This window comes from Heliconius melpomene, chromosome 15, assembly GCF_056956725.1.
Source record: "Heliconius melpomene rosina isolate 202511_hmr_F chromosome 15, ASM5695672v1, whole genome shotgun sequence".
In the NCBI taxonomy this organism is placed as follows: domain Eukaryota; kingdom Metazoa; phylum Arthropoda; class Insecta; order Lepidoptera; family Nymphalidae; genus Heliconius; species Heliconius melpomene.
This window is the reverse complement of record NC_140403.1, coordinates 6,855,933-7,000,111: the sequence shown is the minus strand read 5'-3', so window position 1 is coordinate 7,000,111 and position 144,179 is coordinate 6,855,933. Positions and strand designations below refer to the sequence as shown.

Here is a 144,179-nt window from a genome sequence, read left to right as displayed (position 1 = left end):
GAGGCCAGTCGTGGCTCAACAAGCACAAGTGCGACTGGTTGTAGGTTCGATTCTCATCGATCGATTTATTTTATCACCGATATTGGGCGCGGCGTTGAGTTGAGTACGGAAAGTGAAGAGCAGAGTGTCTTAATAATAGATTCCCTCTGTCTACCCTGCGGGATAACGTGAAAATACCATTTAAATAAATGATGCAAATATTTAACCTACAATTATAATTGAATTGTGAAGATCAAATGTCAAATATACGTTAAGCCTCCAGCATCCACGCTGATATACTCTCCAAAGCGGAAATTGTGAGTCAACCGAAACGTTCCAGATATCGTTAAAATACCTATTACCAAGAAAATTCGAAACATAAACAAGTAATGAAGGCCAGTGTGCAATTAAGGCCAGTCGTGGTTTATTTCTTCGCTCTCGTGGCGTGGCAAAGCACATGCCTCCAGAATTTGGCGGAAAATGGGGAACGGAGTATTTTAACACTAAGCCCGTACTGCCTACCCTGCTGTGTGCGGGATACAGCGTGAAATTAAAAAAAAAAGTAATGAAAATATTTTAAATTATTAATTGAAATGTATTATTTCAAATTGTAATTGACGTGATTGCTGCGAGCTGCTGCAATAAATATTTTTTATTTTTATATATACTAGACAGTTAAAATTTAAATAAACAAAGAAAACAAAACAAATAAACTTAAATAAATAATTTGGAACAAAAAATACTTACACAACAATATAAATACAATTTTTCACGTTTTTTAAGTTAGTTTATATATAGCACTAACTGCTGTTAAATTTGTTGTCAGCCTCGAGAGACAGAGCTCAGATCTGAGATCCCATTAAGGAATCCAATTTTCTATTCGTTAAGTACTGAGAATTGAGATGAGTCTTTCTTAATTAATTATTAAGTTAAGAACTAACTGTGTATTATTTCTTTCTACGATTTAGCGCAATTATTTTATGTAATTAAAGTAAAACATAAATAGATGATTAAATGAGATTTATATATATATATTTTTCTCAGATAATAGTATACTAATTTATTATTTATTAAATAGATATCGTAGCACAGGGGCACAAAGTGTGACTGTAAGCCGATTGGGTGTGGGTTCGATCCCCACTCGAAGAAATGAAATATTTATTTAAAACTTATATTTCCATTTCTTCGCTCTGGTGTCGAGGCCAAGGGTGGCGTTAAGTTCCGCCACTCAACAAGCAATGCTTCCAGAATTCGGCAGATGGCGGGGATTCAAATAATTTTTAAAGATCATCAAAAAATAAGAACAATTATTTAAAAAATCATCATATCGTATATGTAGGTACAATATACACTGGTTAAAAAATTTTAAGTGAAATTAGGAACTCAACACAGCACTTCTATTGACCCCACTACGCTGCAAGGATCACCAAATCTACATTTATTGTATAATCTATTGATCTTTTGTATAATTCTTCAACTCTATAAAGTATTGTACATAGAATATTAATGTTAGCTAATAAATATTTTCCACAAAAAAGAAAAAACAAAAAAAGAAAAACAATATTACCATTGTATAAGGGTTTTGTTAATAAATTATTTTAAACGACCGCTCTCAGAGATTCGCGCTACGACTGCGAAGCAATGAAAGTTGAGAAAACTGAATCATTTTGTTTCGCCCGCAACACCTCCACGTCTGTAGATCATTAATTATAGCTGTTGTTAAACAAAATTTAAGATTTAGTTAATTTATAAATTTAAAAAAATCAGCTTCACGCTAATTTCCGCACACAGCAGGGTAGGCAGAGGGAACCTAGTGTTAAAACACTCCGTTCCCCACTTTCCGCCGAATTTTTAATGGTTACGTGTTAAATCATTTAAAAAATCATCAAATAACGTTTATTCGGAACGTGTGAAATTCGTAACTCAACACAGCACTTCTATTGACACCACTACGCTGCAAGGGTAACCAAATCTATATTTATTGTATCATCTATTAATCTTTTGAATAATTCTTCAACTCTATAAAGTATTGTACATAGAATATTAATGTTAGCTAATAAATAATTTCCACAAAAAGAAAAAACAAAAAAAGAAAAACAATATTACCATTGTATAAGGGTTTTGTTAATAAATTATTTTAAACGACCGCTCTCAGAGATTCGCGCTACGACTGCGACGCAATGAAAGTTGAGAAAACTGAATCATTTTGTTTCGCCCGCAACACCTCCACGGCGGTAGATCATTAATTATAGCTGTTGTTAAACAAACTTTTAGATTTAGTTAATTTATAAATTTAAAAAAATCAGCTTCACGCTATTTTCCACACACAGCAGCGTAGGCAGAGGGAACCTAGTGTTAAAACACTCCGTTTCCCACTTTCCGCCGAATTTTTAATGGTTACGTGTTAAATGGTGAAACTAAACGCCGGACTTTTGCCTTGGTGCCACGAACAATCGAAGATATGAAAATATTGATAAATAATAATGCACTCTGCGCCACGACGCGACGGCCTGAACTATAAATTATAAATTCATTTTTGTTTAAACAAAATTTATTCTCTTTCACCTTCAGGTTCAGAATAATGAAAAGGATAGAAAACCTTTACCTTAAGTAACGTTACATTAGAATGGATCATCTGTCACAATAAGCCACGGCAACTAATTGTCTTTTTTATTACATTCGAACTACGACAAAGAGGGAAAAAAGGAGACAAATCCTAAACAGAAAACCGATAATCTACCATTGATATCAATAATAAAAAGCATCTTTCTCATCATATTTATCTATTTCTATGCCGTACAGAAGGCCTCATCTGATTTCGATAGGTTGTGAGTTCGATTCCCACTCGAGGAAGTTAAATATTTATTTTAATATTTTCATTTCTTCTAGGCACTCAACAAGCAATGGCTCCAGAAGTCGGCGGACAGTGAAATGTGGAATATCTTAAGGTACTCCCTCTGCCTACCCTGCTGGAGAAAAAGTAAGATAAAAACAAAAGGAGAAATGGCCTCTTACTAGAGACCTCTTTTTATACAAGTGGCCGCAAGCGTTACAATAAACCCTGTTCGTTAACTCAGATGTAAAATTTCATTACGCCCAAATAAAAGTAAAGAAAGTAATTATACCTGGATTTTTTTATTTTATCCAAAGGAAATGAAAATTAAAAGGGTGATTTATTAAAATAACTTAATAAGTTATTAAAAAAAGATTAACCTATTTGTATAATTATAAAATAAAGAAAAACATTTTTAAAATTCAATTCTTTGTTTTACAATTCTTAAAAGAAACCAGGAAAAGAATGATTAAAAAAAAAACATTTTTAGAGCCTATAAATAACAAGCATTAAAACAGCTTGGGTCTTTTATCCACGCAGTAATAAATATCGAATTCCTGATAACCAATTTAGCTAAAACATTTTAGATCGTTTTACAAGTTAAAATATTTCAAATAATAATGCTGTCACTGAATCGATTGAAACAGGAATGCGGTTTTAAACCACGTTTCTGGACAGCTCTATTTAGAACGACGGATTTTGATATTCTGTCCAAAGTTTATAGCAATACTAATTATATTTAGTAATTTAGACGAACTAGGTAATTAATTGAATTCTGTGCACAGAAGATTTTTTTTTAATTTCACGATGTATCCCCCACTTGGTAGGGTAGGCTAAGGGAACCTGGGAACCTAGGATTAAGTTCCATTACCCACTTTCTGCCTAATTTCTAATGCATTGCATATTTGGTGGCTCAATTTAACGCCTCGCTACGCCTGGTTACCATGGCGAAGAAATGAAAATATTAAATATTTCATTTCGTCGAGTGGGAACCAAACCGACAACCGCAGCGCTAACATAGCTTTAGGATATATATATATGTTTGTGGTTGACTTTTGTATAAACTGTGTTAACTGTGAGTAGACTTTATTCATCTCCATAAACACTACATCCAAAAATAGTAAAACCAATAAATAATGATAAATAAATAATATAAAGTAAACATAAATATATTTATTATATATAATATTTCAAAAAATAATTAATTGGATCTGTGCTGAAAGAAAAAGATTCGACTAATTACAGTATTTGTTAAGCTTCTTCTGATAAGTCTGAAATATGAGCCTCGAGTAGTATATTCGGACATTATATATATTAGTTAGTAAATGAATCGTGAAAAGAATTATTATTTTTATGATTATCTGTCTGTCTGTCATAAGTCTTTATGTCTGGAACTCTTCCCCTGTCCCTTCCTTTCCTGAAATGTATTTCTACATTTACTCAGAAAAAAGGTATGGACGCTTATATCACAAAAAAATAGTATTTCGACACTATAAACGGAATCAAAATTAATAGAGTACTTCCGGTTAACCTAGAATTATGAAATTTGGCAGCTAGAATCTACAGATAGTACTAGTTTATGAAATAATCTGAAAACTATACATTTATGGTTAAATACTAAAAAATAATAGCCTTAAAAGGGGGATAAAAATTGGTATTAAAGCCGCTAGTTCCAGTGAGGTATCAGATGAAAGGACTCTGGCTAAGCTAAACTCGAGACCTCCAATTTTTGTACGGAACTCTCGGTGTAAATAAATAATTCATTAACCACAATTAAAACAACATATTTAATCATTATAATTTTTAGGTAGTGAAAACTCTCTTCCACGATGACTTCTCTAATATAATGTTTCTGAGGAACAACGATATCATATTCTAGACATGTGTGAATCCTATATAATATACTATGTAACAGTAATTAGTGAAGTCGACTGCTTCAACTAGATTAGCTGTCGAGACGCCAGCGAACGAGACGACGTGATCAGAACTTCCTAGTCTCGTATCACCCTTGTAATAAAACGTTGATTTTGTGGCTTAGATCTATACTAATATAATAAAGCGGAAGAGTTTGTTTGTTTGTTTGTTTGTTTGTTTGTTTGTTTGTTTGTTTGTTTGTTTGTTTGTTTGAACGCTAAGATCTCTGGATCTACTGGATCGATTTACTTTATTTTTGTTTTGTATGAAAGCTGCATTCTTCAGAAGTGCTATAGGCTATATAACATTACATTATACATATATACTAATAAATTAAAATACTTTCTAATTTGACATGCAATTTATTCTGCCATGTTAATAACAACCGTCGTCGCTACGCGACCGCGTTCGTTACCGCGTCATTTTGATACTCATCCTTATGAAAATAAATATAATAGTCACTTTTAGCATTTCATCTAGATTGAAATTATATTTCTATAGAAATTATATTCTTATATTTCAAGCAGGCGTAGCCGCGTCCGGGTCCGCTAGTTACAAATATATCGATAAGACATATTTGATTTATAAGTACTGTTACCAAAGCTTAGTTAGATTAACGGATTTACTGCATAGATGTTTTTTTTTGTTTCACACAGTATCCCTCTTTTAGCAAGATAGATTACGGAATATCTATCTGTACACTAGTATAATAGTTATTCTAGTGTACAGATATTCCGTAATCTAATCATATAGATATTCCGTTCCCGTCCCCCATTCCCGTCGTATAGATATTTCGTTACCCAACACTGCCCAATTTTCGAGACCAAAGCCAAGTATTTTTATCGAAGCGAATAAATTAAAATATTTAATTCCCCTGAATGTGAGTCGAACCCCCAACTACTTACTGCGTTTGCAGTGAGACGATGTGCGACTGCACCACTATTTCTAAAGTTAAATTTTAAAAGAAGTCTGTTATTAAAACCGGAAGATTCAAATTCAAATTCAAAATATTCTTTATTCAAATAAACTATAAAAGCACTTTTGAATCGTCGAATGTACATGTCAACAAAAAGCTACCACCGGTTCGGAAGGCAGTTCTGCTGAGAAGAGCCGGCAAGAAACTCAACAGTTGCTCTTTTCACATATATATAAGATACATATATATACAAGAAAGTAAAAAATGTAAATATTTTTCAAAGCTTGAACCTATAACCATTCAGTCAGTCAAAAGTCAGTCAAACATAACTCAATAATGTTAATACATTATTTATTTTATACCCTCTTTTACATGTGGGATTTTTCCTAAACCAATTTTAAACACCAAATATATTTTCAAATAACAATTAATCTTCTGTGAATCGAATTCAATTACTTATTTTAGCTAGCTTGTCTAAATAACTAAATATAATTAACATTGCCAATTTCACATAGAAATTACTATGAGCAATACAGCGTGGTCGGCAATAAACGTACTACATAAATCACGCTTAATACATTACGTACGATCAACGGAAACATTCACCTTCTATACGATTTTATTAAATAACTAGCGACCCCATCGCGGCTTCGCCCGCTTGAACTTCTGAACTATTAATTTACTAATCTGCGTTACTTTTGTATTTTAATAATAATAATATTTTTAAAACAACCTATATTGAAAAGGGAAGTTTCAGCCAATTCAATAAATCGGTTATTTATGGTAATTTTGTCGAACAATATTCTTTAAAATAGTATAAATATCTTTATTATTTATAAGCTATTTAAAAAAAAACACTAAATATTAAGAGAAACATGCCGAAATACAAAAAAAAAAAACTATGCGAATAAATCGATCAAGCGGTTTCTGAGATCAGCGTGAATAAACGCACAAACAAACAAAAAAAAATAAAAATCATTGTTTTTGTTCTATTACATTATTAATATATGCCACCAATAAGATTTTTTCTTACATACCCATAATATTATGATTTTATTAGACGTATAGACAGATAAATGTAATAACATACGTATAGATAGATAGATAGATATAGATAGATAAATGTTATTTTAATTAAAATGTACATAGTTCAATAAAACTCAAAAGGCTTGCTTTCTTTCTTCAAAAGCTAAGAGATATTAAATTCTTACTTCAAATGTCCTCAATGTTTAATCTTTTATTATGGTAGCTGTAGTAAAAAATGTTGAAAACAGGGTGTTTTCTAAGAACTGCCATAACATTGTAATGGCTCTAAGTATCTACTTAGGGTTGCCATAGCAAATAATTTTAGATCTTTATATATATGTAAAGTTAAATAAAATTATTATCTAACAATGATTTCTAAGGAACATATAAATGTTCATCTAGCTCCTATTTAAAACTGAAAATATTCGGCGCTTGTTACAGTAATTTTTGATTGTTTATTTTTAGGGTTCCGTATCTTTTAGGGGGAAAAAGGAACCCTTACAAGACCAGTAAATTGTCCGTCCGTCGGTGGTTCTTAGCTTTTTGTTTTATGTAAATTGGATTAGTAGTTCAAGAGCTACAAGAACGTTATCAAAATGAGGTAGTGCGATTTTTGGGGGGTTTTTTTATGTTAAATTTTGCTAATTCCCTTTGAAAAGTGTATTTAATTACACTTAATTTTTAAAATTTAATATTTTATAAGTAGCATTGTAATTGAAAAAGGTTTCATAACTTTACACATTTTACTACAATATTTCTTTGTTCTCTAAAAATAATGCCGTAGTTTTAATTTTCAAAAATCTTATTCAGAATTTGTCAAAGTACAAATAGAACAACTTGCACTTTATACTGTTAATTATTAGCATTTTCATTATTTTCTCTATTCCTTCATGATTGTTTTAAAGACTTTTATAACATTTTAAATTAACAATTAACATTTTATATAAAAAAAAATGTAGAAATTTTATGGAAATGAAATGACCGACGACGAAAAAGTTAAAAAATAATATTCTGAATGTTTCTAAATAAGCTTATTTAACAAGATCATTCAAAATTAGGAACCATACAAGAAGAAAGAGACGCGACGGCGGTGGACTCCTAACCAACTTTTGTAAGAAGGAGAGATTATCAATTCGACCGTATTTTTCTTATATGTTTGTTACTTTAGAACTTTTGACTGGGTGGACTGATTTTGATCATTCTTTGTCTATTTGAAAGCTGGTGCAACCCATGTGGTCCCATTTAAATTTGGTCCATTTTTATCCGTGAAAAAATTACATACGTCTTAAATTCGATTGCAGTCAGTATGTGCGTGACAATCGATTTCAATAATCATTTGTTTATTTGAAAGGATACACTTCTAAGGTTGTTTGCTGTTAGTTTGGTTAAGTTTTGATTATGGGATCCAGTTCAAAAGTTGTTTTATTTTTTGTTAAAAATTAAAATTATTATTACTTCCTCCTTTTAGTCATAAGACAAAGTGCGGCGTTGATCTACGCTACTCAACACGTGTATTGTAAATTGAATAGAAGCGGGGAGCGGAGTGTCTTAACTCTAAGTTCTCTCTGCCCAGAAATATGTCTTAAAGTCTAATTTCATATGACTTATAATATTCAGAATATACACAGTATTCATTAATTAAGGACCTCGTAGAGATCTTGTAGCGAGACTGAAACGTCTCGGAAAGTTGGTAATCTGGTAGAGGACTTGAGTAATTACTGTCGAGGGAAATGTATTCATCACATTTGTACGACATTCCTTTAAAAATGGCACTTCGCGAAGAAACCTTTATGACTAACCATAGAAGAAGTTCTATGGTTAAAGAGACAAACAAGTTGTAAATTTAAAGTTTTAATAGTATAGCTATTTAAAAAAATTTTAAAGCTCTATTTGAACTTAATATCTATTGCAGGTTGTCGTCGTTGGGTGTAAGTTGTAAGCAGAAATTTGAAGTTAGTAGTAGGTTCGATTTCCACTCGAGAAAATGTTTATATTTAAATTATTTTATTTTTGTCTCTCTGACAATTAAGACAAAGTTTCCTATTAGTTAGGGAGGCGAAGCAGCAAACTGTGGAGTCACTCGAGCGTCATGGAGACCTATTGGGTTGCGAAGCTTAGATGATAACAAGAAAAAAATGTCATATAAAAAATTTCGTTTGACCGGTGGGTTGAGGGGTTATAGATTTTCAAAAATGTAAAAAAAAACTGTTCCATGGACATACTCGAGCGCGTCAGATATTGATATCATCAATTGCCTACGTCTTCTTAAGCATGAAAATATGTTAATCTGACAGTTTCCATGGTGGAGGTGGTCGTACGTAAGAGTTAAAAATGGCAAAAAAAAAAATATTATCGAGCGCGTCAGATTTTCTAAGGGGGTGTTAAGTGAACCTAAAAAAAAGCTCTTATGTAATAATCTGACGATTTGGATGTGACGCAAGCTCGTAATCGTTGTTTGAAAATGCAAAAAAAAATCGTCATCTTGAAATACTCGAGCGCGTCAGATTAAGATATATATGGTTCATCTTCATGCCCTAGACGTGATATCTCAAAATCAGACGATTATCTGAAGGGACTTGCTTAATCTGACAATTATTAATATTTTTTTAAACCAATACAAGAACCAAGTCAGCTTTACGTTGTATCCCGCACACAGCAGGGTAGGCAGAGGGAACCTAAGGTTAAGACACTCTGTTCCCCACTTTCTGCCAAATTTTGAAGGCATTGAGTGTTGAGTAGCAGCACTTAACGTCACTGTTTTGCCTCGACACCAGAGCGAAGAAATGGAAATATAAATTTCAATAAATATTTCATCTCCTGGAATGGAGATTGAACCCACAACCAGTCTGTTTTACAGTCACACTTTGTGCCACTGCGCCACGACTGGCCTCAATTTTTTTATTCATTGAACGCAATCAATAGAAAAGCTCAAGAAATAGAATGTAACTAAAAGAATGTATGTTTGAAATAGAATACTTGTATTTATAAAAAAAAAGTACAAAAAAAATTTTTTTTTTCAAGTATTTTTTTTAATTTATCATCTTCATTGATGAGTTAGGGACCAATAAATAAAAAAAGAGTGCGATAGGAATAGAAATACGGTGAGAGGAATATATGCAATTCTTAGGTATATTAAACTTTATCAATCAATTTCTATTACTTCGGTTTGTGGAATTTGTCAGATTATATGTTTTTCGTAATCCTTGAATGATTCCCTTCAAAATAAAAAAAAAAATTAGCCGCGCTCGAGAATGTCCAGATAACGTTTTTTTTTTACAACTTTGGAGCCCTCTCCCTCCTTTGCGTCACTCTCAAATTATCAGATTAGTGGAATGTACACGATTTAGCATGTGACTAACTTACCCTATCTTAATCTGACGCGCTCGAGAATGTCCGATGATCAATTTTTTTTTACTAATCTGATCCTTTATCCTAGACGCGCGGCCATACATAGGAAGCTCATATTTGGTGGAAGTACGTAACCGAGTACAAGGAATCCCCAGTATCTTAATCTGATGCGCTCGAATGACTCCACAAAGTCCCCTCTTCGCCGCCCCTACTATATAGTTAGCTTGTAACAACAATGCCAAGAATGGGTGGAAAGTGGGGAAAGGAGTGTCGTAACATTAAATTCCTCTGCCTACTTTAATGCAAAGCTAAACTTTAAAACTAAAATTTCAACCAATTAAATAAAACAATTATTTTGTAGCAATTTAATCGAACAAAATATTTTATTTTGATATTTATGAACTAATAAAAACAGAAAAAAAATATTTATTGTTGTGCCCACATCCCTATTAATAAATTCTCTTATATATCTTTCATGTTACACACAGAATTCAACTACAATTTTATTATATGTATAGATATAAATATAATGACATTAATATAAATATTAGTCTCAAAGTCAATTCATAGCAGCTCATTTAGTTTGTAAGCGTGTGTGTGACTTCGAGTTAAACGTAACTAGATTTAAGTCGAATTAGCAAGACGACGTAGTACCTCACTTAATGTTAGTTAACTCTATCCTTCTATCATAAGCCTTATCTTAGATTTACTTTAAAATAACACAAGTATGTTATAGAAATATAAAAGTAAATAAGAAAATCAGTTTCTCGTCGTATCTTATGTATTATTTGTATAGTAGGGCAGACAGAGGGAATATAGTGTTAAAACACTCTATTCCTCACTTACGTTAGTACCAGAGCGAAGAAATGAAAATATTAATAAATAATAATCCTCAAATGTTATAGTAATAATTAGCTAATTTTCCAATAGAATATGAAAATGGCTTAATTCTTTTTCTTTGTTATTTGAAATAAAATAAAGAAAAGATAACAAAGTCTAACAGAAACAAAAGATAACAAAAGCTGTCAATCGTTCAGTTGAGAAATTGATATGTTCGTACATACATTTGAAAGCGGTCGGTAGAGCGTGCGCCAGTACCGCGCAGTACAATCGATTCAGCAACAAGTCTGTCAAAGCCTTAACAGAATTTCAGGTATACATTATTTATTACCCACCAGTAGAGTATATGGTTTCCAGTTTCCAGAACCTCAAAAAGGCATAACGGAATCTTTTGTTGTCCGTCTGTTATTCTATTAAGACCATCGATCTTGAGATCACGTGGAAGTTTTAAGCTATAATTAATTTTAAATAATGAACTATGGTCTTTTGAAGCACAGAAAAAATTTAGCTTCAAGAAAGAAAGATAAAGAAAGATTTACGAGCATTTATACATCATTTTTCCTGCATTTTGTATGAAATTAGCCGCGATATTAAAACCTATGGAAAAAAATGGAAATAAATCTTCAGCCTGTTCTTCTTCGTTTTTCAGGTTCACGCTGTATCCCTGATAGGAATAGGGTAGGCACAGGAAACCTAGTGTTAAGACACTCCGTGCCCCACTTTCCGCCAAATTTTTCGAGGCATTGCTTATTGACTGTGTTATCATAACGAAGAACTGCTAACATGAATAAATAATAATTAATTTCCCCTCATGGGAATCGAAGCCGCTACCATCGAGCTTACACGCTGGCAGCACTGCGCTACGCGCCTCAAACTTCATAATTATTCTATAATATTTGGTACTTAAGAACTTCTATTAAGACGACAGCCTAGTGATTACCTATTCTAGAATACACATTATGTTTATTACTATTCATAGGTTACATCAGGGGACTTACATTAGGGCCGAGCTATTACCAAAATGAGGTTGGTATTACTATATAGGTTTAGATATAGGACGAACGACCTGAACGACTAAATTCTAAAGAATATAAATTGGAGTAATTCTAACAGTAATTTGCAATCTAATTTTTCTATAGAAACTTTAAGTTTATTTATATGTAATACAAAAATTAGTATATGTTTGTATGTCCGTTCATTTGAACTGATTTTGAAAAATTGTCTTGAAATTTAAATATATAAAAATATTTTTTTAAGAGTTTGTTATTTTGTCCATAATTCACTTGCTTTTTGCACTTTGTTTGCAAAAATAGTATGCTATTATATTATACAGAAAAAATACAACTAAAGAATTACAGAAAATTGGATCAAAACAAAACAGTATAACATTACTGGTTTCATTGCAAAGTTTCCTTTTACAAACCGTTTGATATCCAACAAATAGTAAAGTTCAAATACAAAGACTTGAAAGCTGCACGCTTTGAGACGACAGAGGTTTTTGTTACCTACTCTACTAACACTACGTGCCTGTTGAATACAGCTACTCAACGTGTGTCATAAAATGGAGAAGTTTTGAAAACATACATATACAATGGAGAAGTTTTAGCGTCACACAGTATCCCACAAACCTAGTGTCAAAATACTCCGTTCCCCATTTTCCACTGAACTTTATAACTAACTAGCGGCCCGCTCGCGGTTGCACCCGCGTGAACTATGTTATTATTAATTGCTGTGTCCATAACTACGTCATAGTGACGTCTATGCAAAATTTGAGACTCCTAGCATTTGTAGAAACGAAGTTTCATACAAACTTTCGACTCCAAAAACAACCCCTTAGAAGTCGAATATTGCAAATTCCCGTCTTAGCGAGCGCCTACGTCCTATAAGTAACTCCTATGCAAAATTTGGGATTCCTAGCACTTGTAGTTTCTGAGATTTCGTGATGAGTGAGTGACCTTTCGATTTTATATATATAGATTTATACCAAAAAATTATATCAGAGCGAAGTAATAAAAATATTAAAAAGCAATAATTTAATTCTTCGAGTAGGAATCGAACCCACAACCGTTGAGGTCACAGCCTTGTGCTTCTAGGCCACTACAGCCTCGTTATATAAAGGAACATAGGCCTATATATGACGTTAGTAATTGATAAACCGCCCCAAGAGCTAAACTGTCGACACAAGTATACTCTACGTACTATGCCTAAATCGACTTAAGCCAGTCCATTACACTTCTATAACCTGAAACTTGTTGCCCAGGGACGGACAGAGGCTGTAGGAACACCTGACTTCATTTTCAATTTACTTTCAACAGGTCGTTTTTTAATACATTACCTACAAACTTGAATTAGTTTACGATTTTTTTATATTTACCAGTAAATAACGTTAATTATATAACTAAAAATGAGGGTATCGTGGCGCAGCCGGACATTCAAATTCACAATAGATAACCCAGAACGGAGTGTCTTATCACTTAGGTTCTTTCTGTTCTCTTTATTCTGCTTATATTGGATACTATTAGGAACATTTTTTTTTTACTTTCACGCTCCAGGGTAGGCAGAAGGAACCTGAGAACCAGTCTTAAAACACTTCAATTCTTCACTTTCGGCGGAATTCTAGAACAATTCCATGTTGACTGGCGGAACTAAACGCAGCAACAATTTAATCCAGTACAACGCTTGCCTCTTAAATATCCTGATTTGGTTTGTGTTAAGCAGTCCATAGACTCACTTAGGTGCAAGAGTCTTTAGTACAACAAACATTTCATTTCACGTGCCATACCTGTTGAATAGGAATTAACGTGAAAAGCATGTTTTGTACGCGGAAAAGCTTTACAAATGTTAAGCGAAATTAGTGAATAGAGTAAGCGGAATTGTACTTTTGTTTTTTTTTTCCTTTTTTTTTCAGCTTCACGCTATAACGGGTAGGTGAAGGGATCGGTTCAGTTCGGTTCGGTTCTTTATTTATGGCGCTTCGAGCGTGCCAGTTGAGCACTATTCACTTCGCCAATGTCACGTTGTATGGAGAACACACAAAGGAGATTGTACGGTAAAAAAGAGATTATATTACACAATAGGAGAACGCATGTCAAAAAGAATCCAGTTAAAGTGTTGCCTTCACCTATAAAATAAAAAATCATAAAATAAATATATTTAGAACATGGGTTAGTAGTAAATAGTATTTTACAAATATGTTAATTTATAGTTTAATATTATTATATCTAATATATTTACATAAAAATTTACATAGAGGACTAAACACAAACATTAACAAACATTGAACACTAAGAGGACGGGGAACTTTATAAGGAAGAACATATAAGGGATGAATTAATTTAGGACAGGAAAAAAGGATGTGGGAAGGGGAAAGGTGAAGGGAACTTAGTGTTAAGACAGGTCACTCCGCTCCCCACTTCCAAACGAATTCTGGAGGGATTGAATAGTAATTCAGGAAAAAAATCTGAAACTATAAATTTTTTATTTTTTATCTTTAAAAATATAGATAGTTAAAAAAAACTAGACTTAAGCATTAAAATCAAATACCTCTTTACATACGTCTGTGGCAGTAACGTCCTGACCGTCGCGCAAATTGCCTTTCTCATTAATCACAAACGACGCTTTATAAACACGGTGGATGCCATTAGTAATAATGAATGTATTAATACTATTTACATTAGAAATGTTAATTTAAATTATTTTTTAAGAAAAAAAGGAACCTTTATAAGGTCACTTTGTTGTCCGTCCGTCTGTCTATCTGTCTGTCAAGAGCTGCTATCCCAGGAACGCTTGGCTACGGCTCCATGATTTCCTAAAAAAAAACGTATTTCCACATTTATTTAAAAAAAGATATGGCCGTTTATCTCGCAGTAAACGCGTATTTCGACTATAAAAGGAATCAAAATTAATAGGGTTGACCTAGAATTATATAATTTGGCAGCTAGCATCTACAGATAGTACTAATTTAGGAAAAAAATCTGGCAACTATACAATTGTGGTTATAAAAAATAAAAAGTGACCAAACACTTTCACACTTGCATTTTTTACTTGGTGATTTCAAAGCGGGAGAATTAAAATAGTTAAATTCCTCGAGAAGGAATCAAATTATGAATATAAATTTTATACATTTAGATATTTTACTTCTTTAATTGAAAATTCATTCACAATTTATTTTATATCGCTATTATTGAATACAACTATAATAAAACTGCCGTTTCGCAGCAGTTCCGTAAGTAACCGTATAACATTATAAGTAGATTTAAACGATCGACTTTCGGTATAGGAATTCCTGAAAGTCGATGCAGCATGCTCTTAGAATTTTAAAATAGACGAATATATATAGAGAAATGCGCGAGTCGAATCCATGTGGACTGTTTCGTTATATATAAGTAAGTGTTACTACTATATTATAAGTTCTTTTTTGATGTGTGGGCAATGGTCAAACCTAACAATGAACTGGTCAAATCTATTAACTATCTATTAACAAAATAAATAACGATTTTTTTAAAATAATTTTACATCTTTAAAAATCTTATTTGGTCCCGTTTCGAAAAGAAACCTTGAAAGGTTCGGGTACACAATGTACCTACCTGTACTTCAGGCATCGTTGCCGGTCATCGGGCAAACTCAATAGTCCCGCAGATTTTGTATTCATATCGATCATATATTATGGAAAAGAAGGTTGCTGTGTGGGGGAAAATTTATAAGACCCGTGCTTTAATTTTAAATGCTATTAAGAATCCATAGAGAACCTAGTGTTAAGACACTACGTTTTCCATTTTCCACCGAATTCTGAAGGCATTGCATATTGAAAGAAAGAAATACAATATTTATTATTATTGATTAATAATCTTATTTCCGGGGATAGAAATCGAACCTACAACCTACCGCATTTACAGTTAGCTTGTGCCCCTGTGCCACAACTCGCCTCTTCAAAATAATATAAGATTACAATAATATAAATTAAATAAATATTCAAAATTTACTTACAACAAACAAATATCATTTTATAGGGTTAGTATCAGACGCAAACCGATCGCTGTCTTGGTTCACGCTCTCATATTAAAATCTCAATATAAAGTTGGAGATATTAGAAATCTCCTCTCCCCACAGGTGGCGAGGTCGTTCCTCCACACCTGACAATGTTGCACGAGTGCTCTCTAGTGGAAAGATAAACTTACAACAAATAGCTTCGTTTTAAGAAAATATAAAACTACTATTTAAGTTTATTATCACGGTGTTACATTCGATTTTATGTATTCAGCATTTATTTCTACGAGCAAAAACATTTTAAATCTATAGTAAATATTATTAAAAGTTGTAATTAAATGAGTAATTCCACTACATCATCATCATGAGACACTTCGTCCTCCACCTTGATGGTAATGATTGGTGGAACTCCACGCCGAGTTATGTCTTGTTGCCAGGAAAGGAATAAAAATAATTCATTCCCCCAAATGAAGATCGAACTCACAACCTTCGCGCTTACAATCACTCAACGCACTACGAGGGCTTTAGTTTTAATAAATAGTTAACTACAACTGCAACTAAAAATAATGTATAAGTAAGTTCTTCAACTTTCACGTTTATTTCACATTTTAAATGAAAATATTTTAACCGGATTAATCTCCGTGGTAGTCCGTGGTCACGGATAGACTAGTCTATTCTTCCAGAATTCGACGAACTTTGGGGAACGGCGTTTCTTAATACTAGGTTCCCGTTTCCAAAAATATATGGAAAAATTGACAATAAATCTATGACAATTTATTTTACACGTATAGGTATATATAAAACAACAAGTTAAAGGTATTTCACAATGAGAATACCTGAAAATATTTTCATTAAATTTTCTTATGGACAAAGTAAAACAACTTTTCCACTCGTTCTAAGCGAATAAGAATTTGAAAAGCTGCATTTCCTGTGCAGTCTGCATTTAGACTTCGTTAGCGGCGTTGGTTGGTAACTTCAAAATTTTCATTAGTATGAAACTTTTGGACTCTTTTATATCTTTTTTTTAAGTTAATCTTATCTATTATATTTTTTATTTCATAAATGTAATATAAAATAATATAATTAAATTAAATCTGCTACACGCTGTATCCCGTACAAATTAGGGTAAGACGGAACCTAATGTTAAAACACTCTGTTCTCTATACTAGAGCGTAAAAAATGAAAATATGAAACAAGTTCATTCCCTCAATTGGGAATCGAACCCACAACATATCACGTTGACAGTCTACTATTTAACTAGATATTTTAAAAGTATTGTTTCAAAGATGGTCTGTAATATATCCAAAGTACTAAGATTTATCATAAAGTTATTTCAACAAACGTCAAATTTAATAGTGTAGTCGGATGCAATAGCTGTATCTGAGAGGGCTCGTTAAGGCTGCAATATGATTTATGACCTCAGAGCAAAGTTCTGGTGACTGAACTGAAATTAATAGAGACTAGGCACTATTATTGTCCCTTATGTGATAATAAAAGGAATACAAATATAAATAATATATTAGTTATTTCATAACTTCATTATATTTATTTTAATGTTTCATAAAAGATAATTTTCAAAAGGTAAAATCGCTGCGTTAAACGCCACACAATACAATGCCTCGAAAATCCGGCAGAACGTGGCAAACGGAATGTCTTAACACTCTCCCTGATAGCAGAATCCCTCTGCCAACCCTGCTATATATGGGATTAAGCGTAAAGCTGAAATATATATATATAAAGATAAGAATAGAATGATTTTCGTTACTTGCAAAAAATTTTTCTAACAAATGGTATATTGAAATAATTTTATAAGTGAATTACTTGAAGGCGTAGAAAGAATCTTCGTTGCTAACTCATATTTCGCTCACAGCTTTTAGGTACCATACGCAAGACATGCCGTCGAACTTTATTAATATTACACCAATATAGGGTTAAGGCAAGGAGACGCTTCTCTGAAATCGAATTTTCCCTTCATTTTCTGAAAATCATGTAACGTAATATTGAATCATTTAATTTCATATTATTAAAATCACCAATGAACAAAAAATATATTGAAACTTTTATAATTGCTGTTAAAGTTGGAATTATTAACATCATTATTAATTATTTTAAAAAAAAAGCAGAGCAAAAAGCACGCAGAATCTATTCCTATACACATAAAAAAAAAAGTTAAATTATTTCAAATGACATTATAACTGTCACAACAAAACATTTTTGTTATCACCGTATTTAATTTTTTTTTACAATAAAATTATTCTCAGTTGAAAATATACCGCAGGAGGAAGAATTGCCAATTAATTAATGATTAATTCATTTAATATTTATTGGTGACTATGGAAATTACTCGATCAGCAACACACACGAAGACCATTATCAATCAGTTGTACTACAATTTAATTTTCATTTTGTAATGAACGACAACAAAATTTTTGTGCTGCTACCGATCCTACGAAAGTTCTATCAATATGTATAATATTTCATATAAATTGTAATAAATTATTGTTTACCAATATATCATTATTTCACAAATTTCTTATTATTTCAAATTAAATAGCTCTTATTATTATTCGGCGGAAAGTGGAGAACGGAGTGTTAACACTATGTTCCATCTGCCTACTCTGCTGTGTGCGGGATACAGAGTGAAGCTGAAAAAAAAATAGCTCTTATAAATGAACTCTCTGGTATACCGTAAGTAGCTCAAAAATATATTAAAAAAAAGTCTCATGAAAAATAATTTTAGGAGTTCAATTAAACAGGTAAAAGTTAAAACAACAAAAGACGATTATTTTTGAAAATATATACAATTAAAGACTAGAAATATTAGTAAATATTATCACTAAGTTCAATGCACAAACAAAATATTTTTTTGTCGTATTACTAAATAAAATCAGCTATATTTTTGTTAAAAAAAATGCTTTAGCTGTCTATTTATCGAGGATAATGGTCTATTGGATCGCAATCTGGCAACCGTCCGCCCTTTGAAAGAGATATCTCAATAAAAGGCCAACACTTAATTGTAAATAATGATCGAAAAAGGAATATATTTATTACTACCAAATCTGTATTCCAGAATAAATAATTTGTTTACACAAAGCAATGAGAAAAAAGTGTCGTATTTTCTAAGCCTCTGATGTCTCGGAAATTCGGAGGAAAGTAGGGAAGAGAGTGCCTTAGAACTAGGTCCATTTCCTATGTAAAATTGTTACTAAAATATATTAAATAATACATTAAAATATATTTTTTACATTTATTACTTTTTAAATACCTGAAAAGATCTGTACTCATACAAATTTTACTCATAGAGAGGGGTTTGCGGTCCTTATAGAGTAAGCCGCCTAACATTCGGACAAAGTACGGATTATATTTAAAACCTTACGTACATATAAATTCCATCAATCCTTCATGAATTTTCGGGTGAGTTTTAATCCAGGACTTCACTAAGTAGACTTACTTATATTATAAGGATATAACGGAAATGAAATTTGGTTTTATATTAATAAATCTCTAGTCTGTCCATCTCGCTGTCCATTCATGCAATGTCTCTAACCAGATCGAGCATAAACGTACAATTTACTACAAGAAATTCGAACTTGTCAAGAAACTGACCAGGAATAGGTTTAGAGTTATTTTGTGTGCAGTAGGAGTAGGAGTCGTTCGGGGTAAGTGGGCGCACTTATAGTTGAACCCTCATTGTGAAATTTAATATTGAAATAAGATAAGTATTTAGTACAAAAGAAATTGAAACTTTTAAGCAGTTTTAATAAATTTAAAATTTGTTGTTATAAAATTTGAAAACTTTAATCACCCCAAGTATCTACTAAACATAATCACAAATGAAGCTGTTATCCATAGGAATAAATAAATAATAAATAAATAAAATTTTATTGGAAATTAATAGAGATATATATAGTTAAAGTTCGATAATGCCTACTTTAGTTAAAAAATATATATATATTATTCATATTTATCGGTTTACCAGCCGGTTGATTTTGCAAGTAGCATAACATGTAGTTTTCTAAAACTCCAAAGAGTTTAGATTAATCAACAAAAATAATTTTAAGTATATTATTAAAAAACGAAGCATAGCACTGACATAACGCGTTTGTTTTGTCACATTGATACTTTCAATTGAAAGGAACACCAAACGAACACCCTACCCCCGCGACGGAAGTTTGAGGAACAGACAGTGCACTTACCTACTGCGCTTACTTACCTTGAATCACCATACCTGCATTCGCGAGAGGTTTTGCTATAAGTTCACGACCTGTCTCGGTCTATCATAATTTACTCCGTAAATACTTCCACACAGAAGTTCGCACTAATAGATAGATTTATTTCGAATTTGGTTCGGTATCGCGAATAGCTTTGGCAGTGGAGAACTAATGTTAATGCGTAGTTCAAGTTCTACTCACCTGATCCTCCTCCTCAGCACGATGGGTCCGCCTCCTGCACGGTGAGTACATGCTTGGTGTTGCTTCTCATTATTATAAAACTATTAGTAGGTATTTCTAACCTAAAAATAGTATTGTTAAAATGTCAGGAGGTAAGTATTATTGTTCTTCTTTCACATATACACACTTCAACACTTTAGACAGCACTCTTAACACTGTTTCTATATAACACTTTACACTTTTTCCAACAATGACACTGATTTTAAATACTTGAACACCGTCACAATTTTACACCTCACGAGAGGCAGAATAACGACGTACTGACTCGATCCATCAAAAACATCACTTTTTTTAGCCGTTCCCTTCCTCTTTATAAATAATTATGTGGGTATTTTTATTTTATTTTCTGTAAAGTACCCTCACACTGACAATTGTCTTACAGTATATATATATATATTTATACTTCTTTACTTCAATAATATAACAATAAAATATTTTCACATTTAAAAACAGGCAAAAAATATTTTGAAATAAAAACACGATAAAATTAAAGGACGTTTAAAATTGTAAATCAATGTATTATTCGTGTATAACTTTTATGTTTTCTAGTATAAAAACATAAAAGTTCAGGACCATTTCACGTCGAGTCTGTGGATTAAACGGGGCTTAACGTTTAAGAAGCTTACGCGTACCGCAGCCGTAGCTAAACGCCAATCTCGGCCTTTGTTTAAACCACAAGTGACTCGAAAAAGAATCTTGACTTCAGTAAGCTTTCCAGTTTCATCGATAAACCTACTTTTCAATTGTAAGGATTTTTAAATTGTGTCCTTTTTTACTTTTATTGGTTATATGGGCTGTTTAGAAATTTTGTTTTGTTAAGAAATGATTCGTAGCAAAATGCAAATGAGAAACGGAAGAAAAAGCGGTATATGATATTAAAAATTAAATTATGTAAATAGGTTATATTGCTTTTTTTTATCTTCAATCTCGCACATAGGAAGGTAGACATAGGGAACCTGGGAACCTAGTGTCGAAACATTCCATTCGATTTATTTTCTTTATCATGAATATTTTTAAATAAAAAAAAATATATATTTTTAATTTTTTTTGCAGCTTCACGCTGTATCCTGTATGTAGTAGGGTAGACAGAGGCAGCGTAGTGTTAAGACACTCCATTTCAAAAAAAAAGCGGTATAAGACATTAAAAAATAAATTATATAAATAGGTTGTTATATTGCTTATTTTTTTTAGCTTCGATCTCGCACATAGGACGGTAGACATAGGGAACCTGGGAACCTAGTGTCGAAACACTCCATTCGATTTATTTTCTTTATCATGATATCGAAAAAAAAATCTTTTTTATTTTTATTTCAGCTTCACGCTGTATCCCGCATGTAGTAGGGTAGACAGAGGCAGCGTAGTGTTAAGACACTCCATTCCATAATTATTTATTTAATTATAATTAATTTGAAAAATCTCGTTCTTTCAGTATAGATACATACTATGGAACAGCAGAAACGTTTTCTTTTAACCATGAAAAGAACAGTTTTAAGCAAGAATCCTGCTTTTTCTAAGCCACATTCAGGCAGACCATTGAAAAGATTTTAAAGCACTAAGTGCAAGAACAGCTTTGTTCAAAATGCAAGGTATTTCAAACAAAATATTAATTCTACTGTTGAACTATTAAAAGATTTTAATCTTAGCTCTCGCAACAAGTACCTAACTGTAAATATGTCATTTCCGGAAAACACCCGCTAAAAATTCTCGAGAAAGGAAATTTCTTGCTCGGTTTAGAGGAATATAAGAGTGAAGTTTTAATTCCTCACGGACGTTACATTTTATATATATATCGTTTTTGGAGAACCATATTAATATTAATTTATGCTGTAAAAAAATTAAACATGTCTCGTATACTTATGGATATTGTGAATATTAAGAAGAACATAGCAGTTAATCTTTATAAATCAAATGATAATTATTTCATATTAAATCTGTAATGATTAATTTAATAATAAACATTATCCATACCTATATTATAAATTCGAAAGTAACTCTGTCTGTCTGTCTGTCTGTCTGTCTGTCTTTTACGCAATCAGGGCCAAATCGCTAATTTAATTGTGATAAAATACTCATATAGAGATCCTTGAGGGTCTCGGGATGAACATAGGATACTTTTTTTTTCTCATATTTGTAATTTTTTCGATATATACCAATATATTAAAATAATTAATTTGACATGCAGTTTATTCCGCCATGTTAATAACAACCGCCGTTGCTAAGCAACGATTTGCAAAGTTTGTTGTTTTAAGAAAACGTCACCCAAAGTGAGTTTGCTTAATGCATACATGGATATACATTTGTATACATTAACAAAAATTAGATGATTTCTATAATTTAATATTCATCCTTATGAAAATAAATATAAGAGTCACTTTTAGCATTTCATCTTGATGGAAATTATAGTTTACTGTATAATGTTCTAATAAATAATTAAGATGTCACTGATTCCAAATGACCTAGCCTACGAGTGGTATAGTATGAGTATGACCGACGCGAACGGGCAGATGACTTTGATGATTTTGTAAATTTTTATATATTTTCGAATTACTATTATTTTTTATGCAATTATTTGCTGCTTATAATTAATTTATCTCAGTTCGGTTATCTATACCGATGTTATACACTTAAAATATCGTAATTTTAATCATTTGGGATTTTATTTAATATTGTTCGCAAAAATTAATAATTATTTAATATAGAAAAAAGTTTAGTACGCGGGCACGGCAAAGTTTAGGTACTTTTTCTAATATTAAGAATTTCCTTTAGTTACTTTTACTTCTTTTGTTTGTTCATTTCGGTTACTCAGATATTTTTTCTAATAATAAATCTCCACTTATTATTATCTTTTAACTTATTTTAATTATTTAGGTTTATATTTTCGCGGGCGTAGCCGCGTCCGGGCCCACTAGTATAATAATAAAGATAATTGGGCAGTTATATAAAAATGGGAAACATAAGTGTCTTAAAGGGAACGGAGTGTATCAACACTGGGTTCCCAGGTTCCCTATGCCCTTCTATAAACTAAAACTAAATATATAATAAAGTACTAGTACATAGAGTTGAAACAAAGACCATTGTTTTAACTCAGTAAATCTCTCGTAATTCCTAGACTTGCCTCAGCTGTATGAAGTGACATTTCTCATGTTAGCATGTACGAGTATGTATGTAGTCCTTACAGTTAACAATAGTCCAGTAGTAGTTCTAAAGATATAGTTCGTTTGTGCTGAACTAGAAATAATGTTGCTGAAACCAAAGTCAACTTGAAGTGACCGTGGAGTTCTTCAGGTTCTTACAGGACTCTTACAGTTTCTTACAGGTTCTTCTCTCTATGAAGTGGGTACAGGTCGTCGACGCTATGGTACGAGGGTGTGACTTTAATGCTACGATGGTGGGTTCGGTACCCACTCGAAGGAATGTATTATTATTTATTAATAGTTTAATTTCTTCTCTCTTCTTAACATGTCTCATCTAAACACTAGGTTTTCTCTGCCTAACCTGCTGGTGTTGTGTGAAGCTGATTAAAGAATTAATAACGTTGGATTAACTTAAAAATGTGTAAAAACAACATATTATTAAGATTTTCATGCAATACCAGAATGTTACAAATATTCTCTAGTCAAATAGTGTAGTGAGAAACAGTGGTTGAATCTGAAATGTTCGCTCGTTAGCGCTCTGGTATGATTTATGGCCTTTGTGCAGATGCAAACAAGTAGTTTTATTAAGAAAAATACAAAAAAGCGGCCGTAGTGGCGAGTGCTTACGGTGTAATCATGGTTTTGCCTTTGAAGACGTGTGTGACGACAAGTTTTAAATTATTTAAAAATAGTAATAATTATTTAATAAGTGAGACCAGTCGTCGTTAATGCAACAGGTTGTAGGTAGGTTCGATTCACACGTGATGAAAATATTTAATATTTTTGTTTTTTCTCGCTCTCCAGTAACGAGGTATAGCGGGTTCGAGTTCCACCACTCATTACGCAATGCCTCTATAATTCGGCGGATAATAGTGAACAGAGTGTCTTAACACTAGGCTTCCTTTGTCTACCCTGCAATCTACGGGATACAGCGTGAAGCAGAAAAAAGACTTTTTAAAACGTGATTCAAATTATTATTTATGTTTATATTCCATGCAATATTTATACATAATATGAAACTTACAGATTTTTATTAAATATATTAATAAAATTAACTAAATTAAAATTTACTATGCGACAAATGCCAATATCTATATAATTAAACAGAAGTTTTCTACTATCACAGTAAAATTATTATAATTTAATTTTGAAAAAAATATGAGAATAGAAAAGATTTCTAATTGAATATCTAAAGTAAAATATCATCGTAATAATATATCAGTAGAGTGCTATTTTTGTTTTCTTTATCGACCCTGTTCGTTTTTCCTATAAAAGGCCTTGACTGTCAATTTAGCGAGAATAATGGCTTTTCAGATCACAAGCTTGCTGTCTCATGAAAGATATATCATAATAACAGATTCTCAAATAATAATTTGCTCTAAAAATATACAGAAGTTAAAATGGAATCACTTTTTTACTTATTTTTACACGTTTATCTTCACGCAATCTCTCTCTCTCTCTCTGTGTATCTAACAAATGGCAGAGAATACGGAGAAAGTCTTCCAAAATTATTATATAATCATAGTTTTGTTGTGATAGTTTTCACCCACAAACTAATCTCTTTGTATACGGATCTGACCCTTAGCGTTGTTTGCAAAGTTCCCAAAAGTTGAACACCAATATTTACTTCCCCCTAGGCCCCTTTTCATCTTTTTAATCTAACCGTACAAAGCATTTGTCCATATTAAATATAATTTATGCAAAATTCGGGTATTTTAATCTTTTGCCTTTATGTCCAATCATATTTAAAATTGGGTGGATGACAAAAATTATCATTAGTTCTAAAACCAATTTTAATATCATCTGTACTATACTTTTTTACCTCCACATAACCCTGTTAAGGCAGAGGGCTGTTATGTAGGCAGAGGCAACCTAAAAAGCTAGTGTTAAAACTCTTCGTTACCATGAAGACACTTCCGTGCCCAATTATCCACCGAATTCTACAGCATTTGCTTGTTAAATGGCGAAACTAAGAGCAGGGTAAAAGCCAAAAGCCTTATTGCCAAAGTAAGAAATGAATATTTTAGCAAATAATAATTCATTCTGTCGAGCGGGAATCGAATCCACAAACGTCATATTATGTATGCTATATAAAAATAACATTTCTTCTCCATTTCAGTATACTAAAAAAAGTATCACACTATCTAAAACTTTAATGCGTTCATCTCCAGAAGTTGTAGTGGCTTTTAAGAACACCTTCCGCCCATACCTGTTGAACGAGTACTTACGAAGCGGAGCCAGAGTTGGGGGAACCTTTACGAGCGTAGTGGAAAACTTTTACGGGTGAAAATTTTGAAAAAGTAAAATTTGAAAAGACTATATATTTTTGTGAGGAATATGTCTGTATTATGTTATATGTTTTTTTTACAATACGTGAAATAAATATTAATGTGATATTATTTGGTAATGATATCTCAGTAAATATCTCTAGATATATCTTTATGGTAATCCGTTGAAGAAATATACAAAATTAAAATTAGTAATATAAAATACCTGTTTTGTGGACATTTGTACGTATATATATTTTTTTGATTTAACAACGAGTAATATAAAAATAACGTTTTGTCCTTCTTTAGAGTAATTGTTATAATACAGTTATTATTTTAATGGTAGGCTTTGTAACAGCGGCGCGAGTAATATATAAAGTAAGCCTCGTTTTTATGAAAATAATTAAATTCCAAAGAAATTTTAATCCAATTAAATCGGTTTTTAGTCGGCAAAGTGTTATATCTTAGTAAAATCATTTTAATATCGAATGTTAATTGATGTGTTATTTCTTTTAGCTGCACGTTGTATCCCGCACATAGCTGAATAGGCAAAGGGAACCTGATGTTCCCCATTTTTCGGAATTTTTGAGGCATTGCGTGTTGAGTAGCGGAACTCAACGCCGCGCTTTGTCTCCTTACCAAAGCCAATCACTCCAAAAAAACAAAATATAAATAAACTTTAACATAGTAAAAATAATACTGTAAAATTGTATTATAGGAAAAAATATTTAGTTCTATATTTAGCTTGAAAATTCAAATGGTGCTTTAAATTTAACCTAGTTTTACATATTTAAGCTCACCTCTTGTGGCTAAACACTGATCCTGGCCTTTATTTAAGGCAACAACAAGTAACTCTTCAAAGGACTTTAAGAAATATACAAAGGAAATGATGTAGTAAGAATGTAAGAAATATTCTTTTATTTATATTTACATTAAATATGTTATGGTGCATTTGGATTATTTTTTTATGTTCGGGCTGTATACCGCACACAGCTGGGTAGGCAGAGTGAATCTAGAGTTAAAACACTCCGTTCCCCATTTTCTTGAGGCATTGCATGTTAAGTGGCGGAACACAACACCGCACTGTGCCTCGACGCCAAAACGAAGATATAAAAATGCTAAATATTTAATTTTCTCGAGTGGGAATCGAACCCACAAACAGTCACAGGCATGCGTGCGCTACGATTAGCCTCGTATTTTTAATAAACTAGTGTCAAGACAATTTGCTTTCCACTTTACGCTACAATGTAAGTTACAACATGTTACGAGGAGAAATTCAACGGAAATAATTCAGTCCCCCAAGTGGGAACCAAACCCAGAACCAATACATTCTTAAGGCCCCATTTTTCTTATATTAAAACAAATAAATTAATTTAAACACTGTGAAAAGTATCCGAGGCAGTGTGATACGTGTTTCTCTTTCTAGAACGATTTTCCGTGACTTGGAGAGCTCAGTAATGGATTGCCGAGGGTTCAGCATTCGGCTTGATGAAGAGTGCTCGGGCAAAGTAATCGTTTGTTTGGATTGAAACCTCTATACTATAACAGGATTGCAGATTTGATTCTAGAAACGTTCAAGCGATAGATACTATACCCTAGGCAGAGTGTTAGCACAATTCGTTCCTATTAAGACACTTCCGTTTCCAAATTGTGTGTGTGTGATTTGTGCTATATATAAATAAATAGGTTAAATAAAGTTTGTTGCTTCTTTAAAAATATTTTTTATCAAGCGCATCGAAGTTTAAAGTACTTAGTTAACATTTTGTTTTATAGAAATATATTTATCCACAATATTTATTTTTGAAGCTTTTTTAAATTAACTTCCGTTATAAATATTAACTTGTAATTTTATATGAATATTTAAAAAATAATGGAAATCCTTTCTTAGGGCCCTATACAAAAAACAACAAAGAATTTCAGTAAACTATTTTAGTTTCTCCTTTAAGTACCCAATCCCAACACAAAGAAAATTGCGCTTCTAGAGTATTGGAAGTAAATATTTTCTAAACAAGGTGTTCAGACCCTAGTACCTGGTTCCAGATAGAAAATTGGTTTCCTAACTAACTTACGTTCTGATCTACAGAGAAATCCCTCAAGTCATTTATCTGCCATTGCGTAAATCTCCATAGGCCTATCGCTGATAAATAATGACTCGGATAAAAATACTAGCGAAACTCGCGGCTTTATCCGCTTTATATGTGGAAAAAATATATATATTTTACCTTTTTTTTAAGGTATTTTGCTTCTTTCTTTTCTTCGCTTTAGTATAGAGGGAAAGCGCGGTTGAGTTCCGCAACTCAACACACAACGTCTCCAAAATTCGTCACGAATTGGGAAACGGAGTGTCTTACCACTAGGTTCCTACGATAAAAGAAATGCATAAGTGATAGAAGGTTGTTACTGTCAACGTTACGGTTACGGGTTCGATTCCCGCTCGGGGGAATGAAATATACTATAATAATACATCTTTGCTCTTACTGGTTTTAGTAGGTACTTTCATATAATGACAAAAATACAAACGATCCAATTTCCTAATCTAGATAGGAAGTATAAGTATAATAGATACTTAAGATAACGAATTAACTTACAATGGATTCAATCAAGCATTTGATAGGTGCTCCTCTTAATCGAGTTGGCTATTTTGCAGAACTTTACCTTTTTAGAACTCGTTTCTTCCCTCAATATAATTTACAGATAGCTCCCCAATGGCAAGCTTATTAGAAAACTTTAGTCCAATTTTATTAGGTACCTTTCATCAGCCCTGATTTTGGAGCTTTCCATTCATAACGACGATTTTATTGATTTAGAACTTCTTTTTTTGTTTCATGTTGTATCCCGCACTTGACCGAGGGAACCTGGAAACCTAGTATTAAAACATGTCCGTTCTCCACTTTCTTCGCCAATTTCTAGAGGCCTTGAGTGAAGAAAACTATTAAATATTTCATTCACCCGAGCGGGAATTAACCTGCAAACTGTGGCGTTGACAGTCGCAGGTTTGTGCCGCTAAGGCACGATCAGCCTGGATTTATCGCTTCTTCCATATTGTAACTAATTAAGTGTCTAAAATATCTTTTAGAATTTAGAATGTTCTGACAACTCTATATAATCCTGTACAAACTTCATAATTAACTCATGTGAATATATATAATGTTTCAGATGTTTCAACATGCACTAGCTGTATACACATATTGTTAACTAAGCGTAGATTCATATAATGAGCTCGCCAGCATCTAGGCTAAGCCGGCCTCATACCCATAATGCAACGAAAAGCGTTCACAGCTTCACGCTGTATCCCGCACACAGCAGGGTAGGCAGAGGGAACCTGATGAAAAGACTTTCCGTTCCCCCATTTTCCTCCGAATTTACGAGGCATTTCGTGTTGAGTGGCGCAGCTAAACGCCACTGCCTCAACACCAGAGCGAAGAAAAAATCAGCAAACAAGTCCGAAAAAATAAATCAGCTACACGCTGTACCCCGCACACAGCAGGGAAGACAGCCGCCTTAGCTTTCAGCCGGGTTCTGGAAGCATTGTGTGTTGAGTGACGGAGCACAACACCTTTGCGCGACGCGAGAAGCAAGAAATGAAAATATAAATTTTAATAAATATTTCATTTTCTCGAGTGGGGATCGAACCTACAACCAGTCGCTCTTACAGTTCCTCTGAGCCATGACTGGCCTCGTCGTGGATATATAGGGGAGTCGAGAGGCAGTCGAGACAATATCCGGATTGTGGAGCGACCCTGTAATGGATTCACGGTATCAGTTACCTACGTGCCCTCGACTTAACTCGTTTAATAAAGTTCAGCTTTTAGGGCACGTATAATTTTATAATATAATTTGGGGGTGGGTAAGCGAGCGAAGATAAATCTATTAGAAAACTTTACCTCGTCAATGATGCTCTTTCTTATTTATTTTTTTGTTTAGCTTCACGCAGTATCCCTCACATAGCAGGCTGAAGGAACTTAGTGTTAAGAAACTCTGATCTCCATTTTCCGCCGAATTTCGGAGGCATTGCGTGTGGATTGGCGGAACACAACGCCGCGTTTCCTCGACACCAGAGTTAAGAAAAAAAATTAATCTTTCATTTCTTCGTAACAATTACTCTTTCTTAATATGTTATGAATTTTCGGAAAACCTAAAAGTAAATTTGTTTTCTTTACCTAATATAGAAAGATATATAAACGTCTTTAAGCTGTCTAAAATTATAACAATTGAAAATATAAATACAGTTAAGTACAAATAAGTATAATTAATTCATATTTTCCATCTGGCCGTTGGAAATTCATTATAAATCACTAAAAAAACCTTTCGACATTTAATACAGCCGTTGCGTTCGTTAACGACACGCGGCGGGAACATTAACAAAAATCCCTTTAATTAATTCTGTTCAAGAGCCCGTTGAAGCCTATTGAATGCGATTTCAATAGGTACCTTTTTTATCTACTTAATATTTTCGTAATTATTTTTTTTTGGATCCATCGACAAGGAATTTTCAATCACAATGAAAGTAATTCAAATATTATTTTAAAAAGTGGTGTTTAATTTGAAGGTGTCGTGGTTTAAGGGTATTTAGATGCGACTGTAACGCGACGGTTGTGGATTCGATCCCCATTTGAGGAAGTGAAATATTTTTATTATTTATTTACGTTTATATTTCTGCCATTCAACACGCAATGCCTCGAAATATTCGGCGGAAAGTGGGGAACGGCGTGTCTTAACACTACGTTCAATCTGTGCGGGATACAGCGTGAAGTTAATTGATATTTACATTTCATTTAAACTAAAATTAAAAATAATTAAAAGCGAAATGACGTATCATTAATTTCTCTGTCACAGACGAAATAGAAACAAAAATTACAGAAAATGAAACTGTTGCTTGTTAATTGTTAATTTGGCGAAAAATGGGGAACGGAGCGCTTTAACACTACATTCACACACCCTGCTGGGTACGGAATACAGCGTAAAGCTAAGAGGTAAGAAATATATAATAATGAAACTTATACCTAACATGTATAATGACATTTAAGATATTAAATTGAGATTTCCAAACAGGATGAGCATAGGTTAAATTTATTTGGAAAAGCTGAAAATTAATTAAACCCGTACCTACACAGTTGTCATTTAAAGTTTCCGGGTCACCGGCATCCGTACATTGTATAAATAAATCAACCGCAACGGATTCGTTACTCCGAGTTTTCACTTTATTCGGCGCTGTTCTCTAGGTCATGTCGGAGTTAGTTAGTGGACCTGGTTTAGAAACTCTTACAATGTATTAAATGTAGTCTGCTTGTAGGTTATACAAATTGTATTTATTTAATACTTTATTTTACCATAAATGACTTAAAAAAAACAAACATAAGTTTAACTTAAACATAAAACAGATTAACAGTTTAACTTAAACATAAAACAGATACAACAAAAAACAAATGAAAAGTGTATAGGCGGTCTTATCACCACAGGATCTCTTCTAGGCAACCCTTATTTTAAAAAAGATTAATAAAAACATATGTATATTGTATGTTGTACAAAATGTTATGTTCATTTATTATTTATTTATTTATTAAATATTTATTATAATAAACGAACATATAGATCTACATATAATTTTACTAGGTAGGTTTTCTAAATTTAAAGCGTAATAAAATAATAGTCGAGGCCACTCATGGCTCAGAGGCACTTGTATGTGACTAAATAGTTATGGATTCGGATCCCCACTCGAGGAAATGTAATATTTATTGAAATTTATATTTACATTTGTTCGATTTTGTATCGAGGCATACGGCGGAAAATGGCTAACGAATTATATTGTTCGCAGGATTGCACTTGCCGCGAGTTCTTACAATGTTCTTTAACTTATGTATGAGTCATTGTTATTTACCAGATAAGTTAATGTACACTCTTGTTGTACCTGTTGTAAAGAATAGAACGGGGGATGCCTCCGACTTGTCCAATTATAGACCTATATCCTTGGCTACGATTATAGCTAAGGTGCTGGACGGTTTGCTTGACAGAAGATTGGCCGACAGTATCAAACTCCATGACTTACAGTTTGGTTTTAAGCCTGGTCTGTCTACAGAGAGTGCCATTTTCTGTCTCAAGCAGACTGTGCAGTACTACACAGCTCGAAAAACTCCGGTGTATGCTTGCTTTTTGGACTTGTCGAAGGCATTCGATTTAGTTTCTTACAATTTATTGTGGAATAAGCTACAGTGTGAAACCGGTCTGCCTCTCGATGTTATATCAATATTTAAATATTGGTATGACAACCAGAGGAATTGTGTCAAATGGGCTGGAAAGCAGTCGAATGATTACAGTTTGGAATGTGGAGTGAGGCAGGGGGGATTATCCTCACCCATGCTTTTTAACTTTTATGTTAACAAGCTGATCGAGGGGCTCAGCAGCACCTACATAGGATGTCATGTAGGAGGGACGTGCATCAACAACATCAGCTATGCAGACGATATGGTGCTGCTGAGCCCGTCGATCGGTGCTTTGAATAAGTTACTTCACATGTGTGAAGAGTACGCGGTGGCCCATGGGCTTAGATATAATGCATCTAAAAGTGAGTTCATGGTTTTTCAGGCGAAGGACCTGAGGAGTCAACGGACAGTAACTAGTGTTGATCTAGGGGGCACTCAGTTAAAAAGAGTTGACCGATTTAAATATCTAGGTCACTGGGTCACTGAGACTTTGTCAGACACGGTGGATATAGAAAGAGAGCGTAGGGCGCTGTCTGTCCGTTGTAGCCAACAGGTCAAACTGACGCTATTCAAAGCCTACTGTCAAACGTTCTACACGTGCAGTCTGTGCGGACATACGGCGCACTGCGCGTTCAATATAATAATGCTTTCAGGATGTTGTTCGATCTGCCGCGCTTTTGTAGCGCGTCGTTGATGTTTGCCGAGTCGCGTACCGATTGTTTCCCCGCGATTATTAGAAAGCGGTGCGCTTCGCTGTGGGCGCGAGTGCGCGGAGCATCGAACACCATCCTGAGCACGTTGGCTGACCGATGGGACTCCCCATTGCTTAGTCGCTGGGCTAATCTTCATGCTCCTGCTACCAGCTACAGTCAATAGTGTAGGAGTCTCAACGGAAGCCAGTTTTTGTTTGTACATGTGTGTGTTTGTGTTTGTATTAACATAGGGTAAGTTTTAATTGTTACTAACAAGTGGACTAATGTCTTAAATAAATAAATTTATTTATTATTTATTTATTAACACTAGGTTCCCTATGCCTACCCTGCTGTGTGCGGGATACAGGGATAACCTGATTACCTACTATGAAATAATATAAATAATATATAGTTCTTTGACATGAATGGCCTCTAAAGCAGTTTTAAGTACCTACAATGTTTGACTTCATTAGATTTTTCTAGAACATAATACGAACGGAAATAATATAAGGACTTATTTTCCATCGAAAAAAAATTTACAAATGAATTTAAAAAATATAGGATACAGAATGTGAATAGATGTATACTTAGCGAGGAATAGAAAACCGCAAGCTTTTACTCCTTTGAATTTCTTCTGGGACACATCGAGGTAAGGGCTCCATTAGCCGTCCTAAGTTCAATCACAAGAATAAAAATTTATTTGCCTACTCTTTAATATTTAATCTTATTCATTTCCTTATGAAATGCTGAATTCTAAGCTTTATTCTAATGTTGAGCATGAGACAACGCGGCGTTGAGTTTTGCCAGTCAAAACGCAAAGCCTCTAGAATTCAATGGAAAGTGGAGAACGGAAGTGTATTGATGGGAACGGAGTGTCTTATCACTAAGATCCCAGGCTCCCTCTGCCTACTGTACCCTGTTATATGCGGATTATAACGTGAAGATTAAAAAATACATGAAAATCATACTAACGTCATAATATAAACGACACCAATAAGATTAACTGTAAAAGTACATGCAATGTATTTTGTTTTGTTTCACGCTGTACTCGCACATAGCAGGGTAGGCAGGGGGAACCTGGGAACCTAGTTTTAAGACACTTCGTTCCCTTAATGTGTAATTTGTATAAGAGTAAAAATTGGCCTATATGACTGCTAGAAGTTACAACGTTCATGTCGTATTGATCTGATCAAAAGAGGTCGACCCAGCGAGATTAAAAATCTGGAGCTTTTATTTAATTTAGTTTTTGAACCAGAATTCTATTTATTATTTTTACTTCATTTTTATTTCACGACTTAGACTAGAAAAAGAAAATTAAGCCTCCAAAACTCAACAAATAAATTGACTGAATTTAAATTTAAAAATAAAAAGCTTTACGCTGCAAGCACACCGTTATTTGTAATAGTTCTCCAAATTTAAAGCTACTATAATACCTAAAACAAAAGCTATCACTCAATTCCATTGATGACCGACTTGAAAATAAAGCGGTCGACAGCCCGTAGGCCGTAGAGCGTGCGCCAGCCCGACCCGCACAGTGAAATCGATTCAGCAACAGGTTAGTTGGAGCTCTCGCCGTGACACACCATTTCGTATTTTAGATAGGCCTAAAACATGATAGGGAATGGCTAAAATATATCTAGTAAAGTATGTAGGTAATATTGATTTGTTTTAGATTTTAGTAGATTCTATAATTTAATTGAATGAAGTTATCCGACAGAGAACCAATGCTATCGACATAGCCCAAAGGATTAGCAGGCTGAAGTGGCAATGGGCTGGTCACATTTGCCGCAGAACCGATGACCGTTGGGGTAAGCGCGTTCTACAGTGGAGACCACGCCTCGGCAAGCGTAATGTAGGACGTCCTCCAGCTAGATGGGGTGACGATATTCGCAAAGTAGCGGGCAGCGGCTGGATGCGAAGAGCTGAAGATCGAGCTCAGTGGCGTGCCATTGGAGAGGCCTATGTCCAGCAGTGGACGAGGACAGGCTGATGATGATGATGATGATGATGATGATAATTTAATTTATAGTTTGATAAATAAAACAACATATTCACACTGTACCCTGTGGTGCTGTGCGCACACAGCAGGGTAGGTAGAGGGAACCTAGTGTTAAGGCACTCCATTCTCCATTTTCTGCCGAATTCTGGAGTCATTGCGTGTTGAGTGGCAGAACACAACGCCGCGCTTTGCCTCGACACCAGAACGAAGAAGATATGGAAATATTAATTTAAATATTTCATCTTCTCCAGTGGGGTTGAACCCACAACCAGTCGGTTTTACAGTCAGACTTTGTGCCCCTGCGCCACAGCTGGCCTCGATAATAATATTATAATTATACAGTCCACTCTTTTATTACACTTAAGATAGGCAGTATTCCTTCCCAAGTAGGCACAGGGTCCTTCCCCCTACAACAAGATTGTAAATAATATCCTTAATTTCATTTCTCTACATCAATTCACTTCTTTGTCTGTATACCTTACCAGGTACCTTCTAGTCAAATTATATCCTAAGACAAGATTCACTTTTATGCTGTATCCAGCATGTGTTGTGGAAACATGGCATGTTGAATAGTGGAACACAACACTGCATTTTTGTCCCATTACAAGAGTGAATTAATTAAAATATCAAATATATCAGACCACAACTATTACAATTACTGTCATGTTTTTGTGTTCCTGTGCAACAATGGCCTCATGACCTGTTATGTGCGGAATACAATGTAAAAAAAATAAAAAGCAAAATTAAAAACATTGTTTTTTATGAAATATAATTTTATTCCATATATAAATTTGTTGAATTTTTTTTACTTGCTTATACTTGCTTACTTTAAGAACATTTTAATAAAACAATGAAATTTTCAATTTATATTCAAATTTCGTAATATTTTATGCATATTTTAATATCATGATAACTCTAGTTGCTTATTAAAATGAATTGCAAGGACATCAGGGGTTCGCAGCAATGCAGACGGGATAACAATATTAGCTGGAGTTTTCAGATTACTAACTAGAATCTCTGAACCATTTGGCTTCCAGCCTGAAAAATTTGCTTCAAGTGTTGACTGTTCATATGTAACTATATTACATGACTCTCCTGAAATATTTATAATAAATTAGACTATAATACTAATATGATTTTCATAAAAAATATATTAACTGCAGTTTTTTTTTAATTAAAGTTTATTAAGACATACTTTACAAATTTTCGTTGTAGAAACAACAGTTTTTTCTAAAATGTTATATTATAAAAACTATCAAAAGGAAAACGTTTATCTTTTTTACCTTTTAGTTCATTGAGAGCCTTAAGAAACGATTCCCGTAATTTTGCTCTTGCTTCTTCTGGTGATATTTCTTCTTGTTCAGAAAGCATATTTGAATAAATATAATAATTTAATACACCTTAAATCAAAAGTCGATTAAATCGTTGTTGTTATTTATATTAATCATAACCTCAAAAACATGACAATTGACAACTGACAACATTGAATGCTGCCAATATTAAAAATAAATTAAAATATTGTTTGAAACTACACAGTATATTGTGGCTACTACATGGTTTGTCATCATTGATATTTCGGTACCGATAAAAATGGCGCAAATTAACATCACAGTATCAATAAATAAAAACAAGTCTGAGTCTATATTGAAATGTAATATATAAAATACCTAATTTTCCGTTACTAAATTTACAACTTTATTGCTTTTTTTAAACAAAATTATTGCATAGTGAAAGACCATGAATTTATGCGAAATTAAAAAAAGGTAAAAAATATGTGAGCTGCTTAAATTGTTAATCGAAAAGGTTTAGGAAAACTGTCAATAGCGTTGACGCAAGCCGAAGTTCCATTTGTACTTTTAACAAATATTTCGTGATGATATTCTTAACTTGTTTTTTTTTACTTTTAAAGATACAATTTCCAAAATATTTATATTTACATTATTTATTTCTCCTAAAATCATAATGATTGTGATTTAAATAGTTATAAATGAAATTTATAATAAAATAGATATTACAAGATATTTAGTTTTATTTTACAAATCATGTTTACAGAACACCAAATTTATTTAACCATTTTCCTATTCAGCTCCATATAACGCAACTCTAAACAGACATGACTTATATAATTGCATTTTGCGATATTTGTAAAAAATACTTTTAACTGTGTAGAAAATGTAAAATCAATATTAATACGTCAATATAATTTGTTGCTTTGTTTAACGCCGAAGACATTATAAAAATGAAAAATATAAAAATGTTTCTAATAACCCCATTTTATAGTAGTGGGTTTTATTAATTTATTATTCTCATGTGTATAAGTTATGGATACTTTAGGCATCTACTGAATAAATCTTGCCCAAGCGATGACAGCTGTAATACTTGCTGTTCAGAATTACCCAAATGCACCACGCTTATATTATCTACGTCTTCATTTATAACGGAATCAATTGGGTTCTAACATTAAAAGCAAAATTAATGGCCTTAACGATAAGTATATAGATAATAAAACAACGACATTTATGTTGTATTATTTTATTATATCAATTAATATGGACAATCCCTATTGGTTCACATTTTAAATTTCATACATAATAAAATTAATGACAAAGTTATAGGGAAATAAAATGTTATATAAATACCTGAAGTCACTCCTCAGTGGGATCTGGTTTATACAAATAACCAGCCTAGGGATAAAACATTTGGCGAGGTAGCTACATTTTACACTTCTTACAATCTACATAGAAATTATAACAAGTTTAATTATAATTAGACATCGACATACGCTAGCAAAGTAAAGATCTTTATATATTGAATATAAATATTTATTTCTGATCTCTATTTATTGAATTTCTTATCAAAAATATAATATTGTACAAGGTTTACAGTTTTTAATTCAAATATATGTTGCCATACTAAAAAACACACATTGAAGTATTTCTAATTGGTATTCTTTACATTTTACGTATAATTGAAAATTTGCATATAATCAGATGTCTATTTATATAGAAAAAGTACATGCATAAATCATGGTAAATTGTTATATTACACGAAACTATTCTATGTCACCTCGATATTGACGGCCAAAGTGACTAAAATGGCGCCTTCGTCTCTTCGTATGGCCCGTTGGTTAATTTCATAAGTACCTCATTTGTCTATGGTAGAGTCGATGGCGTCGATCTTCGTCTATGGTATGCCAACTGAAAAGTCCATCGATATTGCTAGTAAAGAGAATATGGAAATATATTAATGGAAACAACTGTCAGTGATTGAGTATAAGATAAAAAAATATATATAAGAATATTAATTTTGAAATCGATTTCAATCATTGTCAGTTTATTCCATGTAGGGTCAAAGGGTATTAGATAGCTTATAATATGGCATCAAGTAGCACAAATTAAATAAAAGACAAAATATATATATATAAATAAATTATAAGAAATAACAAAAAAAAACTAAATTTATTAATAAATAATCTGGTCTCAAAACTTGTTGCCATATGAGGGTACCTGGAAACGCACAGAAGATGAAGTAAAAACAGCATCCATTTTGTGAAACAAGAAGCATATGGAACACGCTCCCTTCACTTGTCCATTTTTGTTTTAATGTGACGGAATTGCCTAAAAACGACGGCGCGACTTTTATTTTAAGACGACTTTGATTATTTTAAGCGACTTTATACAACGCCCTAAGGTTCCATCTAGATCCTAATTCGCAAAACCTAACAAATGCATCAACCAGCATTTGAGATTCAATCCGGCTACCTGTAGGACTCGAAAACCACGATACGAAATAACATTAAAAGTACCTCAACCGAAACGAAGTATATGCGGATGGTCATCTAGGACCGCTGCTCAATCAGCATTGGGGTTCTTTATCGTGATCACATTATTTTAGTGAAATCGACGAAAGCCTTTCTTGCTCCAGCTATTCATAATACGTATCAAATACCTGCCAAGTCCGTCGGTGTGACGACAACTACCGAATTGAGCGCAAAGGCATAACTCCCTGTACGTTTGCCGTAAACTGAAGTTTTATTTTGGTATGTTACTAAAGCTGTAAAATAACAGTGTTTTATTTATTTATTACTTATTAAATGATTATTTTGGTGATGTGTGATTGGGATGCCATACATTCTGTCAATGATGTTGGGTGTGTTTTTGTGTAAATGTGGTTTAAAGTGATGATATTTGTATATATGCTTACCGGCTCGAGGCGCTTTTGTGATACCTCAGTCTTAGCTAGTGGCGTTCGCGTGAACGCCGACGGGACCGCTCGTGCGATGATCCTAGAAACATTTATTAGTTCGTCAATAAAATTTAGAGGCCGTCGTAGCACGTCTGCACTACCTACAACTTGTAATTGGTGTCTTAAAAAATATTCAGATCAAAAGGCAAATTAAAACATTAATACATTTCAATTCAGTCAAAAGGGCGCAGTGCGCAGCGCAGAATCGCTTCGATTCCCACTTGTGAATGAATTATTTTTATTTCTTTAATAATACAGAGAGCTAGGGAACTAGACTTGAATTCCGCTTCTCAACACGCAGTACCTAGAATTCGGGCAAAAAGAATGGACAATCGTAGCTTTTTATTCATGCCACGATTCTTAAAGCACTTGCAAAAGTATTTGTTTTATTTTTTGTTTTTTAATTTAAATTTGAACTAGAACCATAACTCAAGTATAATTCGAAAAAAAAAACAATAAACTCACGTCTTTCCCTCCGATGTTTCCTGTCACGCTCGCGCTCCTTGTCGCGGTCGCGCTCGCGGTGGTTGTCACGCTCGCCCCGGTCTCGCTCGCCCCGGTCCCGCTCCCGCTCCTTGTCCCGCTCGCGCTCCCTGTCACGCTCGCGGTCGCGCTCCTCGTGGCGGCCGCCGCGCTCCTCACGGCTCGATCTAATTAATACATGTAATGAATACATATAGCTGCACCCTATATACCTAGCGGGATACTCAGAAGGAACACAGCGAAAAAACGCTACGGTCTATGCATACCTCTCGCCTTGTCCACTGTCATTAACCTGAGATGTAATGAATAGATTATGGTAGCTAAACATACTTGTAAATATATATATACTATGTAACCTCATTTTGTATCTATTTAATGTATGAATTATTGGAAATATAATTAGTATCTATCCCGCAGTCTCGGCTTTCACTCCTATCTCTGGAAACGACATTACAAACAATCACAACATCAACCGAGGTCTCCTCCTCACCTCTCTTACCGCTCACTTTTCCTTCATAAATCTTTTATGCCATTCTTTCATTACTCATTTGTTTGACGGGCCCAAAGCAGCGGAACATGTTCTTTATTCTCACTGTAACATCCTCGCTAGTACCTGCCATTCTGTGTATCTCTTCATTGTGGATTCTTAAGTCGTAGGTATAGGCGGCAAAGTTCAAAGTTGATTAACATTTAGTAGTATTTTTGTAGTATTGGTGTCTTTTCGTAACTTCGTCATACATAATACAATAAGTATAAACATCATGAAATAAAAAAAAACCTACATCTAAACTTGACGTATCTTAATTATTTTTTTTAGGTATGAATTTGAAATATTTGTCCCTATATGCTGCTCCCTTAAAGGGAGCGCAGACGCTTCCATCCTGTATATTAAGAAAAATGTAATTACCTATGACGATCCTTGTCTTTGTCTTTCTCCTTATCCTTGTTCTCCCTGTCTCTCTCCTTATCCCTCTCCATCCTCTCTCTATCACGTCTATCCGAGCCTAGCCCGCCGCCGCGCACGCTGCGTTCCCTCTCGCGCTCCTCCCGACGTTTACGTTCCTTCTCTTGTTGCTCTTTCTCTCGTGCCTCGTTCATTTCTTCGTAGGCTTGTCGCAATTTGAAGTATCTAATAATTAATTGTTTAGTCTGTTAGTTTACTTGAAATGTAAATATAAATATATATATAGTATGTATGTAGAAGCCATCTGTACGTGACGGTTGTCGGTTCTGTTCCCACTCTGCAAATTGTATCATTTTCACTTCTTTACTCTGGTAAGAAGTTAAAACATGGTTTTATATCTATAAATTCTGCCACTCAACACATAATGTATCGAAACATGGACAGAAGTTCGAGAATAGTCTCTTAACACTGAGTTGCTATTTCCAGGATACATTGAAGTTACACAAAAATGTACATGCTATTTCCAGGGGATAGCAAAAGGAGGGATGATGAGGTGGATGATCTTCATTTTCAATTATTTCTACACCACAAAATATTACATAATAAAAATATTACATAACAACAAACATACCCAACATGCTGTTTTCCAGAGAGATGGTCATCGATTCTCTGTTGGGCATCACCAACAATAAGAAACGCTCCGCACACAGGGCAAACCTCCATTTGCTTTTCTTGTGCGGCTGCCAACTCCGCTGTCATTGACCAGTGGCTATAAGAAAATTTAAAAATTTCAAATAAATGCATTCATAACACAATAGTCATAATTCTTAACACTGATTCCCCATATACGATTAAAAACTAAAATTGATTCAACTTTGTTATTTGTGATTTAACAGTATGGTTGACAAACTGTGGCCTAGGCATTTTGAAACTTTACATACATGCATAACCAACTCTACAAAGGTAGCCTTTCATATAATCAATGTAAAAATTCTAACCTATTCTCTTGCTGCTTCAATAGCTGCTCTTTTTCTTCTTTCAATCTATCACATAACTTCATAAGTCCTTGAGCTTGTTCTACATTGCCACAAGAACCAGCTTCTTCAGCTTCCCGTAGTAATGCTGTTATCTTTTCAGATAACAATTTTACCTGATTTTTGAAAACAAAAAATATTGTTATAATTTGCCTATATACATAATATTAAATTTTTATGTAGGTATATAGGCAAACAAGACAATAAAAAGGCAAAATAAGTACAGAAAATTTAAAAAAATATATATATTTTTGCTTGTGTTTCTCTTGCAAACAAAATACAAAATAAGAAAAACCTGTTCTTGATTTTTTTCAGTCTGAGCTTGAGTCATTGGTGGACCTTCTGGTTTTGAATTCATCAATTCCAACCTCTGTTTACCTTTTTGAATTTTTCCTGAAAATATTTAATTTTATAAGTAGAATAAGTGATTAAATTTATTTTATTCAGTAATATATATATAGAGACCAGTTTTGCTTACTTTCAACATCGCTAATCATGTGACGACAAAATCGCAAAAACTCTTCAATATATTGAGCTTTTTTATATGAAGAGTCAGCTTTTTCAAACAGTTCTTTGACTTCATCGTCATGTACTTTGGGGCATGCCCCAAGATCAGCTCTTGTGTTCACAAACAAATCATGAGGACAAAATTTTACCATATAATATTTACAATACTGAAAGAAAAACAAAATAATGTCAAAATATATTACTGCAAGAACAGCACATAAGGGTGACGTAAGTTCCTATAAGAAATTCCACAAAACATGATATACTAAAGCACAAGACGTAGAAAGCCGATTTAAAATAGAGGTTAGATAATTTTAAAGGTAAAATTATAAAGTATAAAGATTTAACTTACTTCTGGGTCTTCCCAATTTGGTTTTTTTATTTTTTCATTTGGATTTGTATTTCGATGCCTTCCCATCAACTCATCTAAAAGCTGTGCTGCCGCTAGCACTGCCATTGTTTCTTTTTACAAATATTTTATAATGAAAAAACTATTAAATGATACTTAAATTTAGATATTAACATAAAATATAAAATATACTATACAGAAAAAGTTATTTGTATTGCTCACAAATACCGTTGTAACTACAAGTTTTATCTTAACAAACAATTTACGGAACTATTTGTACAGAACATCCATCCACCGCCATATTTCCGACATAGATAATTCAAATTTTAGAGTTTTGTGCATGAAGATAAATAACAAAATATGGTATGGATATGGAGTTACAGATGAAAATAAATTATTATCCCCACAATTTGAATACACGCTATAATTACGATAATAATATCGTATTATACAATATCGCTAATAAAAATAAAGAAGATATTTTATATTTCATTATTTTTTTACTAATATTTTTGTTTATTTCGATTGGTCGTCATAATTATCATATTTTATCGTCATTGTTTATATTGTAAGAAAAGTATATTGATTAAGTATATATTGGAAGCTAAATAACATAAGATGCAAAGATAGCTTCGTTTTCTTTCTTACTAATTGTAATGTGGAGGAGTCTGATACCGTAACATAAAAATAATATAAAAAGTCTTTTTTTACATTATGATCGAGTAATAATCTTAATATCAGGTGATGGAAAATTTAGAAAGTAAAATCATAATAAAATAAAAAAAATAGTTTCTAAATATTTTAAGACAACATATATAATGTACTCAATTAACTAAAAATGGCTTCTAAATAAAAATCTTTAAAACAAAATCTACTTAAGTAATAAATCAATCTATACAAATTTGATTCTAACACGTCACGTAAAATGAATCATACTGTTTTGTAATTGGTTCTCATTTTCTCAAACACTATATGTCAAACTTGTCAAAGCAATAATGACAAAAGTCAAGACAAGGAATCTATTTACCTACTTAGATTTTTTACTGATAACAGTGTTCTTTTAATTAATGTAATGTCTTTTTCTATCCAAAAGTAAATTTAAATATTTATACTTTCTAAACTTACAGCTTTAAAATATTTAAATAAAAATGGGAGGCTTATTTAGCAAAACAAAAAAACCTGTGAGTCGAGTTACTGAACAAGATAAAGCAATTTTGCAATTGAAACAACAAAGAGATAAATTAAAACAGTATCAAAAGAAAATTGAACTAAATTTAGAAAAGGACCGACAGTTAGCTAAAAAACTTCTGGCTGAAGACAAACGAGACAGAGCAAAATTACTTTTAAAGAAAAAAAAATACCAAGAAAACCTTCTTCAAAATGCTGACATGCAGTTGGAAAAATTAGAACAGCTTACACATGATTTAGAATTTGCCCAGATTGAAGTACAGGTAATCTTTCGATATTTTCACTATTCCTTTAGGTAATAAATTGTTAATATCTTAATAATCTTATATTTATGAATCTTATTTTGTAGGTTCTTGATGGCTTGAAAACTGGTAATACTGCCTTAAAAAATATACATGATATTTTAAATATTGATGAGATTGAGAAGATATTGGATGAAACTAAGGAAGGTATTGAAAAACAGAAAGAGATAGATGAATTAATTTCTGGCCAACTGACTGATGAAGATGATGAAGAAATTGAAGCCGAGCTTGAGGCTATATTAGATGTAAAGGATCAGTTACCTGATGTGCCTACAGACAAATTACCTGATTTAATTGAGGAAAAAGAACCAGAGAGGCCTCCAAGGACTAAAGCTAGTTCAAAGATAGCAGTTGAAGCTTAATTGTATATATAAATTGTATTTGAACTTCAATAATAATTTATTTTGTATTATTCTATATTATTTTCATAAATAAAGTAATTAAAACACATTCTATTGTATATTGTAAGATGTAATAAAGGATCAGATGTGCATTTGTTAATTATTTTATCTAAATTCTTTAGTTCAGTTAAGTTTTTCTAACTTTAAATTTTCAATTTGCAAATATACAAAAGCTTATCTGTAGATTTTTATTAAGTCATATAAAGAAATAAAGTAGTTAGTAGTACAACAACGAAACAAATGAAGAAACAATTTAGTATTATGACTATTCTGTACTTAAGGCTGTATTTATCTGTAAATATAAAAATTATGCACTGCACATGTGTGGTACATAGCTTTTTTAAGATTGACACTCCACTCTCCACTTTCCGCCAATTTCTGTAAGCATTGCGAGTAGAGTGGCAGAACTCAACGACGCACTTTGTCTCTACTCTGCAAATTGAATGCAGTTACAGTCTACAACTACAGCCTGCCACGTTTACAGTCAAACACTTATGCCTGTGGCTACAACTAGTCTCAAGTAATATGATACAAAAAAATTAAATAGTATTTTCGCTTTCTTTAAATTTTATTTTGTTAGTCATAATTTGGTCTTTTTACATTTTGAAAATATTTTTAAGGACCTACTATATTTTTTTTATAGGCTTCCCATATAATTATATTGCACCATTCGTTACACGTTCACACATTAGGATAAATCAATAAAATACAATTAATTCTTTCACATTTTAATGTCATCCATATGAAATTACTGAACATAAATTAAGATTTCAGTACATACTATTGTGACTATATAATTAAGTTCTATAAATAAAAGTGGCACCATTAAAGATTAAAAAAAAGACTACTTTAGAGATGTGAAATCGACGATTTGTAGAAAAGAAAACAGTAAACAAGACGATTCTGAATCGTTGAATTCCCAATATCATATACCTATACATTCACAATGCTGCAAATTATAGAGGTGGGCGATTATTAATGAAAACTATCATCAAAGAGAACTGGAACTAGATTCACACTAAAGTCCCGATCATAATTCATTCTTGGTCCGATCTTTTCCTATTAAAATACTCTTATGTGAGAAAGAATTAGAGCATTCATCCTAACATTCTTGTCCAATTGCTTATATAAGAATATTTTTACTGAGATCAGACTGAGAACAAGCCATGATTGGCATTACAATGTGGATCCACCCTTCTTATTTAATGGATACATCACGGTACTGCATTACAGAGAGAGGAGATCTAAGTGCTTGATTTTGAAATTTGCATTGACACTCACCTCAACTGTCCCAATTTCCCTCTCAAATAAACCTAGTTTATAACTACTCAATTTAGCGTCAGTCTAACAACTGCTTAAAAAGTATAATTAAGTTAAAAAAGCTATCCATTTTGTCTGTATACAATTTAGATGAGCTTCACTCATAGCCGCTCACCTTTATCATCTTGAATATTGTTAGCCTTACAGAATAATAGAATATAATTACGACATAAACATTAACTATTTACATATAAGAACTAATTTGTTTTACAAGCTGTTGCAGTAATCAGGGAAGTGATTACAACACCACTCCTCATACTGGTGGGTCGACTAAGCTAAGCATACTGCCACCAGTTACTATACATCATACTTAACATTATATTGATTTATCACACTTGTACTGTACATAAATGGCAAAGAATTATAAATTAGAAAATAGGGTATTAAAATTGCAAATCAATTAAATTATGATTAAATAATTTTATGTAGGGATCTGCAACAATTGGTTGTCTCTTGCGCTCTGGTCCCCAGTATTGTTTTCAAATTAAAAATTAAAATTATTTTCAAATTAGAAACGAAATAAGATTATTACATTGTTTAAAAATAACAATTTTAATTTTTGATTTTGAGGAATGTTCGACTTTTGAATATTAGTAAGTAATGTGCCACAAATATATCAAAAATGTAACAGAATTAAAGAACCAAAGAGAAAGGTATGAAAACATTTTGTTAATAAGTAAAATACTATAGTTTTTAATAAAGTAAAAAAAAAGAAACTATATTTAATGTAAATATATAAATTTAACTATAAAAATAAGTTTTAAAAAAATATATATAATATAGGAGCTAAAATGAATATCACTATATTAAAATCACATAATAGCTGTTTATATTAGACTATTATCAGACTATTCACATAAATTATTTTAGTATTAACAATTAGAACATATTATTTTACACTATAAAACACATCAGCTGTTTGTCATACAAATTCCACCATAGTGACCGCTATCTCTGCACACTATATTACATAATATAATACATTTTTATAATAATATACTGTACCTTCTTTTAGGTACATTTTATTATATTTTTATTCTCATATTCTCATTCACTCATTTGTTGTCAATAATATTGACCACAAATATGTATGTCTTTGTGTCCGTATTTTATATATTCCCCATACCATTATGCCATTTGTTGCATTGAAAAAAAAAAAATGTTTGTACAAGGAATATTTACTATCGAAAAATCGATTCTGATATAAAAAAAATCTCATTTGAAAAAGAAAAAAATAAGCAAAGTACACCAATTACCATTTAAATAACATACAATAAATGAACACTTTTCAAATGAGATTCTAATCGTTACATAAGTAGTGGAATATATGTAATAAACACACATATTTAGCCACTGGGCTGTGGTCAGTTTGACCACAATCATTTTGTCATTAGTTTAAACTATATTAACAAAATGCACCTGTAAGTATCAGTTTTAACCCGAGCAGATATATCACTCGTCATCGTAATGAAACTCCACGTTAGGAACCACCTATAAATTACGTCAACGATTAGAGGATCCATGATCCTAGATTTCCTGACATCACGTTTCACAATTTAATATCTAAGTACAAAAAAAGCGAAATTTGCATAAGCAAAAAAAAATTTTTTAACAGTAAATCTATTGTAGCCATGACGAAAACAGTGGTGGAATAAAAAAAAACATAAAACTTGTGTGACGTAATTTATAAATAGACCCTACATTGTTTATCCAGAGTTTCTAATTTTAATAGAATATATAATATTCCTAAGTCGATGCTAGTAATTGACGGTAACAGGGTGGTGGGCTATACTGCTAGAGGCGTGGTGTTGGGTGGTGGCGGTGTGGGTGAAAGTGCCTGTTGCCACGCTGGCGGTTGTTGTCGGGCCCGTTCGCACTTGCTATAATAGAGAGATTTCCTTTAGTCATGGTTAACTCCTTTTTCAATATTAAGTAATCAATTTTGTAGCTGTTTTTTAGCTTCACACTGAAAACCTAGTATTAAGATATTCTACCCAAATTCAAGATATGTATTTAAGTTAACACACTTTTGTTTCACCAAATCATGGAACGGAAAACTCATTTAACTATTACAAAATAATTAATTAAAAAAAATATATTAGTTATGTTCTCACCTGGCTATTAATTTGCATGACAGTTGGGTTTGAATTTGGCGATGGATTTTGTGCAGCACTTGCTTCAGTAGTAGCTCTGTTTTCTGATGACGCTCTACAAAAACAATATAACATAAAAAATAAATTAAATATTAATTTGTTTTTGAGAAAAAAGTCTAATGGTACGAATAAACTAAGACAGAAATATAAACATTAGACATTATTGTATGTATTGTTTAGACTTGTATGGATTTTTTCAGTTTTAGTCAGTTGTGTCTATTTGTAAATGTACGGAAATTGTGCCAGAGCTAAGCTGTTCATATGCAAACTGTACATGGTGCGGTTGAAGTATCAAAACCGTTAAAATATTTTTCAACTACACTAGGCACTAAGACACAACATACTCGCCCAGCGTCCGATGCGCCAATAATTATCGTGTCACAAAATAAAATCTAAATTAATTAATTAGTGTCATAATTTTTTTTTTGAAATGATAGATACTTGTGTTCATACAGAGACTCGTATACATACACTGAGTGTACTGTGTATGGTATCATAATGTATTCATACACATTACCTTAGAAATTTATTTGAAATACTTTTTAAGCCAAGGCATTTTATAATTATAGAGGTTTAAGAAATAAAAATAAATATAAATGTTGTATGCTGACCTAGTATCATGTTTCCTCTCAGGTCTTTCTGGTGAGTCTTTGTCGCACTTGTTGCAATCTCCACAATCTTCATTTTCAGGTGTGGGCTCTGTGGTTGTGGTGCCCTCGCCCGTTTCTGTGTGGGTTCTTCGATGGGATACTAAATTACCTGATGTAAAAACATATGTATTTGTAAAATAATTAAATTATCCTTACAAAGTCATACATTATTTAAAAATTTGTTAATTACGATAATGCAGTGGTACAATGTCCGACTGAAAAAGGTCCTTCCTCAGGATAATGATTATACTTTATTTGCATTTTACCGCTCTTTTAGACAACCATGATTCAAAACTGTAAATCTCAAAAAAAAAAAACTTTTACAGTAATTATTTAGAAAAAAGTAATTATTTGTCACTATAGTAAATGCCACCAAATTTTATCACTGCATTAATTTAGGCTGTGTGTAGATTAACAAGACAATTTATTTCATACATTGAAAATAAAAAAAAGTAAAATAGATAAAAATCTCACTTTTGCACATAAACTCCTTGGAGCACACGTCACAACGGAACGTTTTGTTTGACGCATTGGCGCCTTTATTGTGTGACCTCTCGTGGAACAGCAGATTACCCTTCAAGGGGAAGGATTTTCCACATTCACCGCAAATGTGTGGTCTCTCCCCACAACTGTGGGATCTGCAGACAAAAAATTTTTTTATTAGTCAATGATATAGTACTATCGAGGAGTCGTGGCCGCCTTGAAGTTATGCTTTCTGAACTTTTGTATATTGTTTACTTGAGAAAAAAAAGTCCTAAAACATTGTAAATTTGCTATTGCCTATATTAGAATTTATTACTTTTTATATGTAAGCCATTAAAGTTATATTGTAGTTCAGTTCAGTTTTTTATATTCATCTATCATTTTTTTTTAGATTACCTTACCTCATATGTGTTACTAAATGTTCTTTCCTGGTGAACGGCTTGGAGCATATTTTACAAGCATGCGGCGTGTCTCCCGTGTGCTGCTTCAAATGATTGGTTAAATGTTCTTTTCTTGTGAATGTTTTGTTACAGAACTCGCATCTGTGTGGAGATTCACCTGTATGTATTCTGTAAGGAGATAATAATTGATAATATATATTTTTTAAATCCCAACTAAATTAGTAGATTCAATATGATTTGTGTAGTTCAAAGTAGTAGAAAATATACAATGTATAATCTTTCATAAAAATTTGTTTTTATTTATTTGGAAGAATTCAAAGAAGATAAAATAAAGTTTCGAGGTTTCCATTTGCCTACAGATATAGCGTGAAATTAATAGAAAATTTATAAATAATATACATAATTATGCAATCTATATTATATTTAATTAAACTTTTATTACTTTTTTATTACTTTCATACTACTACAAACGATTAGTTATAATATTTAATTTACCTGACATGGTTAGTTAAGTGTTCCTTCCTAGAGAATGTCTTAGTACAGAACGGACACTTATGCGGTGTTTCACCAGTGTGAAGATGTACATGGTTCGTGAGATGCTCCTTACGCGAGAACGATTTTGAGCAGTATGTGCATTTGAATGGCGTTTCACCCGTATGTTGTCTGTAATAAATAAATATATTTTTAAAATAAAACTTTAATTTCTACATTATATGGAGGTATGTAGAATAAAAAGTGTGTCTAGATATTTCATAAAATTCAAATATCTCAAATCAATAGTTGCATAATATCTGACTATTTATAAGACATCCAGAAATATACTTTCACATACACAAGACGATTTAAATAAACAAACGATATACATACAAAACTACCCTTCCATTCACAAATAAATCCAACCAAATGAACCCAACCATTAAAACACCTCTATTAAAAAAATACATTAAAATCTTTCAATTTGTAAAAAACCTAAAACAAACCTGGCATGAGTAACAAGGTGCTCTTTCCTAGTAAAACTTTTATTGCAGTAGCTGCATGTATGCGGCGCGTCTCCAGTGTGCTGCCGCACGTGCTGCTGCAGGTGGTCCTTGCGCGAGAACTCGCGCGGGCAATACGTGCACTTGTGGGGAGTCTCGCCCGTATGCTGTCTGCGCAACATATACATACATTCCGATTTATTTATTTATTTTATTATTGGGTATATCGTCAGCTTGTCTCTCGTATAGTGTCAAAACACTCTGTTTTCTACTTTTCAGCTAGTTCAGAACTTAATTTAAAAGAATTTTTGTTTGTTAAAACTGACGATATAACTACAATTGATAGGGTTAGGTTAGCTCGTTAGAGCGTATCAGCACGTATCGGAATGCACAATGCTGTGCTACATTGACGGGGGACTTCCCACAAATGCCGTTTGGAGCTCAATAATTTGTTGAAATTTAAAAATGTTTGTAGGCTTACCTCCGTTTTTAAAACATGCTCGTTTTCGTGCAAGTTTTGTCTGTGATACTAAACAAAATAATTAATCTTTGAATGCTTGTAGCACAGCATTGCTATTTCTAACTGGTTCTAGATTTCTTAAAGGATCCATGCAACGTTTAGGAGTTAAAAATAAAACATACAATTATGTTATACCAATAACTAAAATATATTAGTAATTAGTAACACACATACATTTTTGTATTAACACAAAAACCCTATTGGAGACGTATAATTAAAAATATTTATAATATATTACCTTATATGATTTGTAAGATGCTCCTTCCTAGTGAAAGACTTGGCGCAGTATGTACATCGATGTGGGGATTCCCCAGTGTGTTGCCGCACATGATTTGTTAAATGCTCTTTACGTGTAAAAGATTTCGTACAGAATGTACATTTATGTGGGGACTCTCCAGTGTGTTGACGAACATGATTTACTGCAATAAAACCATAAAATTATAAAATAATAAAAGTTTTACACAGACTTGGCCTTCAGTCTGTGCAAAACTTGGCCTTGGAGTTGACATTGTATTTACGTAATATAAAATAATACATTTATTTATCAACATAATACAATACAACATACCTAAATGATCTTTCCTTGTAAACGCTTTAGGGCAGTATCCGCACTGGAAAGGCGTTTCACCAGTGTGTTGTCGCACATGATTGACTAAGTGTTCTCGTCTTGTGAAGGACTTTGCACAGAAATTGCATCGATGCGGTGATTCCCCAGTATGTTGACGCACGTGGTTCAGCAGGTGCTCTTTACGAGTGAAAGTTTTAGAGCAGAAGTCACATCGATGTGGAGTTTCACCTGTAGATTAAGAGATTAAATTAAAGATTTATTTAAGAAAAAAAAATATAATCAAAAGTTATAACAAAAAAAAACGAGAATTGAACTCGAATCGAAAATATTATTATTACAAAATAAGAAAACCGAACACCAAGCCTGTTACCAGTAAATTGCAGTACATATACCTATAATTATACATGTTTTATATAAACACAGGCGGTCAATAGATATCAGCGTTGCCAGATGTCCCGATTTTTAGCCTAAAAATTAAAATGTCCCGAAAGGGACAGACATGGACCCCCTTTCCGCGGATTATTCCACGTACTTTTCGAGATTTTTTTTTACTTTTAATATTTAAATTAGTTAGATACTAATAATATATATAGAAATAAAAATAATTATATTCGTATAAGTATAATTACTCTGAAAACTTAAATGATAAACCAAAACAATATAGCTTAAGTAAGTAGTTTTTCCAATAAAACCATTTACATTGATTAAATCCTCAGTATTAATTTTTCGTACCCCGCTTTTAGGGAAAACAGTTCCACTTTTTTCCCTAAAAAAATTTAAAAACGTCGCATTTCACCGTCACCAGCAACGCTGATAAATAAACACAAATAAATACTAACCGGTGTGCCACAATATGTGATTGGTGAAGTGTTCCTTCCTGGTGAAGGACTTGCCGCACAAATCGCACCTGAACGGCGTGTCATTCGTATGAGACCTCATATGATTCACTAAATGCTCCTTCCTAGTGTACTTCTTGCCGCATATTTGACAATGGTGCGGCGTTTCACCTATTTTTGTGGGGCAGAAAATAATATGTTTACAATCAATGATGCAACTGTTCTATATTATTATATTAATCCTCGATATCGTGATGTTGTTAGTGGTAAAGATGAGCATTGTAGGGACCGGTCCGCAATATAAAGTTGAATCATTAAATTGTTTCTTACTTTCTGCACCACTGGTACCAACCTTTTACTTGGTGCAGGCTTGGTTATTCCGAACAACTTATATATAGACGAGACGAGAATTAAAGGAAATTTGAAATAAATATTATAACCAGTCATTACTATGGAAGGACACGTTTTAGGACTAACAACATGAAGAAGAAAGTAGAAAAAGTAAACTACAATTAACATGCAATCTAACAGCATTCTGAAAGAATACACAAATATATCATAAATTCTTTTTGGATACATTCGTCTAATATTTATGAATAAAAGATGAAAATATAATACCTCTGTATCTTGTATATTAATGTAAAAAAATAATACTTAAATTTCAATCAACATCATATACCTTCGATAGCTCAGTTGGTAGAGCGGTGGACTGTAGTTGGTTAAAAACAATGGGAATCCATAGGTCGCTGGTTCAAATCCGGCTCGAAGGATTTTTTTTTAATGTTATTTAATTTTATTTTAGGCATTAACATTTATATCTTCAAATATTTTATTTTCAACTAATATTTTTTTCTATTTAAACGAAAAGGTATTTCATAATGTCAATAAGTGTACCATATAACATTCATAGTATGATTATGTATAAATACATAAATTACAATAATTTTACTTTTCATTATTTGTATATTATGGTTTTTGGTTGGCTTGGTTCATTGTCTTTCATTGACAATAAGCTATGATTTTATGAAATTGAGTGAAGTCTATATTTAGTCTCGTTTTATTTAATTAATATATTTAAAAAAAATTAAACTAAGAAGTTTATTTTTTTTAAATGATTAAATGACAACAATGCCATAAGATAGTGACTTTATATAGAGTTAAATTTTCATATTGTTTATATTACAATATAAACATAATAAAACATACCAGTGTGCCACATGACGTGGTTCATGAAGTGCTCCTTGCGCGTGAAGCTCTTCTTGCATATCTCGCAGCGGTGCGGCGTCTCGCCGGTGTGCTTGCGCACGTGGTTCACCATGTGCTCTTTGCGAGTGAATGTTTTTGCGCAAAATTGACATCTATTACGAATAAAAAGATGTCTGTTAATATATTAGTGGAGGGCCCGTTGACGCGTTGTCATAGCAACGTGTATGTCACTTTTATATATATATGATCAAATGGCCAGGCCAGTCGTGACGCATAGCATAATTGTGACTGTAAAACCGACTGGTTGTGGGTGGTGGACTGAAAAAGTAGTAGTCTCATTTTACACAATTTTCCTAAAAATGAGTAAAAGATTTACTACTCATTTACTAACCCAATATGTTATGTACATATATGTATTGTAAATATTGTCTGTTTTTTTCTATTTTTATTATCAGGTGCTAACACTTAGCTTTAGAACAGAAAGTTTTATTTAGTAAATTCACAAAAATATACAAATTTCATTTATGCAGTAAAACAGACTTATTTATCAATTTAGTGATTTATTCACCCAAAAAACACAAGCAATCCTAACAAACAATATAAATAAAAAAAAATGGACACAAGTTATGTTTAGCACAAATTTAACGACCTACCTGTACGGAGTTTCCCCAGTATGACTCCGGACATGGTTGTCGAGATGCTCCTTACGCGAGAAGGTCTTGTGGCAAGTGGAACACGCGTAGGGCTTGTCCTGCGCCAGTCTCTTTGCTTGACGCTCGGCAGGATCGCCGGCTGTGTGGAGAGTAAGAAGAGATATAATTAAAATGGAATTAAATTAAATATATATTTAACAGTGATATTATAGATTTGATTGCCACTGAGGGGAATGAATCACCTTCATTCATAAGCAATGTCAATTTGATAGAAAAGATGACAGTGTCTTGTGACTAGATTCTCTCTGCTGTCTCTCTAGTATGCAGAATACAGTGTGAATTAAGAAATAATCGTCCAAATATGTAGTTGACTTACCCAAGTGACATTTTCCATGTTTTGACAATTCCACCGGATTAGCAAATGCGGAGCCACAAACTTGACACGTAAAAGGTTTGCTTTCTCCGTGGTAACGTCTAAAAAAATTTCAAACATTAATATAAAAGGTTAAATTCTCTAAATTACATTATATTTTTTTACCAAAATTAATTATAATTTTTACTGCATACCCACACGTGTTTTTAGTTTATAACAAAATAATAGTTTGTACTATTGTATATTTTCCCTACTAACAATTATAGATAAACCATATAAATAAATAAATAAACAAATTACCTATGAACAATAAGTTGATATCGGAATTGGAATATCTTCCCGCATATGTCGCAAGAGTGGTGTCCGGGAGACGACTCCGCTTCCGACATGGCGGCGCTGGTGCCAGCTTCCACTTCCACTTCAGTTATTACCTAGTTAAGATATCCACTAAATTAAATATATTCTTGTATAAATATTATCTAAATTAAATATATTCTTAAATGCATTCTTTTTTATAATTTTTTAGGTGGTCTTGGCGCAACGGCAGCGTCTGATTGAAAGCACAACAGGTGCGAGTTCGATTCCCAATCAGGGGGAATGAATTATTTTCATTTTCTCACTCTGGAACAAATACGAGGCCTGACTTTGGGTTGAGCATCTCAACATGTCTTAACACGAACAAAATTTCTTAACACTAGATTCTGCTCTGCTATTTGCGGGATATAGCATGAAGCTAAAAAAATGAATTTAAGCATTATTATTAACTAAACGTTTTGTTGTGATTGATTAATAAAGTATTCATAAATAAGACATAAAATTTAACTTAAAAAGTTCACCTTAGGCTGTTGTTGATTTTCAGTATTAAGTTTCCCAAACACTTCATGGTAGGCCAGAAGTTGCGAGAGATCTTCCACATTCACTTTATACATGGCGTGTTGGAGATCGTGTTCAGATGCCGCTGAAATCTTAACCACTGCTCCCTCCATGCCCATAGCTCCAACACTCTGTATAAATACGTAAAATATTAATATATATATGGCAAATTTAGGCCAGTCTTGGCACAGGGGTTTTATAATCTTAAACCTGACCTGGTTTTGGATGTAAGTCTCACTCAAAGGAATTCATTATTTTCATATCTTACAGTGGTAAGAGGAAGATGTTGAGTTTATTCAATTACTATACAATATAAAGAAGAAGGTGGGCAACAGTATTTTCACACTAGTTTGTCTAACTAATGAATATGTTAATAATGTACTCAAACTTTTTTTATTTATTTACATCAATTATTTACACATTTATTTACATCAATTTTTTTTTACTAATGAAGAGTTATAATAAGAAGTATGACATTTACCGACAATTTTTTTTTATTATGACAACACAAAAAAAAATATATAAAAAAATATAAACATTAACCTTCAAATCGATTCCCTTAATATCCTTAATCTCCGCCGGTATAGCAAATTGAGCGGACTCAATTTTGGCGACATTCTTTTCATCTTTCACCAGGAGCGGGTCGGCAGCGCTGGTCTCTATAGAAGTGGTGCCGTCCGGGTTCTGCGTCACCAGTATATTGGCGGGTTCGCCCGTCGCTTGTTCTATGCGCACGACGCTGTCGATCACCTGTTCACAAGATAATATTCATATTACTTGTTTAGAAAACGTATAAAAATTTGAACGTAGCGGGATTCGAACCCGTGCCTCCTGGAAACCGGCCAGGCGCTCTGACTACTAAGCTATGCGTTCTCGTCAATCTACGTCAACATTCTTATAAGCTAATGCGCTTTGATAATCTCCCTACAGAGATGCTAACATAAATAAGTTGTAACAAGCGTAAAAGAATTTCGACGTAGCTTGTTTTCTAAATATATCAATCAACAATTTAAAAATATTAAAACAAAATACCTGGTGATGTCCAACAATCTGTTGCAACTGGTGCACAGTGAGAGTGTGGTCTGTAGGCATTTTGATACCTTCATGAAGTTCTTCCTTCTCTACAAGCTTCCCGCCGCCGCCGGGCTCAACCACTGTTACTATGCCATCCTCGCTTACCGTCAGCTGAATCTGTTAAGTTTGCATATTGTTACCTTAATTATTGAACCAGGTACCTCCCATTTGCGTGATATTATATATTAAGGTATTGATACATACTAACTTAATTATAAATAAATAGTAATAAAGTATTTGTATTGATTATATAAAAGTTTATTCTAAAAACACTGTATGCATATGTAAATACTTGCATGAGTATAAAAAAATAGATTTAAAAATGAGATGAAATGTTCAAAAATAACTAATTAATAGTGTAAATAAAATAATAGAAAAAAGTAATAACAAAAATAGTATCAGTACTTAATTTACCAATATATAAATTGAAACATATAAAGCACTACTTTATTAAGCTTTTCCATAACAACACCAAATATAAGTATATTTAGTAGTAATACTAACTTACCTCACTGACCTGTAGTATAATGGTAAAGCAGCGTGAATACAGAATAGCTTGTTTTAACATGTATTTGTGAATCTACATGAATACATTTGTACAATACAGTGAGGCTTTGTATTGTACAATACATATATTATTATTGCTCAATTTGTTGCGGCTGTGCATCTATAATAATATATAGTAAACATAAACAATATTACTTTGTATATTCATATCCACATGTACATATACATATATATTAAATAAAATAATATTAAAATTTCATGTAAACTTTCCAAATCCTGGTCAGTAAATTAGCATTAAAAATAATAAATACATATTATTAAAAAGCCTATTTTCGTTTCGTGTTTCAATACACACCTGTTGGTTTGCGTGTTCGGGACGCGCGGCCGCCATCAGCTGCTGCTGCATGATATGCTGCTGCTGAGAGTGATGAGCCTAAGTTTTGTGATAAATATAAAATAAGTAAACTGGTTTGCTTTTCCTTACATAAAATTAATGTAAGTTAAAAGATTGTTAATATTAAATACTTTCATATAAAAATTTCATATTTTCACACATTGTAGGATAGACAGAGAGAACCTAGAGCCAAGACACTCTGTTTCCCACTTTTAAAGCTTAATGCTGAACTTTGTCTGCCAAATAAAGAAAATGAAAGTAATTCATTCACCCAAGCAGGGAGTTAACATGCAACCGTCACATTCCCATTCACACCATTTATTAAAAGTGATATGAAATAACCAATATTTTAACTTCATAGATTACATAGTGTACAACAAATAGATTATAACAGAAATCATTTGCAAGAATTTAAAATTTAGTTTGATAATTAATTACACATTTTTAGTTTCACATTTATTTAATAACAGCTTAAGAGTTTAAATTGATAAGTCTTTAATAATATTGTTGTTAAATTGAAGTTTATTCTTTGATTAATGTTATTGTCAGCCTCGAGTTTATTAATAATCTAGTATACATAGGACATCAAAAACTGAACAAGCTCGAATCAGGCGTTTTTTGCAATATAAACGACCATTTCTTTTTATTTAAGTAACTAAATTTTTACTTTCTATATAATTTTCTCAAAAATAAGTAATGGAATCAATTAAATCTATTTCGATATTCTAGTTTAAGTACTATCAAAGGTTAAAAAAATTCTTCCTATCAAGGAAACAAGTTGTTCATAATCATATTATGCAAGGTCATATAGTATTATAAAAAAATACATTTGAAATTCATTCTACTTATTTTAGTAGAAATAAAAAAAAATACAAGAAGTGTAAGTTCACATTCACTATGTAAAAAAATAATATAATTTTTTGTTTTTATTTTAATTTCTCGCTCTGTTGTCGAGGCAAATTGCTCCGCCAGTCTACACGCAATGGCTCCAGAATACGGCGGAAAGTGGGGAACGGAGTGTCTTAACACTAGGTTCCATCTGCATATTGTCTGTTTTTAGATGTGTATTGGATACATCGTCAAGCTGATTTATTTTTTTATGTAGATTTTTTAAGCTTCAAATATGTCCCTCATTTAGAACAATGTCAAGACATTTGTTTGCTATATTTCACCCAATTTCAAGATTACTATTTAATCCTAGCACAGCCAAGAAATATATACAATTCAATATAATAATTTCCCTGAATAGAGATTGAACCCACAACCATCACTAGCAATCAGACACAGCCTCTATAAATAATCTGTTTAATATGATATAAAAAATTAAGTTACAAGTAATTGAGAATGGACTAACATGTATCATGCAGATAAATCTACTAAAGACAATTTAAATTGACTACATGCAAAAATATGTTTATAAGAATACCTAGAATTAATAGAGAAAGTTATGCCAGTTATAAAAGTTGCCTTCGTTGTGTAGAGACTTTTGGAACTACAGACAATCATGCACCTATAGACGGCCTATTAGTGATGCCAGATTTCTGTAGAATAACCCTACTAAGCCATAATAACCCTTATGAAAACTAAAAGTGTATTAGTAAATATATTATAGCCTTGATCCCTTCACATGTTTACATTCCAACTGACACATTCCAATTACAATATTTTCTATCTGGCAACACTAGGCTTTGTACTAAATAACAGTGACATATAGCATTCCCGCTATGATTGTGTTACCACTTGATTTACCATATCGACGTTATGGTGTTGTACAAACTCGACCCGATTATTGGGTACCTGCTGGGTTTGAGCAACTGCCAACGGAGCACTGCTCGTCGCTGTTTCTTGTTGCTGCGTATGCCCCACCAGAGTCTCTGCAAGTAGAAAATAATCAAGCATTCAGAGTGAAATATTTACTTAAATAATTCTTATTAAATTATAATATTAAAAAACTTGAGGTCATTGTGGTGCAGTGTGGAAATGTCATTTAATAGTTTAAGTTTTAAAACCACTCAGGGCTATGAAATGTTTTCTTTACTTGGATGTGGCCAGACTAACTGTAATGTTCCACACATTGTCTCCTACCAGAGTGGAAAGCGGAGAGGGGAGTGATTTAACACCACATTATCTCTGTTTACTCTGTTAAAAGAAAGAAAGAAAGACTAAGCTGCTTGGTAAAAAGAAGAGAATTAAATATAAAGCTTGCAAAACAAAATGAAATTACAATATGTTAACTTACCATGTCCTTGTGTTGCTTGATTAGCAATAATTTGTGATACAGGTAATTGTTGACCTGCTGCGGAAACTGTAACTTGTGGTTGTCCAGCATGCCCTAATATAATATTAGGATCTCCATTCAAAATACTTGCATGTGCTTGGCCAAGATCCTGAAATACTTACATATTAGAAACAAATTTTGAAAAATAAATACAGAGGTAAAAATTTTAATACAAAAAACTATGTTTTTATTATATTCTATATAATAAAAATAACATTAATTATGCACAGTATTTTAATTACTGTACTACGACTTTTAATTATTGAACAATTGGTGTGGCTTTAATCAATGGAAGATTTTGCTTCTACTTGTGAATTATTTTAATAACCTGAAGAAAAGTTTAGCAGATTATTCCTATACACATATATATTTTTGTAAGTCTTACCTGTACAGGTTTCCCATTTTCAAGTCTTGCACCAGTAGGTAAACCGTAGACAGAAACTTGAGGCAATGGACCGGGAAACAAATTAGTAAACACCCAGTATTTAGCCACGCTCGACAGGGCAACGTTTACCGCCGCTGAGTTGACTCTCAAATCGGTAGCAGATGTTGTAGGTGGTAAATTATTTGTTTGCGTCGGCTGTTGTTGCTGTGTCGACTGAACCCTTTGGTTCTGACTCTGCAATTATCATATATAAAGTAATTTAGAAATAATCACAATATTACACATCCACACAAAAAACAACAAGCAATGCGAACCTCGGAATTGCCTGGAGCTTGGCCACCACCCGAATTAATACTATGGTGATCCGGATTCATTTTAAGTCCTTGAGATATTAAAACAATTCACCACTAATACAAAAATTACAACATAACAGTCTTTAGAATTTTACGTATCGGCATTGTCATAATTTGACTGGCATCGAAATGGAGGCGCGGGGGACGCGACGGGCCGCCATTATGAAACTTAGCACACAAAAACATTTTCTACACGATACTTGTAAGAATGTTTCTATAAGCACTCTGGTTATCACATAAACGTAAACTATCGAAAACTGTTTATTACTAAACAACAGACTTCATGAATAATAATATTTAACAGTCGAAATCGTAATTACTTTACATTTTCCACATTTTTTTTACATATTCACCATGAACGAAGAATGAAAGTTTGTCATGAACAGTAATGCCAACATTAGGAATCTATTTCAACTGCGCAACTATTATTATTGGACATGTATAACATAACTTGAATAATTTGAAGTATTATTTTATAATTAATTTTATTTAAATTAAGGAATGTTTAATGCGTAACAATGAAACAAAAAGTAATATAAATTAAAAAGTAATTTATTTGACAGCGACGGGCACGCGATTTCCTAGACATTCAATAGATGGCACTTACAACGAACTGTGTCGTAATATCAGTCTAGGTAACCTTAAAAATCTAAGTAGCAAAAACTTAAAAAGGGAAAGTTTTATGTATGAAAGTGCAAGTTCTTCATTATGTCACTTAAATAATAATTTAACAATATCAATAATATTAAATAGCTAACTCTGAACATTAGAACAATATGCAAGATTGATTAGATTGTTTTATAAACTGTCGTGAAAATATTTTTTACTATTATAGAATAAAATTAAAACGACATTTTCATTGAAATATTTTCTAGTATATAGTAACTTTCCTAAATTCAGGCTATTTTACTTTAATGTAATATTACACTTAAAATAACAGCCAAAGTTATTAATAACTATCTGAAATCTAAACAGAATAAATACCGAAAACTACATTATTTTTCGTAACTAAATTTTATATCAACGTAATAAAATTGCTTTTTGTAAAATTATTTATTTGCTATTAATAAATTTAAGATTATATGTAATAAAGAAAACTTAAGATATACAATAACGTCAATTTTATTGTAATATCCTGTAATTTCATTCTTATAAAATATTACAACTTAAGTGCATTTAGTACAGTACGGCCAATGTGTCGTGGCCGCCTCTAAATTAGGCTTTCTGAACTATTAACCATACAAATATGTATAAATAAGTCCTAACGAGTTTATTAAAAACTAGTATTCCCTTCTTTTATAAATACATTTTTTTATTTAAGCAGAGAGTTATAAATATTTTTTTACTTTCCTAATGTTACTAACAGTATACTTGGCACTGATATAATATTATACATTCATAATAATATTTCAATTAAATTGTGAGTACTTTGGTATACTTAAAAAGTATTTAATTTTACCAGAAGCAGGTGTAGTTTCTTTACTTATTTTTTTAACTTTGTATAATATGTTGATATGCTATATTTCATATTTTTACTTACTAATTACTACAATATATGCCTACTGTAAGGAAAAATAAAACATTGGACGAAAACGTTTGCAGAACGAAAAAAGTGAAGCTTCGTATTCTAGTTACTATTTGGCTTTGCATTTTTGATTGTGGAATTGTATTCCTTCTATACCTGTTTCAACTGTATACAGTAAAAAAACGGGAATTGTAACATATAGGTACCAAACATTGTTTCTTATATTTCTACATATTTCTATAGGGCTATATTGACTGCTCCTAAATTTTTCTAGCATTTCATGTTTATTTTTATTTGAAAAAAAAAAATATTGGTGACACCACCCACCCACCATCGACTTAATATTTTCACTAATAATTCTTAATAAATGTACCAAATTAATTAAAATTTTCTTCTTCAGGACGTTCTAGGACTAGGACTGGGGACACGGGGCATTTATGAAACAGTCGTCTGAGGAATGGGGAAAACGAAAATTTAAAATAGGAGATTTTTTCTTTATTAGTACAAATACGAAAAAACAAAGTAATTACGACTGTTAGGTGTGCCTGATGTTTATTAATATTAATGTAATGCTTGAAAAGAAATTAATATGTAATAGTAAGTTCAATACATTTCCTTATTGTTTTGCTATAATTAAAAAAAAGATTAATTACATTACAAAAAGAAAAGTTACATATAATACCGCAAGGATTTACATTATCCAGATAAAATTACGGAAACGAAGTAGGAACTTGTATCCAACAATGTTTCACCAAGTTCCAACTTCCAATCCAACTCAGTACCGACTGTGAGGCTGTCCGGACTGCGCGCCTCCGTGTCCACATACCGCGTAAACTTTACAAACTTTAGAATTCATCGCGAAAACATTTAAAAACTATAGTGAAAGTGATTTAGAAAGAAGAAACAATCGCTATATTTATATTTACAATTGTAATCACGTATTAGAAGTTTTAATCAGCTGTTTTTAATATTTGCCGGTCTTCAATTCGCAGGTTGGTATTGGTTTATTGGTTTACTGAAAAATGTTTGCTTATTCATATACTTAATATGTTATTCAAATGTGTCAATGCTCTTTGGTTTGGACATTTGCCAATTTCTCTAGGATTTAACAACTTTTTATTACAATTGTGTTTGTTGTTCTTCCTCTAAAGAAATCGTGTGGTTTTTACCGCAAACTTAAGTAAATATAGTTGGTAGAAGTTTAAAGGAATTGTAAGAAAGTGTTTTATTCATGTTAGAACAATTTAATAATTAATAATATATTTATTTCCATAAATAAATTAGTACAGAACTAGGTATTGGGAATATTTATCATAATTTGCATCAATGTTATTATACTGTACATAAACAAAGAAATATTATATTATTTTCGTTATTTTTGTAATTATATTTCACAAAGTAATAATTATAGAAGTATAATTTTATATTCAATACATTCATACTGTTTTAATAATTAATTTATACTTTTGATAAGGTTTCTGAATAACTTGGCACTCGCCAGCTGTTTTGTCGTTTGTCACTTCTATAGACATTAGACAATTACGTAAATTGTTTGCATTTTCATATTATAGTTAAGTATGTTTATAAAATGCATGTTGTATTTGAACTACTATACAAATAAAGCTTTTCTATTTGGTAAAGTAACTTTTTTATATGGATTTAATTTTAATATTGCTTTATAGTATTGAAATCAATAATCAAGTTGAAATTTTAAATCATATCTAAAAAGTCTGTATATGATATTTATATTAAAATATTTATATAAATAAATTTATAACTATAAATAATTTGTTTATCTGTGCGATATTTGCCTGGTCGTCAAATCGAACGTGTTATATATATGGATATTGCTTCATCTTAACATTCAATAATTTTTATATAGTATAACAATTCTTAGATAAATAAACCTTTAATTATTATTATCACAGCCAAAAGGAATGCTAATTTACATTTTTCTCAATTGTTATTCACTTCTTTCGACATGATTATCTTAGAAGAGGATAGATACCATAAAATCAAGTCGCTAAAGATCTTACGTAGTTCGACATCGAATTGGATTACGAAACTTAATGTTGCGTTTAGTGACGCACTGAATGTTTAAATAGATAAACTTTTTTAGAAAACGTGAAAAAAAATTTAAACCTAGCCGGATTAGAACCAGCGTCTCTTGATAACGGTCCAAGGGTTCAAATCCCGTTAAGTTTATTTTTCCTAAGTGTGTAATAATACTTTGAAAACGTCGAAAATGTTTAAAGAATATTATTATAAAGCTTAGCTCATATATAATATAGAATGGTTTCAGAATATATCCTTACATAATACTAAACTAATAAGTAACAGCAGTACCACATACTATTTGAGTTCTATATTACACAAAAGAAAGGTTACATTCTCTTCTAGATTCGTTAAATAAAAGAAAAATCGAATTGATAACCTCCTTTTCTTACAGAAGTCGGTTAAAAAAAACTCCAGTAGGAGTTTAAAAAAAAACAGGTTTGAAATGTTGCTGTAAATATGCACTGTTTATAAATAATTGCAATAGTTTGTACGCAATTGTTCGATAGGTACGATTGTTCTAAATTATCAGTTCGCTGTTATTCAATACTGATAATGAGTTTCCTAATAGTTTATAATTTTGAAATAGCTTTTAAAATTTCCCTTCAAAAACAATGCTGTAATATAAAAAAAATGGCCATTTATTATATAGAATATAAATCAGCTTCACGCTGTATCCCGCACACAGCAGGGTAGGCAGAGGGAACCTAGTGTTAAGACACTCCGTTTCCCATTTTCTGCCGAATTCTAAAGGCATTGCGTGTTAAGTGGCAGAACTCAACGCCGCGCTTTGATGTAGAAATGTAACGTAAATAAATATTTTATTTCCTCGAGTGGGAATCGAACCTACAACCGTCGCGTTACAGTCACACCCTTGTGCCGCTGCGCCACGACGGCCTTTTATAGAAAAAAAACTTTAAATATTATTGAAATGATATTGTTATACAATTAAGTTAACAAGATAGAAAAAAAGAAAACGTTTTTGACACTTCATGTTTGCTCTTGTGTGTTTTTATTTATCAATGCAATATTTTACCGCGGCGTCTATATCTTACACTGCTTTTTTATCGCATACGGCAGGGTAGACAGAGGGAACCTGGGAACCTATTGTCGAAATATTCCGTTCCCCAATTTCAACCGAATTCTGGAGTTTGAGTGTTTACAGAGAATGCTTCACTAGATTTAATTTAGGTATGCAAACGATTTTAATCAATTAATTTAAATTTTATATGTATACTTAGATATATTATAAACCTGCGCATTCAACTCATATAATAGATCAATTCGCAATGTAAACTGAGATGTTTGATTGAAATTCTAACTAGTATCCATAACAGATATTCCAAAGAAACTTATGGCACATCATTGTTCACGGTGTTCGCCAAACTTAGGACTAACTTCGTTATTGACTATTTGGTTATTAGCAGAGGGAAGTGAAGACTGCGGCAACTCTGCCTGCATTTCCATGACGTGTTAGATAGATAATGTTTTAAATTAATGGTATAATTTAATTATGTTTAAAATAAAAATAAAATAATCTGTGTGTTCATTTATATACGCACGCAATAAGACAAAGGGAACCTAGTGTTAAGACACTACGTTCCCCTTTACCGCCGAATTCTGGTGGTATTACGTGTTGAGTAGCAGAACCTAGGGCCGCGCTTTGCCTCGATACTAGAGCGATGAAGTAAAAATATAAATTTAAATGAATGTTTCATTTCCTCGAGTGGGGATCGAACCCACAACCAGTCGCGTTTACAAAATAATTTCAAATTAATTAATTCCATGTTTATCTAAATGAATATAACGTAACACTTACTTATGTGTAAAATTTCTTAGTGTGTTATTAGTATATGACTAATGAACTATAAATATAGAAAAAATATGTATTATATAATTATAAAGCTTTTTATAATTCATACCTATATTCTATTGTCTAAAGATAAATGTTATCTATTGTCTTTACTATTAATTAAAGCCTGCCTTATAAAGTCTCTTATTTACAGAAGGTTCTGAGGTAAAGGTGAATCATTAAAATTCTGCTTATAAATTACTAAAGCCTCCATTTATATGACTAAATCGACGATTTACCTAACTCTGAGATATGGATGTGAGATTGATGAAAAGAATCGATGAAATAAAATTCGATTTTTATTTATTTATGATTAATATTACTTTAAAAATAGCTTTTTTTTAAATAATAAAATAAAGATCGAATATTGCTTAACATCTCTGCTCTGAGTTGGAACTTGAGAGCGATCTTAAGATACTGTTTTTAGATTATAATTTATGAAACGACATCTCAAGATCGATCTCAGAGTGGGAACGATTTTTAATACGGGCCTCAGATTATCACGAATATTTCTTCTAAATTATACTTGTTACATATTTATTTCGACAAAAACGTAATTATGAATACGTTGACTTTTTAAAAATTTAGTATTTAACAGTTTATTTTAGGAACTTAAACTAGACGGAGCTCTTGAGTAGGTTATAATTAAAAAACTATAAATAATTTTATAGAAACATAAATGTGAAGTGATGCCATTAATTATACATACATAGTGTTTTTTATGTTGATTTCATATTTTCCGTTATTCGTTACGAAAATGGAGGGTTTCATGTATTGCTCTTACGGATACCCCACTTAGTATCGGATGACATGGTATAACGAGTACAAAAATTGATATGAGGTATAATTGTATGTTATAATGTTCCTACGAGGTCAGTCGTGGAAAAGGGGCACAAACGTGCGACTGTGAACGCGACAGGTTGTGGGTTCGATTTCAAAACGAGGAAATGAAATATTTAATATTGTCGTTCCAATGCTCAGGTGTAGAGGCAATGCACGGCGTTGAGTTTCGCTACTCAACCCGCAATGCCTTTAAAATATGGCGGAAAGTTGGGAAGGGAGTGCCATAACACTAGTTCCTAGGTTCTCTTTGCCTATTCTGCTATGTGCGGGATACAGCGTGAAGACAAAAAAAAGTGTTAGTTGGTACATTACATATATTAGTTATAATATGTAGTTAGACCTAAAAATCTGTTATTTTACTGGTACAGTATGTTGAACTTGATAAAAATATGATGTACAGAGCATATTTCAATTCACCCTCAGATTGTACTTTATATATCGGTTACAAAATAATTATTAACTATAATTAAATCATAATTATTGTTCTAATTTGAACTTTTAATAGTATTGTAATGGGAAGACATTAAAATTATTGGTCGTTTCTTTCTTGTGTTTTGGTGGACAATATAATATTTATATAACTATTACCATAAAAATCAACTTAAAAGTTATAAATTTTGAGTTATAACCGATGTTTTCGTTAAGGAAAAAATGTTAAATAGGTACCTAGATTATATAAGAAATTTAGAAAAGAACATGACGAGCGTTGTCAGGTTTTGGCGTTAATCTTATGGTCACGGTCAACTGCCTACTATTGACATAGTGGGTATTTGTTTTAAAAAATAATTCAATTTCATCATTGCCATAATATTGCTGTTACAATTTTTTATTGTTTTGATTGTTTATAATAATTTGTCGTTTATTAATAAAGTAATAAATAGTAAATGCTGAGGCCACTCGTGGCGCATATTTATCTACATTTACATTTTAATTTTTTCGCTCATGTGTCGAGGCAAAGCGTTGAGTTCCGCCACTCAACATGCAGTGCCTAGCGAAAATTCGGCGATAAGTAAGGACAGGAGTATCTTAACACTAGGTTCGCTTCGCCTATCCTGCTATATGCGAGATACAGCGTGAAGCTAAAAGAAAGAGCATAATATAGTCGATTTGTTGATGTAAGTTACATCATAATTAATTTATAACTCATATGAATATTTGACGCCCAATTAGGCAGACTGTGTTACGTTTATCGTCATTATATATTTAGCCATTTCAAACAAAATCACAAGAAAAATCGGTTATTTTATTTTTTTAGTTTCACGCTGAATCCCGTAAATAGCAGAGGGAAAGTACTGGAAGCCGAATGTTAAGAATCCATTTTCATCAAATCACTTTAATTCCCCAGTTTCCGCTGATCTCTGGAGATATTGCACGTTGAATTCAACTCACGACTCGCTTTTCTTCTTTCTTCTTTTACACCCCTGTACCACGATTGGCCTCTTCTCTTAAGAGGTTTTGTAAGTGTTTCAAATCTTCATGACTCATTTCTTACATTCATTTTAATGACATAATGTATTATCGATGATGCATTTATAAATTGCTTAATTGTAAACATTAATTGATTTGTATTACGTTGTAAAGTATTATTGTTTTTAATTAATATCGATTTGTATATGAAAAGGTTATGTATTGGCGTGTAATAAATAATTAATGCGTTAGGATTGAAATCTTTGTAGAAATGGCATTTTTTGTTGATTTTCCCTAATACTAACAAAAAACGTATAATTTAGTTGTATAATATACAAAGATAATAAAAATAGTATAAGCAAAAATAAATTATTATTAAGTTATTTAAAAAAAAACCTTTAATTTACAACAGTTTTAAAAAAATAATAATTAAAATATAAGTAATATTATAAATATTAATGTTAGTTTGTTCATAATGCTTTCACGCCTTAACTACTCAACCGATTATCATGAAACTTTGTACACATATTCTTAGAGATATTAGAAAGGATATAGGATATTTTTTATTTAAAAAAAAAAATATCATTTGGATATAATGTAAAAATAAGTTTAAGCGGGCCAAGCCGCGTTTTAATTTCTAGTAATTATTATAAAATTAGTGGACCCGAACGCGGCTACGCCCGCTTAAACTATACGAATATTTATTAAATATATTTATGAAATTATTTTCTTATTATTTTTAAAGCTCATTTTAGGTGACGTTTTCTAACAACAAACTTTGCAAATCGTCGTTTGCAAAAGCAACGGTCGCTTAGCGACGGTTGTTATTAACATGGCGGAATAAATTGCATGTCAAATTAATAAGTATTTTAATATATTGGTATATATGGATAATATTACAAATATGAGAAAAAAAAGACCCTCAAGTATCTCCAATGAAGATTTAATATGAAGATTTTATCACAATTAAATTAGCGGTATGGCCATGATTGCGTAAAAGACAGACAGACAGACAGACAGACAGACAGACAGAGTTACTTTCGAATTTATAATATAGATATGGATACACATTATGCCAAAAATATGGAACTTCTATTCTACTTTCATATTACTATAACGAATTATTCAATTAACTGATTATATTAGTTAGAGTTACGTGCAATCTACTTCTGATTATTAACGGAAAAGAAACAGCGTTTCAAATGAATTGTCTACCGCCGCCGTAGCTAATATTGTATGAGAAAACAATTAATTGGATATGTTTAATTAAGTTCTTTCTAAACTAAAATTTCTGAATTTTATCGCGTTTATCGTAAATAGTTAAGTTAAAAAATTAGGGCCAGGCCAGTTGTGGCGGAGGGGAACAAGTGCGCGGCAGGTTGTAGGTTCGATTGCTGCACAAGAAAATGAAATATTATATTATTGTCATTTCTTCGCTCCAGAGTCGAGGCAAAATGTGGCGTTAAGTTTCGCCACTCAACGGGCAATGCCTCCAGTATTCAACGGAAAGTGGGGAGTGAAATGTCTTAACGCTGTGCCCCCTATGCTTATCCTGGTACTTGGGGGATAATCATAATCATAATCATAATTTATTGGTAATAAGAATTACAAGTCAAGCAATACAAAATACATCATTTCATAGTACATAAAATAACTGATTTTTTTTAATATTTATCTAATTTTTGATCTCATTAATTTCTAAAAAATCCTTATAGCTATAAAAGGATTTCTCGATTAACCATTTCTTTAATTTGTATTTAAAAACATTTACACTATATATGTGATATAATGTGAAGCTAAAAAAAGAAGTTAAATTAAAATATTTTAATTATTCAGTTGTGTCTAAATGGTCTATCTATCTGTTCTAGGTCTCCTTCTTCTTCCTCCTGGCATTAATCCCGGCTATTGCCAGGGTCTGCCTTCCTACACAACCTACTCCACTTTGCACGGTCTTTTGCATCCTCGGTGGTTAGACCATTGGCTCTCATGTCCTGCATCACGACATCCAACCAGCGCTTCCTTGGGCGTCCGGAAGGTCGCACCCCAGAGACTGGTATAGCAAGGCACTTGCGTCCGACATAGTTCTTAGGCCGGCGCGTAACGTGGCCAAACCATCTCAAGCGACTCTCTTGGAGCTTATCCGCTACGTCACGGACCCCAAGACTACCTCGAATGAATGTGTTGCGTATGCGGTCAGACCGCGTTACGCCGCACATCCACCTCAGCATCTTCATTTCCGTGACGTGAAGCTCCTGAGTGTGCCGAGATAGTGCTGGCCAACATTCGCTGCCGTATAAAAGAACCGGTCGGACGATGCTCTTGTATATCAGCCCCTTGAGCTTGGGCGGTATTCTGCGGTCGCAGACCACACCAGTGACCTCCCGCCATTTGGCCCAGGCAGCGCTTATCCGGCCATGGACATCGTGATCGATGCCTCCAGACTCGTGCATAACGGATCCAAGGTACCTGAACTTCTCCGACTTAACGGCTGGCTCAGGACCTATAAGGATGGTGCTCGAGTCCCGGCTCCCGCAGGCCATGTACTCTGTCTTCGACACATTTAGTTTAAGACCGCCGTTCTCAAGCGTACCCTTCCAGAGGTTCACTTTACGCTCCAGCGTCAGTCGGTTCTCGGCAATGAGTGCTATGTCGTCGGCATACATCATCAGCCATGGAGGCTGGTCCTGGATGTGAGCCGATACAGTATCGAGCACTACATTGAATAAGAACGGACTAAGAGCCGAGCCCTGGTGAACCCCTACCGTAATCGGGAAGGGTCTAGTGTCGCCAACAGCAGTCCTAACCATAGAAGCGGAATCGTGGTACATGTCTCTGATAATCTCAATATAGGCCTCAGGGATCCCTTTGGATCGCAATGCCCACCAGATACACTGACGAGGCACACAGTCAAAGGCCTTCTGCAGATCTAAAAAGACCACATGCAGAGCTCTCCTTTTTTCCCTGTATGCCTCCATCAAAGTTCTGAGGGCGAAAATGGCGTCCATGGTGCCCGATCCTGGCTGAAATCCATATTGAGACTCAGAGATAGTACACTCTCGGCGGAGCCTGAGGTCGATCATGCGCTCGAAGAGCTTCATGGTATGACTCATAAGCTTAATGCCCCTATAACTACCACAGTCTTGAACACTGCCCCTTCCTTTGTAAATAGGGGTAATGAAGCTAAGCCGCCACTGATGCGGCATCTTACCAGTGTTCAAGATATGGTTAAAAAGGTCAGTAAGCATGAGCACACCAAGAGAGCCCAACGATTTCCACGCTTCGATCGGAATGTCGTCAGGTCCCACCGCTTTTCCGTTCTTCATGCGTCGAAGGCAATTACGTGTTTCGTCAAGGGTTATTGGGGCAATAAGTCCAAGGTTAGGCGGTGGGTCGTGATGAAGACTGCATGGGTGCTGAGTATTCAGCAACTCCTGGAAGTAGCTTCTCCACCTCTCCTTCACAGAGGCATGACTACAGAGCAGCGTGCCCTGGGAATCTTTGACGCAAAGACATTTTGCGATATCTTGCGTCACTTTATCCCGGGAACGTGCCAGTTTGTAAATGAGCTTCTGCCCCTCCACAGTTTCAAGTTTATCATACAATGGTGACAAACTTTCACTGCGGGCTCTGGCTACAGCTCTTTTACAGGCACGTTTAGCTACTGTGTACTCCAGTCTGTCTTCAGGAGAGTTGGATTCCTGCCACTTCTTAAAGGCAGCCTTCTTTTCACGAGTCACCTCCTGCACCTCGTCATTCCACCACCATGTCTCCCTGTCGATGACACGTCCTCCCCTAGAAAGGCCAAGAACTCGCCTGCCCGCCGCAATGATTGCCGACTGAGCCCGATCCCAAGCATCCTGAGCAGTCTCGGTGTTCGTCGAAATATCGTGACTTTTCACCTCTGCCAGGAAGTTGGTCTGCATCGGTCCATTCAGCAACCACCACTTGATCCGAGGCCTACGTTTCTCGGCTACTTTCTTCTTCGGAGTGACGTTAAAGTCCATGACAAGAAGACGATGTTGGGCCGTTAGGCTTTCGCCTGGAATGACCTTACAGTTAGTTACCCTGCCCATATGACACCGTCTGGTCAATAAGTAGTCTATTTGAGTTGAGTGGGACCCGCTCTTATACGTGATAAGGTGCTGAGAATTCTTTTGGAAGAACGTATTCACGACGGCCAGATCAGACGCAATACAGGTTCTCAGAATGTTTTCTCCCTCTGTATTGCGAAGACCGTGCCCAAAACCCCCGTGAACACGTTCATACGGCTCAGCAGCCTTACCGACGTGCCCGTTCAAGTCCCCCCCAACTAAGACCACTTCGGTAGACGGCACAGCAAGTAGCACCCCTTCATACTGCTCCCAGAATGTCTCCTTTTCGGCCGCGCTACATCCCGCCTGGGGAGCATAGGCACTGATTAAGTTTGTGATAACGCCCTCAATCAGTACCCTCACTCGCATCAAGCGGTCGGAGCGACGGTCAACTTCAAGGAGCCCATTCTGTAGCTCTTCAGATAGCACTACCGCTACACCGTTTCTACCCGAAGGTGACCCAGTGTATATAAGCCGGTAACCCTGTCCGATGTTACGGGACTTATTGCCCTTCCAGCGAGTTTCCTGGAGGAAAGCACACTGGACCCGACGTCTCATGAGTACATCTGCGAGTTCCCTGCATCGTCCGGTTAGAGAGCCAATATTCCACGTTGCAAAGCGGAGTTTCCTTCTGGGTACTTGCGTCTTTAACCGTGCCCGTACTTGACACGGTAGCCCTCGCCCACTTGTCGCAGGTGTAGGGCGATGTGCCTGCGCGTCGTTTCGCGGCGACGCCCTAGCCGTACCCAGTCTGTTGTTGGTTCGTTCCATATTGTGGCTGTTTTTGGTTTTCGTGGAGCGACTGCCGTCTGACCTCCAAACCCCTGTGTGGGGAAAACCGAAGGGAGAGGAAAATAGAAGGGTAGGATAGGAAAAGGAAGGAGGGAGCTAAGGAAGGAGGAGAGGGGGGGGACACCATTCTTACGGACTGGATGAGGATATAAGAGTGGCGGCTCGAGGATCCGGGGTCGCGTACCCGTATGCCCACAAACCAATATCGGACAGATATTAGTCTGGACACCCTCTGAATGAAATATTATATTATTGTCATTTCTTCGCTCCAGAGTCGAGGCAAAATGTGGCGTCTATCTGTTCTAGGTCTATTCTACTGTATTCTATACTATCTGGGGTCCAAATATATAACAGGCTAGGCCTGAGGGAACCCAGTGTGAAGACACTCCGTTCAGCCGAATTTTCGAGATATTCCGTGTTGAGTGTAGGAACTCAACACCGCGTTATCGTAATAGAGCAGTAGAGCAGTGAAATGAAAATATATGTTAATAAATAATAATCCATTCCCACGAATGGGAATCGAACCCACAACGGTCGTTACAGTCACACGCTTGTCACGCAATTTTATATATTTTTTAGATTTATAACTAGAAATTAAATGCGACATTTTTTTTCATAGAATAATTGACATCATTGTTACCGCTTATGCAAATAAACAAGCATGTTTATAATACCGGAAAAAACAAGATCCGTGCGCAGTAAGAGTTGGTTCACATTACACTGACACCTACGGATATTTCATATTATATGTAATTTATATTTAAATCATCGTTTTTACAGTAAAGAGGTAATTTAGGTTCTCAGGTTCCCTCTGCCTACCCTGCTATATGCGGACCGCGTGAAGCTATAAATGAAGTGGGTGTAGATTCTATGTCTTATACGGAAATAGTACAATAAACTTTAAAATTAGACAGCAAATAAAAATAGCAATAGGAGAAATCAATGCTTTCTTAGTGCAATTGTTACATATGAGGAAGAGCATTTTGAACTTTGAGGAGCATTTTGAACTTCATAATATGTCTTCATATATGCCTTCACATAAAATTTCTACATCGCTATAGAGATTGTTATAATAAAAAAAAATCAGCTTCTCGCTGTATCCCGCACACAGAACGGTAGGCAGAAGGAACCTAGTGTTACGACACACCGTTCCCCACTTTCAGCCGAATTCTGGAGGCATTGTGTGTTAAGTGGCAGAACTCAACGCCGCGCTTTGCCTCGACACCAGAGCGAAGAAATGGAAATATAAAGGTAAATAAATATTTCACTTCCTCGAGTGGGGATCGAACTCACAACCGCTACGTTACAGCCACACTCTCTTATAATAAATAAAAAATTATAATGGAAACGAGCCCCCTCATACAAATCAGACCCAGTATATAGCTATTTGTCAGTGCGGACACGGGGTCATTTCGAGACAATTGATTCATCGAGACGTGGCAAATGTCCTGCTGGTCTGTCGACCTACAATATGTTCAGCTGTTCATACTGTTTTACATACATACGTACTTAATGTACTCGTTTACATTGTTTTTTTTGTACTTGGTGATAAAACACTCCGTTCCCCACTTGTCGCTGAATTCTGGTGGCATTGCGTGTTGAATAGTGGAACTCAACACCGTGCTTGCCACGACAACAAATGGTAATATTAAATATTTCATTTTCTCGAGTGGGAATCGAATCCACAACCTGTCGTGTTTAAATTGAAATTTTGCGTACTTATGCAAAAGAAGAAACCGGTCAAGTGCGAGTCGGGCTCGCCCACCGAGGATTCCGTATTTATTTCCGGATTGTAGCTCAACGGGAATGACAACAATGTTCAAATAAATAAAACACTTTTTAGTTATTTTTTTAACAAAAGCGTGTATTTTAGTTTTTTTTAATTAATATTTATATAAATAAAAAATATCAATTTTATAAACTTCCACTTCCATAACTATTCGCGTTTAGTACTTAAGTACGACAGATTAAAGTTACCAACGTGGTAAATACGATATTTGTGACGTTAATTAATGTTCATTTCTTTTTGTAATAACTTCATAGAAGTGGATATATATTAAAAACGCAATGAAGTAACATGCTTATATCGAGGATAATGTTTTCGCGCAATTTGTAGACGAGATATGCACAGACAAAGTATAATGCAATATTTAAGAGGGACACTGTTTTCTCACACTCGTATCAGGGTTTTTTTTTACGATAATCATTCATTAATTAAAACTTAAATTTACCGCCTATTATCTAACGAAACTAATTAGGGACCTATATTATAAATATATCCTTCAGATTTAGTCACTAGTTAATTGTAATGTTTTTCTCATATAAAAAAATATAAATTTCGTACTTACTACGACGAAGGTCGTCCGATATAGCATGAAATTGAATAATTTTGGATTTAGTATAAAAATTTTATAACAAAAAAATGCTTCTTCATGATTCTATAATACTTATAACATCATCTAACAATTTAAAACCATTGAAAAGTGAAAGTATCCTTCCTAGTATTTAATCCGCCGCGAACTTCTGACCTTGACTGATTTTAATACATACTTTTATATTACTTCACTGTTTCTTTGAAAGTTGTCGTCATCGTATGAATATTTTTTTTTGACTTTTCTAAAAAAATATATAATAAATAATGTATAATTATATATTTTTTTGTGTTATCTGAATGTTACAAGTAATGAAGTATGTAATATGTTCTATGGAACAGATGTGCTATTTGATTTTAAAAAACCGGTTAAGTAAGGCTTCCGAACCAATTTAATGATTGTAAGTCAACGGGAAGTACAGGGATCATAGACCTGAATATTTTATATTAACTTCACCTTGATACTTCCAAGCGATCTCGTGATAAATGGTCTTGACAAATAGACAACAAAGTGGTCCTATAAGGGTTCTGTTACCTTTTGAGGTACGGAATCCTAAAAATAGAATTTAAGTGACCAATAAAGATTACTACCCAGTAGATAAGTAAAAAATAAAGTACTTGCACATTAATTTTTGTATTTAATTTAAAATGAGTAGCAACTAGAAATATTCACTGAGTGACTGACTAAAAGTCTCATTTTACGATCTTTATTTACGCTGACCCCTGCGCTGTGTTGATAATAATTTAATACAAAATAAATTCGCACGCCAAGCTGCTATTCTAGTAGATAATAATTAGAAGCCAGTCGTGGACTATTCCCAAGGCGTAATTGTAAAGGTGAGGAGGTTGTGTGTTCGATTTCCATTTGAGGAAATGAAAACTTTAATATTTTCATGTCTTCACTCAAAGTATAGCGTTAATGCCGCTACTCAACACGTGATACTTCCAGAATTCGGCGAAAAATGGTACACGAAGTGTCTTAACATTAGGTTCCTTCTGTGTACTGTGTGCGGAAAACAGAGTGACGCTAAAAAAAATATTAATAATAATTAACAATCGTATTTCAATCTAACATTTGCTAACTATACCAAAGTCCATGGCCTTAGGCGAAGCGTTAAGCGTATGAAACCATAGCATTACATAATTGTAATGAGATTTGTGTTCCTAGTACACGAGTACGAGTGCACATTGATGTATTGTCAGATACCGTTTATTATTGCCACATCATTATTGCTACTTGTTTATCATATCTATTTCTCTCTCTCTCTCTCTCTCTCTCCGGAGCATTATTAGAGTCTATCTGATGGTGAGGTCTGCTTTCGGCTTTTGTCTCCACGTCTAATGTTAATTATATCTATTTATAATATTAAATATTTATATATAGAAGAAACGAGAGAAATGTATGTATATATAGTGATACAATATTCTGTTTTCATTCTCTTATTAGAATCTGTGGAATTATTATCATTCGTTTGCTTGTGATTTTAATTCAAATAGTGCAAAGTGCAACAATAGTGTTGTTTTTCTATTTGAGCTGATCAATATCTATATAAAAATATATCAAAATCGCGGCGTTAAGTTCCGCCATAAGTGGTGTTAAGATACGCAATACCTCCAGAATTCGATGGACACTCGGAAGCGAAGTGTCTATGCGTGATGCTGATAAAAAGAAATATCCACATAATTGCCAAAAACCTCCAATTTTAATGTTAGGCTATTTAACCCACTAAATGGTTGAAAAGTTTTGTAGAATAAATTCATAATGTTCCTATGGTACATTATCGTTTAAATGTCACGATATGACGATTAAGAGAAATTTCTTGATAAGGTTATAATGTGAAATTTTGTGTTTTAAAAAATTAAGAAGACAAACAAATAGACGTTTTTTGTTCTCATATATATAAACATATTCTGAAATTGTTAAAGTAACTGTTTAATTAATTATTTGTAACTTGAGTTACACAGATTAGTCACTTTCCGTTGGTTCTAACAGACTGTTTTACATTTTGTATTGTTTTTATTCATTAATTGTTTTTTTAAATATGTTTTTGTATGTATTATAAAACTCTTCATTTATATATGAGAACTGAATAACCTTGAAATAATACTTTCTTGCTATAAAAATAAAATAATAAAAAATAAAAAGTATTTTTATTATATAGTTAATTATAGGCTTCACATACATAGGTTTATTAAATGAATTGTTTAATGACTAAAAATAAAAAGCCGGGTAAGTTCGAGTCGGACTCACCCAGCGAGGCTTCCGTACCAATTTCACGATTGTAGGTTAGCGGAAAGTACAATATATAAAAGTTGCCAAACTTAAGTTTGCGGGCATATTTCCTATTTAACTTAACTTAACTTCACGTTATATCCCTAGCGGGGTAGTCAGAGAGAACAGAGCATCAAACGCTAGGGTCTCTACTTACCTCTTTCGCCTCGTCCACAGTCATCAACCTTTTCATACGTGCCCTCCGGGGGGTCCTCATGCTTTTTACCTGACCTTCCTCCAGTATCTTTGATACTGTTTTTTCAAAGGTCAAGCGAGGTCTCCCCCTACCTCTCTTACCGCTCACTTTTCCATCATAAATCTAATTTGATTTTTTCTTCTAATTTCATTTGATATTTATTTCAGCTTAATACCTCAACACAATCTCGAAATAATAGTCTTGATAGACGGACAACGCAGACTATAAGGGTTCCGTTTTTCCTATTTGAGTTACGGAACCCTAAAAACCAGTTGCTATAACAATATTTTCCACACTATTTATTTAAAGAAGTGACGCTGTACCCAAAAATGATTCATATTCGACTCGCATTCTGCATAGTCCACTCGATTGCCAAATCGATTAGTTTTGCTCACGCATGAATTTATTAGCGCCATCAAGCTGTTGAGCTATTTACTCTTGGTGTTATGTTCTTAGGAGGTATGAGGAAGTATACTTATAATTAAGATCTAGGACTTATAAAGTACTCGTACGTTCACATAAATATGTAAGTAATAAAATATAAAAAGGCATTTATAATGAATTGAAATTAATAAAGAATAATGAGTAATTAACACTTATATATTACTAGTGGACCCGAACGCGGCTACGCCCGCTTGAACTATACGAATATTTATTAAATATTTTTATGAAATTATCTTCAGTTTTCAATAGAGAGATGCGTTAAGCAAGCTCATTTTGGGTGACGTTTTCTAACAACAAACTTTGCAAATCGTTGCTTAGCAACGGTCGCATAGCGACGGTTGTTATTAACATGGCGGAATAAATTGCATGTCAAATTAATAAGTATTTGAATATATTGGTATATATCGAAAAAATTACAAATATGAGAAAAAAAGTATCCTATGTTCACCCCGAGACCCTAAAGTATCTCTATATGAGTATTTTATCACAATTGAATTAGCGGTTTGGCCCTGATTGCGTAAAAGACAGACAGACAGAGTTACTTTCGAATTTATAATATAGGTATGGATCTTTACAAAGTATAAAACAAAACATATTTTTTTTTAGCTTTCCATCGTATCCCACACATAGCATAGTAGCCAGAGGGAACCTGGAAACCCAATGTTTACACTCTGTTCCCATTAAGACACTTCCGTTCCCCATGTTCATGGCGTGATCAATCACGGAATTGAACGCCGCATCATATTATACAGACATTTATTAGCCATTTATCTGTGATCTTTTCGAAACACTATTTATATACATATAATAACGATAGCCTGTATAAGAAATGATCTATTTATAATTAAATAATTTGGCAATGTACTTGATTAATATGAAATAATATTTTTTAAAATTATGATTTGAAAATATGTATGCGCAATTAAAAAGAAGGTTGGTTTCGATATTGCATATAATAATTATGTAGATCACGGCAAAGCTGTGTAAAGTGAAGGTTATGTTTTAAAATATTTCTTATATAGTACCCACTTATTGTTAGAAGAATTTTTTTTCTGCTATTTTTATACATAGTTCTTGTAGTACTGTGTAGAGCCTTTTAATAAACTTCACATAATATGCACATATATACATTTTTTTTGGTTTCCTGCTATATCCACATGTAGCAGGATAGACAGAGGGAAGCCTAATGTTAAGTTTTACACTCCGCTCCCCACTTTTCGCTGAATTCTGGAGGCAAACTTCACGCCGCTCTCGAACTTCGCTCAAGACTAGAGCGAAGAAATTAAAATATTAAATACTTTATTTCATCTAGTGTAAAAACTCTCCGTTTTCAATCTGATCTGAGATTTTTTTCTCTGCGTCAAAATGCCGTGCCATATTCTTCTCTACCAGTAAATAAGGCCAATTTTTGACCAAGGAAGACACGACAGTCTTTAGGCTGAGTCAAACCAGCTGAACAACTTTCACAACTCATCCAACAGCGTAAGTGAACTATTACGACACAAACACTGACATTTTATGCTAAATTATTACAATACCAAATGTATTCGAGAAACCTTTAAATATATAAATGCAATTGACAAAATTAAAATGACCTAATTTGAAAAAAAAATTACAATATATATGAACAATATAGAATTGTTCATGAAAGTTATTTTTTAACTAATTTCAAAAGCTGTTTTATTATTGTAATAATTTAATGTATGAAAAGATACTAGCTAGTTATATTTTTCTGCCAAAATAGATTTAAATTGTATATAAAAGTTTTTACAACTAGAAGGTCATCTCAGTCTCCAAATAAAATTTATATGTTTTATACAATATTGGATATATTATGCATTCATATTAAATTTAATGAAATAATAGATATACCTTTTCTTGCATTAGATTAACATTTAACAGTAAACATTAACACTAAAAAGCTTAATTCGTAGAGTGTAACGACCTCTCTACGGTCTAGTTGTACCTACAAACTTTATATACGATTTAAGTCTATTTTTAAAGAAAAAAAATATGTATATACTTAATTCAGTAATTAATATAGTTTAGTCATAATAATAAGGATTTCGTATATTAGATTAAATTTCACTCCCATTTTAATAACTTGCCAATCAACATTTAAGTTTCATCCGAATAAAATAATCAAACGGTTCATTTAAATAAATGTGTTCGACGCAACTAGTTTGCATATTAATGAAATTATAGTCTTCGAATAAATTAAAGAGGGACGTATTCGATCTCTGTTCTTTTACTTCCGATCTTCTATAAACTCTATATGTCTTTATCGTACGTTTTTGTAAACGTCATAGTGTTTTATGAAGCATTGAAAGCGTCAAGAATTGTAAAAATAGTTTACGACTCGATTTTACGGCTTGTATTTGAAATTTTTTTTTTTTTTGTTATAAAATTAGATGCTTACATTTGTTCTTGCAGAAACATTATGTATTTGGATAGTATTATTTTCGTTCTCTTCTCTCCTGATAAAAAAATCACTAATATATTTTTTTTCTAAAGAATACATGTTTTACACGGGTTTCATATGCATAGAGTTTATTAAATGACCGTGGCAACAGTTTATTCGAATTTAAAATTTATTTCCAAGAAGTGAAGTTTCCTGATAGGACGGTACAAGGCCCGCTATTATATGCTCCCCTTATCCTCATATAACGTCACATAATATAGTAACATATTGTTCATACATTATGTTAAAAGAGGATATTTGTAGGAATTAAAATTAAATATACTCGTAAAACAGGTTCACACTGTATCCCGCACACAGCAGAGGGAACCTAACGCTTAGACACTCCGTTCCCCACTTTTCGCCGAATTCCTTTTTGACAAATACATTAATTTAATAAAAATATTAAAGAAGTATAGTTACAAAAATAAAAACGATCTCCAATGATAATGAAAAACAATAAGATAAAATCTTAACGAAAGCTAGAACAATCAGTGTTTTACTCCATTAGCGTGATGGGTATATGAAGACAGGAATGCGCATGGCCAGCTGACGGTCTCTGGCGGTAGGCCAACAAGGCCATCAATACTTTCTATGTTTTTCAAGATTCGCACAAAACGAAAACGGAACCTATACTGTGTAATTGTAAATCTATTCAGAATTTTTTTTAATTATTATTTTTCATGCATCCTCTCCATTCTCTCATCCACCCAGTCAGAGTGGGTAGACAGAACCTCTCCTCACGCCTCACCAAATTGCGACGCTAAACTCCGTCAATCAACTTTTTTAACTCAATTATTGCACTTTATTTATTAACCAATTCAAGCTACGATCAGTATGTAACAAATTTAAAATAAATGTATTAAATGTATATAACTTTAAAAAGCTCAAAGTATTTTTTATAGTAATTCTTGGAAAGGTTCCTAATTTCTCTTATTTCCGCCTAAAACTTGTGAGTTTTTTTAAATATTTCTTATAATAAATCATAAATTGAATGGGAACGTAGTGTCCTAACACTGGATTCCCTCTGTCCCCTGCTGAGTGCGAGGTACACCGTGAAGCTGATTTATTTATTTTGGAAAAAAAATTCTAACATAAATTTTGCTTGCAAACAATTGACGTCATCCAATGATTATTTGCTGTAAATTGTAAAAATATATTCCTATTTTTTGACTGTTTCAGCTAAAGTTATATGAACATGCTTCCCAAGAGCAGTAAAAGTACCTAAAATATATACGAATACAATAAAAAAACACACAATTACGAAATCTGATTTACTTAACAAGTTCCTTTTTATTTTTTTTAATATATATTTACATATATTTATTAAACATTCAGTTTATTTTGTTATATGGTCACATGCTGTTTTCCAGGCAACCTTGCTAGCGCGACATTCGTTCTCGTAATAGCTCGCGCCTCGCACTTGCGTGGGCGCCCGATCTTTCTCTACGAGATCTTCAAAACAACTTGCCCGGCTCATTTTACAAAACTTCCCAATGGTTTCAAGTATTCTTGCATGGAAATGTACGTGAATTATCAGTTTATTACCTATGTGATTTAGTGATGTTTGGTGATAGTGTAGTGTTTTTTTTAGTGATGCGTTATATACAGTTTTTGGTTGTGTTGTTGTACAGGTAAAAACAGTTTTTTCGTTTTAAATTATCTAATAAAATGTTGATTTGGTTGTCCCGATTTTTTAATATATTGTAAATGTAAATATGTTTTTCGGATTAATATATATTATCTGTGACCACAATAAATGGTTTGAACTTCGAGTTTTAAAATGTATTTTCGATTATCAAAATACAGTATGATCCATAATGATGAGGAAGCCACGATCTTGATAGCAAAATGTTAAAAATTATGGACGATAGCATACTTCTTTAGGTACACTATAAGTTAAAAAATAAAATTACCTTAAGAAATTCTATAGCTACTTAATAGGAAATCCAGTGGCATTGACTACAGATTAAAAATGTTTTAGGCTTATAATATTTAAGTAGCTTTGTGTAAATATTGTCGTTTTTTTAAAATTTATAATGCCTGACTTTCTAGATATGTCATTGTAAATAGATTTCTTTATATTTACTTTTCGTATGAATAGAATCTCACAGTTAGATTCGAGCTTACAAATCAACAGATATTTAAAGTAAATTTAGGATTTCAACGTTCTCTTCGCCAATATTTTAATACATACATTTGCTAATACCTTCCTATCTATACAATACATATAAATAGGCATATAAAATTATATTTGCATAAACCTTTTATTACTTATACGCTATTTACGAAAATATAAATTAGCACCTTACGATTTGGTTACAACATTTATATGAACTCTCGAGCAATATTTAAATGCAGATTGTAATCACACGTTGGGAAACATACCTGTGTGTTTACGAGCTTTATTATATTAACCTGTATTTTAATGACTCTACATATACTATATGTATCGTATAGTTTATTTGTGTGTGTTTTTTCCGCATATAGTAGGCTAGGCTATGGGAACCTGGGAACCTAGTGTTAAGACATATCTGTTCCCCAATAACAGAATAATTTTGGTGGCATTGCGAGTGGCTTAACTATTATAGAGCAAGGAAATGAAAATATTAAATATTTCTTTTCTTCGAACGGGAATCGAACACACACCCTGTCGCGTTTATAATCGCACGCTTGTACCTCTGCACAATGTCGGGCCCGTATATTATAATAATAGTATATTAGGATGTTTATAAAATGTCAAACATTCTACATCTTATTCAGTTGGTATTTAAATTTACCAATACCTAGGGCACAACTCAATCAGGTTTTAGTCTTCCTGGTTGAGGAGTTGTCATCTTGTTACAAACATTTTAGCATATTGCGTTTATAGTATTATATTAATATTTTTTTGTTCTTTTTTGTCGTTGTTTAATCCATGTAATATGTATGTACCTACTTAAATTTTATTATTTATGAAGGCATGGATATCTTATTATAATTTATACTAAATTCTATTCTCTATTATAATTGTCTTATTTTAATGTAGTATAGTTCTAAATTATTAAATCAATTAGTTTATTAGTATTTTTAACACTTTTTTACTGCTCTACAATTTTCAATTAGTTAATTACTATAACAAATAAACAATGCATTAAACTTCATTTGCCAGCTATAATTTATAGTACTAATGTAAAACGGTCACATGTGACGTTTATATTTTTTAGATGAGTATTATTTCAAAATATTATGTCAATGACTTTTGCTTGGTATTTGATATAGATTATAAATATTACAAATATGTATACAGACTAAAATATCTTTATGTAATAGCGTGTGAAATAATTTTTAAAATCATTACATAAAATTATTTAATCTATTTGCCATTATTAATATTATCAAAATTTCAGTTCAGTTTTTGATTTTATGTTAAACCACCAAGCAATTTTAAGTGTCCCAGAACGTGAGAACCTGGTGTTAAGATACTCTGTTCTCACTAAGACCTCACTTTCGTTATCCTGTTTCCCCGGAACTCTTGAGGCATTGAGCGTTGAGTGGAGAAGCTCAACCCCGCTGTTTACCAGAGCGAAGTGTATGAAATATTAAATATTTCACTCTCACGAGTGGACATCGAACCTACAACGGATGCGTTTACAGTTACACACTTGTGCCCCTGTGCCACAATGGTTCAATAATAATAACTTATACTACGATAGCTATACTAAAATGTGATTGAAAAAGCGTTGCAGTTATTTTAAAATTAATTCTTATTTTAATTTTATTTTATTTAAGCTTAATTAAATTGATTTAACGTAACATATTTGTTTTTTTCTATTTCTATATTATTTATGATGACCGCTAATTAACCTCTACCTTTAGGCTAAGTATAAAAAACAACATCTATTTCCTTTATCAACTTTGATTATTTATATACATAAAGTGGACCTATAAATTAAATCACAACTAGCTTTTAAATATAACTGAACTTTTTCATATTTTGTTTTATTCCTTATAAACTTCACGCTGTATAACAGGGTAGGCAGAGAAAACCTAGTGTTAAGACACTTCGTTACCCAATTTTCGCTTAATTTTTGAGGCATTGCGTGTTGTGTCGCTGAACTTAATAGCTCACTCCTTACCTCGCAAAAAAAGTTAAATATTAATAAATAATAATTTATGCCCCCGAGTGGGAATCGAATCCACAATCGTCGAGTTTACATTCTCACTTATGCCACCGTGCCATTTTTTTTATTTTCAATATGAAAAGTAAAATGTTATTACCATACAAACTTCAAGCTGTACTTTATGGCGAATGCGGGTCTTTTAAACCTGTCTCCGACCTTGGCTGTTGAATGAGCGGGTGCAAACCGGTACTAAGAGCTGATGTAAACACTATGTTAATTGCTTATGACATTTCTGTGCTACATTATAGAAAATATAGAAAAAAAAAATGTTATAATTCAAAATCGAAAATAAAAAATAGTTCTAATCTAATATTTTAGATACAAATCATTCTACTTAAAGCACAAGTTTGTGTTGTTTGTTCGTGTATTGATTAGCATTGCATTTCTTCATTTAAATATTTAATGCAGACTAATAAAACTATTTTATATGTACAATAGATGAGCCTTAATCTGTTGCTGTTAATTAAAAAAAAATATAGCCTAATACTCGTAGGTATATTACTGGCTTGGATTTTGTAATTTTTCTCCCGCATATAGCAGGATAGGCAGAGGGAACATATTATATATGTTAAGCATAAGTCACTCCGTTCCCCATTTTCCATCGATTTTTTAAAGCATTGCATGTAGAGTGACAGAACTCTACGCCACGCTTTCCCTTTTTACCAGAGCGAAGAAGTGAAAATATAAACAAATAACAATTCATTCTTCCGAGTACAGATTGAACCCACAATAGTCGCATTAAAGTCGCACGCCTGTGCCACTGCGCTACGGCGGCCTAAGTAAGTAAGTCAATAGGTAAAAATAGAATAGAATTAATTGGCTCTTGTATAGCGATATATTATTATTGCCATCTAATTAAACATATGTAACGTATACCTACCTACATACTAATATCAGAATTATGAGGATAATTAGTTTAAACAGTTGTTTTGCATAGCATTATTACGGTAATAATAAAATTTTATATACATACTACTACTTATAAAACAATATTTTAATATTAATATTATGTATGTCATTGCGCATTTGAATTACATACACTAAACATTTCCTATAAAATATACTTTTTTATATTTTTGTATTAAGAAACTTTGTTCTCATTAAGACACCTCTGTAACACTTACCACTAAATTCTGGATGCATTGCGTGTTGAGTGGCGGATCTCAACACCGCAGTTTGCCTCGACACCAGAGCGAGAAAATGTAAATAAATATTTCACTTCCGGGAATCGAACCCACCACCTGTCGCGCTTACAGTCACACGCTTGTGCCCCTTTTCCTCGACTGGTCTAAATTCTTTTAAAATAATTTTTAAATATTAATATTCTTTTATTAATATAATTATTAGATTATATTTACAAATATACTTTATAGATGGTCTGTTCTAGACATGCTGTAGGGCATCGCCAAGGCTACTTTGAACTCCTCATAGTTGCACTAACTTGCAGTTAGAAACTGAAAAGTGTATGCTTTTGAACAGTTACAGGAAAATGTTAATATTTAACCTGTCAGCGCTATATTTTTAAAGTAAACTTTGATTTAAAAATAAATAGAGTCGGACTCTACCAGCAATTAAAAAAGTCGATTGGGTTTCATACCAATAAATGTTTTTATAAAAAGCTAATGACAACTTTTTATTTCTAATTTGCTATTTAATTTAAAGTAATATTCCGGGCCTCGTCAATTAAGGAGAAACTCTCTGTCAGTTGAGTAACTTTCTGTTTGATTTGACGTTTTTGCTCTAATGACCGATTCGGTTACCGCCCTCCCCCCTTAATGGTGGTCGACGCTTGCTATTTATTAATATTTATTGAAGTTTTAGTATCAGTTATTAATATTTATTATTATTATCTAATTTCATATCATGCCGGGTTTATGGAGTTCATAAAAATGTAATAATGTTTGTTAATGTTGTCAACCCTCTTGATTACTTAACGATTGTACGTACTTATATACGTTCTTCTATGAAGAATATAATATATGGGGGTTTAATTATATACATTCTTCTAATATAACTATTCTCTTAATAATAGAAATAATATTTTTTTAGCCTTACGCTGTATTTTGTCCATAATAGGGTAGGCGGAGGGAACCTGGGAACCTAGTGTTAAGACACTTCGTTCTCATTAAGAGATTTACGTTAGCCATTTTTAAGTGAATTCTGGAGGCTGAATTCTGTGGTGGAACTAAATAATGTTTAATATATTTTTATTAAATTACTACGAGACAATAATATTATATTTCTTTGTTTCAGAAATCTGGGAGCGGTGTTATTCTTCTGTTCCAGGTATTTATTTACTTAACAAAGAAAGTTATAACATATAATTTTAAATTGCGTTCACCTTATCAACTCTATATCTTAAAAAAAACTAAAACAATATAGAATAATTAATATACTATTAATTTTCAATTCCTACTACTAGAATCTTTCTTATTAACAATTTAATTGTACTCTGTAGGTGCATTACCAATTAACTTGTGAGATTGAATGAATAAAAACTTTTTTCACATCCTTGTTAAGATACTGAGTGAACAATGATTTGTAGGTCGATCCCACGGTACAATCCCAGTTAAGTAACCGTGATGTATGGCACAAAGAAAAAAGATACTATCTTTTCTTTTCTATTATCTATAATCGTGAAACATTCAATAGAATATACTATTAAATTGTGAAATATTTTTTTTATAAATACCTGTTGAGACCGTCGTGGTTCATGCAAAAGGTGTGACTCAGGAAAATTAATAATTATTTATTAAATTTTTTATTTTTTTTGACTCTGGCACCAAGGCAAAAGCGTAGAGTTCCACCACTCGCTAAATCTCGAAAGAGAATGGGTGTCTCAACACTCTAGATTCCCTCTGCCTACTATGATATATGCGGGATACAGCATGAAGCTGATTTATTTTCACTTCTATGAAAAGTAAGCAAAACATAGAAACATTAAATAATAATAAAAATTATACACATTTCAATATAAAATAACATATTAATGATATAAATAAAATATAAGTTTCGCAATAATGATCTCTCAATACTTATTCTCGTTCGCTTCTAAGAATTAAAGGAGCTCACGTAGAAAAATGAAGTTGTAAGTAATGTCAGTCAGTAGATACGTTAACCGTTCGTTATGCCTACAAATTGTCCTACTCTTTCAATGGAAAGTCAGTGATTACACGTACGAGTGCGCTACAATAATAGTAATAGATACCTTTAATGCCATACGTTTTCTCTAGAATAGAATAGTATTGGCTGTGTTAGAAATAAAATGTTTTAGCGATTTTATTTCATATTTTTCAATGGGTCTAATTGAATTGTTGCGTGGGTAGTGGGTTCGTGGGTTCGTAGGTAATGGGTTTGTGGTAGGCCGTCGAGGCGCAGCGGCACAAGTACCCTGAGATCCGGCCGTTGAATCCTGCATAAACGAGTTTTCTTAATTAAACCTATATTAATGAATAATACATGATTAATAGAACAGATTACACCTGGGTTGCCTGGAAGAATCCTGCCGCAATCACCTTTAATTACATTTTTTCGTAACTCGTTTTTGGAGAAAATTGCACCCATACGTTTTTTATATGAATCGCACATCATTTGAAAGATAATCGCATAAGGAATTGGAAAATTAAGGGTTGCCAGCTCTCAGTCTGCCGCAAGTCTAGGGTTGCCTGGTTTAAACATGTCACTAAATGTTAATAATTTGCACTTATGTGTTTTTTTAATGAATTATATATCAAATTAAAGATTATTTTTTTCTGAACACTATAAAACAGGGTTGCCTGGAAAATTCCTGCCGCAAACAGGGGTTGCCAGCGTTTGAAATATTTTATTCCGGTTCCGTTTGACTATGAGAATAGACGATGAAATGCGCGGTCTGCCTTATGTTTTAAAGTAAAATATTATATAATAGAAGGTCAATCTTAAAATCAATGTTTATTCTAATTGTTTACCTGTTAAATGATGATTTTAATCATATTAAGTACACGCAGAAAACTATTTAAAGATCATAGGGCAGAAGAAATCATCCTTATTTTTCAAGTAAAATAATGAATCTATAATATTGAGTCTTTGCAAAATCTATTTTCTAAATACTAATATTTATTTATTAATTTAAATAACCCTTTCAAAACAACTAAATTATCTAATTAAGTAAATGTTTACAAATATCGATCTTCTATAAACTATTAATATACATACATATACATCATGTTCCCTTAATATAAAGAAGGGTGACCATTATTGCGGACCATTAACGCGCCGGTTGTGGGTTTGATCCCCACTCGAGAAAGTGAAATATTTATTTACGTTTATATTTCCATTTCTTCGTTCTGGTGTCGAGGCAAAGCGCGGCGTTGAGTTCTTCCACTTAACTCGCAATGTCTCCAGAATTCGGCAGAAAGTGGGGAACGGAGTGTCTTAACACTGTGTTCCCTCTGCCTACCCTGCTGTGAGCGGGATACAGCTGATTTTTTATTTTTTTTAATATACAATATACTAAGGTAATACAATTAATATGTAGTGAGAGAATGTTTTAAAGCTAATGCTAAGGTATGATAAACTAAAATATGAAATCCACATAGAAAATATTATATCAACGTTATTTTTAATCGTTTCTTTAGGAAATCTTAATTTAGAATTATTTTATAAACAAACACGAGGAACGATATAAAAATGATAGAAGATCACGGACGGTTGATGCTATTAGGTCATAAGTATAACAATTTTTATGAATGTTTGCAATAAAAATAGACACTCTGCCTATCCTGCTGTGTACGGGACGTTAGAAAAATATTATATGTAATGTAAATCTATATATATAAAATCGAAAGGTCACTCACTCATCACGAAATCTCAGAAACTACATGTGCTAGGATACTCAAATTTCGCATACGAGTTATTTATAGGACGTAGGTGCTCGCTAAGACGGGTACTTGTAATATTCGACTCCTAAGGGGTTGTTTTTGGGGTTGAAAGTTTGTATGAAACTTCGTTACTACAAATGCTAGGAGTCTCAAATTTTGCATGGACGTCACTTAGGACGTAGGTACTCATGGAGACAGAAATTAATAATAACGTAGTTCACGCAGGCGAAGCCGCGGGCGGGCCGCTAGTTAAATATATAAGCAATGTGACTTGGATACGAAGGAGATGACTGCAGATACTTCTACTAAACTTTAAGTGCAACCTTGACCGAGAGGCCGGCTGTTGAAGTCTAGGCGTTAGAATGCCAAATGGGACACATTTATATTGCACTGATCAGATAATAATATGAAAATATAAATATTATTAGTTATTTAACTATTTTATGGAGTTAGAAATTTTCTTATATTACAACAAGAGATTTTAAAATTACTGTAAGACATTCAATTTTATTGGCGCTTTAAGCGACGTCTGTAAAAGAAATATTGTCTTTGGAAATTATACACCATTTTAAAAGTAGATGATAAATAAAAGATAGGGATATTTTGGCCGAAAATAGATGTCCAATGTTTCTCCAATTTTATAAATTCGACCATTTTATACCTAATATTGGTTGCCATTTGAAAAAGAATAACCATCCAAAAGACAAATCTTTATTTTTTGTTGTTAAAGTCGATGGTTGTTAATTATTGTTTCTTACATGAAATGATGATAATGATAGAGTTCATTCATCAGGTTCTACATCTGATAATTATTTTTTTAGATATATTTTATTATTATGTTTTTTTAATCATCTAAAAAGATTAAACCACAGCAATGGTATATAAACAAGTAATCTCGACTGCCACAGCATTAAAATCATTCAAAATTATTGCAATTATTAATGTAAATTATAAATAAGTAAAACATTTTGAATTGTTGTAGAAAGTGACCAGCCTAATTTATACAAGCAAGCAAGTATAAACAGTAAACAAGCACGCATTCCGCATAAGTAATATATGCAGTAGTACACCCATTTGTAAAATTAAATAAGGAGACAATCCATTCATAAAATAAAATTTAGTTATGGACTTGGATAATCTCTGGCTGAGCATATGTTGATGGATCCAACTTTTAAGGGAATCTAAATCTAGATTTAAGGAAAAACCACATTACAATGTGTTTAGTATTAAAGGCGATGTGGGGTTGTTTCTCTTACTGCAATGTCTCTACAATGGGCATAAAGTTCAGAACGAATTTTCTTACACAAAGATTTTACTTGATTACTCTATAAAAATCAATCAAGGCCGAGTAGGACTCGCCTACCGAGGGTTCCGTACCGATTTCAAGACTGTGACTGTAGGGCAACGGAAAGTACAATTTATAAAAAATTATATTCTTAACTTTGCAGATGTACGCACTCATTTTGTATGAAATTAACCATCATTACTAACGTATAGTTGTAGTTAATTTCATATAAAATAAGAAGACTTGAATATTTGATATTAATTTCAACTTGATACCTTCAAGCAATCTCGAGATAAATGGCGTTGAAAGACAGACAGACGGGCAGCAAGTGATCCTATAAGGGTTCCGTTTTTCCTTTTGAGGTACGTAACCCCAAAATCGAAAACTGCTTATAAAAGCTTTAAATGAGGCGCGACAAATAATAAATTTCTTATTACTATATGATGTAAAACAACAATTTCCTTAATAATGCTATAATATCCTACATATAAATTGCAAAATACCGTAATAAACTTGTAAATCATATTAATTAATTAATTTACTGTATCGTAACGAAGAAGCCAGCTGAGTGCGTAACATCGCGTGCGGTGCATCTATTCCGCTTCCTATATAATAGGTGATTTAAAAACGAACGGCGGCGTTGTAAAGTCATTTGTTTTATTATTATTTCATAATTTGTAGTCATTAGTCAGTCAGAATTCGGCAGAAAGTGGGAAACGGAGTGTCTTAACACTAGGTTCCCTCTGCCTACCCTGCTGTGTGCGAGATACAGCGTGAAGCTGATGATAATGTTAGCAGCCTTAGTCATGGCGCATGGACACAAGCGTCTGTAAATGCAACAGGTCGTGGGTTCGATTTGCACCCGAGGAAATGAAATATTTCTCATTTTTATTTATTCACTCTCTAGAGAATTCGCCGGGAAGAGTATTTTAGCAGAGTACACTAGGCTGTCTCTGCCTAGGCTAAAAAAACTATTTAATCTAATCTAAACTATTGTTAGAATAAATTACTAAACCTTATAATTTTCTGTTGAAAAGAGAAAAGAAAAAAAAACTGTTGTACTATGAAGTACATAGTACATATACATAATATCTTCAGAAACTAAGAGCATAGCATATACTAGTCTAGTACTTTTAACTCTTATTGACACAAGTGTGTTTATGGACTTAAGCCTATTTCATTTGCTTAAACTACTCACAAACGGTCGCTATACACTAACGAGAACAGAAATTAGTATTGCAAGAATTATATGAATACAAATATTAAAATAAAGATTTTATATTTTAACTTCTTAATCTCTCTTAGTCCCAGCTTTTATTACCAGGGCCTTTCTACCAAATCTCCCACTTTGCACGATCTTCAGCTTCAGCAGTATTGCTTCTTTGGGTATCCCGGGCGTTTAACTCCAGGAACCGACACAGCAAGGCACTTCCTTCCAACATATTTTTCAGACCGTAAACCTTCAGGTAAATACGGTGGTTCTATAAATAAATTATAGATCGTGGAAATATATTTATTAATTACTATTGTAATTAACTACTATAGCACAATCTGTTTTTAACATAATTATAACATAATTAATTTATAGAATAGTGTAATCAGGCAGGCAGGCTTCTTATTATCTTCTTTTATATCAAAAGTAATGAAATTCAAGTAAAGTATTATTTCTTAGCCACGAAGCGTGTAAACAGCGATTTTACGGTGACACAAACGTGTATAATATCAGTATCTACAAGTGTATTTTGTTTTCCTCATGTTTATAGGTAATTTATTAAACAACTATTTAATTTTGTCAAATATGTGTGCTATATGATATAAATAATTATATAATGCTTGTTTATAAAATATTTATATTATTTATCGAGTTAAATATTCCATTCCTAAGAATGGAAATTAAAGACACAACCTATCGTTTTTACAGTCATGGGCACCTGTGCCATGACGGTCTCTAGTTCATACTATTAGCCCAAGATCCTGGAACCGCCAGACCTTCGACATTTTAGCAAAGCTGAAATTTGTAAGACTCTTCCTCAATCTTCAGCATATCCTCAAAATTCTAGCTTTGCTTAAATGACATAGGTCTGGGGGCTCTGGGATCTCAGTCTATATGTATTACTGTGTGTTTATCATACAAAAGTAGCTCTCTTTACGTCAAATGACTTAATTAAATATTATATTTCACGAAATTCATACGAACACAGCCACCAAAAAACATTTATTGCCTAATAAAACGTTTGAATTAGCTTTCGTTTCATATTAACGACCCAACGTCACGGTTATGGTAAGTGACGTAAGCACCTAATCATTATTTAAATAAGCTATTTGCTATCTGATATCTTGTTTAATCGTTTGTTTGGTTTAGCTTCTTCGTTTATTAACGGAAAGTACTGTGTTACCAGCTTCCTACATTTTTTATATACAACATATAAACTGGTCAAGTGCGAGTCGTTTCGTACCAATTACAGAATTCAAGGTCTATGGGAAGTACAGTTTATAAATGTGGATAAACTTAGTTTGCGGGCATGTGCACTCATTTTGTATGAAATGAACAAATATAAGTATGATTTTTATCTATGATATATATATAAATTGTCACTTTTCCGATTTTTTTCTTTACTTATATTGTAAGTTCTCACTTCATGCTAAATTTCATAACTGTAGGTCGAAGAGAAAATCCCGGCTTTGATTAAGCAGCGAATTTATTCATAAATATTCGTATCTTCTACTTTTTTCGTATTATCTACTTTTCTGTCCTTCAAGAGACCAGAGACTTGAATATTTGATATTAATTTTAACTTTATACCTTCATGCGATTCGAGATAAATATTCTTAAACAGACGGAAGGATCCAGTCAGGATTGCCGTTTTACCTTTTGAGGTACGGAACCCTAAAAAATATTCTATGTAGAAAGTAAAACAAAATATGGATTTAAAATATGTACTAAATAAAACAGCAAGTGTTGTGTAATGTATATACACATATGTATATGTGTGCAATTGTGCATTGTGCAATATTGACAGTTCTATATCCTTGACCTCTTTAAAATTATTATTTCTGATATATAAATATAATAAAAATGCAAAAAATGGCACGAAATGTGAAATATTTATTTAAATTTATATTTTCATATCTTCCTCCAGAATTCAGTGGCTAAATTGGAAACGGAGTGTCTTAACACTAAGTACCCTCTGCCTACCCTACTGTGTGCGGGATATAGCGTCAAACTGATTTAATATTTTATTTAAAAAAACATCTATTAATCTTATTATAATGTAAACATAAAGTAATTTATATTTTATATGATTATAATTATGAAATAGATATATTTCACCATTGTTTACGATCTTCTCGACGCGACGCGTGAAGTCCCGACTCGGACAGGGCGACGACACCTGTAGCCGTGCGTGCCAAATGCCGTATGATATATTTCACGTAATATTGTATTAATTCATTCCAATACAGCATATACTTTTATTAAATTAGCTAATTATTTTTACATTTTTAAATATAAATTATTATATATAAAAAAAAAAAAAAAAAAAAAAAAGCCATCGGTGGCTAGGGCTCCAGAGAGAGGAACCTCCGCACAATACGTGCCGTCTCAAGTAATACTGCCTTCTGTATCCGGTTCTTGATCCAACAGCTAAGCGATAGCCTCTTAAGGTGTTGATCGAGGCTTTTCGCTATTAAACCGTTAACTGAAACCACTATCGGCACAATGATAGTCGCATTGACATCCCACATGGCGGTAATCTCATGGGCTAGGTCCAAATATTTAGATTGTTTGTCTTTTTCGGCCTTCACGAGATTTTCATCATGTGGGATAGTAACGTCAACAATCACTGCGCGGCGCGCCACTCGGTCTACTAGTACTATATCAGGTGTATTGGCAACAATATACCTGTCAGTAATAATAGACCGATCCCAGTAGAGCAAAGCACAGCTATTTTCAAGAACTGACATGGGATTGTACCTGTAGTAAGGCACCTCCAATTCTACAAGGCCATATTGAAGAGCAAGTTGCTGGTGTATTATCTTGGCTACTTGATTGTGTCTATGCAAATACTCACCATTAGCAAGATGAGAACAACCAGAGACAATATGTCTGAGGGACTCCCCAGGTCGATGACACGCCCGGCAGATGTCGATAGTGCCATCTTTCATAATATGTCTCTGGTAGTTCCGTGTCTTGATAACTTCGTCCATAATTGCACAGACAAAACCTTCAGTTTCTTCGAAAAGATCCCCGAACTGTAACCAAGATAATGATGAAGCAGTATCCACGTCCTGGCCCACTAGGGCTCTATGGAATCTACCATGCAGCTCCTTGCTCTTCCATACAGCCATGCGATCAGAAGTAGTAAATACTACAGGCCGACGCCAGTTCTCTTTGCCCAAGGAAAGAGGAGTAAGGCCTTTGTCAACTGTTACCACATCCTTGTGCATATCCACGTCAATCTTGAGAAAATATTCTCTAAGACTGCATACCTCGTGGTTATGGAGGTTCTTGACATTCAAAAAGCCACGACCTCCACACTTACGCGGGATATACAGTCTCATTACAGACGAACGCGGATGGTGCATTCGGTATGTCGTCAACAATTTACGTATTTGGCGATCTACGGAGTCTAACTCAGTCTGCGTCCATCTTACAATGCCAAAAGTATAGGCTAAAAGCGGCATAACCCAACCGTTGAAAGCACGCACCTTGTTGCCACCAGATAAAAGGCTGCCGAGCACTTTTTTCAGGCGACTAAAGAAACGCTCCTTCACCAATTGCTTTATGCTCCGCTCATCAATACCCAATGCTTCAGACATTCCAAGATATTTATAAGTCTCACCTTCACCAAGAGTTCTGAAGGAAACAGAATCTGAAATGCAAATATTATCAGATCTTATCACACGGGGGAGTGTGCACTACATGCATGCTAGCACATTTATCGACGCCAAATTCCATTCTTATATCACTACTAAAAGTTTGAGTTACCTTTAGTAGCCGCATAAGATCAGAACGTTTTGACGCAAATAATTTCAGATCATCCATGTACAGCAAGTGAGATAATTATTAATTCATTCCAATTATTATTAGAGTATCTATTTTTCAGTCAAAATTACGTATGTTTGTGTTGTATGTAGAGTATTTTTGATGTATTTAATAGAAATAGTATTTAGGACATTTTCATTCATATTCGAATAGCAGAACCAAATAAGGAATCGGAAGTCGATTTAAAAAAGTTTTGACGTTTCTCGCAATTTATAATTTAAACATATTTTTTTACCTTAAATTATAAGGCCAGTCGTGGCCCTGGAGCACAAAGTGTGCCTGTAAACTCGACTGGTTGTGGGTTCGATCCCCACTCGAAGAAATGAAATATTTATTCCAATTTATATTTTTATTTCTTCGCTCTGGTGTCGAGGTAAAGCGCAGCGTTATGTTCCGCCATTCTAGTAGTGACTTTATATATTTTATTTATGCTTATACAGACGATCACTGTATTTCAGAGCGTATTTTAAACTATTCGTGTAATTAAAACTGTATCGTTGTCAAGTTAAATGAGTCTTGACGTTCTAACCACTTAAAAAAAATGATTAAATATTTTAGAAAGCTAATCCTTCCTTATTATCAAGAAAACTTACAAAGAATAACTGGCTAAAATATGTACATATTATTCTTCATATGCATATTATTCTTCATATGCATATTATCTATATACAGGGTGGAAGAGGCAGCGCTTCTTTTACTGAAACTGCATATAGGGTAAAATATTTCAAACCCAGAATTAAAAAAAATAATCAAGGTAGCTCAACAGTTTGGACGTAGGATTTTTTTTTCATTTCACGATTTTTATCCATACCTGTATTTCGTGTCACGCACACATACGTATGCGACGTTGCCGCTTTGACAGGTAAGTGTGTGCGTGCCTATGTTATACTTTACAAATGGCGTTTTATTTTAAAACGATAATTTTATTGTTTATTTTGTTTGAAAAAAAAACTTCTCATTTTTGAGAATTTTTTTTTTTTCCGAATTATATTAGGCTTTTATAGAGTAATTAAAACTGTGGTTTCATTTAAAGTGGCGCTGACAATTCCACCCTGTATATAAAATCGAAAGGTCACTCACTCATCACGAAATCTCAGAAACTACAAGTGCTAGGAATCTCAAATTTTGCATAGGAGTTATTTATAGGACGTAGGTGCTTGCTAAGACGGGGATTTGCAATATTCGACTCCTAAGAGGTTGTTTTTGGGGTTGAAAGTTTGTATGAAACTTCGTTGCTACAAATGGTAGGAGTCTCAAATTTTGCATGAACGTCACTTATAGGACGTAGGTACTCATAGAGACAGAAATTAATAATAACGTACTTTACGCAGGCGAAGCCGCGGGCGGGCCGCTAGTTCTTCATATGCATATTATTCTTCATTCGGTATCCTACATTCGTAAAAATTTACCATGCATTAGTACAATATGAAATTTTGTTATCAGATCAGAAGCAATTTCCAAATTATTCTGTTTATAAATGTATCTCTCTAGGTCAACACCTCCGAATGCATTGGATAAAGGCCAATCGGGATATATTTGTTGCCATCTCATTGTTTGTATGTGTTAAGTAAATATTTTAAATATAACAAGAAATACTTCAAGTCCAATTCTAGTTTGCTTCCATATCATTTAAAGTTGTTTTTAAGACGCATAGAATATAAATATGGTTGTAAATAAAACCCGTTTGTCAATACATTATCACAGAAATTTATTTGTGAAAGGGTCTAGTTCAGTATCTTTTATCAAATTACATAATTAATCATACACATTAGTCGAGACGTTGAGTTCTGCTACTCAACACGAATACTTCGAAAAGTGAGGAACGGGCTGTCTTAACACTAGGTTCCCTAGGCTGTGTGCGGGATACAGCGTGAAGCTGATGTATATAAAAATATTTATATTACAAAAAAAATCCTTTCAATTACCTTTTTTTTTTTTTTTTTTTTTAACGTGAGGAAATCCTTTTACGGATACCGGCCCGAGTGGGGACTCGAGCGGGTTATGTGGGACTCGTGGACCGGCTGAAGGCCAATCCCAATACCCACTAAAACCTCACGGTGCTCCTCCTCGACCGCCACTGGCCGCGAGACGCGGGGACTAGAATCGTCCACGAATCGCGGCGGCGGGAGCCTGCAAGGCACGTCGCGGAGTCAAGGGTGTGTGGGCACCCTCGACGGCCTGCTCGGAGTAGCGCGCGGGAGCGACCTGCGCGCGCCTACTCGGGCCAGGTTGGTAGGCGGCCAGCTTCCCCAAGCTGACCGCCCTCTGGCACATTAGGGCGGAAGGCGGCGGTCGTATGCCGCCCTCCGGCGACCCGGTCTCTTACGGCGGATGGCGACTTCGGCAATAGCCTCCCTCGCCCGTTCCGCCGACTCCTTCTCGAGCACCACTGCCTCGCAGAAGGATGAGACCGCATCCCACGACGTCTCGCTGCCGGCCATGGCCTTGACCACGGCCGGCAGGGAAAGGTCGTGCCCTATGACGTCGCGCAAAGCGCGACGTTGAGACGCCCAGGCTGAGCACACCTCCAACGTGTGCTGGGCCGTCTCGTCGAGGCAGTCATCACAGTGGTGGCAGCGAGCGTCGGGCTCCCTCCCAGCGATCCGACACAGGTAACCCCCGAAGCAACCATGCCCCGTGAGCACCTGTGTCGTGCGGAAGGTTAGGACGCCGTGACGCCGCGCTAACCACTGGCGGAGAACTGGACGAACCGCCTCGATCGTCAACCGGCCGGCAGATGGTGTCGCCAGCCGGGATTCCCACATCTCAATTGCGGCTACCCGCACCTCCTCTGCGCGTGCTTGGCCTGCCCGTTTCCCGGACGCCAGGCCCCGACGCCGGCAATAGACCGACGCCAGAGAAAGGGCATCCAGGTCCCACGGTATGACTCCGGCCAGCACGCACGCCACCTCACCGGAGATGGTCCGGTACCCCCGTATCGCCCGGATGGCCATCACCCTCTGCGCACGTCGCAGCAGAGTGATGTTGTGCCGGTCCAGGGCGTCCGCCCATACGGGAGCACCATAGAGCGCCATCGATCGGACCACTCCGGTGTACAGCCGACGGCTAGAGGCGCTCGGCCCACCAACATTGGGCAAAAGGCGCGCCAGTGCTGCCGCTGTCTTCAACAGTTTCGGGGCCAAAGATGTAAAGTGGCCCCGAAAACTCCACCGACCATCCAGAACAAGTCCGAGGTACTTCATGCTCCGGGCGACGTCGATTTTGACGCCACCGACGACGATGTGGGCATCTGCCGGTGGGCCCTTTCGAGGAGCATGGAAGTAGATTGCCTCGGACTTGTTGAGGGAGACCTCTAAACCCAGCCGCTTTATGCGGCCGACGACCTCCGCCACTCCAGCCGTCGCGAGGACCGCCGCCTCTCGATAGGTCCTCTGCTGCGCCAAGACCAGCGTGTCATCGGCGTAACAGAGGACCTTTATCCCCCTCAGGGTGCCGCCCCGCAGCACCCAGTCGTACCCGATGTTCCAGAGGATCGGACCCAGCACCGATCCTTGTGGAACACCGGCCGACACAACAAACTCCCTCCAACCTCCTCCAGGAGCCGGAAAGGTCACAGACCTCCCGGACAGGTAAGCCCCGATGACACGGCGCAGGTATGGAGGCACACGATGGTGTAACAGTGCCTCCTTTATGCAGGGCCATGGCAGGGAGTTGAAGGCGTTGGCGATGTCTAAAGACACCGCCAAGACTCCATCGCCTCGGGCCACCCCATCCTGCGCATAGGACTTTACCTCCAGTATGGCATCCACCGTCGATCGCCCCCTACGGAAGCCATACTGGTGGTCCGAGAGGTCCGGACCTGTCCCCTCCAAATGGTGTTGTAGCCTCCTGGCTACAACACGCTCGAAGAGCTTGGCGATCTCGCTCAAGAGCACGATGGGCCTGTAGGCGGAGGCTGAATCCGCCGGGCGACCCTCCTTCTTGATGAGGACTAACCTGCCTGTCTTCCACCGCTGTGGAATTATGGCTTGAGCCAGACAGGCAGTGAATAGTCCTCGCACTCTGGGCCCTAAGGTGTTGAGGGCCAGAGTTAGCGCCCGGCCGGGAATGCCATCCAAGCCCGGGGCGGTGCTCTTGAGCCGAGATCGGCGTACAGCTTCTTCGAGCTCCTCCTCCTCCACCGGTGGTGTGACGCTGTCCTCGTCGTCCTCCTCTTCCTCCTCACGCGCTGCAGGGCGGGCCATACTGGGTGGTGCAAAACTGGCCCGCTGCGGGAATAGCGACGACAGAACCCCTCGGAGAATGTCCGGTCGGAGTGTCTGCGTCAGTGGTGGTGCCCAAGCCCGTAACCTACCGAGCACCATTCGGTAAGGTGTGCCGTACGGGTCTTGGTCTATCCCCGCGATCAACCGGTCGTGCGACTCGCCTTTCACACGACCGATCTCCTCCTGCAGCTGCGTTCTCGCCTCGACATAGACGCGGTACAGTCGGTCTTCCTCCTCCTGCACCTTCTGTACCCGTCTGCGATAGTGGCTGTACTGGCGTCTCGCCGCAACGCAGGTGTTACGCAGTTGCGCGATCTCCCACGACCACCAGTACACTTGCCGCCGTTGAGAGCGGCGCCCGGAACGGGGCATTGACGCGTCACAGATACGCGTCAGCGCCCCCTGCGCCCAGGATGCGGCGTCTTCTGCAGACGCCAAGCTCTGGGGCAGCCAGGATTCCACTATCGCGGCCTCCTCCAACAACTCCCTGTCGAGGCGACCCAGTTGCCACCGCGGTCCATACTCTCTCGAGTTTGGACTGGGGGCTGGTTGCACCGCTGGATGTGTGGAGATCTCGTACAAGATGTAGAGGTGATCCGAGAGAGTCTCCACATCATCCAGCACTCGCCAGCCCCGAACACGACACGCTAGGGCCGGGCTCGCGAACGAAACGTCCACGACGGATCCGCCCAGCCTTCGCACACACGTGTTCTTGGTCCCTCGGTTGAGCACAGACAAACCGGTGGCAACAACCCACTCCGACAGCGTCACACCACGCACATCCGTCGTTGCGGAGCCCCACACGCTGGACTTCGCGTTGAGATCGCCGGCCACCAACACCTCCGCCGGACGAAATCGCTCTACCATTTCCCCCAATCGTATAAGGAACTCTTCGAACTCCGCAAGAGTTCGATTGGGGGAAAAGTAGACCCCTACGACAACTAGGCCGCCGACAAGTGCTGCGACGCATCCCGCACCCTTCTCTACTCGTGAGAAGGGCGGAGAGCCCGCTGCGACCTGGGTGTTAATAGTCACCACCCCGGTGTTGTCGGCTACCCAGTTATCTCTGTCGGGAACGCTGTAGGGCTCCGAAACAACCGCCACCTGGATAGACCACTGCGCCAGGCTTTGGACCAATAAGTCCTGGGCCCGGGCACAGTGGTTTATGTTCGCCTGCAGCACACGGAGAGCCATTATTGGTCTTCCATGTGCTGCGCCTCCTCTCGCCCAACTGGGGCGTCTGGCTTGCCCGCTGGTGGCCCATTTCCTCCCTTCCTGCCGCTCCTCCTCTTCCTCGAGGTGCTGGCTTTCGCACATATGGCGCTTCCCACTGTATGGTCTGCGGGCTGTTCTGCCGCCACGCAAACCGGGCAGTGAGGTGCCGCCGAGCACTGATTTTGTTTGTGCCCAGCTTGTCCGCACCTGAAACACTGCTGGCTCCTATCATGTGCACTGCTGCACTTTGCCGCCACGTGACCAATTTCGTGGCAGCGATAGCAGCGCAGGGCTCGCTGTTGCAGCAGTTGCACACGCGCCGAAACGAAGCCCACTAGGAGCCTCGACCCGCTGACCTTCTTCGCTGCCATAATAGGGCAGCGAACCCACACTGTGCCCAGACCATTTCTGTCCTGCCGGATCTCCCCTGCCTTCACCGACCCTTCGTCACATCCGCCAACTCGGCTTATAGCCTGCACCACCTCCTCCGAAGTGGCAGAGTCATCCAGGCCACTGACCCGCAACTCTGCGCACTTCACTGGTCTTGCGACCAAAACCTCGCTGGAGTCCAGCACCCCACGCAGCCGCTGAGCTAGGGTATCCGCCTTTTCGCTACTATTGGCGCCAGGTAGCTCCAGAACCCTGGCACCAGTAGAGGCGACTCTAAGACGCAAGTCAGAGATGCCCAGGTCTTCTAACTTTATCGCCTGCTTTACTTGTGACAGCACGTCTTTGTATGTCAACTCCTTGTTGACGGCTGCCGGCTGCAGAGTCAGCGTCACCGCCGCCGATCGCGGGGGGCGCAACTTGGGCTGCTTGGCAGACTTCTTCGCCTTCGTCTGCTTCCCACTAGGGACTACAGCCGCCTTCTTTTTGCCCTTGCGCACCACCACGCTCCAGCCCTCATTCAAATCGGCAGGAGTGGGAGGCAGCGGACGAGGCTTCTTTCCTCCCGTTTTGCCTTTCCCTTTCTTTGGGCCCTGTTTTTGCTTTGGGCCTGGATTGGCAGGCGCGACTAGGGTCGTCACAGTGGGCTCAGCCACCACCACTGAAACGGCCGCCTGTCGCCTTCTGTCCGCCGCTAAAGGAGGACGAACTGGCTTTGCCGGTAGGAGCCTGTCCTCCAGCGCCGCCAGCCGCGTATTAATCAATGTGCCCACCTGCACCATTACCGTACGCGCCACGTCGTCCTCCTTTTTCTTCTCTTCGTGTCCCTGTCGCTGGGTCCTTGATCGTTCTAATTCCTCTCTCATCAAGGACATCTCTTTGCGCAGCTCCGACAGCTCATTAGTTAGACGGCTATTGGCCGCCCGCAACTGCGTCACCTCCTCGTTTGCCGTCTTATTGGCCAAAACTTCCACGGCCATACTAATGGCGCCGGCGGCCTGCTTAAGGGCTTTTGTAAAAGTGCCCTTAAGATTGCCGGATCTGCAGGCGACTTTGTTGATAATGGACAAGCTGTCCTTGACCTGGTGCTGCAGATCTTGCACCAGTTGGCCACTTACACTAGGTCTCGCCGAGTCGGAGAAATCCGAGAGCCTGGAGCTTGCCCTGGACTGCACCGACTCCATCATCCCCTCGACCTCTTCCTCCGCTTGTAACCGAAGCTCCTCTCGCCGAACCGAACTTAACTTGGCCTTCGGCTTTTCTCTCTCTCCGCCACTTTCCGAAGAGCCGGAGCGGGTCTTCTTGCTCCTCGGCCTCTTCCGATACTTGCGGTCTCTCCGCATCTCCTCAGTTTGTGGCTCTATGGAGACACAACTATCTGCCCCCGACTCAGTGGCCGCCCAGAAACGGCCACGTGAGGATGTTGAGCCCGACCTGGACCTTCTGCTGACAATGGAGGCGATTTCCGCCAGGTCCAGCCGCTCTATCACCACTCTCGCGTCTTTTACGCCACTAGCTCCACTTACAGGCGCAGAAGCCAGTTTACCGCCGCCTATGAAAGGCACAACGCCTTCTACTCCGCCCATCTCGGGCACTATCACACCACCGCCCTCCTCGGGCCCCACCACATCATCAATTTGGTTTTTACTTTTTAAATCTTCCATATTGTTCCCACGAGCGTGGGGGAAAAACGGTCCATCCGAGCAGTGCCCCCTGTACTCGGATAAGCCTATTACGCCAGGGTGTCGGCCGGTACCCTGGCGGGACCAGCAGTAGCGACTGATCTCCCCATCAGCCATGAACCCCTGCTTCGCCGCTTGGGTTGGGGTAATTTTTTATAGGAGTTTTCTTCCTCGCAGCCCGGCCGGTAAAGGCAAGGCCCTCGGTTCCACTCCTGATTACGAGACATGACCGCAACCAAGAGTGGAGTTCCGATATATTCGGCGCAGGCACATCACTGCACCTGCGTGGCGGTAGGGTGAGTACACACCACGCGCGCCCTCCGGTTCCTCACACTGTGTCCTCTGCATGACAGAGGACACGTGGAGAACCACGTCGGATTATTAGCCAGCTAGCAATCATTACCCAAGGACGAATCCTGTGGGCACCAATTACAAGCCGCCCAGGGTGCACCGGCCCGCAACACTGTTCGTCCCCCCCGAATGACAAGCATTCGAGAAAGGGCCAACAGCGAGCGAACACACGAGGAGGTTATCCGACCAAGCACCCCTTCAATTACCTATCCCAACCCACACAAAACAATAATCAAAAGGGAACAGAACTCTGCTTATCGACCGAAATAGGGAATAGCGAAGCACGTATCCCTTCCATCATCACGCTATTTCACGTCGACTATCATATATCTGTCATATATCTGTATCTTTCAAATCTGGTTTCATTTGCGAGATATTTTAAACCTACATTGACAGATTTGCCTTCCTATTCCGCAAGCGTTTCACATTTCATTTGTTACGAGTATATCAGAATGTGCCCGATATGGGTGATAGTGATAAGCAATATAAATACTTTAATTTATATTTAGGTTAAGTGGGATTATTATTTAATATTTTTTTGTTGTGTAAGTGGAGAATGGAGTGTCTTCATATTAGGTTCCCTCTGTCTAAATGATGTATGCGGGACAGAGGGAACCTAATATTAAGGCACTCCGTTATTAATAGATACAGAATATAACCGGAAGTTGATTCTTGTTGGGAGGGAGTTAGTTTACTTGCATTTTTTATCGTTACAGCTAGGTTCCCTCTGTCTACCCTGCTGTGTGCGGGATACAGCGTGAAGCTGTTTTTCTGTTTATTGACCAAAATACAATAACAACAGAAGAATTACATAAATAAATTTAATTTCATAAACCAAATCGATTTAAAACGGTATCTTTCATTATAAAAGAATCCATAAGAATATTTTCATTTATTCCATTGAATTACAATTTGTCACATAATAATAAAATGTCGAAATATGTTTTATTATGGACATTCAACGCTTATTAGGCAGTGAGATAAATGGACGTACATTCGTCATGGACACGTACGTACTGGTGTTTACGGATATCTGTATAGACAGAAATTTAGCTTAATAATTATTAAAGCTTTACTTATATGAATAGTCACGTAGCGTAGGCGAAGAATAAAAATGCTTATATTGTGTAATTCTAATACTTGATGTCAGTTTAAATCTAAATTGATTGAATATTTATATTAATATGTACGCTTCGCCTTTTCTTCGCTTCGCTTGTCAGCCTTTACATGTATATCCAACCGGCCAAGAGCGAGTTGGACTAGCACACGAAGGGTTCCGTTCTTATATCCTTGGTCCATGGAACCCCTTTTAAATATTTTTTTATTCTGCTTTTTGTCTTATAGACCGAGATCCCAGGGCCCCTAGATCTACGTCATTTTAGCAAAGCTGAAATTTTGAGTCTAATATATAGTTAAGACTATATGATGGGATCAATATATGCTAATAGAGCTATTTAGGGTCAAGTTCAACAGTTTTTTTTTTTTTTTTCTAAATGGTAAAGTTCGAAATTAAATATTTACACTTCTTAGCTCTGCTGTCAAGGTAAAGCACGGCGTTGAGTTCTGTCACTTAACACGCAATGGGGAATGAAAAACGTGGGGAGTAGAGTGTCTCAACACTAGGATCCCTCTGTCTATCTTGCTACATTACAGTATGAAGCTGAAAAAAAATAACAATTCCAGATCATTAAATTATTTCTAAAAAATATCTTTTACTTTCTTATCTAAGTATACTTTCTTTTTCTAAGACTCGACAATCCTAATATATATAAATAATAAATAATGATTATATTTCATAATATATAATTAAAAAAATGCAAGTCTGTATGTAAAAAAATAACACAGACCATATTATAATATCCTCATTTAAATTGCACTTTAAAAAAAATTAAGTTATAACCTCATTTAATACAATAGCATAAACGAGAAACGCATACGCTAACACCAACACTGTAGGCGCATCCTTACGCTTTCCACTAGAACATGAGGAAGCGAAATAATTCTATGAATTTAAATTGGACGATCTCATTTCGGGTGTTTTCTCTAAATTCCCTCAGCGTGACATTGATAAAGATCAGTTCTTTATATGCTCTCTATGTGTCCGTGAAACTGGCTGTGATTGTTTGTTTGTATGCAGTGCATGCATGCCTTATTAAATGTATGACACGTAGCTGGCACGCTCGTTTTAGTACAGTGATTCATGTAGAACATTGTTTTTTTTATATAGCAATTATACTTTTTTCTTGTTTCAAGGTGTATCCGGGATCTAGTAGGGTAGGATGAGGGAATTTGGGAACGTGTTGTTAAGACACTCTGTTCTCTAGTTCAAACTTGACGTCGCGCTTTTGCCTCTACACCAAAAGGGAAAAAAACCATTTTCTTGAGTGGAAATCCCGTCACGACTGACCTTCATTCAAATTATATTTTATAGAATTCAAGTATTAATGTAAAACGAAAGTAAAACGATTTTATATAAGGTGTTAAACATTTAATGTAAAAATACTAGGCACTAACAAGCTATTACAAAATAGAAAAAAAAATAAAAAAAATTAACATATCACTAAACAAAGGTAAGACACTCTGTTCTCTAGTTCAAACTTGACGTCGCGCTTTTGCCTCTACACCAAAAGGGAAAAAAACCATTTTCTTGAGTGGAAATCCCGTCACGACTGACCTTCATTCAAATTATATTTTATAGAATTCAAGTATTAATGTAAAACGAAAGTAAAACGATTTTATATAAGGTGTTAAACATTTAATGTAAAAATACTAGGCACTAACAAGCTATTACAAAATAGAAAAAAAAATAAAAAAAATTAACATATCACTAAACAAAGGTTTTAGTTTGTTAATGAATATGACTTTGATATGGCGGCAGGTCACCTGAGTACCACCGCGACCACCATTGTGCAACCTCAATGTCAAATATTAGTGAGGTGAGATTTTTTTAATAATTTCACGATTGTTTACGTAATTTCGACTTCCAAAAGAGGCGCTAAAATGAAAACGCTAAAATAGATTTCTTGTTTTTTGCGACGGCATTGGTAGGTGATAAATGAATATTAGTCACTTTTCAAAAAGTATTAAGCCAATAAATATATTATACTAGCGGACGCGCGCAGCATCGCCTGCTTATTTGTACCCTTAGGGGTGAATTAAAATAAACTATAAAACACGTCTTAAATAAAATATTTTTAAGTCTAAATTTCAAATTTTATAAAAATCGCTGGCGATTTAAAGATTAGTAGGCCGTTTGGGACTGTAAACGCGACCCTAGTATCGATGTAAAGCTTAAAGTCGCGGCTTTGAGTTCCACCATTCAACATATGCCTCCAGAATTCGGCGGAAAAAGGGGAACGGAGTGTCTGAACGCTAGGTTCCCTCTGCTCGCCCCGCCGTGAAATCGTGAAACTGATTGCTGTGTAATTTTTCTACAAGGAATAAATATTTCTAGAGTTTCGAATATTTCAATATAATTTTCATTATATGGAGCCGCTACCCTAATCAATTAAGAAATCTAAAAGTCAATTAGGGAATCTAGAATCTACTCATTGTTTTATATCTGCATAGGTACAATCATATGTTTCTAATAAACTATATTAGATATTGACTATAGATACAAACATAAAGCTATGATTGATAAAATATTAATGATGTTCTGATATTTGAATAAACTGAAATGAAAGGAAAGGGAATTTTATTAGGTACTAGTTTATTTAATTATTTTAAGAATTAATTTGAAGATATTGAGGACTTTAAATGTTATAAAAGAACTTTTTGTATTGAATTGTATAATCCCTCAAAACTGTCCAAAAACTACCCTTAAAACCTAAAAAAGCTATATTAATAGTTTAAAATATTTTTTAATTTTTAAATATATTTTTTATTAAAAAATATTAATTAATTCACCATAATACACTGACGACGTCAAATGCAAAACCATCTAATAAGAAATAAGTAATCTAGTTTTCAACTTTTCAAGTTGCAAGAGTCTTAATCAGCACGTCATGACCTCAAGAGTGAAATAAGCTGAGCTGAAAGAAACTCATTTCCGCCGTTTATTCAATACATTTATTCCATTTGAATTTCTTTTAAGTGTTTAAGAGCGGGAGCGCTTTAATTTCTCACATCGGCCTCACGTGGAAGACGTAGAAACGCTTTTAACAGTAAAAGGACGTCTCTGATAAAAATCTTTTTGTGAAATGGTAAAATGGGACAAATCCTATCCTATCAGCTTCGCGTTCTATCCAGCACACAGCAGGGTAGGCAGAGGGAACCTAGTGTTAAGACACTCCGTTCCTCACTTTCCACCGAATCCTGGAGGCTTTGCGTGTTGCGACACCAGAGCGAAGAAATGAAAATATAAATGTACATAAATAAATTCTTTACCTCGAGTGAGGATCGAACCCACAACCGTCGCGTTACAGTCACACCCTTGTGCCGCTGCGCCACGACGACCTTTAAATCTTATCCTACTAATATTATAAATGTGAAACTTTGTTAGGATGGTTGTTTGTTTCACTTTCTCCCAAAAACTACTAAACGGATTTAAATAAAACTTTAGAATAATGTTTATAGATACATCAGAATCAAAACATAGGCTACAATTTAAGTAAATGTTTTATTTATTATTTTATTGTTAAATGTTTAGTTATAATTCAAATTAAAAATATTTTTATAATAATATAATAAATTCAAACGATTTTTTATTTCTAACTTGAATATATTAGAATACATATATGATAAATTTTGGATATTTAATTATAGTAAGATTGGATATCATATTTATTTGCTTAAGCTATATTATCGTTGTTTTATAGGTACTTTTATATGAATATATAGCCCCAATCGTACTTGATTGAGGACGGCAATTTAGTTATTAAGATATTGTAGGCAGGTAATTTCTGTCCTTCTCTCCGTCAAACGTAGTTATTATATGGAAATTATAATTTAATTCGTATCAAGATATATATGAAAAGACTAGTGGCCCCGAACACGGCTACATCCGCTTGAACTTTACGAATATTTATTAAATATATTTATGAAATTATTTTCAGTTTTCAATAGTGAGATGTATTAAGCAAGCTCATTTTGGGTGACGTTTCCTAACAACAAACTTTGCAAATCGTTGCTTAGCAACGGTCGCATAGTGATGGTTGTTATTAACATGGCGGGATAAATTGCAAGTCAAATTAATAAGTATTTTAATATATTGGTATATATCGATAATATTACAAATATGATAAAAAAAGTATCCTTTGTTCATCCCGAGACCCTCAAGTATCTCTATATGAGTATTTTATCACAATTAAATTAGCGGTTTGGAATTGATTGCGTAAAAGACAGGCAGACAGACAGACAGAGTTGCTTTCGAATTTATAATATAGGCATGAATTGTAGTCTATTAAACCCATATTCACATTCACTCCATGTAGTAAAACAAAAGGTTATTTTATACATAATTTTAGTAAAACTAAAAACTTGTTGACTTTGAGTCATCATTTATTACTATAAAAGTAAATGGCTACTGTCACATCATTCCGCTATAGGTACTTAAAGAACGCTTAAAAAACAATTTTCGTTATTAAAAATTATTACCGCTATTTAATGATATCGCTATCTTTTTTAAGGCTTTTCTCTGGTGAAAATGGAGATTGGAGTGCCTTAACACTAAGGTTCCCTATGCCTACCCTGATGTGTGCGGGATAAAGCGTGAAGCAAAAAATATATCTACAAATACTAATCTTGTCCGTCACAGCAGCAATTTATTCATTAGCCGTGTTTAACACCGACAATTGTAGTTCCGCTTGTAAAACGATTTGGTTGTTACTTTAATTTAGCAATTATAATTTTAGTAATTATACATAACTGAGTTATATTAGACAAAAATAGATGTTTTACCCCGTATTTGAATTTATATAAATTATTTTATAAAAAAGTCATTTTAAAATATTACTTTATTAATTTTTAAAAATAAAAATTCATTAGGAATATAATACGTGAATTATTGTAAGGTATCTTATAATTCTAGATTGTTAATAGAAATATTTTCTAAAATATAATTCTTTCTTTTATTCTTAAATAATATCTGATAGGCGTGCTTTAAAAACAAAAAATATATACATTCATAATTTTACGTTGTGTATAATCTATTATAACTTTAATTTGCAATGCAAATAAATAGTTTAAGTACTTATATCATAAAATGTTAAATATTGGAATGTTTAATTTAAGCATTTAATTAATATGTATATATGTATCTAGCCTTGCTCTCGTTTATGTTATTAGCTTATTGGTTACAAGAATTTATAAAGTCAAAAGTTTCAAAGTTCTTATTTATCATAGAGAACTATTAATAATTATATCGGCACTATTATTTATTATGTTCTAATTTTGTACAAACATTCGTAATGTAGAAGAAGCTTGCACCTTCTTGAATTGTCGTTTCGGTTCTGTTCTCCTATTTTAAAAAAATAATAAGGCTCTGTAGTATATCGATGATAATTCTTCGATTATGAAATAGACAACACCTTTCTCAAGATTTAGGGTTCCTAAATATTTTGAACCACGCCATTCCACCAGTATTCGGTGGAAAGTGGGAAACGGAGTATGGTAACACTAAAACTCCTCTGCATGCGGGATATAGAGTAAAGCTGAAAAAAAACAATATATTTTTAAATTATTTGAGTTGATCTGTTATATAACAAACACATACTAAAACATTTACATAACTTATAACACAAAAAAATAATTCTTCGTTCTATAGACGAGCAATGATGAAAGCTCTAATATAAAAAGTCAATATTTTATGGCGACCCTATACTGACTTTTAACCTTTACATTTTAAAATTAATCATTTTAAATGTTGTTTGCCAGTTTTGCGATACTGTTGACCCCAATGTGTTGTCCTCTACATTTTCTCAACTATACATAACGAATTCGTGTTATATGACTAGACAGAGCCGAATAAATATAATAGAAATTATAATGAAAACAGGTGTTCTCTATTGCACATTAGAATCATTTTCATCCATTGTAACGTAAAATTATATTTAGTTGTGTTTATAGTCTCATAAGCATCCAAAATTATTGCAAAATGAATATAAGTTATAACTAAGCTCATAAAATATTGACAAAAATATTCTTAAACGGCACAGGTTAAATAGAAAAAACCGTAAGAACGATAATTGGCTCAAATGTTTAATTTAAAACTTTAAAGATTATTAGATGAATAACATATATTGTTAGTATTAAAATTCAATATTATGACAATATTTATTATTGCCATATTTTTTATTTTAATACTAACTGTTATTGACAGTTTGGTTATTGACAGATGTTTTTTTAAACCTCTGTCAATAACTACAGATTAAATAAAAATATAATTTAATTTAAAACTAATCACGTTCTAATACATTAAAAATATTAAAGCAATTTAGTTGATATATTTCTTTATATTATTTGCAAATTTAATATCGGTGCCATATAATTATTAGCACTGCATGAAAATATAGTAGCGTAATTATACCTTTTACAAAACAAATTACAATTTCATGGTAACTGCCAGTGTCAGACGAGATTAAAGTAATTGGTCTTAAAAACCACACGAGTCGTCAAGGTTACATACCTCGGGAACTCTTCCACCTTTTTAAGTATTTATGATAGTACGCTTGTAAAAAAATATTTCTAGAAAAAAATATTTTCGAGAAAATAAGTAGTCACTGAAGTTTAAAATATATAGGTTGAGGCCAGTCGTGGCATAAAGGCACTGTGTGCGACTGTAAACGCGAAAAGTTGTAGGTTTGATTCCAACTCGTGGAATTGAACATTTTTAAATATTTTCATTTCCTCTCTCTGGCACCGAGGCAAAGCGAGGCGTTGACTTCCGCCACTCAACACGCAATGCCTTTAGAATGCGGCAGAAAGTATTAACGGAAGTGTTTTAATGGCAACAGAGTATCTTAACACTACGTTCCCGGGGTTCCCTCTGTCTACCTGTGCAGGATACAGCGGAAGCTAAAAAACCAGCCAAGCCAAATTAATAATCAATTAGTCAATTCTAAGGTTAAAGTTTTTTTATTTATATAGTTAAAGTTTTTTATAGGGATTAAAATTATTTTTAATTTATGAAAATGAAAATGAAAATCTGACGTATCTATAGCTATTCTTAGTGTGTTGCTATTTAAAAATATTATTTACAAAATTATCATTCAAATCAAGGAAATTCTTAGTATACTTTAGACAGTCACGTTCCGGAACAAGGTTGTACCAAGTTGTCTCTATTATTATGCAACACATTTGACTGTCAGTCAATTCTGTTTATTAAATGAATAATCATGTAGTTCAAGCGGGCGAAGCCGCGGGCGGGCCGCTAATAAGTATTAGATAAGGAAAAATAAGTCTGCAAAATATTCCACATTAGTACTCCAAAACATTATTATTGTACTGAAAATGGACAATTAGACATATCAACCTTAACACCATGTTTAGATATGAATATTTATTTAAACATATTTTACAATCTCGCATATTATAGAGTTCAATCAAGTTAAGTAAAGCGATGTTATTCAAATTGATTGCAGTGCTAATGTAATGATGATGACGATGACATGTCCAGTAGTTAAGAGTTATAAGTAATTTAATGTTATATTCATAAAGTTGGAATATCAATTTGTTTTAATATTTGTATATTTTGTTTATATTATTAGCTGGCTGTGCCAATATAAGTATATAAAATTAAAATAGATACTTCAGTAGTTGTAGGAAATTTCCAAGTGCTTGCTATGCTTATATGTAATTACGTTGTTTTTCTATGAAAATATTTAAATATTTTAATTTTAAAAGAAAGCTGAATTGATGAACATGTCATACATATTGTAAATGGTAACTCAAATAAGCCATTCAAATTATCTACACGCTGCTTCCTGTATACCACAGCAGGGTAGGCAGAGGGAACCTAGTGTTAAGACACACTGTTCCCTACTTTCCACCTAATATTTCGAGGGTTTGCGTGCTGAGTGGCGGAACTGAACGCCAGGCTTTTGCCTTGGTGCCAGAGCGAATAAATGAAAATATAAATAAATAATAATTAATTCCTTCGAGTTGTAATCGAACTCACAATCGTCACGTTAGTCACACATCTGTGCTTTTGCAAATTACGTTGTTTTTTTTTAATAAAAAAAAGACATTTTCAATTCGAAAAGACAACTGACAGTTACAACAAATTCAACCAATAATTTTATTATTTCAAGCGGGCGTAGCCGCATGGGTCTCTAGTAGTTAATATGTTTGTCTAACAAATTACATAGGTTATATTACTGCTATATATGTGTAATTGTACATATATATATATATATATCTGTTGTTACATAGCACATACAGGTACACGGTTATTACAGAAAGTACCTACATTTAGCTAATGGAGACTGTGATCGAGATGTTATCTACAGAACAGCTATTATGCCATTGTTTATCTCATTCAATGACTAAAGCGATCATTGCGTGCTTCCAGTGCTTACCACTCAACTGGTCTTTCCTTGTATCTTTTTATTATTTGTTTCTTTTATTTCATAACATGTGTATCACACATTGCGTGTTGAGTGGCAGAATTCAACAGCGTGTTTTACCTCGACACCAGAGCGAAGAAATGGAAATATAAATTTAAATAATTTTTTAAAATTTTGTTTAAAATAATAGTTTGTTTTATTTCGATTACTTTATAAACACAAAAGTTATACCATTTTAAATATTTTTGTTCGACAAAATTGCTAGAAATCATGTAGTTCAAGCAGGCGAAGCCGCGAGCGGGTCGCTAGTTTTTTTGATAAATTAGACATTATAAAATGAAATAAATGTGTAAGCATATAATAATATATATATTACAGGAAGTCTACATACAAATGATAAAACCACAATGACGATTTATTTTCTTGATTATGAATGCTACAAATATGTATAAACAACATTTTATATTTAAGCTTAAGACATATTTTTATAACTCATTCCTTCTTAGAGTTTATTGAGAAACGGTGCTATGGAGGCGAAGTTTTCACATTCAGGAATCAATTTGCCCTTGAATTTGATGCAGGATTCAGCACAAAGGGGTCCATCAAACCACGCGCCCAGCATCTTCTTGCATTGGGCACAATTTTCAAAGCAAATTTCCATAGGATTATAGCCAACTGCAATAGCTGGATTGGCACTTCCATCTTCAATACAGCACATAAACACAAGGACTGAGAAGATTGTAAATAAAATTGCTTTTCCAAACATTTTGTTAGGATTTTCTTGTGTAAGTGATGAGAGAAAGGCAGGATGCTGTGTGTGTTATCCCCAATGAATCTCAGCGATTTTATAGTAGATTCTGAAGAATATAGTTAATGAACCGTATATGAAAACCATAGGAGGTTCTATTTCTTCCATTACCGATATGTGTTCTAAATTTGATTATGTTAATGCTTTCGAAAGAATTGTACTGAATTAAGGCAAATTAGATTTTATAGTAGCAAAAACTATTAGTATAGCTTAAATACTTTATTATATTTCACACTATATAAAAATATTTCTACACTCGAGGAAGTGAAGTATTTATTTACGTTTATATTTCCATTTCTTCGCTCTGGTGTCGAGGTAAAGCGCGGCGTTGAGTTCTGCCACTCAACACGCATTGCCTCCAGCATTCAGCAGAAAGTGGAGAACGGAATGTCTTAACACTAGGTTCCCTCTGCCTACCTTGCTGTGTGCGGGATACAGCGTGAAGCTGATTTTATCTATTCATCATATAGTACGGAATTTTAAAACAAAACATTTTAAACCTAGTTACAATGTATGAAACGTTTGAAATATGATGGGGTATTTTTAATTGCAACGCTGATATCAAAAAGTTACAAACAAAAATACGTAGAGTAGAATAAGGCCTATTTTTATTTTATTCTTCTATTATACATTGTCATTGCCAATTTTGTGTCAATAGTACCTACTAATTAAGCTCAAGTCGCGAGCTTATATAAATTAACGAGGGTTGCGTACCATGCTGCAAAATTGGATGATTGAAGTCTTTTTGTCTGGTGCTTTCGTACTCATATGAGGTAGGAGTGGTAGCGAGTGCATACATTTGAAGATGATATTACTATCAGTTTTTTTTTTATTTTTTTGTTTAAATAAAAGCTGACGAGTAGCTTTTACTGACGTCAATATAATTTACTTATAAAGTTTTTTAAAATTATTTGTAGCTATGCTTATAATAACGTTGTAACGGACGATATATAAGAAAAAATGTTGGTGTCATTTGATAACGTGTCTGTTTGTGTGTGCGTTTGTTCATATTAATCTCAGAAACGGCTGGACCGATTTAATTGTTATTTTCTCCTTAACATTTTGTGTTTGATTTATTTAAACTTGTTAATAAATAAAAAACCTCATACCATTTTTAAGAATATTATACTTAAATAATTGGTTCATTGAATTTTACTTTTTAATAAAAGTAAAAATATATATTTTAAAAATAAAAAAAAATAAATAACAGAAACCAATAGTACAGACCTACAAAATAATTAAATGTACACTTTGAAATACTGTATTTTGAGCTTCCACATTGTTATCAAATTTAAACAAATTTCACGTTTCCCCTACTTGCTTTTATGCGCTTTGAAAGAAGCAAAATAAAATTATATTTGTATTTCATTTCATATAAAGCAATTTATTTTTTATTTTTTGTTATGTGGCTTGTTTTCAGTCACTCAGATTTTAAGATAAGTACTTAATTAGTACTAGTTGAAACATTTTTTTAAAATGATGGAAAAAATAATTCAACAAATATTTTAAAGCATACAGTTTAATAGATATAGAACATAATTTAAAGAACCTGATAAAAAAAATCAAAATTCCTCGAGTGGGGATTGAACCCAAAACCGTCGCGTTACAGGCACACACTTCTGCCTCTGCGCTACGACTGGCCTCTGAAATATTTTTTATTTATGAAAATAGAAATTTTCTTCCATGGAAAACCATCTTTCTAATGTTGAAGATGGTAAAAATATGTTTATGAATCCTTTTTCTATTCAATTTAGTCATGTTTTTCAGCCTACTACTTAAGCTTGTAGAAGAAAAACACCTACGAGACTAATTTATCAAAGATCTTTTATGTAAGCTTTTTATTATGAAAAATGTAAAAGAAACCAACAATTCTTACATAAGTTATTCGTAACTCATGTTATTTATTTTATCTATGCATTGACTTTAAAAAAACATTGCACTATTAAATTTAAATTTTTAATTACATATTTTAATCAACATTTTCTCATAATAAAACGGAGAGCTTAAAACCTGGAGCGTAATAACTCGTTGTCTGATCTAGTTTAGATTAATATAAGTAGATAAGAAAAAAGATTCCAAGGAAAAGAAAAAGAAAACAAGATTAAATTATTAAAGATATTAACCCTTGTATTAGTGGGGGCGTTATACTGTGCTGCTAAACATTATTTTTAATAGTTGAAGATTAACTTATATTTTTATAAATTGCTACATTTTCTTTTTTCTTGAAAATAAATTTATAATATAATTAAAAAAAAATCCTTATAATAGATTTTATTTAAAGTAAAGAAGTTTGTTAATAGGCGATGTAATAATATAGCATTTTTTGGTGAAAAATATGGGAATAGTAAGTAACTTTTTTTAGCATAACGCTGTACTCCGCACATAGCAGTGTAGAGAGAACATAGAGTTAAGGCACTCCGTTACCCATTTTCTGCCGAATTTAGTACAACTTGTTTTTTTTATTTTAGTACACTTACAAATATTTATGATATCTTGCTGTTTCAATGTTAACATATACAATTAAAATTAAAACTATATGGTAATATTTTAATTTTTTAAACATGAAATTTCATCCATCTTTTTATAATATTTGTGTGACTAACACTTAAAACTTACTTAAATAAATTAAGGTAATTACAATTACATTATATAAAGCTTAATAGTTAACATAAGAATTATTAGTAAATTATTAAAGTTATGATTATTATACATAATTAGGTAATAAATTATTAAATTAGCAAAATATATATTATCTATTGATAATATATTTAATATATTTAATTACTCTTTGATATAGATTTATTATTAATATTTTTTCCTAGACTGATATGATATTAAATAACAAATTAGTTACGTTTGAATAAAAATATTGTTTCGTACTTTTTTTTATTAGAGCCATAGTAATTTATTCCGACCTTCAGCTGTGCTCTGCACTGCAAGGTAGACAGAGGGAACCTGGGAACCTATAGTTAAGATACTCCATTCTCATTAAGAGACTTCCGTACTCCACTTTCCGCCGAATTTAGAGGCATTGCGTGTTCAACACCGTGTTTTGACTCGTTACCATAGCGATGATATGACAATATTAATTTTTCCATTTCCTCAAGTGGGAATCGAACGTACAACCGCCGTGTTTACAGTCACTCCCTTATGCCTCTGGGCTACAACGGTTAACACTATCTTGACAGAGTACGAAGAAACACGATTAGATTCAAAAATTTTGCTATACAATTGAAAACTAGAGATTTTTAAACTCTTTAGATTTTAAATTGATATACTACTTATTAATTAATTCTACTTATTAATTAATAGATGCTTGTTTCGATCTTTAAATTACGTGATGCGTTTCATAATTTCCTTGTTACGCGTATATTACATTTTTTTTTCTACTTCATTGTAACACAATTCACATGTTATGTGAATATGTGTATAATGTGGTATGTGTACCTTAATATAAACTCTTTACTATTAATAAAAAAGGAAAAATTTAATTTGATTGAACGCTCTAATCTCAGGAACTATCAGGTTTGATTTGAAAAACACTTTTTGGGTTGGGTAGCCCATCTATCAAGGAAATCTACAGGGGTATCGAGATTAAATAAAATTTTTGGAAAAACGGAAGAACTTCCGAGAGCCTCTGTGCACGTGGCGTACATGTATTACAGAGTTGTTATACTTTAAATATTGTAAAAAAAAGGATCGCTACAAATAGAAATTTGTCGGATTTGAAACCACAGCCATCGCAAAATGCCAAGCTCGTCTCAACTGTGCTTTTTGTTATTATTTTAGTCCATTTATATTCAATTTATTTTTTATTTTTCAATTTATTTTATTCTAGTTATATTCAATTTATTTATATTCAGAGAGAACCTAAGACACTTCGCTTCCACTTTCCGCCGAATTCTAAGAGCGAAGAGCGAAGAAAAGAAAATATTTAATATTTATTTCCTCAACAGGGAATCGAACCCACAACCTATTGACAGCTACACGCTTGTGCCCCTACGCCACGAGTCACGACTGACCTAGCTGACATGTTTATATTTAAATCTCTATGTATGCAAAATTTCAACTACGCGTGTTATTTTCTGCTGTATCAATGTTTTCATTTAGAATTGATGATGCAGATTGATATTTGATATTTAATAGGCAATAGAATTATTATTAGGTCTTTTATTAATTATAAGAATTTGACAAAGCAATATTTTTATAACTACATTTTATATTTTATTCACGCTAACGGTAATGAGGCAAAGTGCGGTGCTCAGTTACGATAATTAGTTTAACATGCTTCCGAAATTCGGTGAAAAATGGAGAACGAAAGTGTCTTAATGGGAACTGAGTGTTTTAACTAGATTTCCAAGTTCTCTCTGCCTAGCCTACTATATACAAGTCCACTGTGAAGTTAAAAAAACATTTAAATATATATTTTTTGCGTTCGTTACAATTAAGTAACAATATTTCTCAAAATTAAATTTAAGCAATACATCCAAAATGTATTATAAATTTATATTGTAGTAAAAATATTTCATAAATTGTAACATTAGCCTGCTTATACGAGCCGAGCTATAGTGGTTACTTCTCTTTGCGCAATCGGTTAACCCCACGGTCGTGAGTTAACGCTTGTGAACTCGGTAATAGTATGTAGTTACAGTGACATTAGTTGTTTCCTTGCTATTTAATAGCTAATATGGACTGGTTTCATATAAAATGTCACGTTTTTGGCATTTATTTGATCGAATGAATTATCTTATATCTCATTTATTTTTTAGATTGTTTTAAATTTATATCTTTTTTATCGGACTTTATTTTCTTTTTCCTTTAACGCGTTTATTGCTACTGATTATTTTTATGATATTTTTGTAGCTTCACGCTGTATACAGCATACCTATAGCAGGATATGGAGGGAACCTAGTGTTAAGACACTCCGTTGCTCACTTTTCATGAAAAACATAATAATGTTTATTATTCTTTTTTTTTATTTAATAAAAAATATATAAGAGGTTATATTATAATTTAGTCAATTTAGTAATAAATAGATTTTCATATATAACTGTAAGCCAATTAACCTTGATATCTAATTTTGTGGTACATATTTTGGATAAAATAGATAATAATGTGAATCTATCACTTTCATGAAACAAAACTGATAATAGAAGTTAATTAAAAATCAAACAATGAAAATGTATTACAAACTTATAATAAAAAAAAAAAATAGAAAAATTACGGAACTCTAACTTAGTAGGTTTCTACGTTGATATTTTGCAAACTAAAATTTGTAAACACGAAATGCTTATGAATTATTCCACATCGTTTTGTGAATAAAATAAATATTTAAATTAGAGCAGCTGCTAATGTTAAAAGAATTGTTGATTTTGTCAACTTTGCCTAATTATTTTTTATCTGTGGGCAACTATTTTCATTTATTTTATTTATAACGGATTTAATATTAAACTTGCAGATTAATAATAAAAATAAACAACTGATATGTAAAAAATTAAGTTGTTTTTTAACTTTGCCTAATTTTTATTTTCGGTTTTAGGCAATAATTTTCATCTATTTTATTTATAACGGATTCAATATTAAATTAGCATATTGTATTAATCATAAATAAGTAAGCCAAGTTAGGAATATACACGTGTAAGTTTGTAACATTGTAATTTTAACTTAACAGTGTCAGCGGGTGGGCGCGGGCACGGTGGCGGCGGCGCGCGCGCGGCGGTAAGCGCTCGCCGACGCCGGACCATGCGCCGGGGCCGGCCTCCGCTGGCAGTAGTGGCAGTGCGACCGCGCCGCGCCGCGAGACCGCGCGCACCATGCTCAACATGAAGCTCAAGGAGCGCCTGGCGCTGGCACTCAGCGCCTTCCTCGTCTTCTTCACCCTCATGCTCGTCGTCGACCTCCAGATGGACTACGGCATATCCGGCCACAGGATACCCCTGCATGGACGGGTCAAGATAGGCGATGACGCGGATAAAGGAAGATCAGCGTATATAGAATTTCGAAAACGTTTCCTACAGAAAAGGTGAGAGTGATGTGTTTTGTTTGTGTTTTGTTGTTTAGTGGATTTGCGAGGTATGTAATTTTTTTTCTAAACTATAGATAACAAAAATAATAATCTTTTGTTTAATAATCGGTGAAATAATAATAAATGTCAAATTATTAAAATATTATTTTCATTACTTCTGTTTATTAGTGAGCACCGTATCACCGCGTTATCACATGTAGAATAGTTTGACAGCGTCTTGTGTGATAAGAGAATATGTATGTTTTCTCGTTAAGTAAACAAGACATCCTTATAAACTGTTATTGCTTTAAATGTTAATAAATATGTTATAATAATATATGTGTGGTATATAAATATAAATTAGGTACTTTTACGGTTTATTTTTTTATATAGGTAATATAATTTTAGAAAATTTGTAATAAAAGACATATCAAATATTAAATTATCTGTACCGCAAAATAATGTCTAAATAAAAAAAAATATCAATTATATATTCTAGTAACTCTAGTTGCATTCTATATATGAATTTGAATCTTTCAAAGTTTTTGTTATTTCGTCATGGCTCGATACTTCGATAACTTTTCCACTTATCTCGACTTTCTATGATACAGTCTATTAAAATTAAGCTAAAATGAGACATTTTTATTAGCGCAAAGAAAAAAAAAGATTTTAATACTATTAGGAAATTTCACTATTAAATGTAGCGTCTCCATTTTTTTTTAAATGAAAGTGTCATTTAATGGTAATAACAAATACAATTATAAAGTAAAATTTTGTTTCTACATTTACAAAAGCTAACATTGTCGACATCACACTCTCCATAATTCATAGCTAAATGCTACAAGAGGCTCGACAAGGATAGATGTTTTTTCTTATAAATCTTCATTTCCATTAATATGAAGAAAATATTATTTCATTCACATCCTTTCACTCAACACGCACTGGAGGAATACGGAGGAAAATAGAGAACGGAGTGTCTTGCCCCTAGGTGCCCTCTGCCTATCCTGCTGTGTGCAGAATACATACGCTAAACAAATTAAGAAAATTTGACAGTAACATTGTTTAGTAGAATACTAATATTTTTAAAAATGGTTCGCGTTTGATATTGGTTAATTATTACATTGTTATAGAAACTCATATATCTAATTAGACAAGAAAATTAAGAAAAATCTTCTTTTTGATTTTTTTTAAAAACCTTCCTACTTTTACATACAATTTTGGCGTAAGAAACTAATATTATCGAAAAATACCCAAATTAGATAAAGATTTTTATCTGTCTTAGCCTTATATATTGTTATCGTTATTTGTATATCAGCCACTGAACAAAGATTAACCGATAAATATAAAAACACTACTAACATTTTAATTACTGTATTGACTTAGGTACTAATGACATTATTAACTTATGTTTTTATTATATCATGTTTAATTCTACCAGTTAAACAAAAGAAAATTAAAAGAACCGCACACAGCAGGGTAGGCAGAGGGAACCTAGTGTTAAGACACTCCGTTCCCCACTTTCTTCCGAAAAGAGCGACGAAGTGGAAATATAAACGTAAATAAATATTTCACTTCCTCGAGTGGGTATCGAATCCACAACCGTCGCGTTATAGTCACTTCTTGTGCCGCTGCGCCACGACGGCCTAAATTAAAAGAAAAACAATTAAAATAATTTAAGTTAAAAAAATCTGCCTTTACCCACAGTCAAAGCTATCTAAATGAAATAATTTGGCCAATTGAATAAATAATAATTTAAATATAAACTTTAATACTCATATATAACTAACTTTAATACTAACTATTTTGTTAAAAAATCGAATGATTATATACGAATTTCTATTATAATTATTATTCGATTATTACACATAAGTTAGAAGTTTTTTTTTAATTTGTATGTATTTTAATAGAAAATCGTCAAATTCTAGTCAATCAATATAATACCGTACGATCGATTCGATTAAACTACTAGGGCTATAAAATATGCATTCCGCTATAAAAGTTACGGCTTACAAAAATTGAAAAAAATTGTAATTTTTATTTGATTTACAAAAGTCATATATTCAATAAAGTCGTCGTGATACAGAGGCACACAATCACGACGGTTGTGGGGTTCGATTCCCACTCATAGGATTAAATATTTTCGCAAAGAGCGGCGTTAAGTTCTGTCATTCAACACGCAATGTTTCTTGAATTGTTCGGAAAGCGGAGGGCGTAGTGTCTTAACACTATGATCCCTAAAAAAATATATATTATAACATAAAGAAATTTCGGCCCTTCTAAATTACTAGGACGCTTATCACAATCTACTATCTACTTATTTATCAAAAATTATCACACAGATATTTTTATCAGAACATTTTGTAAATATCTACTAGTAATATTGCATTACGCCTGTACACTGATAGTCAATTGCTATATTTGGAAATTTGTTATTACCTTTTTGCCTTTATAAAGTTCTTTTAGGCCACTCGTGGCATAGTGGCACAAGCGTGTAATTGTAAATATTTAATATTTTAATTTTCACTCTGGTCTCGTGGAAAATGGGGAAGGAATTGTTTTAGCACTAGGTTCCTTCTGCCTACCCTGATGTATGCAGGATAGCGTGGAACTAAAAAAAAAGATTATTTTATCAAGCTAGATATCTATTGAGAAACGTAATTTGAATATTCATAAAATATTAATTTGCTCTGTAAAAAATAGTACTGAAATAATTTATACCTTTAATAACTCGTATAATGAATAAAGTAAAATAGATATCAAAAGTACAATAGAAATTAAAATTCTTTACAAATACAATAGGTATATTTAATTAGAACCACGATGGTCTGCCTGTAAACGCGGTTGTTGCGGGTTCGATCTCTACTCAGGTAAAAACATTGTTATATCCTCTGTGATGCGATATAATGCAGTGTTGAGTTAGGCACACTCAAAACGTAGTGCTGGAATTCGGAAGGAAACCCCACTTTTCGCTGAATTTGTGACCCGTTACGTGTTAGGTGGCGCAACTCTACGCCGCGCTTTTTTGCCTCGTTACCAGAGATAGGCTATGGAAATTAATATTTTCATATTTATTATATTTAATTTCCCCGACTAGGAATCAACATAAGAGTATATCACTTGCCTTAATAGTCCTATAAATATTTTGGAAATAATCTTATATTTTTTCATATTCATAATATTAAAAACTACTCCTATTGAATATTCTCTATTCTCTCCTAATGAATTACAGTGAAACTTATATACTTAAGTAAAATACAGTATTTAGTGAAATAATGCATTCATTAACAGCTTATGTTTATAATTGGTTACGTTAATGTCAAAAAGTACCTAATTATGCTAATTATATTTGTTACTAAAATACTTATTAAATCTATAGGATATACTTAATTTATTATAACGAACGTTTCGATTTTAAGACAATTAGACATCGGCCAGTAGTATTTTTAAAACTCTTTTATTAGCGTTTCTATGCATGTTTGTAAACAAAAAAATTTGAAACTTCGCGTCGGATTAATTTGAAATTTCGCATTTTTATCATGGACCGATGATGATGTAATAGTATGAATAAAAAAATCAGTCAAGTGCGAGTTGTCAACCGAGGATCAACGGGAATTGCAATTTGTTGTAAATAATTAAGTTAAAAAAACTAAGAATTAAGATGTAATGCATAGTGTCAGTAGATTGCTTAAAAAGCTCATCGTTTTTATTTAATTCAAATTAAATAAAAACTTTTTACATAAAAAAACAAAAGTTTGTATTTTTTAACTATTATTTATTATTTTTGTTTTTATAATAGACCTTCACAACAACAAATAACTAAGGTGAACGAATACTTCTCAAACAAGCCCTACGTATAACCATAAACAATTCAACAAATTTCTAAGTAAATATTTATAATTTCTTCAATAGATACTCAAGTAAAAGTTCACTAACAGCCATATTATAAAAGAAATTAACACATCCATTTGTTTTAAAACAATATATTAATTAATTTGTCACTTCGGCTGTGCAAATATGTAAAATGGACGAAATATGAGTTCGCCACTCATTCCTTTTACTCTATAGAACAATGGTGTGTACAATCGAAACGTCATGTCTTTACAATAGGCGAACAAACAAAATCTCAAGAATTAATGCCTACACCAAACTAAGGCTGCCTTTATTGTTTGTGTTAATGAAATTCTAGAAGCTTTTGTAAACGATTTTTTGCCGTTTTTTTTTGCTTTAAAAAAATGTTTTTTCAAAAAATATTTGCATTAAGGCTAGTTTGAGGTTCCGTCAAGCAGAGCAACAAGCGTGAGACTGTAAATACGAGAGGTTGTGAGTTCAATTCCAGCTCGAGGAAATGAAACATTCTGGTGTCTGGTAATGACTCAAAAAATTCACCGGGAATGGAGAACGGAGTATCTTAACACTTTGTCCTTCTACCAACCCTGCTATATGCGGGATACAGCGTGAAGCTGATATAATTTAATTTTAATGTATACTTTATAAATATAATAAGGTTTTGCACATTAGGTAACACACCGTATATGAAAATATGTAGTAAAAATTTACATTTCCACCGTAAGCGGATCTTATTAAGACATTGCTGCTTTGTGAATGTAGGAACTTTAACACGAGCTATCGTCATTTTAAATACATTTATTTAATTCAACCTTTTCGTTGTTAAATTAAAAGTGGTTATTTTACTTATATTATAGTAAAAGTTTTAGACTTATTATAGTAAAATGAGATTTTTATGAGGCCACTTGTGGCGCAGGGGCGCAGGTGTGGCATAAACGCAACAGGTAGTGCGTTCAATTCCCTCTCGAGGAAATTATATAATTTTATATTTTCATCTCTCCGCTCTGGTGTATATCTGGTGGTGGTGTGGAGGGTAAGCGCGGCGTTAAAAGCAGAGTAGGTTCCCTCCCTCGGCCTACCCTACTAAAAAAAGATTCTTATTCATATTGATGTTTATAACAATACGAAATTTAAAATCAAATTAGAATTAACAAAACAATTGAGTTGAAAAGGCTTAGACGTTTATTTCTATGTGAATAATATTTTGAGAAACTAATTGGCTTAAATCCATTCAAGTCTTCCTTAAGACTTTAAAGAGTGCTTTATTCTATCTAGCTATTATTAATCAATGATTTTTCGAATAAATAATATTAAAATAATATGTCTTAAACAATTTGAATTTATAGTAAATCTTTAATTAAGTAGCTTAGGTTAAGATATAATTTGTTAATTATTATTTTTTTATTATTTTATTGGTAACTTAATTCTTTGACATATGTCATTAAAATAAAAAATCTAGTAAACCTAAGTCTAGCATAGGCTTTCTCTTTTAACAATTATATTAAAATTATATTTTATTTACAGCAATGGCAGCAATAGTTCAAAAGAATATGAACAGTCAGCACCAAGTGAGACTAGTGGAGGCGACGTGGAGCCACGAACTCCCTCGACACCTGCAGACCGCTTCGAGGATCTTCAAAGAATATTAGTACTCCAACTTCAAGGCAAGGCTGACGATAATCCAGTTGTTGTACCACCTCATAGGGACTTAAATGTTTTGAGACCAGAGAACCCAACTATTGGTGAAATGGAGGATTTAGAACCTAGGTAAGAACAAATTTGTATTTTTGTTTATATTAATTTATTATATGTTTTTAAAGTTTATTAATTTTGTTTTAAATATGAAATAAAAATACATATGCTCGATTAGGTGGCGCTGCTATACTCGTATTACATTAGGTATATTAATTTATTACGATAATAAACATTTACATTGTACTTGAAATATTAAATAAAACACAGATTAACATAAGAACCTAACTTAGAAATATTAATTAAAATTGTTCCGCGAAAAACGACTCCAAAAGGACATTACAAGGAAAATTTCCAAAAGTTGCCGACAGCTGACATCCACAAGTACAATTTATGGAGCACCGAAAGTCGCCGAATTAAATTGTTAGTTACTCCGTTATTGCTGCAATTAAACTTTGATAAAACGTATATTGCAGTTAAATATTCGACCATTTTGTTTCACATCGTACTACTACACTTGCAAATGGCTGTCTCTTACAGTCGTTTCTAATAATTATTTTTAATCTTCATTAAATGTCATATTTTACTTAATATAAAATTATTTTTTAAACAACCTATGAAATTTCAAGTTAAACTTAAAATATACGGTATTCATCATAATAAGAATGGTAGACTACCTACATCCTAAAAGCCGTCGCCTTTCATCCCCAACGTACAACGGGCTGAGCTCTGAAGTATGCATCAAAACTAAACAGGTCGCCCAATGGTTGACGTAATTTCACCAAAGTAAATATTAGACCAAATCTCATAGGAGCACGACGAATGAAATGAAAAATATCACATACTCGTTTCTCTCTTAACTCTTTATTTCTCTTGGTTGTAAAGGTTTTCAATAGTAATATAAAAAAGGTTATAATATCATACTTGTAGGATATACTGATTCTATAATGTAGCAGACAGGGCGACCTTTTTTATCTTGTAAAGCGAATTTCACCAGCTTTGCCAGGAATCTTATTTAAAATCCAGTTACGGAGATAGGCGCGGGTCTTTGACAATAAAACTAAATGGAATGAATGCATGAGGGCTTCCTCAAACGCCGCGAAGATATGACGAGACCTTATAGCTAAATTCATGTATCACAAAAAGGGTTGCTTTGATATATGAATAATTTTTGCCATATTCTTGGCTCATCTAGGAGAATGTGTAATAAAGAGAGAATATTCTTTAAGGTATTTTCTTTACTGCAAATTAAAGTGGCTTGTTTGTTGAACTTAAAAAAAAATGGGTGGATATTTGGCTGAATAAAATCCAACAATATGAATTAGAATTCTTGATAATTGACAGACATTAGTACTGTATAATAAATGCTATAGTGATTTATAGTGTATCAAAACACATTTATCACTCTATATCCTGAAAAAAAAATGAAAACTATTACCTGCCGGGTAAAAGTTGCCAGGGCAATATATCAAGTTAGCCATTCAGAATTCTAAACGTCCATTTGTACTAAATCGAGTCGGGCGTTTTGAATTCCCATTCGACACGAGCACAATTCACACCGAAAGAGAGTCAATAAATTTTATAGCATACGGCTTGATTTCTAAATGCAGGTTATCAGGGCATACCACAAATCGAGGACGTAACACGTAGGCTCCTTAGTATTCAGTTCTGTCCTGCGTTGTGTCGCCTGGAGTCTCTGCTCCTCAGCAACCAGCTCACGTCCACTTATGTGTTCCACGCAGCCAAAACCAACACGCCGCCGGAAAATCTTCCATGTAAATCTCGACATTAACGAGCAGGTTAAAGAATGTGTGCTGGAAATTTAAAGTGGCTCTATTGATATTCCATTGTCCCGTTGAGCCAGATGTTCCGAAAATTTCGATGGTATAGTATCGAAAGCGAAAAATCGCTATTTGTTTTTTATTGCTACTAATAAGTGTAGTTGTAATGATGTTTTTTTTACAATTAAAAAAAAAATTGTTATTTATGCATTTTTTTAACATGTAATAATTGAAAACTACCCTCATTAGTGGTTCAAAACAGCAATAAAAGATACTTCTAATTTTTCAGTTTTTTTTTCTTTCTTTCTTAACCTAGGGACCGCCGATTTCTTTATAATATCTTTGTAAACTCGCTAGTTTACATTATTAGGATCATGTTAGGTATGTATGTGCTAAATCAAAGTTCAAACGGTGTAAGGTTAGTCATGCAATAAAGATAAACTGTACTCAAATAAATGCTTATACATATTAAACAATGTGCATCCATGTCGTCATTAATTAGAATAAGTTATTACAAGGAAAAATATATGCAAAAATGTCAACTACAATATTAATATTAGCTATATATTATTTCTTCGCTCTGGCATCAAGACAAAAGCCCGGCGTTCAGTTCCGCCACTCAACACGCAAAGCCTCGAAAAATTCGGCGGAAAATGGGGAACAGAGTGTTTTAACACTAGGTGCCCGCTGCCTACCCTGCTGTGTGCGGTATATTCTAATATTCCGGGAATATTCCATTTTTGAGTTTCACTTTTTATTTGCAGTGTAAATGCATCAAATTTAGAAAAGTTTCAATTGAAAATAGCACAGCATGAATTGTATGAAGATGGAGAGTCACTAGTCGGGGCTGTACTCCAGGATATGTCTACATCTCCTATACTACATGTCGGTACGTATAATGTTACTTTCTTTTAAATAAATGTATGCATTTTTTAGTAACTGATTTAATTTGAAATATAATATTAATTTAATTTATTAAATTGAAAGTAAAGCCTTAGTAATTCATTATATTTGCAATTAAATACCAAACTTACTTCGCTATGTAGTAATAATAACTAGTTCGTTTTAATAGTCTAGAAACCGAAGTTATGGCAGTGCCTACATTAAGTTTAATCTAAAATAACGACATATAGTGTATGCAAAGTATATGTTAAGGCCGGCGTGACACAGTGCCACAAGCGTGTGAATGTAGACGTGACGATTGCGAGTTCAATTCTCACCTCGAAAATTATTTATTGAAAATTAATACCTCGAGTAGTGATAAATGGCGAATGGAGTGTCTTAACACTACTTACCTCTGCTACCCTGATGTTTGCGGGATACAGCGTGAACTTAAAAAAAACACATGAATAACTAGATTTTCATACAATTTCTAATACAAATCGAATCTAGGACCAGGACCAGATGCAACCAGTTATTCATATTTACATATAATAATCAGTAACCATGCGTGTTTTATTCAAATGGTGCAAATAATTAATACCAATAAATTAATGAACCATAAAATAGTGCAATATTAGTTATTTTCAAGTATAACTAGACTATTTGAATATATTTTCTGAGTTGCAAAATTTAACAATCGCCACCAAACAAGTGTAACAAGTTAGAACTACTCTATAAATTGTATATTAATCGCACTTGCTCTGAATACCAAACCCACTAAATAAATAAATGTAAAATTGTATTGAAATTTTATATTTCCTCGAATTCTTCTACCTTTTCTCGTATGATACCTTTTCTCGTGTTCACGAGACCGTCGTGGCCCAGGGGAACAAGACAGTGACTGTAAACGCAACGGTTGGGAGTTCGATTCCCATTCGGGGGTATGAATTATAATAATGTGTTAACATTTTCATTGCTTAGAGTTTGTACCTGGACAAAGCGCGGCGTTGAATTCCGCCTCTCAATACAATACTTGTTCTGAAACTAAAAATTCTATGGAAAACTGAGTGTCTTAATAATAGTCTATTTGCCTACCCTAAGGGATAAAGCGAGGAGCAGGAAAAAATATGTTTATTCTAATTACTAATTAGTGGCTTCGCCCGCTTGAACTATACGATTATTTGTTTACTTGTCAGAATTACATTAGAGTACAAATAAAATTATCGTTTTAAAGATAATATCTACACTTTAAGACTTAAAGTTCAAGTCAATTCAATGAAATAATTATTTTCTATACTTGACAAAAGTCAGGAAAATATTTTTTTTTGATATAATTTTCTTAGTTATGATCCAATTTAAAAAAAATTAAACACTAAATGTTAAAAGTCTGCCAAAATATAACAGAGAAAAACATTTAAATCAGTTTTGCCATTTCTGAGATTAACGTGAACAAACGCACAGACAAAAATTATTAAAAAAATATTATTTAACATACTATTACATTAATAAATAGCACCAGTAATATATTTTTACATCATCCATAACAGAGAATTGTATATCAAACAGTATACGCCTGTATCTACAATAATAATAATTAAATATAAAAAAATTCAACACTTTTAATAACCATATGCTTAACAAACACTAAGAAATTTATAAGAAAATTAGCAAACCAAGGCCATATTTGTTTTAGATTTATTTACACTAGAGTTGCCCTTGAATTGTTAGTGTTACAATACTAAGTAGGTAAATATGAAACGTAATAATATATTCGATAGTAATTTCAACAATCATCTGAGGTCGGTTGTGAGTTCGATCCCCATTCAAAGGAAATGAATTATATATTTATTTATGTTTTTATTTCTTCGCTCTGGCACCAAGGCAAAAGCGTAGAGAGTGAATGCGTGGAGTTATGCGACTCAACACGCAATGCTTAGAAAAATTCGACGAAAACAGAGTGTTTTATCACTACGTTCCCCTTGCCTACCCTGTTGTGTGCGGGATACAGCGTGAAGCTAATTTGATTTAATCTCAAATACAAAGATTGAGAGTTTCTTCATTAAATATACAATATGGTATGTATTTTAAATGAAGTCGGGTTCTAAAATCAGTATAGGGTTAGGTCGGACAATGGTGCCAACAATCGCCCTTTACTTTCAATTGGACTTTAATATTTAAAGCGCTTAAATGGATTCCATTGTTAAAACCTCTATAGTTCAAACCTATTTTTAGATATATAGTAATTATTACTTAATTCCATTGCCATCGATTGGGTTCATAGACAACTTTCAAGAATAGCCTTACTTGTGAATTCTCATTTATTTTGAGGTCGTACTTCAATTTCAATTAATTCATGTGGTCACAACAATAATAATTCGATTCAAAAGATATTAAAAAACCTTTAAATGTACAATGTGGCAATAGAACGACATAAGCACAGGTATTTAAGGCGGAGAGAACCTAGTGTTAAGACACTCGATCCCCATTTTCTGCCAAATTCTGGAAGCATTGCGGGTTGAGTGGCAAAATCCTCGACACCAAAGCGAAGAAATGAAAATGTAAATTTGAATAAAATATTTCATTTCTCCGAGTGGGGATCGAACCCACAACCAGTTGCGTTTACCGTCATACACTTGTGCCCCTGCTCTACGACTCGCCTAAATACCTTGATAAGATATCAAAATATTATTTTTATTATGTTTATGATATAAATAGACTACTTGTTCTAATTTAATACTTTTTGGGACATGTTTAATTAACGTTTCAATTATTATTTATCAACGTATATATATTAGATTTTATCAAATGGAACACAGAAATATTTTATTGTCAAATATTGTTTTTTTTTAACTGTATCTCGCAGATAGCAGGGTAAACAGAGAGAACTTGGGAAATAAGTGTTAAGACACTCCTTCCCGTTACGTAACTCAGTGCGTAGCCTCGTTATAGCCCAAGATCCCAGGGCTCCCATACCTACGTCATTTAAGCAAAGTCGGGATTTCAGTCTATTATCAGGGCTAGGAAATGAAAATTTAAATATTTAATTTCGTCAAGTGTGAATCGAACTCACAACCTCTCGCGTTAACTGTAGCACGCTTGTGCCCTTCGCCACGACTGGTTTGTTATTTATATTTTTTTATTTGGAATTTATAATTTAGTAGTGTTTACTAATTATTTAGTTAAATACAGATAATTTGAACATTTTAAAATTCTACAGAGCAAAAAGAAGGTGGAACGCAGCTTAAGCTTATCATCGACTATCCTAATGGCGTCCAAGCACTGTTTAAACCAATGAGGTAAGTTCAACTTAAAAATAGAAAAAAAAATTGAAAATTTATATTTTATGTATTTTTTCCAAAGAAATATGTATTTAGATTCCGATTAAAAAAAAGGTATATTTTCTTTATAGGGTGACGTTTTATTCACACGATATATGTACCACGTAATACCAAATAATAATCACGTGTTAAATAAATTCAAATTAAAAATAAATCCAAATAAAGAAAACATCGTTTCCGAGTATAATAATGGCAAAAATGAACATTTTTTTCTCAGTTTAATCCCGCTGTATCCCGGAAATAGCAGGATAGGCAGAGGGAACCTGGTATTAAAACAGTCCGTTACCCACTTTTCGCCGAATTACGACGACATTGAGAGTTGAGTGGCTTAACACATCGTTTACGCTATTCTACTCAAATGAATATAATAAAATATTTAATATATATTATTTTCTCGAGTGGGAATCGAACCCACGACCTTTCGAGCTTACTGGCGCACGCTTGTTCCCCTGCGTTTTATAATTATATACTTCCCAAGTCATAGTAACTTCGTCATCATTGTACTATAATTAAATCGAGTACTTTTCTGTTTGATTTCAGTTGAAACTTGTAACTTGAGGCTAGTATTTAGATGGTTAAATTCTCATAAACAAATATTTGTACAGGCCTCTGTGATTGTTTCCGGAAGTTCACAATAGGCATCCCTGTTTCTACAAAATATATAGTACGGTCAACAAATCGTGGCCGCTGAAGTTAGCTTTAGACGGCTGCGCAGATTTGATTTTAGGTTATTTTCTTACTTTCGATTGTTTTCTTCCTGAGTGAATAATACGAAAAAGTTTATAAAACTTAATTTCAGTGCGGCCATTACTTGTTGACCGTACTATATATAATGCTAGAGTAAGCATTACGTGCCATAAAACTATATAATTTATATTCAATAGTTATCATAATATATCTTTGTATTTTGTGAAGATTATGCTTATCGATATAATCTGTATTTATAATACATAAAACTGCCGCCTAATTACATCCTGTAATTAATTACTTTATATACATGTATGTAAATTAACTTACATAGTTTACTATAAAATAAATAAGTGCATTTCATGTACTCTTAAATCTATGGCATGACTCCAGAATTCGGTGAAAAATGAGAAACGGAAGTGTCTTAATTGGGACGGAGTGTATTAACACTCTACCATACCTCTCGTCTTCTCACCATACCTTACGTACCCAGGTTCCCTTTCCCTATAAAGCTATATGCAGGATACAGCGGGAAGCTTAAAAAAAATAAAATCGTAAACATAAATGCAGTTCATTCATCAGCTTTTCCTATTTGATTGTACATCTTTATAAAATACATAGCCAAGTGCGGTAGTTTCTCTCCGTTGTCGATTAAGAACACTTACTTACCTCTTGTCACCCACAATGTACTATAAGTTCGAATAAGTAGAATAGTTTCGAGTGCACGTTTCCAAGTTTTGTCACCTCGTCGGGAACCTTACGTGTTGGTTCCATTCACGAAAGTTCGAGAAAATTCTTTCACATGATCGGCTTAGAGACTTGCCCACTGTTCGGAACTACAAGTGTTATTGTAGTAGGTGAGTGGGGAGTTTTCTAAGTTTTGCAGCTTTTCTAAACTTCTTGCCCTAATATTATTGAATTCTATTCAAACTTTACTTGGGAATTATAATCTTATTAAGTTATAAAGGTAATAATCAGAAATAATCTATATATATAAAAGGACTTGTCCTCACTGACTGAGGTAAGACGCACGCACAGCCGTAACCGCTGTGCGCAGAAACGTGGAATTTGGGCAGATGTTTACTTTCGTAATCTGGACATCCACTAAGAAGGGATTTTGAAAAATTTTAACCTTAAAGGGGTGAAATAGGGGTTGAAAGTTTGTATGGAAAAAAAATTAAATTGGCACCGATTTTTATAAAATTTGAAATTTGGGTTTTTAAAAGTATTTAATTGAACACGTGTTTCATCGTTTTCTAGAATTCTCCCCCTAAGGGTGCAAATAAGCGGGCGAAGCTGCGCGCGCCCACTAGTATACATATAATTATAGTATCTTTAGAAAAAAACATATAAAAATAAAGGCCGTCGTGGCACAGGGACAACTGTAAGGCAAAGCTTGATTCGCCTCGGAAGAATAATAGTTAATTAGAATTTATTATTTAGTTATATTTTCCTTTCTTAGCTTTGGCACTAAGGCAGAAACCCGGCGTTAAGTTCCGGCCCTCAACGCAATGCCTCGAAAATTCCAGCGGAAAGCGGCTAACAGACTGTCATAACACTAGGTCCCCTTTGCCTACACTGCTATATTGCTAGAATTGATAAGTTTTGATTATTTTAAATATTTTTAAAAAAGAACAAGGAATTTTAAAATAATTCAAAATAATATATATACAATTAACAGTTTTACTGATATTTTTTAAAGTAAAATATCATTTCACTGTCAGTTAACGGTGATAACGAAATGATGTTGGCATCACTCTGAAGGGACATCTCGTCTTTTACAAATGGCTCTCGTATTAAATATCAAGGCCTTTTAACACTTCAAAATGAATTTGCATTTATTATTACAATTATTTTGTTTCATTATTTGTAGTATATTTTTATTAATTTTATTAACACAGGGCACAGGCCTGTGACTGTAAACCCCTGTCGCTTTTGTTTTGGGGGTCGATTTCCAGTCGAGGAAATTAAATATTTTAAAATTGTAATTTCTTTGCTCTGGTGTCAAATCAAAACGCGACGTAGAGTTCCACCACTGAACACATATATCCACCAGAATTTGGCGGAAAGCTTGGAACGGAGTGTCTTAACACTAGGCCCTCTGCCTACCCTACTACACGCGAGATACAGCGAGAAGCTGAAAAAAAAAAACAATGAATACGAATTCACTAACTATAAAACAGGATAGAAACGTGATTTCCCTTGTCCAGTCTATACCTGGAAGACCTGCAAGATTTATAAGAAAAATTATATACTCAAGGGGTTATCCCTGTGACATATCAAGGGGCTGGTGATAGCCGGTATCCGCTTAGGGACGATAAATTGAGATAGTCGATAGCAACCCTAACGGTGATAGGTTCACAGGTAGAGAATTTTATCCTATGCTATATGTATATTATATGCTTGCTATATATAATTGGAAAATTGTAGCAAATAACATTTTAAATTATGATAGAAATAGGAATTAATCGTATTGTAAGTTGAACTTGTGAGGCTAAGGTCATTGGGAATAAACCTATTGATTAGATAAAAATGTCTCATATCGGCAAATCCTAGATACTGTTATTTATGGCGATTTATTGCATGTACGTAAAATAATAGACATGTTATATATATAAACTAGCGACCTGCTCGCGGCTTCGCCTGCGTGAACTACTTTATTATTAATTTCTTTCTCCATGAGTACCTACGTCCTATAAGTAACTCCTATGCAAAATTTCAGATTCCTAGCACTTGTAGTTTCTGAGATTCCGTGATGAGTGAGTGACCTTTCGATTTTATATATATAGATAGATTAAACAAAAATATATTTATATACAAGTATAATAGGAACAAAAATAATAAGATACAAAAGTTAAACACACACTTTAAGTTTTATTTCATAAACATGAATAATATTGCACGTATGTACTCGTACATACTCGTAGAATAACAGATAACCTACGTCGATCTGATGCAGCAGAGCGCAATAAATCGGAGGACATCCAGAGCCATACATTACCTGAATCGCTGCTATCTAACCAGCTTCACGATTTAAACGATTTAAGCGTCTTTTATAACGTTTTGCTTCCGACGTATTGATATAGTACGAGTAGATATACCTACTAAGGGCTATGGCTTAATGCGGAAAGATGTATATTTATGCCTTTATATTTAATAAGGGAACCAGGACAGTCTGTTTGCATATGGCAAGGTAGACTGAAGGGAGCCTAGTGTTTAGACACTTTGTTCCGCACTTATCGCCGAATTTTTCATGGTATTACGCGTCAAGTGGTGGCTTTTGCTCAACGCTGGGCTTTTCCCTTGTTATTAGAGCTAAGAAATGAAAATATTAATAAATAATAATTAATTCCTCCGAGCAGTAATCGAACCCACAATCGTCGTCTTTAGAGGCTTATGTCACTGCACCATGACGGCATCTAATTATGTCAACGTTATAAAGGATACAATTTAAATTAATTTAGAATATTATGATGTAGTTGGAATATGTCGAAATTATATTATTGTTTCAAGGCGGAAATTTATGAAATAATTTATGGATATAAAGCGTGTATTTATGTATTCCAATTTATAAGAGTAAGTTATTTCGACGATTTATATTGAAATTTAATTATTTTTAATATACTATAATGCATAGGTACCTTTTAATTATATACTCACATATTCGATTACCAATTACTTGTAATTTGTATAATTACGATTCTAATTAAGAACCCCACGGATTAGGTCAAAAATTTACTATAATAAGAAAATTGATATGATAACATTTTCTTAGAAGGCTTTTATATAATTACCTATTTGAAGTCATCAGCAGTAGATCGTTAAGTACTTTTATAAGATACTTTATATGGCTTAATCAAACAATCAACAAGAGAAGACGTGCTTTATCTCTTATCAAACTCTTGTCTCCTTATCATTTCTTGCACTATGAGAAAAAAGCCTTGAGTTATCTCCAAGTTTCATTAAGCCAAGTGAAGATTTTAGATTAACTAAAGTACCTACTTTATAATTTTTTTTTTCTTAATGAGATGCATAGATAATGTGGTTTTAAAAAATCTTTTTTTTACCAAATCGAAATTTATTTAATTTATGTAAAAATGTAGTTGCTAAATTGATAGAAATAGAGTACATATTGTTTATTTTTATTAATTTCTAAGATTTTGTCATTTGATAAACATTTCATCACACACACAGTAAAAACGACTATTTTTCATTATTCTTAACACTTAAAAAACATTTCTTGATGAAATATAAAACTTAAAACGGCTCATACTTTTAAAATCAAAACTAATATTGTAAAAATATCTTAGCATTTCGTAATATTACAAAGATGCAAAAGGGAAACAACGTTAAGTAAAACATAATACTTCCTGTCGACAGATTCGCGCGGGATGTCCAAACATTGCCCAACCACTTCTACTTCTCGGACTATGAGAGGCACAACGCCGAGATTGCGGCTTTTCATCTGGATAGGTAAGATTAACATTATATTATATCTTAAATAATTGTATATATTTTTGATGATATGATGGCTTTTAAGAATTATGAGGTCAACATTTTTTGAGAATTTTTTTAAAATTTTTATCAAGTTATATTGGAACCACAGGTTACCAAAGGCGCGGCTTCAAATCCCGCTACGTTAGTTTATTTATATGTTTCTACTAGCGGCTCGCTCGCGGTTTCACCCGCGTGAACTATGTTATTATTAATTTCTGTCTCCATGGCTACGTCCTAGTGACGTCTATGCAAAATTTGAGACTCCTAGCATTTGTAGTAACGAAGTTTCATACAAACTTTCGACCCCAAAAACAACACTTAGAAATTGAATATTGCAAATTCCCGTCTTAGCGAGTACCTACGTTCTATAAGCAACTCCTATGCAAAATTTGAGATTCCTAGCACATGTAGTTTCTGAGATTTCGTGATGAGTGAGTGACCTTTCGATTTTATATATATAGATATATAGATAAAGGTAGTGTAGAATAACACTTTAAATGTATTAAAAACTGATATATATTGTTAATGCTAAATTAAATATCAATTTTCGCATTATTTAATTATAATTACCTAAACTAAGGATTTTCTTAAATTGAAGAGCATTCGGTTTTTGGATAGTATTTAAAATAATTTGCATTAAAAATGGTTTCATTCTTGGCGTAGGTAGTTCTAGGAATCCTCAAACGGTTAAAATAATTTTAGTACCTACATACACCGTAATGCTTATCAAAGCTTTTTGACTTAGTAAAGATTACTAACATTTCTTCGTAAATATATTATTTGTAAAATGATAAAATAATATATGTAAAAATAGACATTATATAATCAATCTACTTTAATTTTTAAAATTACATTTAATCGTTGTTATTGTCAAACTTCATTTAATATCACCAACAATGACAGTATATAATAGATAACAATTAACATTTAATTAATTGGTAATATTCATATGTAATAGCACCCTACACTAGCAACGAACGCAAGGCAATTATAAACCATGTAGAACTAATTAGGGTTGTCACATGGGATAATTATGCGTGCGTACGGTTAACCGATTTTACTTGTAAAAGAAAAGCAATTTGTTGGGTAAAGAGCACAGCTTTTTCAATATAATAATAGTGTTTTACAATGTGTGTGCTTGAATTGAATCATTATTTTTTCACGTAATAGAATGTTTTATTACTAAAATGCTTAGGCCATTCGTGGCGCAGAGGTACAAGCGTGTGACTCTAAACGCGACAGGTTGTGGGTTCGATTCCCGCTCGAGCTCTAAATATTTTCATTTCTCCGCTCTGGTTTCGAAGAAAAGCGCGGCGTTAAGTTCCGCCACTCAACACGCAATGCCTCCAGAATTAAGCGGAAACTGAGAAACGATATTTATTTACAAAATTCCTTTGAAACATGCTATATCGTACATATATATTATTAAGTAAACAACTTTATTTCAAGTAAATAATTGCACAGTGAATGTCCCACATATGACTTGTCTAACAATAAATAAGGAATACAATAGTGACTCACAGCTAAATGCGTACCATCTAATTCCCTACAATCATAGTTCTTGAGCAATACGGATGTAAAAATTGATACAAGTAACTTTTGATCCAGGATGTGGCATTTCCGTCGAGGAATGCTGGCTGTGGGACGTGTACTTGCAATTGTACTAATAAATGTGCTCTAAAATATATTTCTTTGATGATGTTTATTGATTCTTTTTATGATAAGCTTAAAGAGACAGAAACATTTGTCTTTCGTCTTGCTATACATATTTGTATTTTATTGGCATTAGGTTTTTTTGGAGCATAGATTACTAATAAATAATAAATAATCATTTATTTTTACAAATGCGATACTACATATTACAATGTAAATCATATTTACTATTATTAAAATTAACTAAAGCGATAGCTGTCTTGAAAAGAACTTAAAATTAAAAGAAAAAAAGAAAAAAAAACACACTTAAATCTACAAGCATACTATATTCCATAAAAACATATTCTGAACCAGGATTCTCGGCTTCCGTCGAGCGATGCCAGTCGTGGGCCGAGTCCTCAATATGACAACAGAAATATACGACGTCACAGAAGGTGACATTCTGAAGACATTCTTCGTATCTCCCGCAAACAATTTCTGTTTCCACGGGAAATGCTCATATTACTGTGATACTGGACACGCTATTTGTGGCAACCCTGACATGTTAGAGGGCAGCTTCGCCGGCTTCCTGCCGAGCGCAGATTTGGCAGAACGAAAGGTGAGTTTTATTAGGTTTATATTTATAAGATTTAATTTTAAATCTATAAGATAAGTAATAAAATAATATAATTTAGAGGCCATAATAATTTAGGAGGCATAAGCTTACGCTTACGCGCTGCAGGTTTTGAGTTCGATTCTCACTCAAGGAAAAGAAAATTTTTATATTTTTCATTCGAGCTGGTGTCGAAGCAAAGCATGGCGTTAATTTCCGCCACTCAACACGCAATGCCTTCCAATTTCGGTGGCAAGTGGGGAGCAGAGTGTCTTAACAATAGGATCCCTCTGCTACATGCGGGATACAGCGTATGGCTGAAATTTGTTATCTGTGTTCACAAATTAACATTACGTTCACGGCACATTACTGTTTCATTGAAAAAAAAATAGTTATGTTTAATTTAATTATTTCTTGTTTTAGTAATTAAGTTGCGATTTAATATTTCTTGGTTTGTTAATTAATTATAAAGCTTAACCGTTACCTAAATTACTTCACGCTAGTAATATGAGTTGATTTAACACGCCAGATGTTTCCAACCTATAAGAATGCGTGATTACAGCACTGTTTCAATTATTTTAATTTGAAACTTTAGTTTTTTTTTTCAATCTGTATCCTGCACATAGTAGGGTAGACAAAGGAAATCTGGGATCCTAGTGTTAAAACACTCTGTTCCCTTCTGTTGCCCACTTTCCACCGAATTCTGTAGGTATTTGGAAAATGAAAATACTATTTTCGTCTAATGGCAGTCGAACTTACATGTAAACATGTAAAATTTCTAACTTAAAAAGATACGATACCCACCTCGTATGTATTTCTTGTCAGACATATAAATATTTCTCATATTCTCTATTTGCTATAAAAAATTATAATCCAAAGAAATTTTTGCATTTGTGCTATATATTAATATTTTTGTAGGTTTGGAGACATCCATGGAGAAGATCGTACCATAAACGAAGAAAAGCACAATGGGAACTACAATCCGATTATTGTGATACAGTAAGTAACTAATTTTAAACTAAGTTAGTAAATATTATTCATATTTATTAATGCACATTAAAACGTCATCTGACTGTAAGCCCAATAGTTATGGGTTCGATCCCCATTTATTATTGACAATTATTGTCCATTCCGAGCTCTGGTAAAGAGTTCTGTCATTTAATACGCATTGTCTCGAACTTGGGCGGCAGCGAAAACGGAAGTGTTTCAACTCTAACTTCTTTCTGCTTACAATAATAAATACTGGATGAAGGGTAAATCTAAAAAAGTGGTTTTTTTTTTAATATATTGAAGCGTACAGCTAAACAAAAATGCATTTTAAATATTATTTTTCAATATCAGGTTCGCTCGACACCCCCATACGACTCTGGGCGGCGACTGCTGGACTTAATGGACATGTCCATATTCGATTTCCTAACCGGCAACATGGATAGACATCACTATGAAACGTTCAAGTTTGTATTACTCCTACTACTTTTTTTATAATAGAAAGAGATAATCCGAGGCGATAAACAAGATGGTTGCGAGTTCGATTCCCATTCGAAAGGATGAAGTATTTAATATTCCCATTTTTTTGCTCTGTTAAGGTCATTACGTAATAAGGTCAAAACTTTTATCTGTATCTTTCCTAGTTTCTGAGAAATCTCGAAGTGTAATCATATAACTGCTGACGTTTTTTTATATATAACATTTACTTCTATATAAATATACACCAATATATTGGATTATGGCATTTTGATATCAGTGTCACATGACTCACATAAACATAATTTGTACTTATTGTATATACGTATATTTAATGTAACTGTTGACGTCGTTGGCATTTACTTAAATTACTTTGAATTTACAGCAAATTAGTCTTAATACAAATAATATAAAACAAACAAATAACCTGACTCAAAGCTTGACATTTGAAAAATATGGCTATGTGCTTAAGATTTACAATTCAATCCCCCCAGCGGGAATCGAACCCACAACATTTACGCTAATATTCCGACGTTATGCCGCTATACCACGAAAACTGCGACGTATTTAATCAGAATTTTCTCTATTTTTTACCTAATTATTCCTTATTGTATTGTAGAATGTTCGGCAACGACACATTCACGCTGCACTTGGACCAGGGTCGTGCGTTCGGGAAAGCCTTCCATGATGAGCTCAGTATCCTCGCGCCGCTGCTGCAGTGCTGCCTCGTGAGACACACCACTCTCCTCGCTTTGCTCAAGTAAGAGACTTGGATTGTTTTGGATTTTCATAGAATTTTTTTATATCTTTTTCTAGTAATTATTTATAACACGTTCAAAATAGATCTTACAAATTTTGGCTACGATAGGTTTAAAACTTAAAAATAACTCACCTGACCTGCAATTATTATAAAATTAGACTAGGAAATTTCAACTATATTATTGTATTCACTATTATTATAAATAACTTATGTATTTATCTTTTAGACACCACAACGGCGTTCCTCTCTCAAAAGTTCTAAGAGAATCAATGAAAGCGGACCCGGTCTCACCTATACTCTGGGAACCTCACCTCGCCGCGCTCGACCGCCGCATCGTCATCGTTCTGGACGCCCTACGAAAATGTATAGACAAATTAGAGAACCCCATACAGAATGAAATTAACGATTTTGTATGACAGGTGATTCGTAATTTTATATTATACATACATATTGTGATATTTAGTATGGGGTCGGTCTCGATGTTCCTAGGAATGGATGGCTCACGTTTCTTGGTTAATTTTAATATACGGTTCCTTCTTAAAGCGCTGCTGCTTTTTAGTTGAATTATAATAATGTTTAATATCTATAGTTTTCTTATATCGTTATTCAAGAAGAAATTGAAATATGCAATAGGAGCTGCTTAAAAAAGTTACGTAATAATTTTAATTATTTTTGACAGAAAATATTTAGATAGCTGCTTTCTGTTTAAAAAGAGAGAAACAATAAACCTTCAAAATAATTCGTGAGTTGACGTTGTATGTGATAATGAATGTAAAGGGGTGTTGCAATTTAACGTTAGTCGGATTGGCGTTGTCCTGAACTTGAGATTTTATAGAATTTTCTTCTTAAAATATTAAATTAAATTTTTATTATAATATATCTAAATGCTGAAAGCTTCTGTTTATGCTGAAAGTTATTAACATAAATATTTTTTGTATGTTTCCTATACGTATTATTTATAATAAAGAAAAAAAGTAAAAGGGAAATCGACGAAATTGAAACAGAATTCTATTAAATAAAGTAAGATACGTTTTCTGTTTGATTAAAATTTTACAATATGATATTTCAACTGAAAATACATTAAATTGTGAAGTAATATATAGATAAAATACACCCGCATCATCCAATATAATTTCATACCCTACATTTTCTGTCCACATCTAGATTAAATATATTTCTAGGAACCTATGATGACAATATTATAAATGTATAAAATGAATAACGAAATAGGAAATTAAATTCAGCAAATCTCTTAGAAATCGAAGGTCGGGAATCGGAATCCAGGCATGTTGCATAGATTAACATACGTAAAAGTTGGTAAACAGGCAGTCTTTGGTCCAAAAAGACTATTAGAATTAAGATTTTGTGCCAAAGAACGTCCAAATGAAAAATCTTGAAGTTGAGAATACCATTCCACTGAATCATATAGCCATGTTGAATGCCAAAAATTGAGGGGAAAAGGTTGAAAAATTGTACAAAACAATTCTAATAATCTACAGTAATTTTAATTTGTATGTATATTTTGAAAATGGGGAACTTAGTGTTTTAACACTATGTTCCCTCTGCCTAACCTGCTGTGTGCGGGATACAGCGTGAAGCTGATTTTTTAACTCAAGTCTGACACGTGTTCGCGTGACTTTGTACATAAATAATAATGCAATTTTTTTTTAGTTTTTAAGAGTAATTATTTTAAGTTTTCGTTGTGAATCTGTTACCATAGCTCGAAGCTCAATGAGACATATCAAGCAACGTGGCTTCTGCCGGTGATATTTATTAATATATATATATATATATATATATATATACTGTTGTATTTTATTATTTGAGATTTTATTTTGTTAAATCTGACGTCGGACTGCACGCACATTTCTTTAATGAATATTAAAAAAATATCTATGAAATATATGGACAAAAGTGCATTTGGCACAATTACTAATTTTAATTACTATTTGTTCATATATAAAACGATTAAGTTCTTGTGCATACACTCTGACGGTCTGTTAGAATTTATAATATATAATTATGCTTCTAATATCTTTACTTTTATATTTTTCTATTTTCTTAAATATACTTATATATATCTAGAGCATATCAAAATGTCTGCCAGTTTACGCTCACAATGCTTTTATATTTAATAGCCTCGTAAAAAAAATTCATTTTTTATTTATATTTAATATATTTGATAACTTGTAAATCTGATATTTTACAGATAATTAAATAATTTATAAAAATACAATTGGTCAGTCTAAACGAGTTAGGATTCTCATCAATTACAGTACAGTCAACGAGTCGTGGTCGGCTTTCATTTATTTCGCATAATTTTTTTACTGAATGAACAATGCGCGCGTTCAGAAAACTTCACGACTGCCAATTCTCGTTGAACGTACTATAATACTGTATATTAAGTAATATCAGATTTTGATGTTGCTTAAGGATGTTCTATTTATTTTTTAACATTGACTATTGGAAATTTTTATTCTTTTATTCTGGTACTATCATGACTGTTTCTTCTTTCATTGTATATAATAGCGTATATAATAGCTTCAAGGCAATTAAATATGAAATATAAACAATAAAATGTTAAAATTTTATACTTGTATTATATGAAATAATTTGCATAAATACTACTTAAATTTATTTAAGATTGTATCGTAGAGACGGCGGGGTCAGTTAGAGGCTTGTGTGCAATTGAAAGACTTGCCAAAGATGTACCTACATTGTTTATGTATCGACGCCGGTGTAACGCGTCTGTTGATTGTTGATAAACTATGAAAATGTATTTGTGTTTTATTTTATTTATATATCTATAGAAAAAAATATATAAATTATAAAATAATTGAGGCTAGTTGTGGCGCATTGTACAAGTGAGTAAATGCGATAAGCTGTGGGTTCGATTACCACTCGAGTAAATTAAATATTTAATATTTCTTCGTTGACTTCCGCCACTCAATGAGCAATGGCTCCAGAATTCGGCAGAAATTGGGAAATGGAAGTGTTTTAAGAGGAAAACACTCGGTCTTCATCCTATTTTGCCAGGTACCCTCTGCCTACCCTGGCTAAGTGCGGAATACAGTGTGATGATAAAAAAATATTAACAACCGGTCATTAAAATTTGAATTATATTTTTCAAATTTATTTTTGACTTATTT

The 144,179-nt window shown here is 33.7% G+C and overlaps 5 protein-coding genes, 1 non-coding gene and 1 pseudogene across 10 annotated transcripts; 3 read left to right on the top strand and 4 right to left on the bottom strand.

The window, feature by feature from the left end:
* Positions 1–35,365: 35,365 nt before the first annotated feature.
* On the bottom strand, positions 35,366–36,076 carry LOC146531541 (uncharacterized). Its single transcript, XM_085198057.1, has 2 exons — positions 35,869–36,076; positions 35,366–35,680 (listed from the first exon to the last, which is right to left on the bottom strand). The coding sequence occupies exons 1-2, from the start codon at positions 35,954–35,956 to the stop codon at positions 35,490–35,492; spliced, it is 279 nt and encodes a 92-aa protein (XP_085054183.1). The 5' UTR covers positions 35,957–36,076; the 3' UTR covers positions 35,366–35,489.
* A 1,025-nt stretch (positions 36,077–37,101) lies between these two features.
* LOC146531540 (luc7-like protein 3) lies at positions 37,102–42,366 on the bottom strand. The gene is made up of 9 exons (XM_085198056.1): positions 42,111–42,366; positions 41,730–41,925; positions 41,547–41,644; positions 41,216–41,367; positions 40,849–40,986; positions 40,221–40,442; positions 39,296–39,480; positions 38,789–38,870; positions 37,102–37,782 (listed from the first exon to the last, which is right to left on the bottom strand). Exons 1-8 carry the CDS (start codon positions 42,213–42,215, stop codon positions 38,824–38,826), a joined length of 1,143 nt encoding a protein of 380 aa, XP_085054182.1. The 5' UTR covers positions 42,216–42,366; the 3' UTR covers positions 37,102–37,782; positions 38,789–38,823.
* A 721-nt stretch (positions 42,367–43,087) lies between these two features.
* On the top strand, positions 43,088–44,098 carry LOC146531539 (charged multivesicular body protein 6-A-like). The gene is made up of 2 exons (XM_085198025.1): positions 43,088–43,558; positions 43,645–44,098. Exons 1-2 carry the CDS (start codon positions 43,256–43,258, stop codon positions 43,957–43,959), a joined length of 618 nt encoding a protein of 205 aa, XP_085054151.1. The 5' UTR covers positions 43,088–43,255; the 3' UTR covers positions 43,960–44,098.
* Positions 44,099–44,714: 616 nt separating this feature from the next.
* On the bottom strand, positions 44,715–60,387 carry LOC146531537 (uncharacterized). Of its 5 annotated transcripts, none has more exons than XM_085198019.1 (22): positions 59,964–60,387; positions 59,650–59,883; positions 59,226–59,373; positions 58,736–58,860; positions 56,948–57,025; positions 56,044–56,202; positions 55,555–55,761; positions 54,975–55,142; positions 54,439–54,569; positions 54,142–54,239; positions 53,766–53,904; positions 53,113–53,264; positions 51,910–52,077; positions 51,071–51,298; positions 50,741–50,921; positions 49,986–50,153; positions 49,501–49,668; positions 49,006–49,173; positions 48,596–48,759; positions 48,083–48,230; positions 47,433–47,526; positions 44,715–47,198 (listed from the first exon to the last, which is right to left on the bottom strand). In XM_085198019.1, exons 1-22 carry the CDS (start codon positions 60,021–60,023, stop codon positions 47,076–47,078), a joined length of 3,309 nt encoding a protein of 1,102 aa, XP_085054145.1. In that variant the 5' UTR covers positions 60,024–60,387; the 3' UTR covers positions 44,715–47,075. The 5 variants fall into 5 exon arrangements, with proteins under 5 accessions (XP_085054145.1, XP_085054146.1, XP_085054148.1 ...); XM_085198020.1 differs by having other exon boundaries at positions 58,784–58,860; XM_085198022.1 differs by lacking the exon at positions 51,910–52,077.
* TRNAY-GUA (transfer RNA tyrosine (anticodon GUA)) lies at positions 52,585–52,676 on the top strand. The gene is given in 2 exon segments: positions 52,585–52,621; positions 52,641–52,676. It is a non-coding gene; the product is annotated as a tRNA-Tyr (tRNA).
* A 1,907-nt stretch (positions 60,388–62,294) lies between the features above and the next one.
* On the top strand, positions 62,295–143,809 carry LOC146531535 (extracellular serine/threonine protein CG31145). The gene is made up of 12 exons (XM_085198090.1): positions 62,295–62,519; positions 86,725–86,757; positions 119,506–119,856; positions 125,209–125,451; positions 127,922–128,046; positions 131,257–131,335; positions 136,445–136,537; positions 138,569–138,812; positions 139,725–139,805; positions 140,148–140,260; positions 140,890–141,030; positions 141,257–143,809. Exons 3-12 carry the CDS (start codon positions 119,648–119,650, stop codon positions 141,444–141,446), a joined length of 1,518 nt encoding a protein of 505 aa, XP_085054216.1. The 5' UTR covers positions 62,295–62,519; positions 86,725–86,757; positions 119,506–119,647; the 3' UTR covers positions 141,447–143,809.
* Positions 113,399–113,905, bottom strand: LOC146531536 (eclosion hormone pseudogene; annotated as a pseudogene).
* Positions 143,810–144,179: the final 370 nt, after the last annotated feature.

What these genes read in the sequence shown, in the direction of transcription:
- LOC146531541 (XM_085198057.1), bottom strand. Translation starts at nt 35,956, where the DNA reads ATGCTTTCTGAACAAGAAGAAATATCACCAGAAGAAGCAAGAGCAAAA. An exon ending in GGCTCTCAATGAACTAAAAG is followed by an intron (nt 35,681 to 35,868) that starts GTAAAAAAGATA and finishes TAAATATTTCAG; the next exon opens with GAGAGTCATGTAATATAGTT.
- LOC146531540 (XM_085198056.1), bottom strand. Translation starts at nt 42,215, where the DNA reads ATGGCAGTGCTAGCGGCAGCACAGCTTTTAGATGAGTTGATGGGAAGG. An exon ending in CAAATTGGGAAGACCCAGAA is followed by an intron (nt 41,926 to 42,110) that starts GTAAGTTAAATC and finishes TTTTTCTTTCAG; the next exon opens with TATTGTAAATATTATATGGT. An exon ending in TTGAAGCAGCAAGAGAATAG is followed by an intron (nt 40,987 to 41,215) that starts GTTAGAATTTTT and finishes ATTTTCTTATAG; the next exon opens with CCACTGGTCAATGACAGCGG.
- LOC146531539 (XM_085198025.1), top strand. Translation starts at nt 43,256, where the DNA reads ATGGGAGGCTTATTTAGCAAAACAAAAAAACCTGTGAGTCGAGTTACT. An exon ending in TTGCCCAGATTGAAGTACAG is followed by an intron (nt 43,559 to 43,644) that starts GTAATCTTTCGA and finishes CTTATTTTGTAG; the next exon opens with GTTCTTGATGGCTTGAAAAC.
- LOC146531537 (XM_085198019.1), bottom strand. Translation starts at nt 60,023, where the DNA reads ATGAATCCGGATCACCATAGTATTAATTCGGGTGGTGGCCAAGCTCCA. An exon ending in CCGAACACGCAAACCAACAG is followed by an intron (nt 56,203 to 56,947) that starts GTGTGTATTGAA and finishes CAAACTTAACAG; the next exon opens with ATTCAGCTGACGGTAAGCGA. An exon ending in TCACATATTGTGGCACACCG is followed by an intron (nt 51,299 to 51,909) that starts GTTAGTATTTAT and finishes CTTAATCTACAG; the next exon opens with GTGAAACTCCACATCGATGT.
- LOC146531535 (XM_085198090.1), top strand. Translation starts at nt 119,648, where the DNA reads ATGCTCAACATGAAGCTCAAGGAGCGCCTGGCGCTGGCACTCAGCGCC. An exon ending in CATCACTATGAAACGTTCAA is followed by an intron (nt 140,261 to 140,889) that starts GTTTGTATTACT and finishes ATTGTATTGTAG; the next exon opens with AATGTTCGGCAACGACACAT. An exon ending in ACTCTCCTCGCTTTGCTCAA is followed by an intron (nt 141,031 to 141,256) that starts GTAAGAGACTTG and finishes TTTATCTTTTAG; the next exon opens with ACACCACAACGGCGTTCCTC.